This window comes from Nyctereutes procyonoides, unplaced genomic scaffold (assembly GCF_905146905.1).
Source record: "Nyctereutes procyonoides isolate TBG_1078 unplaced genomic scaffold, NYPRO_anot_genome, whole genome shotgun sequence".
Taxonomy (NCBI): Eukaryota; Metazoa; Chordata; class Mammalia; order Carnivora; family Canidae; genus Nyctereutes; species Nyctereutes procyonoides.
The window spans coordinates 7,134,175-7,278,353 of record NW_026575148.1 but is presented as its reverse complement, the minus strand read 5'-3'; the positions used below and the strand labels follow the sequence as shown (position 1 = coordinate 7,278,353).

The 144,179-nt window shown below is 38.4% G+C and overlaps 4 protein-coding genes and 1 non-coding gene across 7 annotated transcripts in view; 1 reads left to right on the top strand and 4 right to left on the bottom strand.

The window, feature by feature from the left end:
* The window catches only part of RHOBTB3 (Rho related BTB domain containing 3), a 54,748-nt gene extending 424 nt beyond the window's left edge, over nucleotides 1-54,324 (bottom strand). The window contains exons 1-12 of one of the 2 annotated variants that reach the window (XM_055312879.1): nucleotides 54,191-54,324; nucleotides 53,289-53,514; nucleotides 48,280-48,466; nucleotides 38,737-38,891; nucleotides 35,031-35,142; nucleotides 32,276-32,641; nucleotides 24,360-24,472; nucleotides 20,958-21,078; nucleotides 15,933-16,106; nucleotides 13,426-13,592; nucleotides 7,954-8,050; nucleotides 1-2,497 (exon numbers count right to left, since the gene is read on the bottom strand). The exon at nucleotides 1-2,497 is cut by the window's left edge and continues 424 nt beyond it. In XM_055312879.1, the coding sequence (XP_055168854.1) occupies nucleotides 2,382-2,497; nucleotides 7,954-8,050; nucleotides 13,426-13,592; nucleotides 15,933-16,106; nucleotides 20,958-21,078; nucleotides 24,360-24,472; nucleotides 32,276-32,641; nucleotides 35,031-35,142; nucleotides 38,737-38,891; nucleotides 48,280-48,466; nucleotides 53,289-53,514; nucleotides 54,191-54,192 (1,836 nt within the window). In that variant the 5' untranslated portion in view covers nucleotides 54,193-54,324 and the 3' untranslated portion in view covers nucleotides 1-2,381. The remainder of the gene's footprint in view (nucleotides 2,498-7,953; nucleotides 8,051-13,425; nucleotides 13,593-15,932; nucleotides 16,107-20,957; nucleotides 21,079-24,359; nucleotides 24,473-32,275; nucleotides 32,642-35,030; nucleotides 35,143-38,736; nucleotides 38,892-48,279; nucleotides 48,467-53,288; nucleotides 53,515-54,190) is intronic. The other variant, XM_055312880.1, reaches the window with a different exon arrangement.
* On the bottom strand, nucleotides 11,936-12,088 carry LOC129501717 (small nucleolar RNA SNORA62/SNORA6 family). The gene has a single exon (XR_008662804.1). It is a non-coding gene; the product is annotated as a small nucleolar RNA SNORA62/SNORA6 family (small nucleolar RNA).
* Nucleotides 54,325-83,290: 28,966 nt separating the features above from the next.
* On the bottom strand, nucleotides 83,291-92,013 carry LOC129501631 (high mobility group protein B1-like). The gene is made up of 4 exons (XM_055312795.1): nucleotides 91,306-92,013; nucleotides 85,492-85,496; nucleotides 83,516-83,677; nucleotides 83,291-83,460 (listed from the first exon to the last, which is right to left on the bottom strand). Exons 1-4 carry the CDS (start codon nucleotides 91,941-91,943, stop codon nucleotides 83,291-83,293), a joined length of 975 nt encoding a protein of 324 aa, XP_055168770.1. The 5' UTR covers nucleotides 91,944-92,013.
* A 7,842-nt stretch (nucleotides 92,014-99,855) lies between these two features.
* Nucleotides 99,856-125,976, top strand: SPATA9 (spermatogenesis associated 9). Its single transcript, XM_055312906.1, has 5 exons — nucleotides 99,856-99,916; nucleotides 100,101-100,189; nucleotides 107,993-108,220; nucleotides 118,187-118,282; nucleotides 123,530-125,976. Exons 1-5 carry the CDS (start codon nucleotides 99,856-99,858, stop codon nucleotides 123,815-123,817), a joined length of 762 nt encoding a protein of 253 aa, XP_055168881.1. The 3' UTR covers nucleotides 123,818-125,976.
* Nucleotides 125,977-126,080: 104 nt separating this feature from the next.
* RFESD (Rieske Fe-S domain containing) lies at nucleotides 126,081-138,509 on the bottom strand. 2 transcript variants are annotated; one of them, XM_055312907.1, is made up of 5 exons: nucleotides 138,437-138,508; nucleotides 136,608-136,754; nucleotides 128,640-128,824; nucleotides 128,480-128,514; nucleotides 126,081-126,782 (listed from the first exon to the last, which is right to left on the bottom strand). In XM_055312907.1, the coding sequence occupies exons 3-5, from the start codon at nucleotides 128,812-128,814 to the stop codon at nucleotides 126,516-126,518; spliced, it is 477 nt and encodes a 158-aa protein (XP_055168882.1). In that variant the 5' UTR covers nucleotides 128,815-128,824; nucleotides 136,608-136,754; nucleotides 138,437-138,508; the 3' UTR covers nucleotides 126,081-126,515. The 2 variants fall into 2 exon arrangements, with proteins under 2 accessions (XP_055168882.1, XP_055168883.1); XM_055312908.1 differs by lacking the exon at nucleotides 136,608-136,754 and having other exon boundaries at nucleotides 138,437-138,509.
* Nucleotides 138,510-144,179: the final 5,670 nt, after the last annotated feature.

Genomic DNA, 144,179 nt, shown 5'->3' with positions numbered 1-144,179 from the left:
AAAGAAGAGGCCTTAGTTCTATCACTCAGTATCTTCTCTAATTAAAATAATTGGTGAATATATTGAAGCAGAGATGAACACAAGGCATACATTCATCTAGAAATACTCTTTCAATTTAAAACAAAACAAACTCAAAAGGAGCACTCATTTCTCCAAGATAGTTTATAAGTACTCTTAAATTTCTTATTTTAAATTGAGTTAATTCAAAGGTACTGAAGAGTCTAGATTTAAAAACTAATTTGATTACTGTTCTGACTAGCTCTGAGGAGCCATGACATCAGTGTGTTTGAGTCTCTCACACAGGTGGTAAAGAACTTTCATAATAAAATCGACAATCTCAACCAATACCTACAGAGCACCAGCTTCCAAACTCAACTTCCATTCAGGTCAAATAACTTAAAAAGTATCTATGGTCTATGTAAATGTTAAATAGTATTACCAAGAAAATACTTTATTTTGCTTTAAAACTTAATATTCTTTTCCATTTCCTACCTCAAAGGTTATTGATTTAGAATTTTAAGTGCTGCCATTCACATAGGGCAAAGACTACACTTATGAAATAAGGTCATAAGGCTATCACTGTGGTTTAAAAGACTGTAAATGTGATGAATTTCTAGAAATCTACTATTGCATTTATTGTTTACAATGCTTATCCTTATCAAATGGGATTTGCCAAGAGTTGATTAACTCAAGTGATTAAAATACAAAAACATAAAATGCATTCCAGTAATCTTCACCAATACAATCTAATTAAAATCAGGTTTCTTGGAAGATATATATAGGGCATTTTTACTGTTCTACTCTGACAGTGTTGATAGCCATCCAAGGACTAACTGTATCATATTATATCTAATACTATGGTATAAAACTGTTTCATCAAATGTTTGAATAGTTGGAAACACTCAGTGTCCTTGAAAGTCATTAGAAATGTAAAAAAAAATACATCCCAATACTGAATTACGGATGAAAATGATGTTAATAACTAGTAATCTGGTTTTCCATCTCTCAGCTTGTGAGCTTCCAATGTAATTATTTCTGTTGATTGTGTAATACAAGGGAAACTATACTTCTATCCTAGTACCATTTTCTATGTACTGAGTCTTTGATTTATGACTTTTTAACTTACTGACTTATCTTGATGGACATGGTTTGTGCTGCTCCTCATTAAATAACCTTGCAGTCCTCAGAAAGAATTCAAACAATTTGAGCTGCTGACCTCCTTAAGCTTAGAAGTACACAAAACCAAAAACTCTTAAGCCACTGATTGCAAGTTCTCTAGAAAGCATCTCTTCCTACAAGGACCTTTATAACTGTTTTAAATTCACACTGATCAGTTGCTTTTATCAACATCCCAGTCTGAGAAGGAGGAAGAATGCATTTGTTCAACTGTGACAGATCCAGAACCGTGAGTGTTTGAAAGCTGAGAAAACACAAAGCATGTCTCTCTAGCCCGCCGAGGTGGAGCAGAGGCCCTGGATGGTACAGACTTCCCCAAGGATGGGAAACCCTATATGAGCTCTTCCCTCCATGTCGGTGCCTCTTTTTTTGGTTTCAGAGAGAATGATGTTTGAGCAAGAAAATACAGTACATATCCTGCTAGGAGATACACATAATTTGGGGGGCCCAGTACAAAGCAAAAATGCAAGGCCTTTCTTTAAACATTATTAAGAATTTCAAAATGGCAACAGCAGAGCATCGAACCAAGCATGGGGCCCCAGTGTCATTAGAGGTTACATGGCCGTAAAGCCAGCCCTGTTTAGGTTCCCTGCCCATGGAAGAGACAGGTGGCTCAGCTAGGTTGTCCACATAAAAAACAAATTCTTTTCATGATGGTTCAAACACTGTCACTCATTTGAAACCACGTGGCATTTCATTTTCAAAATCCCATGCAAATTTCTATTCCTAAAATTTCAGATTGATCAGCTTTACTCTGGATTCTTCATTATTGAAATAGTCATACTGGGTCTTTAAAATGCCCCTTATTTTAATAGAGCAATTAATCAGACATGATGAAAAATTTAAATTAATCCTACATGATTTTTTTTTTTAATTTAAACATTTCTTAACTGGGAGGGGTATCAATATCACTAAAGCAACAGGGCATCTTAAAAGGAAATAGTAGCTGTAGGACAGCTTTATATACTAGGATGGTGAAGCCATAGTTTTAGCCTATGGTATATTTTGTTCCCTTTTAAGACCACAATAGTAATTTTTTTCAGAGAACTAACAAACACATTAAGCTGTATGCTAATTCTTTTAACACCCACATTGCCTTCAGTCACATAATCTTGATGGAACACAGAGTATCCCATTCTTCTTCTTCTTCATAATAACAATAATAATAATAATAATAATAAGCAAATGTATATAAAAGCTCTGGGTTACATTACTAAGCAACGACATTTCCGAGAGTGAATATACTTCCTGTATTCCGCAAGCTGCTTCAAGTACATATTCGATGGCCATCTGTGCTTTTCAACAAAGCTGCGTTCTTCCACTAAAATTTTTAGAAAAAGAATGTTAATTGCATATATTTTTATTTTGGATCAAGTTTAGATATTAACTATCGATTTCCTATTTAACGGATAAGCTCCGAGCTTGGCTACATATCCCCTACCTTTCCGAACTCAAGGTTTCCACAATTGTTTAACACAGCTTTGGTGAAATCAGTCATCAGGATTTATATTATTATGTGATTTGCAACAATATACATCTGATCCACTGCTTCATCAAGTAGTATTTATAGTCTTTTGTTTTCCAAGAGAGATGTATTTTTCTTGGAGATGGCAACAGACTTGTTTTTCATTGTTTTCTTGGTAGCTGCCTCACCCTTCCAAACTTTTCGAGGCCCTCTCGATTCTATTCTCTCCCCAGCCAGTCACCAAACAAGCTCTGCACCCTCACCAGAGCCCTGCACTGCCCTGCTTTCTAGGCCTGCTTCGTGCTTCCAGGTTGGATCCCTCCGCTCTTGGACTCCAGGCCTTTGACTCAGTTTATTTTCCATTTTTGGTGAAGCATAACCTTTATTAGCTCCCTGAAAAAGGGGTTACATATGAAATATTTTTGAGAACTTGCATGTGGTGAAACATCTTTATCCTCTTCACACACAATTGGTAATTTGGTTTGGTACAGAATTCTAGGTGGACAACTTCCCTCAGAATGTTGACAACAGAATTCCACTGCATTCTAGTTTCTAAGGTCATTAAGTACTCGACTACCATTCAGATTTATAGCTCTTGGCAAGTCATCTGTGTTCTTTTAAAACTTTTATGTTTTTCTATTTATAGCTGGTGTTCTTGCATGTTCCGGTGATGGACTTTGTTCACTCATAAAGCTGAGCTTTTAGCAGATCCTTTCAATCTGAAGACTTGGGTCCTTCAGGACTATGATAATTTCTTGTATTATTTCTTTGATAATTTCCTCTCCACTATTTTATTCTGTATTAACTTCTTTTAATCAGATACTTCACCTCTTGGATTGAGCTCAAAGTTTTAAAAAAAGTTTCTCTCCTCTCTTTTTGTCCTACTTTTTGGGAGATGTCCTCATCTTTATCTTTCAACTCACATGTAGTTGTTTCAACTCTTATTTATTTAGATGCTTTTTTGTTTAGTTTTGTTTTAGGTATCATGTTTGTAATTTCCAAGAACAATTTCTTGTTTTTGTATTGTTAAACGATGATAAAGCATATATAACATAAAATTTACTATTTCAATGACTTTTACGTATATATGCAGTATTGTTATGTACATTCACATTGTTATGCAATCTATCTCCAGAGCTCTTTTCATCTGGCAAAACTAAAACTCTATACCCATTAAACAATATCCCATTTCCCCTTCTCCCCAGGCCTGGCAACCACCATTCTACTTTCTGTCTCTCTAAATATTGTTTCTTTTAAAATAACATTCTATCCTGCTTTGTAGATTTGTATCTCTTATTCTCTGAGGACATTAATTTTAGGATTTTTAAAGGCTGTTTTTCTATTCTTTGTTCCTCTAAATTCTTTCTCTTTTGTTTTTATTAATTTTCTTTTGGTTTTGGTATCTTTCATGTTAGATATTTCCTAAAATACCTAAAGATCCTCAGTTATATTCTTACATTTAAGAGTGAGCTGATTGGATAGATAGATGCCTGTTTGGATATCTTGTGGTCATGAGTAAACTTACTCATTGGTAGAATAACAGAGTAGATACTTTTGGGTTCACTGACGGAAGTTACAAATGATTGCATCTATATATTTTTTCTCCAAGGCCAGACAAAGACACTTCAATTTCACCCAGTGCCAGCATTCTAGAACCTGGACACGGAAAGGAGGCTGGTGGCTTGATATACAATGTGTACTTTCACATGAGCCTTATGTTCTCAGTTCAGCTCCTTAACCCAATCTCAGCTATACCTGGAATTTGTGATTCTATAAACTTTTTTGGTTTAATATCTCCGAGAATAAACCTACCGTCTCTTAGGAAGATGAAAGAGAAGGAGTTGCCTGCCTGGGTGGGATGGAGTGCAGTAAAAGCTTTTTCACAACTTTTTAAAAAAAGGTTTTAGGGTGCCTGGGTGGCTCAGTGGTTTTAGTGTCTGCCTCCAGCTTGGGGTCTGATCCTGGATCCCAGGATCGAGTCCCACATCGGGTTCCCTTCACGGAGCCTGCTTCTCCTTCTGCCTATGTCTCTCTCTCTCTCTCTTTCCATGTCTCTCATAAATTTAAAAAATAAATAAATAAAAAGGTTTTACTTATTTATATCTTTTAAAGAGGTAGCACACATGTGAGCTGGGCGAAGGGGGGAGGAAGAGAGAGAGAATCTCAAGCAGACCCCATGCTGAGCAGAGCCCGACATGGGGCTTACCCCACAACCCTAAGACCATGACACAAGCCAAAACCTAGAGTCAGACACTCAGCTGACTGAGCCACCCAGGTGCCCCCTTCTTCATAACCTTCAACTAATTCTATAGCTGTCGGCCCCAAGCCTCTTTCTGCTTTCTGGAATACTTGGTCTCTCAGATTTCTAAGGCTTTTTGATATTCTGCTGGGTGAATCAGCTTGCTTCTCATCAGTATTCCCTTCTGTGAGTACTTAAGTTTCCTTCTACTGAATCAGTTCCCACTTCTCCACCTACTTTGTGACCTCATATACTATGATTCAGATTAATGAGGTCATGATCCAGGCTACAAAAAGAAACCTGGACAAAAAGAAAATTCCTAGCAGTTCAGGGAAGTTAGATGTAGGTTTCACTAGTAAGCAAAGGTGACATAAGACTACTCCCTTGGTTGAGATTTAGAAAGAGAGAGAGAAAAATGACCACAGATAAGCTCTGGCAGCCAGCAAAAACCAAACCAGAACAACAAAAAAAAATTCCATATTATATAATATGTTACATAATTTTGAGCTAAATTAAACTGCGAGAATAATGAATCCGTAAATGCTAAGGGTAACTTATATTCCTATGCATTGCTCTTTGCTTTTAAGAGTCCAACACATAAAATACATCCAATATTTAATGAACTATTTAACTGAGTTCTGATGTATCAATACCAGCATTAACATGACATCTTGTCTAGTCTCACTTTTCAATTGCTAACCACCTCTAAAGAAGAATTCTCAAGCAGGAGAAAACAGTTCACAGAATTCCAATAAAAAAGTGATAATTTTTGAAATTGGAAATGGGATAGTATTTAAGGGAGCTATAAATTGTACCAAGAACCCTTCTAACTTCAAGTGACCATGTGAAGCAGTTCAAATGTAAGACAACACAGAGGAAGGGCAACTAGAACATTCTGGAGGAGACATGCTCCTTTAAATGCATAGCTAAGTTCCAATTTGCTGCCATGTGGGAAGATGGGTCCAAGGTAATCAGATCTTCCAACTTTTCAAAAGAAGCCAGAAATTTGGATTTTTAAGATGTGACATGTTATTCTCTTTAAATGGTGACACTAAAAAAAGAAAAGTAATATCATGTGGTCCAAATAAAACCCGTTGGCAGACTATAATCAGCTACTTTTGATCCACAGATTCCCAGTGTGCCACCTCTAAATTAGACTAATTCTCCCTTAACCACCAGGGGCTTTTTTCTCTGCCCCACAAGGACACATCACAGCAGGTCCTGAATATAAACAGGTACCACTGAATCAGAGCATTCATGATGCCTTTTTTAATTCCCATCAAAGGAACATAAGACAATCAAGGACACAGCCTCTTTTTCTTACCCTACCTTCCCGGATCACACCCTGGAGTGTGTGGTCCACACTATGCCAGGTGGTCATACTACCCTTTATAGTCAATTGTATAAATAATAAAATAAAACAAAAATTTATAACTCAAAGGATTTATAGGCTGTAAGAGTGTGGCATTCACCTACACAAGACAGTAAATGGAAAATAATCTTACTCTTATGAATGAAGGGGACCTAAGGCAGCAAAACAAAGGTGGTTCTAAAAATCACAATGTTCACTCGTTTCATTGTGAATTGATTTCTTAAAGAATGACTTAATAAGAATGCCCCTACTAGCAGCAATGTTTTCTCTCTAGGAATAGAACTTGTTTCTTTCTTACATAAAGTAGATGGTTAGTAAATATCTATATTCTGCTTTACTATGCTGCTCTATTGCACTAATAGTTACATTTTATATAAGAAGCCTCCCAATAGGCATATGATGTTTGTCAACTAACTGAATATATCTGCCAAAAATAGACTGTTTCCTGGTTTCCTTAACTGTGCAAGAAGTTGAAAAAAGCCAGAGATTTTCAAACATTTTAGCAGCAGGTTATCTTTTATAAATAAAATTTTATGCAGAACTCTAAGATATAAAAGTTAAAAGTGGAACTACCTTAGTTGAAGGGACAGGGAGTCCAAGAATTACAAATTTCAAGTTCTCTGTTTCCTTCTCCCCTCTTCCCTCAGTCACTCTCCACTTGCTGCCCCGACCTCAAAGAACCTGCAGGTATCTCTGAGGATACTTCCCTGTTTATACAGTTTGAAACTACTTAACTGGGGATCCCTGGGTAGCTCAGCAGTTTGGCGCCTGCCTTCAGCCCAGGGCCTGATCCTGGAGACCAGTGACTGAGTCCCACATCAGGCTTCCTGCATGGAGCCTGCTTCTCCCTCTGCCTGTGTCTCTGCCTCTCTCTCTCCTTGTGTCTCTCATGAATAAATGAATAAAATCTTAAAAAAAAAAAAAACTATTTAACTAGGCTATCTTTTTTGCCTTTTAACTTGATTATTTCTTGAGCCTATTCTAAGTAACATGAGCAAATCATCGTGTCCAAAAACTGTCTCCTCTGATGACTATTCTGTTCTCATTTTCTTTTGTCTCATGTAGCACAGTAAGATGAAGCTTGATTGGTTTTAATCTTTATAATTTACCTAAAAGATCACATGATGTATACTCTCTGGTCAGTAAGTTTTGCAACATTCTTTGATCAATATAAAAACTGTTGTTTTCAAATAATATGATGGATCCCTATACAGATATACTTAAATAAACATAGATAGCAGAACAATAGAACTACATATTATAAATAATAAATGATAGTTACAACTCCTTCATAAGAAAAAAGTTTTAAATCTGTACTGTTTAAATTTTGCTTCTGACTCTTGTGGTTAAAGCCAAGATATCACTTATCACAATGAAATGCCACCTGAGGCCACCTTATCTGTCTACTTCAGGAAAAAGGTACACTTAAAAATGGATGTGAGCTATAAAACAATAATTAGGAAGCTTCTTGTGTAACACAAGTCAAACTATTTTTATAACCAGATGACTGTAAGTTAACATATCCTCAATTACCACACTGTGTACTTAAGAGGAATGTATTACACTGACTTTTTTCTTTGACCTTTTTTTTTTTTTAACAATTACTATTCCTACAAGCTATGTCTCAAACCTAAGTACAAAGGACAAAGTTTTTTTTTTGTTTTTTGTTTTTTTTTTCAAAATAGTAAATTGGCAATCTACCTGAAAGATCCTGAAATTCAGGCTTTTGGCTGAAGATGAGGTAGTTAGTGGCAATGAAATGAAGTAGCCAGGTTGAAAGGCAATCAGAGTGGTGAAACTGCAAGAAAAATGGAAACAATGTTGGACATAATAACCACTGAGGTGATGAACAGGTGGAGAGAATGGTCTGTGACAAGTAGTGGAGAGCCCGCCTCCATGCTGCCTGTGTCCATACACGATGCAGCCTCCTGCCTACTCTGAGAGCAGAAAGTAAGAGGGAAAATTATTTACATGTAATAATCAAATTACATCAGTGAAGAAACCAAATCAAATGAATATCAAGCCACTGGTGCTAGAGCAGCTAAATGTCTGGAAGCAGAGGCACACTGGATCAGTGGTTAACAGAGACAAATTATTTGAGGTTCTTAAGCATTTCATTTAAGCTTTTTTTTTTTTTTTTAATTTTTTATTTATTTATGATAGTCACAGAGAGAGAGAGAGAGAGGCAGAGACACAGGCAGAGGGAGAAGCAAGCTCCATGCACCGGGAGCCCGACGTGGGATTCGATCCCGGGTCTCCAGGATCGCGCCCTGGGCCAAAGGCAGGCGCCAAACCGCTGCGCCACCCAGGGATCCCTCATTTAAGCTTTTAATCTAAGGTCATGGCCTTCACTAATTGCACTTATATCTGTGCAGCAGAAATAAGATTATGGTTAGCAAAGGTACACGGTTGGCTGTTATCTAAACAAGTTTACCTGAGGAGCAAACCAAAAAATATTTTGTGGAGGAAATGTCATCAACCTAAGGGTATGGATTTCAGTGTGGACACAGCTTTATGAGAAGGTTATGTTTGAAGAGTTGCTTTTAACTAGGATGTCCTGTAACAGTGAGCTGGATTTCCAGCACATTTCTCATTCTGGATTTCAACACCTAATGGAAGGGAAACTCAGGGCAACACGGCCATGACATCATCACCTTGGTGCCAGTCCAGTGATACTCACTGATCCATTTAACCACTCAATTCAGATTACAGTAACTTGCTGGCAGGCCACTTTGATACAAGAGTATAGTTCTTTTTATTATTATTGTGGCAAAATATACATAACATAAAATTTGCCATTTTAAACTTCTCTAAGGGTACCAGTGGCATTAAGTACATTCACATTATTATACATCCATCATCACTATTTCCAGAATGTTTTTATCATCCCAAACTGAAACTCTATACTCATCAAATAATAATTACCCTTTTACCCTAGTTGCCTCTAGTCCCTGGTAACCACTATTCTGTTTTTCTCTAAGAATTTGACTATTCTGGGATCCCTGGGTGGCGCAGCGGTTTAGCGCCTGCCTTTGGCCCAGGGCACGATCCTGGAGACCCGAGATCAAATCCCACGTCGGGCTCCCGGTGCATGGAGCCCGCTTCTCCCTCTGCCTGTGTCTCTGCCTCTCTCTCTCTCTCTCTCTCTCTATCATAAATAAATAAAAAAAATTTAAAAAAAAAGAATTTGACTATTCTGAGTATCTCATAAACACTGAATTATACAATAGTTATGCTTTCTTTGTCTGGTTTATTGTTTAGTATAATGTCCTCAAGTTTCATCCATGCTGCAGCATGCATTAAAATGTCATTCCTTTTTAGGACTGAGTAATATTCCACCAATGGAATATTATATACTCCAATGAGTATATACCACATTTCATTTATTAATTCATCTGTTGATGGACATTTAGGTTATTTCTACCTTTAAGCTAAATATTGCTCTTTTAGGGAAACTCAAAAATATTTTATAAGCAATAAGGAATGCTAACCGAAGAAAGATTTATAATCTCAAATCTTAAGGAAGAAACTCAAAAAAGAAGCTCTTTTAAAAAGTTATAATGTGGGAATATTTTCACATGTGAATAAATAGGTTCCCCTAATTTTCATTATACAATAACAGAATTTTTGAATTGCAAGACATTTAATGGTTGACCAAATTCCACATCGCATCTTTAACAATTTTTATTCACCTTAACTTTTAGCAGATAAATGTGAGTGATCTCATAGAGATAGAACCAAAATGTATACCTATTTTAACAGAGGCCACCAGCACTATCAGATGATTAACCCAAAGCAGATAACCTACAAACAAAAGTTCAGAACACTGCTTAAAGGCTGTGACTTGAAAGAGAAGGAAGTTCACAGAAATGAATAGCTGGCTACAAAAACATGGTTAAAATGCAGAGTTTTATTTTTGATCAAGACTTAAGATATAATTGTAGGCTCTTAGCAAGAGACAGAAAACAGTTCACTGTAATAACTACTTTTTTGGAAGAAAATGTCCAAACCTGAGAAAGCAGGTTTCTTTTTTTCTTTTTTTCCTTTTCTTTTACAATTTAATTATTTGAGAGAGAAAGTGCACACACATGAGTGTGAGGGGCTGAGGGAGAGAACCTCCAGCAGACTCTCCACTGAGTACAGAGCCTGACTCAGGGATCTCACAACCTGAGCGGAATCCAAGAGCTTGATGTTTGACCTTGCCACCCAGGCGCCCCTGACAAACCAGGTTTAAACTGAAATAAACAACAGAATAAAAAAGAAAAGCTTCAAAAATACTATATACCAAATGCTATAACATTTAATAGCTTTGTGAAGAAGAATAATGGTGGAGAAAATACCCAGAAACTCACAAGGAAAAGATCAGAAACAAAAGTGGGGGCCTGAGGCACCAAGCATTAACATGCAGATTAGAAGTAAAATACTGAGATTAAAGCTTTAATCTGGTTAACAGGACTTCACAAGAATCACTGAAGTTCAGCTAGTCCACGCTTAAAAGGGAGCAGAGATAAGGAGATGTCTACCTGATTTCCAAGGAATCAATCTGATTAAGGGAAAGAAGCTTGTCTTACACGTTAAGAGTTCAACTTCATGGAAACAGATGAACTTGAAGGTAGAGTCATGGTAAAGAATTGGGAGATGTTAGGGGGAAGGGAAGCAGAAGTAAGACTGCTCAACTATATCAAAGGTATGAAGGATGCTTTCCCGATAAACTGTGCAGAACTAGCAGAGATGACAATGGAGTGTTTGGGAATTTTGATTATTCAGAAAGCTATGCAAAGTCTAATTCTGCTGAAAGATGCTTTCACCTCCCAGAAGTCAGAGAAACAGTGCAAGAAAAGTTAACTAAACTCTGACCAACAATATGAAGTGACTGGTGAACTAAAGCCTCAAACTGGGACCTTCAAAGAGAACAGGGGAAGAAAATGATCCTGTTATCTTGGATGTGTAACTGTTAAATGAGGGACTGCCAGGAACAGAATAAAGGAAAACTGGCAAATGGAGATTTATTCCTAGAAAACAGACAAGTCTTCAGAAACAAAAATAAAATTCAAAAAGGGCTGGTATCTTAAACTTTACAAACCAAGAGAAACAAATAAGGATAATTACATAATCAGAAACCACCGAGTCAGGGAAAACGCGTCAGGAAGAACCGCTGACAACGCAATCATAAATGACATTGGTGAGGAAACGTGTGCATACGTGCAAGCATGCAAGCTGAAGCGTCAATGCAACCACCCAAGAAGCTCTCTTATGAGTGAACCAGAAGGATACGACAAGGCAAGAGAAACTTGTGATCATTTTTTTTAAGTAAGCCAGACTTGGTAGAACGATAGGAAAATGATATGTCAAAAATGAACTGAGGTTGTAAAGACTACCATGAAGAATGAAAAAGAAACTCTAAACTCTAGAGGTTAGCTATTTATCCCAAGCTCAATGTGAATACATTACAAAGAGAGATCAAGCTTACTCAGTTTGGGGAGGGGAGTTGTTTTACTTGTAGCAAGAATTACTATCACAGGGCAGTCTGGGTGGCTCAGCGGTTTGGCGCTGCCTTCAGCCCAGGGCGTAATCCCCGAGACCCGGGATGGAGTCCCATGTTGGGCTCCATGCATGGGGCCTGCTTCTCCCTCTGCCTGTGTCTCTGCCTCTCTCTCTCTCAAGAATAAATAAATAAAATCTAAAAAAAAAAAAAAATTACTATTACACTCCACTCATTGGCCCAGAGACACTTGTGGTGTTAGCAGAAAACGTGGCCCTCATGTGCACACTACCTACACTTGTGAGCTCAACGGCCAGCCAGCGGCCTCAGCTCCAAGATCCAACACTGTGCAGAAGGTTACTCGGTTTTTAAATTTGTTTTTAATCCTTAAAATTAAATATACAAGGTCTTAAGACTTGATTATGAAAGAAATGAACTCCAAAACAGTTAAGGAGACAGTAGGAGAAGACCTAGATGCTTTAAATGAATTCCCTTCTATGCCCAGAAATACACGTTGCTTAATGTATTCATCTCAATCTGGAGGCAAGCTTTTGGTGGTCAGTCTGTCCTTTGCTCCATTATATGGCTCCATAACTTGAAGACAAAGTTGTCATATTTTTCTAATACTGGATGTCAAAATTGATAGGGATAGCCAATAATATTTTACAAAGTCCTGTCACCAATGATGGATCAAATATATTCCTATAAAAAAGACCTAGAAGATTCAGCCTACTGCAAGTTCAATATACAACTTTATATTCCATGACTGCTGCAAGCCCTAAAACTGTCATAGGGCAGGGGATGGAATAGTAGAATACCCAAGGGTAGGACGATGCATGTGGATAAACTTCCTGCTTCACCTTTAGTGAGAATGAGGAGATAATAGATCTCTATGTGGCACAACATCTGCAGCAGGTTCCAGATTTCAAAATCACAAACCTAGTTTACCTATAGATGGGCCCAGTCCTTTGTCAGATTCATATTCCAGGGTCTTTGTAACCGCAGTTACTCACAATTAGCTTAACTGTGTAAACTCTGTTTCCTAGAATGTATAGCAATATAATTCTTAAAAATGTCCTAAGCGTAGAAGAAGCCAGAAAGTATGGTGCACTAAAGTGATTCTCAACACAAACATTTTTACTGAATGTATTCATGATACCATGAGAGATATGAACAAAAGGCATTTTGAAAGGATTTATGAAGTCCACCAATACCTCCTACAAACAACTGAGAACTTCAAAACAAGTCCATGAAGTGAAAGAATGAACAAATGAACAAATAAATGAGTTTAGTTATCAGTATGAATGACCAATTCTGTCATTTTCTTTCATGAACCCTAAGATGTGACTGCTTTGGGGGAAATTCAAACTAAGTTCTATGTCCTATAATGCCCATATGGCACAATAAAGCACCATACTCAAATGACTCTTACACAGGCCACTATTCAGTCAAAAAATTTCCTATCAGCAAACCCTTCCTTCTTAGAAAAAAACTACTCAAAAACCCAATGCTTTGAAATTATCTAGTCATAGAAATTGTTGTGAGGGAAATTTAACCTCATTTGGCCAAACTTCCAAACTGAGACAAACACTAATGTATCTCTCAACGAGCAGAAATTTTAAAAAAGTAGTTTAATTTTTAGAAGACTAAAAAAAAAAAAGTCGAACAACCAGATACATGGGGGCAATTACCTTGGCTTTTTTGAGCAGGTCAACTATATCCAGGTTCATGGATGCCAGCTCCCTGCTCGGCATGCTCTGCAGCTGTGTGATGATGAAGAGCTCACAGATGTGCTGCAGTCGGGACACCTGATACATCTCAGCACAGATCAGAAGACACATAGCCTGGAAAATGCCAGCTGATGCAGGAAGGGAAATAAGAGAAAATGGTCAATAGAGCCATTTCTTTTATGACCTAAAACAAAACAACAAAAAGCAAACCAACAACAACACAACAATGCTACAACATGCTACACAACAATGTACATCCAACGTGCAACAGAATGCACAGAAAAAGCCTTGAAGGAGTGAGTCTGCATTCTACACTATTATGTCATCTTATTTACTTATTTATTTTTAAAGTTTTGGTTTTTAACTGATCTCTACACCCAATGTGTGGTACGAACTCATAACTCTGAGATCGAGTCACACACTCCATTAACTGAGCCTCTACAATAGGTACTTCCTATTATGCTATTTTAAAAAGAATTATTTAAGTCTTCATATTCCAAAGAGAATCTTTTTGTTGTTTTCTTAGTTCTTCAGAGGTGATTCTACAATTGCCCTTAATAATCAATTCCGAGCCTATTATGTAATTCTTTTGGCTAGCTCAACGAAATCCTTGCAATTTTTCTTCTCCTGGCTTTAGTCCCTGTTTGTTGTTTTTATTGTGGTAAAATAAACATAACATAAAATTTATCATTAACCATTTTAAAGTGTACGGCTGAATGGCATTAAAGTACATTCACATTGTTGTGCAACCATCACCATCATCCATCTCCAGAATTTTTTTCTTCTTCCCAAACTGAAACTGTACCCATTAAGCAATAACTCCCCATTTCATTTCCCCCTTCCCTTAACCCCTGGAATCGCTCAGGTTGTTTATGTTTATGTTTTTGTTTTTTTTTAACTTTCCTATAAATGATTTTTCAGGCAATTCTCTTTCTAATCTCTCCTAAATTATTTGTAGTGTTTTGTAGCTAGGAACCAAGAACACTGTATGATCAATACTTAACACAATGAAAAGATTACCTTTCTTTCTGCCATTTCCCAATGCAAACATTGTAGTACTGATCTACTTTCTGATTATTCATTTTGATTCATTTTCTCCTCACACCTTTTACCAAGTTTTAAAGTGTTTTGTCCTATAGTTATTAGTGCTTCTCTGAGTAATTTTTCTAACTAGCAAGAGAAGACTCAAAATTTGGAGCTTCAATTACTCTAGTGGGAAGAAGACTGAGAAGCTAAATTTTATCATTTTAAATCTGGGTCAAAAAAATAAAAAAAAATTAAAAATTAAAAAAATAAATCTGGGTCAAAATTTTCATTTAATATACAAATTTGCCAGTATTATGATAAAATAAACAAGAACATGCATTCTGATGAGAATCGATACTTTCAGTTTTATTAAGCAAAAATAATAATACTGACAGTATCAGCTATAACTGGTTCCAAGTACTCTACAGCTGCCTGCCAGGCAGAATTTAGTAAAAAAAGAATTTTTTTTTTAACTTCTAAAACCTTTCACTAGAGTCCTCATGACTTGTTTAAAATTTAAGAGATTTTAACAACAAATGTTGGAAATCTTCCTAATCTAAAAGTGAAAGCAATAACTCTGAAGAGAGAAATGGTCTGAAATGTGTTTTCTTTTTATATTTGCTGTAGTAGCTGACCAGGTTCCGTAATTCAGCTCTTGGGTTACTTGAGTAAGGAAAACCACCAAGGCTAGAATAAGTTGTGCTTGTGGCGGGAGCCATCTAGTGGCTGAGGATGAATTAATGGTGCTTCCATGCTGGCATCCCAAGGCTCTGGGGCTGTTGAAAGGATTTTGCAATTTCTCCAAGGAGACTCCAGCTAGAAAAAACCTGCAAGATTTGTTCCAACCGATAGCTGCCAAAGAGGACTAGTTTTTAGTCAAAGATAGTCCTAAGTCAGTAAATAGGGAAATAAATCCTGCAGTCCACTGGGCATCCTAAACATCTTAGGAAAAGTCTTTCGAGAAGTTACCTTAAGGAAAGTATGACTTTAGGACAAGTCAGAAGTCTTTTAAAAACTCCACATTCTCTGAGCCACAGAGATGACCAAGGAGTCTCAGAATTTTCAAAGTCCTTAAAAGTACCTCAATCACAAGCGAGAACCATAAAAACAGCTGCCCAAACCTCTTCTCTTTATGGAAGGGATGGTGCTCCAAGAAGCTCTCTCCCAATCTGTAGGATTAGTCCCTGGGTATCCCAAAGCACCTCTATTTCTAGGCTGTCCACATTATCATCAAACTGTTGGGGCTGACTGGGATGTAGAAGTGATTGAAAGTCCATTGTTGGTCCATTGTTGACCCAATCACCTCTACCTGACTAGCACATTCCATGATGTCAGCTCTGATAAATCTTAAGCAAAACAAAATTCACAGAGAGCAATTTATCAAAATGAGTTACAAAGAAACAAAAAATTGTGAAATATTATTTAATATTTATACTGCTCACCTGGGCAACAGGAGTCTGTGTATAAGTATTCTAAGAATGACAAGAAAGTCTCTTTGGAAACACCATAAACTGGAATCAGAACACTCTTTGCTTCCATGTAATTCCCATTAAACATGGCTGCCATCACTTCACAACGGGCCACCAGGATGGCCCTGTGGGCTGGCACTGTTGTACCTGCAAGGTTCAAAAGGAAATAAAGCTAAGTTACATAACCTTGCAGAGTTGTTATTCTAGCAATTTCCCTTTTAATTAGAGTGGTATCACATTAGGGGCAGCTAAGCTGATGTTAGAAAGCAAAGTTTGGGGAGATACCCAAAACTCTTTAGTTTTTAGTTGAAAAACAGAGTTCAAAAGTTGATTTTGAAATTAACAATTTATAAGAGAGGCAATTATTTGTTACTTAGTTTGCATTTTCTGAAGATGGAAACAACAAAATGATATATTTTGCTTTTTTTTTTAGATTTTAAAAATTTATTTATTCATGAGAGACACACAGAGAGAGAGAGGCAGAGACACAAGCAGAGGGAGAAGCAGGCTCCACACAGGGAGCCTAACGTGGGACTCAATCCCGGGACCCCAGGATCATGCCCGGGACCCCAGGATCATGTCAAAGGCAGGTGCTAAACCGCTGAGCCACCCAGGGATCCCCTTGCTTCTTGTTTTTATTATGAAACATGTATCTTTTCCAATTGGCTTGAAATATCATCATTCATTCTTACCCATGTGCCTCGTAAGAAAACACTGATAGTATCCTTCTTGGACACACTTATCAGAAAGAGGAAACTGTAGAAAGGGAACCATCCCTTGGCCTAAGCAGTCCATTTGCTACAGCAAGTACGGCAAGAGGCTCTTTTGTGGAGCTGACGGGAGCATTTCAGACATTATGGAAAATCTGGAAGCTACGACCCGGTCCCCACATGTCCCTCTAGTGTACTACCTCCTCAGGGAACAGTGCAGCTTCTGGGAGAGCCAGACCTACTTTACATTTTAAAGGCTCCTCAGCTCATACCCTTCTCTGAAGCTCATTAAACTAAACTGACTTCTAGTTAAAGCCTGCTAAGCTGTCCAGCTATGTGATGTCCACTCCATCACAGTGAGGCATCACCAGATGGCACTCGATGGAAAAGCAGTTCTCATCACTCTCAGCACCTCAGGAAACCATGAATCCACAGCGAGCCTTCAGAACCTTCAGTTCAGTCTAGATCAATTTGACACATCATTACTAAGCACCCACCATGTGCTAATCGCCATGTTAAGTATTAAAGATTAAAAAGATGAAAAGGACAAAACTACCCTGCTTTGGAGCACTCAAGCTTTTAGTTTGGTGGAAGACGCCAGAGCCAATAGGAATGACAAAGCCTTCCAAAAAGTAACTCTAGGAGCCAAACCACTCTGTTCTGCTCAAGTCTTCACCTACACACTCTTAAAATCTCACACCTCTCAGGGGCATATGTTCCATGCTATGCAAAATATTCTCATATATTTTACGATTAGGGTCACCTGGGTGGCACAGTGGCACCCTAACCGACTCCCGGTTTCAGCTCAGGTCGTGAGCTCAGTGGCAGGAGATCGAGCCCTGCATCGGGCGCTGTGCTCAGCAAAGGATCTGCTTAAATCTTTCTGTGTGTGTGTGTCTCTCTCTCTCAAATAAATCAACACATCTTTTTAAAATTTTTTTTAAAATTTAGAGTAATTGGATTCTTCAGCTTCTTTAAATCCAAGCAAAACATTTCCTGATTCAGAAAAGAATAGATTCACCTAAGCCCAGTGACTTTCCCCAAAACCAATAATCCCTTAGGATTCACAAACAATGCCCAACATTGACAGTTCTGAGCTCAATACTTAGAGCTATCATTGGTATAACTCCCCTTCTCAGAAGAGCAGGGAAAGAGGCTACATACAGTGAATATCGCTACCAGCTCATCACACACCTGCTAGCAGGCATCATCCCCTCTCGGCTCTTTCCCCTCCCTCCCCTTTTGCCATGAGGCCACCTGCTCTCAATGGAACAGTGTTCACTGATGGGGATGATCAGTTTCCATGGTTAAACATGATTTAATGGTTATCCTTGTACACAGCAATTCACAAAGAATCCAAACAGGTAATAAAATTGGGCTTGTGATTCTAAGGTTTGAAAATCTGAAGCAGGACTCTACTGGAAAAAAGAAAAGGAGAAGCATGGCTTAACAAACTAGACAGCCTTTCATTTGGGTTAAGCAGAGGGATTTCAGATTGACCAAAGATACCAAATGGAGAGTAGGTGGGGAAGGAATTTGATAAGTAACCTTGGAATTTTAACAGAAACTTTCCATTAATAATGTAGTTAAAACAGAGTTACAAGACTAGCAAGAAAATACCCAGTACCTTAAAGCATGTCAAGCCCATTTCAAGCTTTGAATTTGGTTTGGAAAACCATTATACCTCCAGTTCAGAAAATCATCACTTCTGTTTCCCACCTTTTCCACCTACTGTTTTATACTGTAAACTGTTCTATTATGAAGCTATAATGCAATACCTCAGTATAGTCACATTTTCAACATAGTATATAAACTGTATAAATACATAAACACTGGGGATCCCTGGGTGGCGCAGCGGTTTGGCGCCTGCCTTTGGCCCAGGGCGCGATCCTGGAGACCCGGGATCGAATCCCACGTTGGGCTCCCGGTGCATGGAGCCTGCTTCTCCCTCTGCCTATGTCTCTGCCTCTCTCTCTCTGTGTGTGACTATCATAAATAAATAAAAATTTAAAAAAAAAAATACATAAACACTGTATCAAATGCCCAATGAACACAATCCAGGGTTCTTACACGAACCAGCAATACAATAAGGCTGAAGCATTAAAGGGGGGAGCATCAATTTTCTAGTTAAAAGATAAATATATTCTTTGAAAATGTCAAGGCCTAAAGTATCTTTCCTTTGTAGTATTCAAATTACTGTTACAGTTTTAGAAGCTTTTGTTTTTAAGGAAAAGTGCTTAAGAGTAAAATGAAATTCCAAAGCCCAAGTTTTCTAATAAACTTAACATAAATTATCAAAGTCCTTTGTTTTTATTATACATGAAAATAAAATCCTACATTTGTCATACCTTCTTTGTATTACTTCCCAAGTTCGAAAAATGAAATTTTTAGAATTTTTACTCTGAAAACAGGAAACTTGCCTAGTTCGAGAGAGATTCAAAATATGTACTATTAGGCCTTTATATATACCTTAATATGCACCATATCTCAATTTTCATGAGCACTCTTCCAGGTAGAAATTAGTATCCCCATTTTATAGGCAAGGAAACAAAACAGGATCAGAAATGTAATAAAGTAGCACAGGCACAGCAATACGAAATTATGCACCCACACAAGATCCCAACCAGGACTTTCTAGTCCCGGTCACTACCACCTCAACAAACTTAACACTAAAAATGACCTTTTAGAAGCTATCTGGTTCACCCTCTTCACTCTGGAAATGAGATTTAATAAAGCAAAATACATTAAGTGACCAGCCTAAGGACACATGCCGGTTGGAATGCAAAGCCAAGGCTGAAGCTAGGGTTGCAAACGGTAGGCACAACCTGCCTCTAGAGGAGAAATAGTGCTCCTTTCTGCACACTAGAGCTCTCTCCTCAAACTCTTCAAAAGCTAGGCTTCCTTCTCCTCCCACAGATGGCGGAGAAGCTGGTGCTAGACCCTGCTTCCACCCATGCCTGCTTGTCCCACCTCCCGACCTCGGGAGGCCTTGGTTTCTGAGCTGTGAGGCTTCAAAGAACATCAGCAAAGGCCCACAACTAGCCCTCCCACAGCCAGCCTCTGCATGGCTATGGGGTGTGGGGAGGTACCTGCAACAGTGTTGGGAGGTGGAATTGTGAAAGAAAGCAAGAGATTATGAGGAGAAAGAATTCTCCACATCATTATTTTTCTCTTAACATATATTTTCCTATGTTGCATATTCCTTTTGAAAAGCTTTTCAGTAGGTTACATTAATATGATGTTTGGTGTGAAGGCCTCCTATGCAATTTATAAGCAAATACAGTCTCTTACTAGCTTTTTTCCCCCCATAAAATGTTTTATTTATTTCAAGGTCACTCTTATTGTCCCATTCTCAGTGTCTCCTGCTCACATTTCAAACAGAGCTGACTGTAGCTTATCAGAAGGCACCTGGGAAAGTTTCCAATTCACTGTTTGTCTTGGCAAGTGGCCAGATGTTAAAATGAATCTTTCCGAGGAAAAATTTAAAAAGCAAATGGCTGTTAATTGCCATACATTTCTCTCATAAAATTAGAATTATATCTTATTTCTTGATAATACTTATTACATTTGGAAACGACTCCTAACTTCTTGCATAGGGGAAAGTACCTAACAATTCATTTTTAAGATTATGCTTTTAATCTACTGAAGTGGCAAAATTATCCAAGTGAATAATCAATAATGGGCATTACAACAGCTTGTCATTATTAAAATTAGGGAGCATTACTTTCCTACAGAGATAAAAAGCAGCTCTCAGTTGCTTTGGTGATAATTCTCAGAGTGCTGTGAGGAATAAATGTAGCAATATCTACCCATGCCTAATGTAAGCCAGGCATGACCCTCACCGCATGGTTAGTTCCTTTTGCTCAAATAAAAAGGAAGAGAAGTAAATAAGTTACAGGTAATATAAGGTTAAGGGAGCTGTTTCAGATGATTCAATAACTAGTATCTTAAAGAAATACATGGGACAAAAATATACAATGAGGGAATTACAGATCTCCATTCCACACTGGTCTCTAAAAGTTAATGAAGCATATGGTAAGGGCAAACAAAACAAAACAAAACAAAACAAAAAAACCCACAGACCTAGGAAAATATAAATTTCTTTCCTTGTTTTAACAAAATACTTCATTTCCCCAGATTTTGCTGAAATTCAGCCAGTATTAATCTATAGCCTGCATTAGAGAATAGCCATTTCTCCACCCAAAATATTCAAAGCTAAAATAGAAAGTTAGGTAAGAAAATAAGAAATAAAAAATGAGTACTGAACTTCGTAAAAATTGAACCGTACCTTGTATTTCGAAGACAACATCAGCAAGCATTGGTTTATTAAGGAAGAACTTGAGGGAAGTGTTATAAAACCACAAGGGTTTTCTGGCTTGGTAAGTTTTACAATTCCTTAGACAATTAATCTATAAGGGAAAACAAAAATACAAAAGGAAATGTTGTAAAATACACTCTAGTAATAAATACATAGGTTGGTTAGAGAATTTAGAAAACTGTACTAAATGTCTAAAGAAATACTGATTACCTCCTCCTTGGCACCTTTGATCATAGCTGTCAAGAATTACATGTGCTACCTGAGAACGAGCAACACTGCACTGTTTAACATTCTCAGCACAGAGTGAACTGGCTAAGGGAAAACTCAGAGAAATGGGAGTGCTGAGTCCACGCACGTCCCTGTTAGCTGGGAAACAGACAACAGTCAACCTCATAGAATGCCTAGCAAAATAGGTTTACATATACAACCTGTTCATATGTTCACTAACTAAAAAAGGACACACAAAAAAATTTATTTTGTAATTTTTAGAAATATGTATTTCCTCCATCACATCATGTCTTACTATGTACTAGATCAACATTAAAATATCTGAGAGTGATGAATGGATTCATCTCCATCTCAATGTACAATCTTATAATCCTAAATGTCTTTCTACCCACAGCTGGGATTACTGCATCTCTAAAAGGTTGCCTGGACCTCCGATCTGGAGTTCTGGAGATCTTCTTCCATGACTACACCTTCCTGCGCTCCCATACCTGCTCGCTCTAGGTGGTGGCTTCCAGTAATAGTGCCTCTGTCTAAGTGGTTTCCAGCCCCCCACTCCACCCCACTCAGGATTTGGTGCTTCATTTATCCTCCCAGTAATCTTTCAGACGTTCCTTTGTTCTAGCCCCAGAATTCAAGGGCCAACCCCTCTTCCCTCACCCTCCACCCACTTCCCAAGCTGAATATTAGGACCTCTGCCGGGGTCAGAACTCTGACCTCTGCTTGGCCATCCAGGGAATATGAAAAGCTTCATTCCTAAGAAATAATCCAGCATACAACTGTAGCAATAAGAAAATGGCACCTACTCTCCACTCTGGATTAATCCACTATGGTGGAAAGTTAGAATATTTGGTAAAAGGAAAACAGAATTATTTTCCTTCCTCACAAGGAGGAAAGAAACACACTCCAGAATGATTTCTATGAGCAAGGCAAAGAAGCAAAAAAGGATCATACAAATCCTGGTCCTATAAAACACATTCTCAGATTCTGTACATAACCTACATATCAAAGGAATTGGTAGAGAGGATTCAGGTGAATGCCATACACAAAGCAGAGCAAATCAAAAAGCATCACAGGACTTGAGAACCAGCAAGGGCTTTAGAAATCATCATTTATTCCTCATTTTACAGGAAGTCCTGAGGAGACTTGCTCAAAGCCAGGAATTAATTCATGGCCAATTCACAATTTATTTTATTTTAAGATTTATCTATTCATCCATTCAGAGAGAGCGAGAGAGAGGCAGAGACATAGGAGGAGGGAGAAGCAGGCTCCATGCAGGACCCCAGTGTGAGACTCCATCCTGGGTCTCCAGGATCACACCCCAGGCTGCAGGCGGCACTAAACCGCTGTGCCACCGGGGCTGCCCGCCAATTCACAATTTAAATGTATATTTCCTGATTCCTAACTCAAGGTTATGTCTCTGTGTTATACTCCGTAAATGAGAGAGATCTTTACCCTAGGGAAGCATAAGAAGAAAGCACGGAACTCATCTCTCCTTCTGTATAAAAGAGGGAATTTAGTTCAATATCACAGAATCATATAGCCCCCAGCCTCCTCTTCCTCAACAGGAATTCATTATTTTTCTCAGTACACAAAGGAATGACCGTTTAAAATCATACTCAAGGAAAGGCTCAGGTTTAGAACACTTTTGTCCTCATAATTCATATAAAGTTTATCAATCTGTGTATCATGAATACTATGTAGACATATATTATGTATGGATGGATTGATTGATTGATAGATCAATCATGAATCTGTGTAAACAGATTCCTTTGTCATCTAGGCCTTGAATTTGAAGGAAAAAAAGGAAGATAGTAGTTTGGACAGAACACTGATATATATGGTATATACCTTTTCACTAGTCAATAAACAAGTAATCTAGAGAACTTCTGAAAAACAGAATGGAGGTTTATGTGCACGTTTCTACAAATGCATTACTTAGTTGAATTACATTGCAAGAGGGCTACCACCCTGCCATACCCCTGTAAAACTGGAAGTTTCTGTATACCTGCTTATAAGAAAAGCCTTTCCCTTTAATTCCACATCACTTTAATTTTTTTTTAACAAATAAGTCAGGAATCTTCATTAAAAGCTAGTACAATTTCGGGATCCCTGGGTGGTGCAGCGGTTTGGCACCTGCCTTTGGCCCAGGGTGTGATCCTGGAGACCCGGGATCGAATCCCACATCGGGCTCCTGGTGCATGGAGCCTGCTTCTCCCTCTGCCTATGTCTCTGCCTCTCTCTCTCTCTCTCTGTGACTATCATAAAAAAAAAAACAAAAAAACAAAAAAACAAAAAAATAGTACAATTTCAAAGCTTTAACTTAAAAATATTAATTTAAAATGTCATTAACTTAGGTTGTAGAATCGACAAAGCCATCTATATAAAAAACTGAAGAAATAATAATTTTTCTTACATTTAATAGAAGCCTATATTCTGGTAGGCACTGCACATAACTTACCTTTTAATCTATTGTAGCCAATTTGTTTATCACAGAATCTGAAATAAGAATACACTGGCTAAATTGTATAATGTAGTTGTCTCTAAAATTAACAAATTTATTTTTAAAGCCCTTACAGATTGTACAGCCTAAGTGACTGCAGTTTAAACATGTACACATTTAGGACTGTACACAAAGTCTGTATTTTATAACCTTTGACCTAATTTATAATTTTTAACCTATACAAGATGAGAAACAAATCCTTAACTGCCTACCTGATTAAACATTTCTCAGAATTCCTGAAAAAGGCACACAAAGAAATTGCCCTGCTCCTGAAAACTACTGGGACTTGAATTCTGAGAAGTGAAAAAGCTTAACTGGAGCTGGACAAATTCAACAGCCCTTCATTCTTGACATAGATTGCATATTCCTGGAGCTCTAAGGGAATATTTCAGAGGATGGAATTCACAAATCAACATTTTAAAGACAGTAACTCACACATATTTTAATTCTTAGGATGAATTAAAATCTGAAGTAGTGAGAACATATTTGTGTTTAAAATATTTAAATGGCAAAAACAGACTCAGGAAAAACCTATTTATACCCTGTTGACTCTTCTCATGACTCAGTATTATTAATTTATCATAGTATATTTGTTAAAATTCAGAGAACATCCAGGTAAATTGATTTTCAATAAAGTAATTTACCTTTCCTGGTGTTTTTAAAATGCATTTAACTTTCTCAATTACACTTGAAACATCCCCAGAATCTTTCACTTTCTTCCTGATATCGTCTTCCAATTCTTCCCACTGAAAAGCACCTGCAAACAATATATGTTGGATTTTTATGTTAAAACAGTAAATACAAATGAAGCTTTCTCATTAGATATCACTGTTCCTTCTTTTAGTATTTTTTTACATAGCCTTGTAATTACACTAAAACATTTAGACAATTCTCACATTTTTATAAAAAATCAGTTTGCCTTCCCCTAATGTATTTCTCAAAACCTAAAACCTGCCTCCCCTGGACAGTTGCCACCTCTTTACAGTAGATGGTCACCTAAAAATGATAGCAATGGCCAGAATATTAGTTGCCATCACAAGTAGTCCTTCCTACGCTCAAACTATTTAGTTCCTCTAAGTAAGAAGGTCAATGTGTTGAAGGGAGGCAGATAATGTCTTGCTGAGCTACATGACCATGGCACTGGAGCAAATCACTGCCTCTGGTCCCTCCCTGCCCTTGTCCTCACCCCAACCCACTTCCAAACTCTTACTAGGCTCATTTCACATCTGTCCCACACTGTCAGTCCCTCTTCTGTGTCTTATAAAACTATTTGATGGTCAACAAAAGTTCTCCTTTCTCTAAGCACTTCTCTCACTTGGCTTACAGCAGCTTCCTAAAAAGCCTATCTGCTCCTCAGTGGCCTTCTCCTCACTGAATCAATCCCAGTACTTAATGCTGATAAGTTTCCAAAAGTATGGTTCAGATGACAATATGTGAAGAGATGACTCCTATCTATCTCATGGCTTACAGGAAGTCCTAGCTCCTAAAAACATAATTAACCAAGGGGTAGGGTGGGCGGGCATAATTGGAAGACCCAGGCTCTAGTTCTATCTCTGCCATTCATTACTGGTGTGACTTTCAGCAAGTCATTTCACCTCTGTGTAACTCATGATCCTTTTTGATCTCTCAATCTATTTCTTCTGATGTCCCCTTTTCTGTATCCAGAACTTTGCCAGATGTCTTCATGAACATTAGGGGTGGAGAGAGCACATAATAAAGATTTACTGAACCAATGAGATTAGGCAATTGCAGCCAGACTCAGCCAACTGATTCAAAGCTACTTTGAAGAGTCAAGTGATAGTCCAGTGGCTCTTAGGTGTCATTACAGTCGAGCCCTGTAGCACTCGGCACTCTAGAGTATCTTTAAACTTCTTACTTAACCTGCATATTTTCTAGAGAGTGGGAGAGGGAAAGAGAGCCCTGATCTAGGCTATTTGCAACCTCTGTGGTGCAAATATTCCCACCATGGCCAAATTCATGCCACCAACATGACATTACAGAGCAGAGTTGGGAAGAGATAAATACAATCAGCTTTCACAGGCCAGTGCCAGCCAGCTCCAGCACACCACTGCTTCTTCCTACCTTTGATGCTCTTTTTCTGACTTCACTGTCATCTCCCTTCCCCCTCGAATTCCCAAAGGTTTGCAATCTAGAAATGTCCGTGTTTTTTGTTTTCATTTTTCTGCACTAAGGATTTTTAACTTTAAAGTCGCATACTCCTTTTGCAATCTGCTAAACTCTTTGCACTGTGTCTCCAGAAAATTTCCCATACGCACATAGACATTACAGTCTATATTAAAATGTCAGAAGTTAAAGAACTCCTGAGAATCCAACAGAACCCAGATCAAAAGAATTTACTGTATGCCAGTGATTCTCAGCTATAGTTGTGCCTTACATTTACCCAAGATCTTTCATAAAATACCATCAAGGAGATATCATTCCCAGACCAATTAAACTAGAATTTCTGGGGCTGGAGCCCAGACATCATTTTAAAAGGCTCATAGATGACTTTAAGGTGCACAGAGTGCTAATGATCACTGTTCTTCTTCAGACATTTTACCCATGATCAAAAACCAGGATCAGCAGCATGTGGCAAACAGTAGGTATTTTTGATAGTTTACACTCACACATGCTAAGGGAGACAACAGATATTATCTCCTAAAAAAATAAATTGTACTAACAAATACCTACACAGTATTTCCTTTCAGAATATTATTTGAGAGAAAGCAAGAATTAAGTCAAAATACATGGGATTAAGAGCAGGTAAATCCCTAAATTAACAGCAGGTAAATGCCATGGAGTTCTATCTCTGCCACTCATTTATCTGAGAATAGACATAGAAAGATTCAGTAACTAAAAATGAAAGTAAGACAAGTTCATAGGGCACTCTAAGGATTGGGCTGTTCTTATAATTAGAAATGCTAATGAGTCATCTTTGACATGCTTTGGTCCAAATTAAGCAATAATCCTTATACTTAAAGATTTTCTTTTCTTTTTTTAAATTGTGGTAAAAACGTTTACCACCTGGGGTGCCTACAGATGGCTCAGTCAGCTAAGTGTCTGACACTTGATTTTGGCTCAGGTCATGATCTTGGGGACTTGGGATTGAGCCCCCATCAGGCTCCATGGCCAGCAAGAAGTCTGCTAGAGGATTCTCTCTCTCCATTTGCCCCTCCTCCAGATCTCTCTCCCCCACTAAAATAAATAAGTAAATCTTTAAAAAGAAGAACCTCTAACATGTGATCTTTTTGACAGAATTTTAAGTGTACAATACAGTATTGTTAACAATAGCCATGATGTTGTACAGATCTCTAGAACTCACTCATCTTGCATAACTGACTGGGATTTTCTATTTAGTTAACTTCTCAGAGCACTGACTGACTGAAGTTCTTAGGGAGCATGGTATACTCATGCATGCAAGCTGCATTTTTAGGCAGTGCAGAAAAGAGCATACCGCAGAATAATTTCAAGAGTTGGAAGATACTAGGCAAGCTGAAGATGAAAACTCATTTCAACATGTTCATTTACTCTGGTGGCATTTCAACAAGATGTGAAATTCTAAGGGCCATCTGTGGTATGAAGAGCTCAAAGCAAAATTCCTGAGGCTCTTACATACATTTCAATTCCTAACCATCTGAAATTGTGTGAGTCAGGAATTTGCAAGCATAATGACTATCAAGTATTGCAAGAATGTCACACCGTATGCCAATAAAGGATGACTAGATGAAGACCCGCAAACTGCTGGCCTCACTCTTTCTCTCTGAGTAATAGTCTTTCGGCCCTTATATAGTATACAGTGTGAGCTGTTATCTAATGGAAAATTAACATACACAAATCACATACTTCTACTGTGTCTATTTATTTAGAAACCTGAATAGGAGAATACACTGGAGCCTTATGTTAACCAGACCATTTAACTGACCTTTCCTAAATACAGGACCCAAACATCCATAGTGACATATATAGAAAATTTCAAATTCCTGAAGATTAAAAAGAAGTATCTTATTTAGAGGAAATTAAGACATTCTTTGTAATTTGGTTAAAAAAAAAAAAGTAGGTGATAGATTGAAGATGGTTTTTCAGTCCATGTTTGCTCAGGGGAAATATTCCTGAGCAAGCCATGCTGTGTTATGGAGTTCACCCTGGCATTACCAACCCTACAGACACGAGTACAGACAGCCCCTGTCTTCACTGCCCCCCTAACATAACTTGTGGGTAGGCCAGGGCTTCTATGAGGAAACCACTGCATAACTGGTCTTAAAACTTGTGCTCGGTTCAAAAGTTTTAAAATGACCAACAGCAGCAGCAAGAAAAACAAGCAAAACAAAAAATTTCATAAGCCTGGCCTCTTTATTAAAGTCTCTAAAAATATATATATGTGTGTGTGTGTGTGTGTGTGTGTGTGTGTATGTGTGTGTGTATGCTTAAAATTTTCCTTTGATTTGATAAAAAATATTTTTTTCCCTAAAGATTTTATTTATTTGAGAGTGAGCATGCAAGAGAGAGAACATAAGCAGGGGGAGGGGCAGACAGAGAAGGGGAAGCAGACTCCTCGCTGAGCTGGGAGCCCAATGTGGGGCTCGATCCCATGACCCTGAGATCATGACCTGAGCCGAAGGCAGAGACTTAACGGACTGAGCCATCCAGGTGCCCCTGATAAAAAAATATTTCCTAAATAAACGGTAATCTATGCACAAAGACTAGAGGATAAAACAAAACAATAAGTGTTTAGACATCTGAAGAGTAGGAATTGTGATTTTTTTTTCTTAACAAATTTTCTCCATTTTTACAAACTTGTCTTTACCATACAAATACAACTTTAGTATCTTTTTAAACATAATTTTAAAAAAAGACATAATTTAAACATCACTTTTGTTTGAGTCTGAGGTTATACTCCATTAATACAGTATAAGTAGTAAGTACCTGCTAAAGCATTTATTTTCCCTGCTCCTCAAAGCATCGGGGTCTCCCTGAAGCCTCAGGTCAATGGTCTGTGGCCCAGCTCTTACCTGACACCACCTCTTCTCTGGGTCTTGACATACAAGGAGAGAACAAACAGAGCAGAAATGCAACAGCTCCGTGTCAGGTTGGGAAGCCTGGGCTCTGAAGTGGTCAAGGGCCGTAGCAAGCTTTCCTTGCCATGATGATGCACCTCTGCCTCTAACTGCTATTCCCAGGCTCATTTAGTTTTCACCTGTCCACAAAGCACCCACCTGCCCCACACTCAGGCAGGGGCTTCAGTTCCCAAGAACTCACATGAGTCAGTCTTGCAGCTGACCCCATTCTGACTTTGTGCCCTGAGACTGATAACTGGGTCCCTCTGCTGGGCCTCTAGACTAAATGCCAGGCTCTTATTCCCCTGGCTGTGCCTGGCACCCAGTTCTTCCCAGAGCATGTAGTCCAAAGCATCAGCATTACCTGGGAGACTGCTAAATGCAGAACCTCATGCCCCACCCATGGGCCTACTGACTCAGAATCTGCACCTGAGGGGCGCCTGGGGGGCTCAGTTGGTTAAGTGTCTGCCTCAACTCAGACCTCCCTTCGGCTGAGGTCATGATCCCAGGGTCCTGGGATTGAGCCCCATGTTGGGCTTCCTGGTCAGTGGGGAGTCTGCTTCCTCTTCTCTTTGCCTCTCTCCCTGCTCATGCTCTCTTCTCTCTCTAGTAAATAAATAAAATCTTAAAAATAAAAAAAAAAATCTGCACATGAACAAGATCCCTAGCTCACTTGCATGCATATCAATTTGAAAAGCACTGGTCCAAATGACGGACAAGCGGTAGCACCTACACCTGTTGTCAGAATAATGGCCTTCCTGAGGTTGATCTCCAGAGTAACGGCACTTCCTTATTAAACTCCTGTCTTGCCTGCTCTACTCTGTCCTCCTACTGTCATCAGAGATGAGCTTGCCAAAGCCCAGTCTGATCATGCTTAGAATTCTAGAACAGCTTCTATGAACAGCTTCCAGTCAGCTTGCCAGCCTCGTCGCCTGCAAGCCTTCACCTCCCGCTATGCTCCAGCCATGGCAAACTGTGTGGTTCCTGGAAAACAGCAGTTACTAAAGATTACATTTTCCTTAATGCATGTTTCCTGAAAGGGGGCTGAGGAAAGAACTCGTTTTCCTTCCCCTTTTCTTCCATCTACATGTATTAATTTTGCAACTTAAAAAGAAATCACTCTCTGCAAATAGACAAGCAGGTCTGTCACTGGAGATACAACTAACTTTTATTGCTACCTTGTTAAAGAGGATATAACTGACTTCAAAGTGTTCATGTGCCTTTGAAGGTATTCAATAGATACTGTAGTAAACTTGCTGAGTAACTCATAATTTCAAAAGTAACCTCATTGAAAAGTCAAACACTTCATAGTTCTCTAAACATCATTAAAGACATTTTTACTTTTAAAATATACACATTTCTGTTTTTCAGAATTAGCCTTAGATTCTAAGCTGTGAGACTCAAAGTTTAAACATGGAAATCTGTAGTACTAAATGAAGTGTTTCACTAGTCTGTTTTATTCGTGCAATGATTCACAGCGACTAGAGTCTACTCATTAATTCAACCAACACAAAACCTGCGATGTTGAAGGCACTGTGTTGGTGTGCTCTGTAGGAGTGGTTATTTATGCCTCTTCTAAGCCAGTACTCACTGAATAATGGGTTTAAGACCTACCACCACCATTCTACCCCTATGTAGGTACGGGTATATACAGAGAGGTTTTTTTTTTAACTTATCTTTAAGTAATCTCTCCAACCAATGTGGGGCTTGAACTCAAGACCCCAACATCAAGAGGTGTATGCTCTAGCTACTGACTGAGCCAGCCAGGCACCCTCATATATATATACATTTAAATCCACTTAAATCTTCATAGTGCAATATGAAATCAATATACTTCATACTGTACTTTTTAAAACCATTAATTTTTATTTTAACTTATAATAAAACTATGTAACAAAAGCCCAAATGAAAAAAATATTATTTTAACATCAATTATTTCAAATTAAGACTATCCAAAAGTTTCTTACAAATATGAAACAGCACTTTATTTGCAAACCTTTATAAACTTATCTGCCCCCCATTCTGAAGTCTAAAAATAGATTATAAATGTTTCTCCATCCACATTCAAGAGGAGTGACCTTAACTTAATATTTCATCAGTACATGATTCCAAGTGAAAAATTAAAGAAAGGTCTCAGAAATTTTCTATTTAGATGCTTTCTTTAAAAATCATTTTATACCAATTATTTTCCATTCTTAAATGGGACACTTGGATGTGATACCTTCAATGCACTGGCAAAAATGACTCAGATAAAACTTCTATTTTTTTAAATATAGCAGGTACAAGTATTTAAAAAGACAAGAGAGGAGATCCCTGGGTGGCTCAGCAGTTCAGCGCCTGCCTTTGGCCCAGGGCGTGATCCTGAAGTTCCAGGATCGAGTTCCGTATCGGGCTCCCTGCATGGAGCCTGCCTCTCCCTCTGCCTGTGTCTCTGCCTCTCTCTGTCTCTCCCTCTGTCTATCATGAATAAATAAATAAAATCATAAATAAATAAATAAATAAATAAATAAATAAATAAATAAGACAAGAGGAAAAATAATTGATAAGCCCTATCTTAAAAAGATAAGCACACAGTAAGAAAAAAAAGTAAAATATAAACTAGTCAAAGTTGGGGTGCCTGGCTGACTCAGTTGATAGAGTGTGTGACTCTTGATCTTGGGGTTGTGGGTTCAAGCCCCACACTTGGGGTCAAGATTACCTAAAAATAAAATCTTCAAAATAAGCAAACTAATTAAATAAAATAAAACAGCCAAGGTTGATCAGATCTCAGCCTTAAACTAACTTTAGGTATTATTTCCAGTTCCTAAACTGAATGCAGGTACTTTGCTAAATTCTCTCAATTATATCCAAAATCTAAGAGTAAAACAGAAAAGTGAATAAATAGCCAGCTTTTAAGATGCAGATACTGAGGCATGTAGGTGACTCAGTCGGTTAAGCATCTGACTCTTGGTTTTGGCTCAGGTCATGATCTCAGGGTCATAATCTCAGGGTTCTGAGACCAAGCCCCACATTGGGCTCCTCGCTCATTGGGGAGTTGGCTTCCTCTCTCCCTCTGCCCCTTCCTTCGCTCATGCTCTCTCTTGTGCATGCTTCTGCACACCCTCTCTCTTGCTGCCTCTCTCTAAAATAAATAAATATTTTTAAAAGATGTAGATACTTATTTTCATTCACACTTTGAAAATTTTGTTTCTTTAGACTTAGACTAAACGGTAAATTCTTATATTTTTCACATTTTGGATATTTAAAATACTAACATATCTGCTCAGGAGGAAAAGAAGTTATTTTCACAAGTAGATGTAAAACCAAGGAAAATAAACTTACAAGGAAGATGGAAAGCTTGAACAATTTATATATATACCACTAAGACTATTTCATGTTAGGATCATAATCCTTACCTCAGATGATAGAAAGAAGATAAATGTGACACTAACCAATACATCTGAGGACCAGAGACATGGTTCCTTTTAAAAACTTAAGAGAAGTACCAGAACCATTTACCAGGATACCTGAATAAATGAAGCGCAGAATGTCCGATAAACAGGAACAGAAGAGGGCGTCTTTAACAATGACACGTAAGGGCGGGTTGCCTGGAGAATCCTGGCTAGCACCTGGAAATGCAGTGTCTCTGTTTATACTGAAGAGGTCCTGGGTTGTCCGGATGATACTGGAATCCTGAATGTCAGCGGGACTCTTCACGTTGAAAAGTAGCATGAAAACATGGCTTACGGCACACAGAACAATCTTGTGGGCCTCAGCAACTTCCTTTAAATCTGGGTTGTAAAATACCACGTCCACACACTGGCAGCAGAACAGCAAGTTATTTAAATCAGAGTTATAATGCGATGCTTCAGCCTTTAAGACAGGCATTTTTTCTGTTCCAAAAAAACAAAATAAAAGTGATAAGTTATTCTTTAGGTCTACACAATCATTTCAGGTTTCTTTTAAGCACGACAAAATAATATTTTCTTAATATTGTTGAGTTGAGCCATATGAAATTGCCAATACTTGGCCATTTGTGACCTACCAAAGACAGCAATTTTGTATAACAATCTAATTGTAAACACATATAAATTGGTTATCCTGAGATAATAGTCACAGAAATACTGTATTTTTTATAGTGCAAATGGAAATTGTACTAATTCCATTAAGAGCAATAAAAACAGTGCTTTTTACTATTTGTATGTCCCCAAATAAAATCTCTCTCCAAATACTGAATTTCAGTATGTTGGTGGTTATCAGTCCTTACTTTCACCTGATAAAAAAATTCAAATTACTGAACAAGTTCTGAAGAACCCAACCACGCATTTGAAGTCGTATTCCTCCGGGGTTTGGAAATGCTGGTGGGGTTAAAAACTGTCAAAATTAAATTGTTAAAACTGCAACCTTCCAAAGCCAGGGCTCGGAGTCTTAAACTCCGTTGTTTGAAACCATCTTGACCATTTTATTTTTATTCTAAAATTAGTATTTTTTTCCTCCTAGTAAAACGAGAACCAGCATTTCCCCCTCAGCCCACCTCAAGTACAGTGTTGGCGAGACTCCCTAATTTCAAAAAAAAAAAAAGTATGTAACCTTCCATTTCCTAGTTTGATCACTAACAAAGAGAGATTAGCCTTCAGGCAATTGAGAACATCCCCACAGAGGATCGCATCCTAGGCCCTCATCACAGACCCTAACTATAAAATATCTGCTGTCTAGCTTTTATCCTAAGCTGAGCCGAGGAAAGGGTTATCGGTAAAGAGTTGCTGCAAAGATACGTATCTACTAAACCAGTAGAATTCAAACTTCTTTAGGAAGAAAAATTCTTTACTCTAAAGCAAACCTTCGGTCTCTAAAATCGATAATAACACAGTACTTTGGTGGCTAGGCTTTTCCTGACCTACACCCCACTCTTGCTTCCCCCTCTGCTGCCTCAGGTACCTCCCAGACCCTGGATGGCTAAGAACAACCTGAAAGCCACATGCCCGGGAGCCGCGGGTCCATTCTTAGAACAAGTAAGCACCAGAACGATGTTCAGTGGGATACCTAACAGAAGGGCACGAAGAACCACCAGTGAGAACTGAGACTGCATTTGCTGACCAGACACTTCTGAAAGCCCTGTTCACTAGGTGACCCGGTGCCCCAAGTGGAGACCCACGTGAGAAATTTCTTCTAGTGCTAAATGGCATGAATTGCTTTGCTTTCTCAGATCAACTGTTGTGTTTTCTCTTCTTTAATAATAAGAACCAAGAAATTATCTGTCTCCATTGTTTATTTGGCTATTCCCCACCCATCTTCTTATCCAAAAAGTATTTAAAGCAGTAGGTTTGCTATGTAACCAGCCAAGTCTCCCCTCTCACTTTGCACACCGGAAAATTCAAAGCCAACCTGTGTATTACTTAGGATCTATAGATCTGCATTAAAAAAAAAAATTCCCATACTAATTTATGTTTTCTTGATTTTTAATTTATGTTGATTTATTTAACAAGTACTTATCAAGTACCTACACTTTAAAACAATATCCACAGCAAATTGGTCTGCATGAGTACTATTACTCTATCTCTATGACAGAGTTATTAAAAATTTTTGATGAAAATTAATTTTGATAAAAATTGTGTATATTTATTTTTATTTTCCTCTAACCTTGGGTTATGAACATTTTCAAACATTTGAAAAAGTTCAACGAATGATACAATAAGCACACATATAACCTTCACTTGGATTCTGTATAACATTTTGTCATGTTTGCCGTATCTCTAGGTAGATACACACTTACACACAGACTCATATTCCTGAATCATGTAAAAGTAGAGTTGTAATCATCAAGATATTTCAGCTATAAATACTTTAATACTCATTTCCAAAAAATAAGGACATTCTTCCATTAATGATAGAACCACTACCATACATCCAAAAATTAACAATTCCCTCATGTCACCTAATTTCTAGTCCATATTAAAATTTTACCCAACTGTCCTGAGAAAAGTCTTTGAGATGTTTTTATTGAACCAGTATCCAATCAAGGTTCATGCACTGCATTTGCTTATCATTTCTCTTAGACTTTAATCTAAAATAGCTCTTCACCACATACACTATTTTTAAAAGAAGCTTGTAGACTCAAGTTTAAGACAGTCCAAAATGGGTCCAAAGTACCAGCTACTTCAGAATCACCTGGAAACTTATTTTAAAAGCAGATTCCAAATTTGAGAACAACTGCTCTAACACTTGTGAAGTGATCTATAATAAATATCAACTGAATGTCTAGACATTGGTTAGTAAATGCACCTGGTTGTTCAAGCTGAGGTGGTCTAATTCCATGAAATGAGTTGCTCATTTTTCTTTTCTTCATTTTTTCACTTGTCTTCTGATTTAAGGCTTGAATCATAAAATACTCCAACTAAAACAGGAATCAAATTTTAATTAAATTAAAACTAAATCTTCAACAAAATTATGTATCTGACGTAATTATTTGTACCCCAAATCACATTTGCCAAATGTTTTTAATTCCAGTACCATCTACATGTATGCTTTAGCAAACACTTAAACAATTTGTTTTTCTTTTTTAAAAAATGTATCAAGTTGAACAGACTGTGCTTGTCCAAGCATAAATAAACTATCTATTCAAGAAGGAACTGTTTATTCTCTTGAATAATCAAGAAAGTCCAGCAGTACAACTGTGTGACTGTCAATAACCATCTCGTGGGCAACCGCAGCAGTCAATACTAGAGAAATTCAAGGCTGGACAGACCTGGCTCTATGTCACAGATGCTCAGATCAACTAGGGATGTTTACATATGCTCTATTTTTTCTTGAATAAATTACACTGAAATACATCCTTTATGTTATAAATTAAAAATCTTGGGGTGCCTGGCTGGCTACGTCAGCAGAGCATGCAACTCTTGATCTTGAGATTTTCAATCCGAGATCCATTTATTAGGTGTAGAGATTACTAAAAAATAAAATCTTAAAAATAAAATCCTAACCACACTCACTTGCACAGCACAAGGCCTATATGCCTTATGCTGTAAGGCTTGGGGCAAAGGTACAAATAGAGGCCCACGTACCACATACACTAATATTTAAACTCTGTAAATCAAGAAAACAAACTAATCTGTAAAAGACGTTATATCCTCTTACTTTGACAGATATAACATCATAAAAGCCTAGAAGGCCAGGTTTGGATTTAAATTCTCAGACTTCTCAGAACTTCAGGTAGGACAGGGAAAGCTGGCCTTAATTCCAGATCCCAAGACCTCCCCTTCTTGTCTCACCCCTGCTCCATCCCAAGCCTCAAGGAGCTTTTTGCATACGAGCAGACATCCAGGCCTGCATATCCAAAACCTCCTATGCCATCATCCTATGGCCACCTTTCAGACTTGGGGACACACACACTAGTAATGCAGTCCACCTGCAGGAGGATCAACCCTGGAAAAAGGCCTGCGCAGGCCTGAGAAACAGACCGCTGGTCAGAGAACTCTGGGGTCCTGCATTTGGAACATGGTTGTAGCACTGTAACAACAGAACTTTCTTTTCTGCATTAATGGAAATGTTCTGTAATATCTGTGCTATCAAATACGGTAGCCACAAGGCACATGTAGCTATTAAGCACCTGAATGTGAGTAGTGCCTCTGAGGAACTAAATTTTCTTCAGTTAATTTAAATATAAATAGCTATAGCTATCTGTGGGTAATGGCTACCCTAACCCAATGGTGCAGGCCTAGAAGGGCTACTAGCTCCAGGAGGGCATACCCCTTGGCTCCATCAACTTGTGACATGGTGGTGCAACTGGAGGGAGTGCCAGATGGGGCTCTTGAAAGATAAAGGGCACACACTCCTCTTGCCCAGGTCTTCATCCTTGATTCTTAAATACAAGATTTTAAATGCTCCTTTCACTTTGACATTATCGCCTCCATCTATACTCCTGCAAATACCACCATTTCTTACAGTCAAGATCTAAGCTGTATTTTACTATTCAACAATCTCAAAAGGGATCATTCTGATCTTATTTCTATATTCTCACCAAGTCTTAAGGATAAAAGAAACTGCCATGTCTTTCTTCCAACCCTGACCACATCTTCAGTTCTTATCATGCCTCCAACCGTAACTGCAACACCAGGCGTTAGGAGCAAAGAGAAACAAGGAGGAGGAAGCAGAAGCAAGCGGAGGCAAGTGGGAGTTGGCAGGTGGGAAGAGTGACCCTGCGATGTCGGGTTCAGGAAGTGGAGCCGGGAACAAGGAAACCTACACACTCCAAGAGAACCAGCCCCCTCTCCTCTCCACAATGAAACCGAACTGTCATTTCACCCCAGTTCCCTAGGTATTTCTGGGAAATGCAAGATTCTTAGACTAAATTCAGATTGTTTTTAATCCACTACAATATAATATCTCTCATAGGAAAATTAGATGTCAGTCCTCTCTACCTTTCTAACCTTTCTACTTTTTACTTGTCACTGTAAATAAATAGGACGAAAGTTTATCATAGTCATTGTAATATCAATATTGTGAGTCTATCTTCCTTAATGCTGTATCATTAATATTTCTTTACATTAGTGGGCTAAATAATAGCCACTTATACATGACAGAAATCAGAACCATTTATATTTGGTTCGTATTTTATCTTTGTTTCTTATTTGGAGCCTGGTAACTTAAATTTCTACAGTCATCTATGGAGACCTCAACAGTTTGACATGAATCTACATAATGAATATTCTGGTATACTGGAAAGAATACTTGATGAAGAGCCATGGAACTAATGGAAAAGTCCGAAGTGTTCCTGCCCAATGGGGGGTTTACTTTGGTTTAGACCTCTTCATATTTACCATTTCTGTTGAGTGGAGTCACTTCTTAGAGGATTGAAAAGATAGTTCCAAAGTCAGTTAATAGTTACATGATACCACTCCACAGTATTCTCCAAGCACCATGAAGTCCTAATACTGTAGGGAAGGTGCTGTGTGCTAAGACAGGCCTCCAAAATGTCTACAGGACCCAGTAAATGCTGTAGCTATAGAGAGAGCAAATCCCAGTTTCTCAAATATCCAACAACCAGCTATGTTTTTAAATATTTATTTATTTATTTATTTATTTATTTATTTGAGAGAGAGAGAGAGAGACATGGCTTGTAAACGCAAGCAGGGAAAGAGGCAGAGGGAGAGGGAGAGAAGCAGACTCCCCACTGGGCTCAGAGCCTGACATGAGGGCTCCATCTCACAACCCTGAGATCATGACCTGAGCAGAAATCAAGAGTCGGACACTTAAACCAACTGTGCCATGTAGGCGCCCCAACAAGCTGTTTGTATAAGTAGTTTCTATGGATATTTTTGAGCTGAATCCTTTAGGAATATACAAAATCTTTCCAAAGCACACAGAGAAAGAAAAATCATTCTTTTCAAATAGTAGACAGACATGAAGGAGATCTTCACAGGCCCAATGGTTCGGGTAGCGAGGTTCACTGAACGTATGAAGATTATGAATAAAACTGAATCACAGGTTTGTGTAAGTAAATATGCTTTTGATATGTACACCAAAAAACAACATTGCCACCAAGTAGAAAATTCAAAAAATCCTATTAGACAATAGAAAATGCTTCATTTGCAGGGAAAAATAAAATAATTTTACTCTGACGAAATCTCATTTCTACTCTCATTTTATTTCTCAAAGCTAAAACCAATCATGCTTTTAAAACTAAAGTTCTGGGATCCCTGGGTGGCGCAGCGGTTTGGCGCCTGCCTTTGGCCCAGGTCGCGATCCTGGAGACCCAGGATCGAATCCCACATCGGGCTCCCGGTGCATGGAGCCTGCTTCTCCCTCTGCCTATGTCTCTGCCTCTCTCTCTCTCTCTTCTCTCTCTCTCTCTCTCTCTCTCTGTGACTATCATAAAAAAATTAAAAAATAAAATAAAATAAAACTAAAGTTCTAACTGAGATTCTAGAAAATAGCTTCACAGCCAACCTGACAAATGACTTTAATTTATGTAACAGGGATTATCACTTACCACTCCTCCAAAATACTTCCCTATGTAGAAGTCATCAAGGCTGTGTAGCTCAAGATAGGTTGCTCCTAGTTCTTTAGCAAGTTGGATCCCTTCACTTGTACTGACACAGCTCCCTCTGTCTGAGGTACACAGCGGGCATGTACAAGGTAATTCTTCTGAGAAAGTAAATATGAGGAACAAAGAGCTTTGAAATTAAACATGAAAAGAAATATGTACAGGCAACCTGAACCTTCAACAAATCAACAGCTCATAACAGAACCATAGTTCAGGGGCATTTGGTACTCCACTATCCACTAGACTCTGAATAAAAAGCATCAGTGTTAATAGAAATGTCCCTAATGTAAACAAGCTTTAAGTGCAAGAATAAACAGTATTTTAGAAAACAGAAGAACTTAAAAATAAGTGAGTATGTATTATCAAGGTTTTTATAGCAATTAAACCAATCAGCTAGGAATGCAGAACATGTTTCCTTTTATACAACCCTGACATGCTGAGTATCAATACAAATTAACAATTTTAGTTGCCCACAGAAACCATGGAAAACAGCCGGTTAGCTCTTTTTTCTTTTCTTTTCCTTTCTTTCCTTTCCTTTTTTTCTTCTTTTTTTGTGATAAACTTGAAATACATTCACTGAGTTGATTAGATCTGAATCATCAAGACTGCAAAATTTTGTAGGTTTAATTTAAAGTACATTCTTCTTAATCCAGACATTTCAATTATTAGACCCTAAAGTATTTGACTGCAGAAATAAAATTCAATCACTTTATCTTTCTCTTCAAGGTTAAAAAAATCATAAACTAAAGGAATAAAAAGTATTTATTCAAAACGTGAACTATCCTAAACATCATGGTTATACCACATACAGATGTATGGCTGGGCAGGTGGTAGATCAACATATCTATTTAGGACACTCCCTTAAAAAAGCTAAAAATGTATGTTCAACTCTGAATTCATCAGCAAGCTTTGTTTTGTTTCATGACACATCATGTATATCATTGTTTAAATGGCAGCCAAGTCAGAGAAGGATAAATCCATTCCTAGAAATGCATGTCATTATACATTCATTTCCCTGGGAAGCAGACTCTGAGATGGAGACTGGTGTGCAAGAGGTTTATTGGGGGGATGATCCTGGGAACAAATGTTCTCAGGGGTGAGGGAAGTGGGACTGGGCAGAGAAAAAATTCGAACTGCATTATAGCTACAACAAAGATCTCAGTGGATCCTACTGGGGAGGGGAGCTGGGGCTTAGATGGCCCTTTGGAATGGTTCTCCATTTGGGGAAAAGCAGCTGGACCTTTGTGTCCCTAAATCAATCAAGATAATCAGTGATTAGATGAGGGCTACCAGAGAAAGGGCAGAAGAACCTTGAGTAAGCAAGCAGCTTCTATCAGCACAAGGTAATGCTGGGGAAGGTACTCAGTTGTGCGCCAGCAGCAGCCAACAGTCTGGTAACAGAGCAAGCACAGTGGCCCTCAAAAGGCATCTGGGGGGCACCTGTGTGGCTCAGTCGGATGAGCGCCTGACTCTTGATTTTGCCTCAGGTCATGATCTCTGGGTCATGAGATCAGGCCTCATATGGGGTTCCTCACTCAGCATGGAGTCTGCTTGGGATTCTTTCCTCCTCGCTCTCCCTCTCCCTCTGCTCTTTCCACTGGATGCCTGCGCACACTCTAAAATAAATAAAATCTAAAAAAAATTTTTTTTAAAAGGACATTTGGGCAACTTCCCACAACAAATTCCTTACCAATGAAGTGCATATAGATGGAGCATGTATATGTACACAAAGGATATTTAGTGCATGTGTGTGCTATGTATGTAACTATGTCAATAATTTCAGCTTCATTGAAAGCACTTTAGAGCTCAGAAATTTACATCCTCCTTTTGCAGAGGAGGAAACTGGGGCTCAGGGAAGATAGGTGACTTGTCCAAGTTTCTTTGTGTGTCAGAGATGGAAAAACAATGATAAAACTGCTACTTGCTCTATCTGATAAGCAAAATGATATCAAAAGGTAAGATAAAAATTTAGCCTGAGTAAAGATACAGTGATTTCAAAGTTAAGCATGGGTTTTCAAAATTAAGCAATGAATTCTAAGTTTTTCCTTTTACTTTTTCCAAGATCATTTTGGGTTCGGAGCACATAAAGTTTTTATACAGAATTTAGCCTATCTTGAAAAATAACACATTGGTATTTCACATTCTTTACAAAGATTCATAAACAGTGCCTTTGATTTTCTGAAGACAGAGGCCTTCTTATATCTACAAAGCTCTCCTTATGTTGATGGAATGGGGTGAGTAGGCAGTCCATCTTATTAGACTGTATTCTAAACAAAAATAAAGCAAAGTGCTTCAAGTGAAAAATTAAGTGAACATAATACAAAATAATTTTTAACAAAAAATCTGGATTTGAAAGAAAATCCAACTAATTTCAGGTTTAACTCAGCTGAGCAGGGTTTTCCGTTGTGTATAGCCAATGACCCCTACTGACACACAGTCCTAGAAAATTCCTCTTCACATCTAGTCTGCACATCTCCTCTGTGGCACAGAAGACATTGCTTTTTGTTCACAGGCGCCCAAAAGGAAAAAAAAAAATCTTGTGATCATGTGGCGGGAATAGCATGAAAACCAACAAAACATTTATAGAATAAATAAACCTACATCATACATTTCATCAGGAACCATCAGAGGAGCCAAAACAATTTAAATTGTGGTGCCTTCTAAAGGAGATCACTCCTGTGAGCCTACCTCAGGGTCACAGGGACTCTAGGCATCAGTGTTACACTTCTAGTTAACATTGTAGTCTTTTTTTCCTTCTCTTATGTGACATCTCTTAAAGTATTATCACAAATACCTATTTTTTTTTAAAGCAAACAGACTATAAATCTGAAATTAAAATGAATGGCATCTCTTTGAAAGCAGTGGCTTTCAGGATCTGCAGGGTGATTTTTACAATGTTGTCAACTGCAAGAAAGTTTTAGAAATCCTTTTAAGAATTCTAGCCTAGCAATCTACTCAACTCCATCAGGACTTCAAAAGGAAAAGAAGATGGGACGCTCATTTTGGGGAGCTTAAGGCTATGGATACCCCTAGGCATGTTCAGAAAAAAAAATTCTCTTTTAAAGAGGTTCAATATTTAGTAAAAGCCAAAAATGTGTTCAAAGCCAAATGTGATGAAGACGACATACAAGTCAAGCTTATCAAAACATGTGTAACAAAGGAAAACGATGAGACTGACTGTGTTTGCTGAACTAATTCTCAAGAACTCAAGAGAGGAATTACCAGGAGAATACCCAGCACAGCTTCATGTATTGCAAGGGACTGGGGGAGGGAAGCAATAAGAGTCCTCAGGTTGAATATCAGATTTAGCTTGGTAATTACTTTGCAATCACATCTACATGTGAAATTAATTTCACCTTGTTTAAAACCAGTCATCCACTAATTGAACAAATGTTTACTGAGTACCTACCATATATCAAACAAGAAATAAACACAGATAAAAACTCACAGTCAACTGAGCCAACACAGGCATGACTACAAATCATAATATAATGAATATAATAAATACTAAAATAAGGTATGCAAAATCACTATGGGAACAGAAGAAAAGAAATTAACTCTGCCTGGGCATTATGGAAGTCTTCACAAAGAGGCACTGATTTATTGGATAAGTATGAATTTGTCATGCAGATATAACAGAGGTTGTGCAGAAGGGCACTCCCACCAGAGGGTACAACATATGCAGAGGTCTGGGTGTAAGAAAAAAACAACACATTAGCTTCCAGTTTCAAAATGGCAAGCTAAGCCCACACTGCAACTCCTCTACCTGCCAAATCACAGAAATGATTAATTAACAGGGGAGGAGAGGGAAGAAGTGAGAGAGAAATGGAAGAAAGGAAGAAAAGGGAGGGGTGGGGGAAGGAGGAAGGGAGATACACACATACATACTCAAAAATTAAGAGGAGAGAAACTAGGAGTGTATAAAAGGCCGAAGGCAGATAGCAAAAGACCAAAGAGGGAAAGCTGAAGCTCAAAGGACAGGTAGGAAGTCACACACTGGGCAACATCAAGAACACTCAATGCTCAAAGACGAGGGAACAACATGGAGGCCCATGGACAACTCAATGGACATCAGTTGGAGACCCCAATGGAAGCAGCTAGGCCTGAAGATCTGATATAAGCTCTAACTTCCACCCCGACCTCAAAGAGCAGTTGGACAGAGGAGGAAAAAGGCGTTAATCCAACAGAGAATCTATACTGCGAAACTAGGCAAATTAAGAACTATCCAACATTTAGGAAGTATCCATACTATGTAATAAAATTTCATCAAATGAAAAGACTTAGAATGCCCTCCTCAAGACAAAACTTAATAAAATATTCAAAACAGAATCTTAAGTATAATTAATTGAGACAGGTTTTCTTTTTAAAGTATTTACATTCTTAAAACAGGAAGAAGAAATTGTGAAAAACAACCAATTAGAGATCTTGGATATGAAAAGATGTGGAAATTTTTCAAAATGTAATAATGCAAAAGAGCAGGATAGATATAGCAGAAGTAATTTGCGAGCTGGGGAAAAAAGACCAAGGAATTCTCCTATAATATAACACCGAGAAATAAAGGTTAGGAAATATAAAAGATAGGAGAAACAGAGGAGAGATCCAGAAGTTTCAATATCAGTCTAATAAGCATCAAAAAAGGACAGAATAGAGAAAATGGGAGGGAAGGTGATATCTGAAGAAATCATAAAGTTGAGACTTTCTCAGATCTAAAGAAAGACATTAAGTTCAAGTAGTTCAGTATGTCTATACATAAGATACAAAAGATCATGCCTACAAGGTTCCAGAAGGAATCAGGAGATAGATAATGAAGGATCTTGTATTTTAGGTAAGACTCCACAAGAGAAAATTATTGAAATGAGATGCAAATACTGGATTGGAAAAAAATATCAATGGGAACTCATGATTAAAAAATATGGATTTATATATATATGTGTGAGTATGTATATGTGTGTTATATATATATATATATATATATATATGATTATCCAGTGAAAGGGCCTTGAAGCAATGACATTTAAACTTATGAGCACCCCGAAAGCCCAGATCTTGGTTTCTAAACATCATTGTTCACTAAATGGAACCAGGGCTCCCTGACTGATTCCAGTGTGGGGCAAGCAATATAAGGTGAGCCTGGAACATCTTCTGCCAGAAAATAAGGAAGCACTCAAAAATTAATTGGAACTAGCTTGGAAAGACTCCCTCCATGCAAATTTGGGATAATATGAGCAATAAAAAGAATAATGAGAAGAACAGATTATAAAATACTGAATAATAAAAAACAAATCCATGGGGGATCCCTGGGTGGCTCAGCGGTTTAGTGCCTGCCTTTGGCCCAGGGCGCGATCCTGGAGTCCTGGGATTGAGTCCCGCGTTGGGCTCCCGGCATGGAACCTGCTTCTCCCTCCTCCTGGGTCTCTGCCTCTCTCTCTCTCTCTCTCTCTCTCTCTCTCTCTATCATGAATAAATAAATAAATCTTAAAAAAAAAACAAATCCATGAATCATGATTCTAAAAGAAAGATGTGGGAGCAGAGAGAAGGGAAAGCTCTATTTACAGAAGAATAAAAACTAGTAAGTGTAGGTGGAATGATAGAAAATCACTATTTTGCAACTACAGTTATCACAACTAAAGGATTATGCAAAATAATGGGCTTAAATTCTTTAAAAATGTCAATATCACAAAAGACCAAAAAGAAGCTGGGGAACTGTTGTGGATTAAAAGAGACTAGAGAGACATAACAATTAAATGCAATATATAGTCCTTAATTTCATCCTGGATTTAGGAAAAAACAGCTTTGGAACAATTGGGAAAATGTGAATGTGGATTATACTTAAAATAATAGTATAATAGTATAATAGTGGGCAGCCCCGGTGGCACAGTGGTTTAGCGCTGCTTGCAGCCTGGGGTGTGATCCTGGAGACCCGGGATCAAGTCCCACATCGGGCTCCCTGCATGGAGCCTGCTTCTCCCTCTGCCTGTGTCTCTCTGCCTCTCTTTCTCTGTCTCTGTGTCTTTATGAATAAATAAATAAAATCTTTAAAAAAAATAGTATAATAGTGGTTGAGGTCTGCCTTCAGCTCAGGTTGTAATCCCAGCTCAGGTTGTGATCCCTGGGTCCTGGGATTGAGTCCCCCAGTGGGCTCCCCACAGGGAGCCTGCTTCTCCCTCTGCCTATGTCTCTGCCTCTCTTTGTGTGTCTCTCATGAATAAATAAATAAAATCTTCAAAAAATATATAATAGTATAATAGATAATAGTATGTCACATTTCTTAAATGGTAATTGCATTATGGTTGAAGGAAAATGGCTCTTAGATAATACATGCTTAAGTAATTAGGACATAAGAAATCCCATTAATTTTAGAATTTACTCCCAAATGAAAAAAAAGAGAGAGAGAAAGAGAGAAAGTGTGTGTGTGTGTGTGTATGAGAGAGAGAGAGAGAGAGAGAGAGAGAGAGAATGAGAGAGATCGCTAGGGTTCACTGTTCTATTCCGGTCAATTTTCTTGGGTTTGAAATTTAGCAAATAAAAGGGAAAAAAAAGAAAGTTTCTAAATAACTTAAAGTGTTGACTACCATGATCTGACTTATACTCTAGGATGATTATTGTGAGAGGATTTATTTCAGAAAGCGGCAAAGCAGGAATAGGTGAGAGGGTCAATTTACCATAAAGCTGATGAAGCCTAAGTGTCAGGGCCCCTGTCTCATGGGTCCTTTCCAAAGCTGTGGGAGAAACCTGAGCAATATTCTTTCACATAGTTATATACTTTTGTAAAATTTGCAAAATAAGAGGTTCTAACTACACTTAAGGCCATTGTCTCTTTCCACTCCAACTCACTTTTATGTCAGGCAGCTTGGGAGTGATGACAGGCATTTTGGGGATCCTACTAATGGGAATTTAAATTTAGGTTTAGTGAGATATTATCTGTGGTTTGTAGTCACTTCCTTGTACAGTTAAATGTTTGACAACTGTCCTGATACACAGGACAGCAATGCTTCTGCTACCCACTGTGTAGACTCACTTGGTGTTTGAGAAAACGATGCCAAGCTGGGGGCACCTGGGTGGCTCAGTGGATTAAGTGTCTGTCTTCAGCTCAGGTCATGATTCCAGAGTCCTGGGAGATGGAGCTCCAAGTCAGGCTCCTGCTCCACAGGACGCCTGCTTCTCTCTCTCTGCCTGCCACTCCCCCTGCCTGTGCGCTCTCTCTCTCTCTCTCTCTCTCTGTGTGTCAAATAAATGAATAAAATCTTCTTAAAATAAAAAGATGTCAAGCTGAAAGAGGAACACAACACAAACTATAGTGCCCAGCACCAAAAAGATGTGAAGAATGAAGAAATACACTGGAAGAAAAACTAAGTATAATTTTCTTCTCTATATATAAAATATCAAAAGTGGTTATCATATGAAGAAGTAATCGAAGACTATGCAAACAAATATAAGAAAAATTAAAGAAATGTCAAGCTGTTAAATAATAGAAATATTTTTTAGATGTTTATAGTATTTGACAGCTCTTTAGATTTGCAACTTGTCATGCTTCCTTTTCTCATTCTAAGTGTGTGTGTGTGTGCGTGTGTAGTTGCAGGTCCTACAAGATCAGGAGCTGCCCCTTTAGGCCAAAAGAAGGCCACTATGACAGATAATTAAAGGACTAAGATCTGAAATCCAATGAAGGTACAGAGAAAGCAATGAATTTGGGGTTTATCTGAAATGTGAAACCAAAAGAGCTTCTTAGTCCACTGGATATGGGGAATGGGAAGAAAGTTCGGTTGGATGAACCTAGTTTGGGTGAATGGATAGGCTTGGCATCATTCCACAGGACAGGGAATTCAGCAGAAAACAGGAAGATTCTGTGGTGATATTGGTAGGAAGAGAAACAGACTGGGTATTCAACAGTGTGTACACAGGAGAAGGGTAGAGCAACAGATTAACAGATTCAAGGTCAGAGTAAACAGCAAGAAGAGGTGAAGCCAAAGGATGGAGCCCTGGTAACAACTAAGGATGTGTTGGTTCAATACATGGGGGTGGGGTACAGGGGGGTGTTGACCAGTAAGAAGACAAAGAATTGAAACAAACAAGAAAGAAAGAGTAGCTTTTTTAACTGGAAGGACAGATGTGTCTGAATAACCTCAAAGGGTAAATTGTTATTAAAATATAAATTAAAGTATCAATTAAATGGAAATCAAATTTGGCAATAAGCATTTAACTGGTAACCCTGAGTAAGAACAAACCCAATGTAATTATGAAAGTCAAAGTCAGACTGTAGTGGACTGAAGAATAAATGGTAAGTCAGGAAGTGGACTCAGGAAGTGTGGATGACTCTTTCAAGAATAGAGGCCAGCAATAAAAAGAAACAGGGAAGTAGAGGGGATGTGGGGTTAAGGAACAGTCAAGCCTGCTTCATTTGTGTCTTCTAATGCTAGACATATACCTACCTTATTACTATGACCCAAAATCCTACTCCTAGGAAACAACTTGAGCATCATGAAAAGGAGAATGAATAAATATATTACAGCACATTCACACAACTGAAAAATACACAGCAAAATAACAAATTGTAGATAAGTGCAACATGGACAGATGTCAGTATTATGCTAATTGAAATTAGACACAAGATACTACGTATGGTATAACTCCATGTGTATGAAGTTCTAGAATAAGCAAAACTAATCTATACTGTTAGAAGTCACAACAGCCGTCATTTCTGGGGAGGGGGGCTGTTAACTGAGAAGAGGCATGAGACAGCCTTCCACAGTGAGGTAAATGTTCTGTATCTTGACCTGTGAGATGGATGCATGGATGCATATACATGTAAAAATGCGTTAAGCTGCCTTCATGGTACCTAGTGAACTTTGTGTCCTTTACTTTGCTGTACCCTAATGAAAGGAAAAAAAATGAATCAAATTTTATAGACAGCTTTACTGAGGAAATACCACTAAAAAGAACTATCAAACCAGCACCAAATCAAAGTGAATTCTGAGTGGCTTTAGGACATCTAACTGTAACTTTTGGAACTGACTGAACCAAATGAATCCATCAGCCATGATGTAAATGACCCTCTCTCTCAGGCAGTGCCATCAGCCTCTTCTGGGCTCTCATTCCTAGCTACGTAAAAATCCTGCTCATAAGCCCAACTTCTCATGCAGAATTGGGCTATCCTTCCCACTGGACAGACCTTCACAATGTCAGAAAAAGACTTGTTGAGCTCAGCACCAGCCCAAGACCTCTCCTGTATCAGAAGAATATAGTTACCAACTTCCTTCACTACTGTAGAAGAGCAATTTAGAAGACAAATTTGTACCCATCAGAATCACAGCAGTAGTTTGTGACACTTTTCTTTGATGTCTCACTATCATATCTAGTGATGAAGAGCTGGCATTTGAACACATTTTTTCCACACACAAACCATCCCCCATATTAACCATTAATGAACTTAGCACTATTTAAAGTTAACATGGCACCTGCACTCTTATCATTAAAAAAAAAAATACTTACCATTTTGTCTGGTACCAACAGCAGCAATGATTACTGGAACTGAATTTAATGCCCTTTTTATCACTGGAATATAATTATCCTTTACTTCATGGAATGAGAACTTGTCATTTACGTTGTATTTGATCACAATGATGTCAGCACTCCCGATGAGGTTTCTAGAGGTATACCAATCACTGTCAAAAATGTCCTAAACAAAAATGCAAAGAGCATTTTATAGTCTACTTGTCTTCAAATCCATCATGAAATAAAATGGAACATACATTTTTGCTATAGTTTAATTTTTGGAATTCATAAAAAGAACTTATTTTTAAATAAGTAACTGTATAGAATTAAAAATGTTTGAAGCCGACCAACTCTTCTATTCTCATGTATTCATTTAGCCTAGACAACAGTGTAGTTGTACTGTAAAACAGAGCTAGACAATTACTGAGAGTCTGATGATATAAGCAGCCTCTTTCAATATTTGTACTTAAAAAATAAGCACTTTGTTTTAAAATTATGCCATATTTTTATCACCTAATAATTTTGAAAATGTTAACACTACAGCTTTCAATGCCAGAGCATCAGTATGAGTAAGGAAGCTTCAAAGGATTTTCTGTGACCCAATTAGACACTGAAGGATTGTTTGGTGTTTTAAACTGCAATACATAGTGAATTCTGTGGAGTTCCATATATTTTACATATATTTTCAAAATTTATATATACTTTTCAACTTTATCCATCCTTTGGACAGTACTGTATATGTATAGTATATGTTTATGTACAGGGACACATGTTTCATAAAAAAAGCTACTATGTATTATAAGGTGTCAACACGGGAAGGAACAGATTTTCAATTCATGTATTTATCTTATGTAAATTAAAAATTCAGGATAATCCTACCAGTTTTGAAATTTTTACTTGTGAGCTACAGTTAATAATATTTACATTTAGTATTTGGGCCAAAACTAATTTTTATGAAGCCTACTCCTTAAAAGCTTTGATGTTTTAGAAGTATTTTTTTCAAGGATTTTATGTGAATAGGAGCATAAGAAAAATAAATATCTTAATGCCACTGCTTAATATGCATTAGAAGCTTTCTTCTCATATTCTAGTTAACTATTAATCATATTTGTCCTTTCATGTGGCCTTCGGTGTGTACTTCCAGGATATAATAAGGCTAGATTAAGAAAACAGTTGGATGTGGCTAAAATGTCCAAAAACTGTTGGGCTATGAAAGTTTGCACTTTGAAATATGAGACCAAAACAGGGTAATAATGCTAGAATCAGTCAATCAAGATCCACGTGACAGAGCTTTTACCCTATGACAGAAGATTCAGGAGAAATGTTGCACAGTAATGCCCTTTTGCGAAGAGAGCTGCTTCTCACCAGTACCTCCACGGTCTCCAGCAAAGCCTCTCCCAAATCCCTATAGCCACCCCAACCCACCCACTTCCTACAAGTACATTCAGAGTAAAAACAACTGCAGAATTTTTAGATACAAATACCTTATTGAAAACAGGAGCATTTAAAAGGGAAGATTTAAAAGGACCAAAAAAGAAAAACAGGCAAATTATGGGAATATAAACACCAAAGACAAAGTCTTAAACTTGAACCAAGAGAGGGGAGAAGTGAAGTGGGACACGGATCAAGAAAATGTGAAAGCTTCCCAGCAGAGCTCTACGCTAATTTCCAAATCCCAAACCACAAACCCATTCAGTTCCAACTGTATCTGTTATAGTATCCAAGTTCAAAGTATACAGGCATAACAGGGTAACAAGTATAACAAAGAAAGAGAAACACAGTCAGATGAACGGAATAAAAAACAACAAAAACGAAACAGGAGTAGGACCAACATTAAATAACCATTTAATTCTGAGAGAACAAATCAAAAGTAACTGCTCTTTCCATTCCAAATAGTTTAAAATTCCAGAGTTACTGGAGAGGTATATTGGGAAAAAAGGAGACATTCAGAGGAAAACGTCATGAGAAAATGTGTTTTGGGATCATTATCACAAGGATATAAAGATTATAAATAATTTTATTTTTAACACAAATCAGTTTCAAACCCTGCCCAAGAAAATGACCTCACTGCTTTTTGAGGAATATTTCTGGTAAACAGGAAAAGATCTAGAAATAAAATAACTGCACAGAAAGAGGAGGGTAGGTTTGAGAGAGACATACTAAATAATGAACTACATAAAACGAATCCAAAGTACATCTATGTTAAATGTGCCAAGTATATACGGCAAGAATCCAGAGTGAGGTTACGGATCTACAGAAGAAACGAGAAAAGAGAAGCACAAGCTATCTCATTTCAATCCCAGGGAAACACCACCACATCTTTAACCAAACTATGTCAAAGAGAAAATGTTCCCCTGGTTTCTAGAAATGCGAAGGAAATCAAATTCTCCCACCCCTTGTAAATCAGTTCCAGGATTTCCTCTAGGAGGTTATGCAACACGAAGCTTGGAGCCACATTGGGAGAATGGAACCCATCATTAAAAAAAAAAAATCTAATTTTTTTACAGCAAAACGAAATTTTATTCTACTTCACTGTGGAGCTGCAAATACAGCACCTACTAAGTAATAACACTGCTGGCTCGGTAGACTTTATTTGTGTAAATGTTGAATGATGTGCAGGAAACTTTATTTTTGCTTAGTAGAAGTGATACATGACTATACTAACATTGTAATAAACACATTGTTGTTATTATAGGAGCTACCACTACTGAATACCTACTACATGTTGGTTTCTAGCCTAAAAACTTTACATATACTATCTCATTTATCTCATCTACTCTTCAGCATTGCTCTAGGAGGCAGGGAGTCTTTTCATCTTATACACAGGAAAAATAGGGTAGGTGAAGATAGTTGACTCACCAAGGAAAGCCACTAAGTAGCAATGTGGGGATCTGAAATATCCAAACCTGTGCTGTTTTGCTATACTGAATATACTGTTTCAGTACACATCAAGTATCAGCTGATAAATACAGTCAACTTGAATATCTCTGATGGACTTTTACTTACCACTAAGAAAAAAGAAGCACCTTATAAAGAGAAGCTCTATAAGTATGTTCCCTAATGCTTGAAGATCTTTATAACCCAAAAACATGTACCAAAACTTAATGCCTTAAACAGGACCAGAGTCTAAACACATAAAAGTTGATAAGCAAGATAAAACACAACACTGAGTATAAGGCAAAAATCTAGACTACAGAGGCTTATTTTAATCCATTTGGAAGATTTCATTTACTACAATACATGGGATTACAAGTACTGTTTTTTGCTAAATTAACAACATAAACAGGAAAGAGTTAACAGCTCAAAGAAAAAAAAACAGGAAAGGTAACCCTAACATCCTAATTCAGTTTATTTTCTCTACATTTATTTACTTTATTCACTTATTTGTTCCAATTTACTTATTTACTCTATTCACTCATTCACATTTCTTCAACTGCATGTAAAACCAGTAAGTTTTTAGACTGTATGATTTTTCACAATGAAATGGCCAAAATAAAAGAGGTGTTTCATTTGCTCGCATGGAATCCAGCCAGTAAGTTCCTTACCAACGCTTCTTAAGATAGGCATCATCACTGTCATAAAAGGGAGTTTAATGCCATCCCACTTATTGAAAACAAACAAACCTGTTTTTCATTTATTTCAGCCCATTAACAGAAATATCCTTTAACTGATCGTTTGAGGTAGAGATCTTTTCTTCCTGTAATTTGCATAAGTAATTTTTCTACTTACATTCCACACATTCCTTTAGAAACGTGTATTAGTTCCCTATAGCACATAATTCAGCTTTTTAAAATTGCTGTTTAAATGTAAAATCTTGGGGATCCTTGGGTGGCTCAGCAGTTTAGCGCCTGCGTTCGGCCCAGGGCCTGATCCTGGAGACCTGGGATCAAGTCCCACATCAGGCTCCCTGCATGAAGCCCGCTTCTCCCTCTGCCTGTGTCTCTGCCTCTCTCTGTGTGTCTCTCATGAATAAAGTCTTTTTAAAAAAATGTAAAATCTCACATAAAGATAATTTACACTATTTTTCAGACACTAAGCTTTCTTCTGTTATAAAATACAACCTTCAAAAAAAAATAAAATACAATCTTCAGCTTTAGTTATAACTCCAAAAGCAGTAAAGAATCAGAAATTTTCAAATAAGATTAAGTGAAAACATTTAAATAATTACTGTGTATTATTATACTGCCTACTGAAAATATTTGTGTCAAAGAGCATATTCCTTTCTCCTTTTATGAAGCACTCAAGAATCAGAGTAGAATTTTATCGACTTCAGAATATATTTTCTCCTTTTATGAACCACTCAAGAATCAGAGTAGAATTTTATACAACTTCTTTTAATTATTGCAAATTTTAAAGCTTTCTGAAAATTCCAACCAGCGTTCTTATTTCTGATTTATGAGTCACTGAAAACAAATAAGCTAATATCTCAGGAGTATCCGCATTATTAAAATTAAAAACGCTAATTAAAATGTCCAAAGGGGGATAGCTTTATAAAGGAGTGGTTTAAAATCCATTCTCAGCTCCTGTGCCTTCCTCTCCTTTCCAGGGGTCCTAGTCCTGAACTGTCCCAATGAAATTTATTTTTGCTTGAGTTATGCTTTCAGAGGACTTTATTTTTAGAACACTAATATTACACTATCACCCACGGGGTAGGCATGAAAAAACATTGGTCTCTGCTGGTGAAGCTTAGTGACCCTGTCCCTGGGGGTTGTCACAGTCAACTGCCAGCTACCAAGGGACAGCCTACGGTGGCGAAGCATACGAGTATGTGCTCCATGTTGCCACTGGGGCTTTTTTCACCTTCCACGACTGTTCTCCCCCAGGGCTGCCCCCTGCCTGGGGAAACAAAGGAAGACAAAGATTTCCCCCCAAATGTCTAAAAACTCTACCCAGGTGACCCAGCCGGTCCACATCCATGATAGAGGAGAGGAGAGAGGAGGAGGAGGTGGGGGGGGGGTTAAAGCAGAGCCCCGCCGCCTGGGCACGGAGCAGCTGCCGCCGCTTACCCAGACGGGACAGTCGTGGACCACCAGCTTGACATTCCCGAACGCGCTGGCCTGATACTCGGTGAACACCGGCCGCGCCACCGTGCTGGTCGCGCTCAGCAACAAGCTGCTCTCGTCCCCCGAGACCAGCGGGCTTCTCCCCAGGTAAGTGCGGATGAGCCCCGACGGCCGGCTGTCCTGGTGAAACGCGTCGCCCTCGTTCCCGAGCGCCACGATGTGGATGGACCTGCACGGCAGAGAGGGGGCGAGGGCAGCAGGCGCGGTCCGAGCGGGACAGCGGGCGGGGTGGAGAGCAGGCGCGCGGCGGGGAGCAGCGGGGGCCCCTCGGGCCGGGGCGGGGGGGGGCAGCAGGCGCGCGGCGGGGAGCAGCGGGGGCCCCTCGGGCCGGGGCGGGGGGGGGCAGCAGGCGCGCGGCGGGGAGCAGCGGGGGCCCCTCGGGCCGGGGGGTCACCAGGTGCGCGACGGGGAGCAGCGGGGGCCCCTCGGGCCGGGGGGGGCAGCAGGCGCGCGGCGGGGAGCAGCGGGAGCCCCTCGGGCCGGGCCGGGGGGGCAGCAGGCGCTCGGCGGGGAGCAGCGGGGGCCCCTCGGGCCGGGGGGTCACCAGGTGCGCGACGGGGAGCAGCGGGGGCCCCTCGGGCCGGGGGGGGGGCAGCAGGCGCGCGGCGGGGAGCAGCGGGAGCCCCTCGGGCCGGGCCGGGGGGGGCAGCAGGCGCGCGGCGGGGAGCAGCGGGAGCCCCTCGGGCCGGGCCGGGGGGGCAGCAGGCGCGCGGCGGGGAGCAGCGGGGGCCCCTCGGGCCGGGGGGGCAGCAGGCGCGCGGCGGGGAGCAGCGGGGGCCCCTCGGGCCGGGGCGCACGGCGCGCGCCGGGGCGCAGACAATGGCAGGACCGCGGCGCGTACGTACATGATCTCGGATGCAAAGGCAGGGCGGCGACCCGGAGGCGAGCGGCTCCGGCGGCCTCTCGGGGCCCGGCGGCGGCTGTTTCCCCGCAGTCAGCTCATCCCCGGCCGCGTCCCCCTCGCGCGCCTCCACCGCGGCGCGGCCGACGCAGAGCGGGCCCCCGCGGGCGGGGACGTGCGGGCCGGGCCGTGTGCGCGCGGCCAGCCAGTCAGGAAGGGCCCGGGGCCATCCCGCGCGGCCCGCCGCTCCCGCCTCCCGCCTCCCGCCGCCCCGTGTGGCCGGGCGCCGCGGCCGCCTGTCCTGCCGCGCTCCCTGGGCCGGGCAGCTGTCGCCTCCCGCCGCCGCCGCCGCCGCCGCCGCCCCTCCTCCTGGCGGAGAGCGGCTCGGGAGCGAAGCCGGGGCCTCCGCCCCCTCGGCGGGCCTGGCGGGCGGGCGCAGCACGTGCTGGCCTCGGGGGTCCGGCGCGCTCCCCCCTCCCCGGCCCAGGCGGCGGCGCCGGGTACAAAGGAGCAGCCCGCGCAGGGCCCCGCGCAATATAAATTAATAAATGCAGCGCCCAAGCCGGAGAGCTCCTGATCGCCGATCCGCCTGCAGCAAGTTTGCTCAACTCGAGAGGCTGTAACCGGAGCCGGGGGAGGGGGGTGGGGCGCTGAGGCCCCCGCTCCCTAAAGCCTGGGGGAAGAGGTTAGGGAAGCTAGGCGTTCAAGCCCGTTGGCCGCTCCGGCAGCCCCGTTCCACGCCCCCCCCTCCCCCCCGCCCCTGGCCTTGACGGAAAATGTTTTACCACGTCTGCCGCTTTGTCATTTGTCAACATGCACTACAGCTGTTTTCTAAAATCATACTTGTGAGAAAAAAAAAATAAAGGCAACATTCATGCTAGTGTAGAAAGGGGTCTTTGTTCACACACCAATTAATTTGCTAATATCGCTTTTGAGGGATTATTTACTATTTCAGGCTATGTTTGGCATATTTTACCAAAACTGCAGGGTTAGGTTTTTTTCTTTTTTCTTTTCTTTTCTTTCTTCTTTCTTTCTTTCTTTCTTTCTTTCTTTCTTTCTTTCTTTCTTTCTTTCTTTCTTTCCTTTCTTTCTTTCTTTCTTTTTTTCTTTCTTTCTTTCTTTCTTTAGTGCTGGGGTTCTTACTGCGATGGTTTTAAAAAGTTATGTGTGGGGTGTTTAACTTCTTTACAAGATGAATGCTAGCTTACTTGGAGGTTTTCAGTACACGTTAAAGCTACATATTTAATTAATAGATCCTTAGACCAACTGAAAACATAACGATCATGCTTAATGCAAGGATACTTTAGATTCTTTCATGATAACGCACTGAAGTAAAGGTTATGAATGTTGCTAAAGGGCCAAACTAACTTAATGCAAATGAACACTGGAATTCACTAATACGGAGAAGAAGGGCCAGAGGTTACTGTGGGACTCAGCTTCTCCATAAACATGAAAATTCTCACAAGTCCTCTGTGTTGAGTTACTTATCCCTTTCCTTATTTATTTTTGGCCTACTTTAAAATTTTTCTCAAAAGAGCTATTTTGAGGATATGAGGTACTGAAGAAGTATTGAGGTACTGACTAGGGCAGTGAAAAGACTAGGGTAAGAGGCCTTTGGAATGTGAACAGCTTTTTATTATGGGCCCTAGTTGCTCAGTTGGAAGCAGTATAATACAGTTTCTCATGCTCATAGCATACAGCAAGAGGCATTGTTTCTGTAGTCACTGATTTTTTTAAATCTAATTTTCCTCGCTCTAAGTATAATTTCTCTTTTGATCTCTACAATATAAGCCATCCTGAAATATTTAAGAGTATAGGATCACCTTTTCTCTTGAGTCAACAGAAAATGTATTTTCTTGTCAGTCCCCTCGAGTAACCATAGGTCAAAAACAAAGACACCAGAATGGATGAATGGATAAAGAAAATGTGGTATGTACCTACAATGAAATATTTGGACCTTTTAAAAAAAGAAATATTTGGACTTAAAAAAGGAACTCCTGTCATATGTTACAACATAAATGAATCTTGAGGGCATTATGCTAAAGTGAAACAGGTCAGTCACAAAAAGACAAATACTGCATTATTCTACTCACATCAGGTAGTCAAACTCTTAGAAACAGAAAGAATGGTAAGTGGTTTCCAAGGGCTGGGGGTAGGAGGAAATAGAGAGTTGTTCAAGGAGTAGAGTTTCAGTTTTGCAAGATGAAGAAGTTCTAGAGATAAGATGCATATGGTAGACACTACGGTAATGTATGCTTAAAAATGGTGAAGATGGCAAATTTTATGTTCTATGTTTTTACAACCATATGAAAAGGGGGGAGGGGGACTGGCAACTGGCAGGAAGAGAGACAGTATTCATTTTCTCCTCTGATATTGAGTAAGTGAGCCAGGCTGTGCTAGGCAGGCATGGGAGATACTAAGGTAAGATTCAAGTGTTACCCTTGAGAAACTAAGTCTATAATTAATGGTCACTATATTGTGAATATTAACCACCCAATCCTTTGAAAACATACTGGTTCCTTAAATAATTATAATACAAGCTCACACATTCAGTAATAGAGGTAGGTACAAAGTACAAGGATAAAGTTCAGTGAACATTAAGAAAAGATCCATGCCTGTGTGCCATCAGAGAGAAGTTCATAGAAGAAGTAAACATCTTCTTGGGTCTTAAGGATGGGGAGGAATTGCTAGATATGGAAGAAGAGAAAGGAGGTAAAGGGAAAGAGTTTTAAAAAGAATGGACAGACATCCTATGCAAATCACATGTGAAGGTATAGAGACATGGAAGATCATGGCTTGTTTAGGGAACAGCAAGAGCTAAATTAGTGGTGTGCAAATTCCTTTACTACAGCAAGCAAAAAAGAGAGTTCCAAAGAGAAGATTTCCAAAGTTAGGCCTGATGCTTCTCAATTATGGGTCAGGAATCCCTCTGTATATACAACAGAGCTCAGCTAGATGCTCACCAAACCCATCTCTTCCGGGACCTGGGGCTAAACTACATTTCCCAAAGTGTTTACATGTAGGTAAGGCCTTATGATTAGGTTTTGGCAGTAGAATATAATCCCTGATAAGCAGTTAAGAAAAGTATGCCTTTTTTCATACACAAATCCACTTAGATACAGAAATTGCACCATGTGACAATAAATTGAAAGTGAACAAAGGAGAAGGCCTTTTACTTCTCTTTTATCCCTCTCTCTACTCATTGGATGAAGCGAGGTCAATGTTGAAGCAAATTGTTGGTCTGCTGCATGGAGGAAGCTTGGGTCCCCAAATGAGTGGTTATAGCAGAGCTGCCTCACAGCATGCATTGTACTGAGACATGAGTGAGAAAATAGATCCTCATTGAGTTAAGCCAGACATTTTGGTTGGTCAGTTATTACAGCAGCTAGTGTTACTTATCTTGGCTAATACAAAATCACAGATGGTCCACTTCCTGATATCTTAAAGATTCTCTCCAGAATTATCTTATGACTACTTTTTTATGGTTATTTTCCTTTTATTGACAATGTTTCCTGGTTTATATATTTGTAGTTTCCCTCAGTAGCATTTATTTAAAAATTTACTTTTACCAGGGTGTAACAAATTACACAAATTATGTCTTCCAATCTCAAAGTCACTGAGGAACACACAATCAAGCACCTCCAGCCCAAACAATGTATTTTCCTATTTTCACAGCTGAAATGCCACCATTTTATATTCATTCTAACAGATGTTCTCATTCCCAGATAAAATGTAGCCACATATGAGCGTTAGGTGTGTGTGAGGTAATTCAGTGAGTTATTACTGATCCCCAGATCACGAATATTAATATACCAGCCTTTGAAAAATATGCTGACTCCTTAATGACTAGAGAAGAAGCAAATGTTAGTACTAAAGGTAGGTCTGAAGAACTCGGGTTGGCATAAGATTTTTTCCAACCTGAGGAGGTTGGGGAGAAAGATGCCTAGAGAGGTCTAAACATCACCTCTTCCCATCTCAAAGTCAATCAGACCTATGTTATTAGCATCTAATATTAGAGTTTCAAGTTATTTTCAGTAAAAAGAGAGGATTTATAAAATTTAAAGACCAAAATTTTAAGACCTTTATCTAGAGCAAGGATCTCCAAAATGGGGTGCTGAAAGCAACCCTTGAAATTTTAGAATAAAGTATTTGCATTTCTATGTACAAACACATATATTTTTTTACCAAAAAAGAGGGAAAGAAATTAAGCTTTACTCATATTGAATGTGAGGACTGGTGCCAGCATCCCCACTTACTCCATAAGTGGGCAAGCACCTAGAAGAGGGTGGGAGCACAGCAGCACATGATAGGGGAGGGAAGGCGTTCTCCTTTGTTCACTTTCAATATATTGCCACATGGTGCAATTTCTGTATCTAAGTGGATTTGTGTATGATGTTTAAGTAAACTAACTGTTACAGCATGGACCAATGGAGATAGTGATCATAATGCAAGAACAGGCAAATACAATCAGCTGAGCTGACATTTCTAATGCCCTTTGGAAGCTACACTGCAAAGTAAAAAAACTAATGACTAATCAGATCTGACAAGGTGGCCATAATCATTGAAATTAGAAAGAATATTGCTTTAAATATGAATTTACATCTACTTTTGCTTTACCCTGTGTATCATAGTTAATAGGTGATGATATTCTGAACTGATTAAAATTAGCTAGCCTTTTAAGAAGTAGGCATCCAAACATGAAGGCAAAACTCCACAATACCCCCAGCATGTTTAGTAATGTATTATTTAAGTCAGTACTTTAAAGAAAATTCATATATTATAAATGCTAAAAAGCCTCTTCTGAGTTTTCTAACAATGAAAGTCAAAAAAGCAACATACATGGGCAACCCCGGTGGTTCAGCGGTTTGGTGCCTGTCTTCGGCCCAGGGCATGATCCTGGAGACCCAGGATCAAGTCCCACATCGGGCTCCCTGCATGGAGCCTGCTTCTCCCTCTGCCTCTCTCTCTCTCTCTCTCTCTCTCTCTCTGTGTGTGTGTCTTTCATGACTAAATAAATAAAATCTTAAAAAAAAAAGCAACATACGATTAGGAATATAGTTTCCTTCTTGCCAAGATGAAAATATCAGAAATTAAACATGGAACACAAATGGAAAAAAGCAACTGCACTCCTCTGACAGTGACTACCTTGAGAATATGCTTGTAAAACACTGCTAATGACCCTAAGACACAAATACTAAGTTTACCATAAAGTTAAATGGATTGGGGATCCCTGGGTGGCGCAGCGGTTTGGCGCCTGCCTTTGGCCCAGGGCGCGATCCTGGAGACCCAGGATCGAATCCCACATCGGGCTCCCGGTGCGTGGAGCCTGCTTCTCCCTCTGCCTATGTCTCTGCGCCTCTCTCTCTCTCTCTCTCTCTCTCTCTCTCTCTCTCTCTCTCTCTCTATCATAAATAAATACAAATTAAAAAAAATTTCCATTTAAAAAAAAGTTAAATGGAATGCACAGATGTTTTTAATACATCTCATGTTATGGTAGGTAGATTCTGTTACATTAGATAGATTCTAGTTCAGTGTGGTATTTACTAGACTATGTTTCAATAATGAAATGCATTTTAAAATGACATTTTTTGTGAGCCACTAAAGGAAAGCTATAATAGAGAAGAAAGCTTTCTCTGCTACTTCCTTAAATGGTATTTTAAGTAATAATTGCATTTTTAAAAATAAAGCCTAGTTGTGCAAAACTTATGTAAGTGTAATCACTGATGGACTAGTTGTTTTGACTAAAAACGTTTTTTATAAAGAAAAAGTAAATAAAAGGGAAGATTCCAAGCTAAGATTACAGTGGAGAGCAGCCACATGAAATTCGTTCATGGTACATCTTACAGGCAGAGAAGTTGGGGCCAAAGACATAGCACTATAAGATGTTAACAATGCAGTTAATTCTGTGCAAAAAAGACTTGTGTAGAGTTTTTAAAAAATTTCTTCATTGTGAAATATAACACACATACACAGAGAAGTGCCTAAAACCCAAGTTAAGAATTATAAACTAAACATTCCTAAACATCTCCTGAATCAGAAAAGAGGGTATTTTCAGCATTCATGCAAGGGTGCAGGCGTGTGCTCACACATACACACACATGCACACACATCCCGGGTGCCTGTCCTCAGTTACAGTCCTCTTTTTTTCTAAGAGATAATCATGAGCCTGACTTTGATGACTATTTCTTTTTCTATATGATTTTACTATCTGTGCATTCCTAAGCAAACATTTTTGTTTTGCTTCTTGTGAACTTTTTATAAATGGCATCACACTATATATACTCTTTCGTGTACTGGTTCTTATGGTCATCATAATTTGTCATATTCATGTGAATGTAGCCGTGGTTGGTTCCTCTTTTTCGTTTTTATTGCTGAATAGCATTCAGTGGATATATATAAAACCATTTACTTATCCATCCAATTATAGATGCACATGTAGATTATTTGTAGCTTAGCCTATTACAAACAAAGCCTTGAGGACCATTCTCATCAAATATATCATACTTGGGGTATGCTAGGTCACAGGGTATGTGTATGTCCAACTTTGGTAGATAATACCCAACTGACTTTAAAAGTAATTGTAAGGGATCCCTGGGTGGCGCAGCGGTTTGGCGCCTGCCTTTGGCCCAGGGCGCGATCCTGGGGACCGGGGATCGAGTCCCACATCGGGCTCCCGGTGCGTGGAGCCTGCTTCTCCCTCTGCCTGTGTCTCTGCCTCTCTCTCTCTCTTTCACTGTGTGCCTATCATAAATAAAAAAATAAAAAAAAATAAAAAAAATAAAAGTAATTGTAATTACTACACTCCCCTAACAGCAGGACATAACTCCTCTTCCCTTAATCCTTTACATATGTAAGTATATTCACTATATGCTAGATATTATATTAAGTACTTTACTAATTTACTAGTTATTTAGTTTTCATAATGACCTTGTTGAGTAGGTTCTATTATCATCCTAATTTATGGGAGAGAAAATTGAGGCACAGGGAGGCTAAGTAACTTGCCGATGGTTGCACAAGCAATGAATAGAGGAGTTGGGATTCCAATTTAGTAGACTGGCTCCAGAGTCTATGCTCTTAGTCACTGTACTATGTTGATGTTTGAAAATATTTCCTTCATTATGTAATTTTTGTGATAGAAGATTGCATGTAACCTATAAAACTCATAGGATTTTTTTAACCCAGTTAAACATTTTCCAAATAAAATTTCCACTCAGTTTGAAGCCATTTGTTAAAAATATGAACATTTACAATAGCTTCTCATTGGAGTACAGAAACAAATGAGTAACAAGCAAATTGGAACTGTATTCATTAGATATTAACCAAAATCTTTGCATAACAAGTGGGACTGAAAAATTATTGTGAGTTAGTAACGCATCTAAGGAAACAATTCTTCCATTTAAATCCATGTATCTTGGGGATCCCTGGGTGGCTCAGCGGTTTGGTCCCTGCCTTCGGCCCAGGGTGCAATCCTGGAGTCCCAGGATCGAGTCCCACATCAGGCTCCCTGCATGGAGCCTGCTTCTCCCTCTGCCTGTGTCTCTGCCCCCCCTCTCTTTCTCTCTCTCTCTTTCTCTCTGTGTCTCTCATGAATAAATTAAATCTTTAAAAAAATAATAAATCCATGTATCTTTGTAAGCCTTTTCAGAGAAACTTTAAATAAACTGAATGTCAAAGAAGACATCTGGGGGCATCTGCACGTCTCAGTTGGTTAAGTGTCTGACTCTTGGTTTCTGCTCAGGTCATTATCTCAGGGTCCTGGGTTGAACCCCAAGTCAGGCTCCATGCTTAGCTTGAAGTCGGCTTCAGGATTCTCTCTCTCCCACTCCCTCTGCCCTCCCCCAGCTTGCCTGTGCTTGCTCTCTCTCTTTCAAATAAATTAATGAATCTTTTAAAAAAAGCAGACATCTGTGTAAGCTGTATCACAAAGCATAAAACCAAAAAAATACCAAGCACATTTTATTATTGTTCTCTCTAAAACGCTTTATTAACAGTAACATTTTAGAGTAAATGTATTTTGTATTATTAATATAGTTTAAAATTATTTAAAATATGATTTGCATCATCTTTATCTCATCGAAATTTTTCTGTTTCAGTATGCTATATTGTATCCTTAATGTATTAACAGGAATATATGCGTGTAATTTATGAAGATATTGAGAATGTATTAAAAATACTTTCTTATGAAGTCCTCCAGTCAAAAAAAGTTTGGAGACTATGAATCCGGCACTAAGGCTGTGCTCTAGAGAGCAAGCTTAAGAAAACACTGAGTGGAGTCCTGTGCCAGGATGCAAAATAGGGCATCAGGGTTGGCTAGTGGGGTAAGGGAGGCTGGGACAGAGGAAGGAAAGTGGAGATAGGAGAAGGCAACATAGATAAACTAAAGACCTACCGGCCTAGAAACCAGCCTGGTGAAAAATGTATCTGTATTGTTAATACAATCTAGTGGGAGATAAAGCTTGCAAATTTACACAAAAATCATGAAGTTCAGGATTAGCTTTTTTTTTTTTTTAACAAGAGCCTGCATGTACTTCACACAGAGTAACATAAGCAAAAATCAACCAGGGTCAGTAACAATACAGTCGGTCGTAAGAAAAGTTGACTTTATTAATTTTATTACCTGGGTAATTCTTCCCAGAGAAGTAGCTGACAGACTTCCTCTCATGTATTTCTTCTAAACAGCACAGCTGCAGTATTGTCAATTCTGTTTGGAGAAGCCAAGTTAAAATCAGAATGATATCTATATGCCAAATCTAACTACCCTAAACTCTTTCAGAAAAGGTCTAAAACGTTCAAATGTTTGTTTGGATAAACATTATCCACCCACGTCTATCATTGTGCCCAATCGTGTTTTTCAAATAACTGTTCTGCTTTCCAGTTAAAATATTACTTAAAAATACCAGTTCCTTTGAACCAGGACTGCTTGTTTCTATCAGCATTTTTCAAAGGATTGAACTTCAAAGAAATCTGGTTGTTCAGCCTTTAAAATGCCTGCTTTGTTATTTAGTCCTTGAAAAATATATATTCAAGTATCATTATCAAGCATTACTGAGGGTATTATTTATCTATGCATAATATTTGTAGAATATTTCCATTTGTAGCCAGAGAAATATAGAATAGTAGATTTAAATTGTGTAACACTTTGCTGATAGACCTTTTTGAAGATCTCTAATACATTTAAAAATGGGGTTTTTTTCAATATTACTATTATCTGGCTCTAGTGTTAACTGTACTCAAAGTTATGCCATTTACAATGGTAAATTGCTCTTAAGTCTTCCTCATTTCTTACTCCTTCTCTGCTCTGCATCCCTGCTCTGCATCTCTGCTATAACCATCCACAGGGCATTATCCCAACTGAGCATTTCACAAGGCTGCTTTGAAATGTTCTCCTTTTTCATTCAATGGCTTAGACAAACCAATTCACCTGACTTCTGCTCTCATACAATACTTCTTTTTTCTTTCTTTCTTTTTTTTTTTTTTTTAAAGATTTTATTTATTCATGAGAGGCAGAGGGAGAAAGTAGGCTCCACGCTGGGAGCCCGAAATGGGACTCAATCCTGGGTCTCCAGGATCACACCCTAGGCTGAAGGCGGCACCAAACCGCTGAGCCACCCAGAGGCTGCCCTCATACAATACTTCTGATGCTTATTTTTCTCACCTTGCTTTTTACTTTTCACTCCCAAGTCTATAATCCTGTCTGCATTAAAAACTCTATTTTAAGGGCCTCTGGGTGGTTCAGTTGGTTAAGCATCTGACTTTAGCTCAGGTCATGATCTCAGGGTTCTGGGATCAAGCCCTGAGTTGGGCTTCCTGCTCAGTGGGGAGTCTGCTGTCCCTCTGCCTCTCCCCCCCAACCCACCCCCACTTGTGCACTCTCTTCCTCTCTCCTCTCAAATAAATAATTAAAAAAAAACCCTCTATTTTACAGTGAACAAATAAAATTTTCTTAGAGGTTTTTTTTTTTTTCCCCCTAAGAAGAACCCAGTTTATACCATTACATATTAAGTTAACAGCTTGTATTCTTGGTAAATAGTGCTTTTGGCATTTTAACATCACCTAGCAAGGCATTTAAAATTTTCAGCTTAAGGACATTTTTTTTCTCTTCCTTTTGTCTCGATTCTCACCTTTTCCAGAGATCCTCTGGGCATATTTTTACTGACAGTAACTTCCATGCTCCTCTTTAGAGCCCAATGTTTTACATCTTAATCTGGGACTTCAGTATTATTTTTGATTGATATTCTCTCTTTTCATCTTCAAATTAAAATATCTGGACTTGCATAGTTATTATCATCTTTCTAGTTATATTACCAGTTTTTTTTCCAACTGTAGCCAGATCCAAACCTCCCTCCCAATCAGTAACTGCCCCCATTTCTACAGGGCCAATACTATTTCCACTAATGAAGGGGTGTGTCCATTGTTCTTCCTCAAGATGGTCTAGTGTTACAAGCTCCTTCCAGTTTTAGCACCAGAGTGGGACAAGGGCAATTTAATGTACATTGAAAAATTCAGTATTTTCATTCAAAAGTATCTAGACCTTTCCCAGGGAAATAGGAGAAACAAAGCAAAGATGTTTCTGGACTAATGCCAGTGGCAAGCAGGGCTTTTCAGAGTTTCCACTGACATATCCCCCAAAAGAGAAGAACCTAAACAGCCCCCCCAACCCCCAACACCCCTGCCCCAAATATCCCTCCCTAAACTCCCATCCTTCCCCACTGCAAACCCAGGGCTTTGTTTAAATTCTCACATTTTGCCTTTAAGCCATAGTATATCCTTGCTGATTTAACATAAAAATAAGGATTAAATTACTTATCAGCAGGTAAAATTAAAGGATGTGCATGTTTATACTGTGCCTCCCCCCCAACACACACACACCAAATTAGCAAATCATTAGGAGAACTTACAAAATTCTGAGGGGCAAGAAAACTCCTTTCTTCTAGTGAAAAATCTAGCAAGAAATGACATTTTGTTGAACTGGCTAGTTAGTTATCTTTTTTATAGGTGAAGAGAAACAAAAGAATTATCAGTAATTGTTATTGGAATGGTTGCCATATTGAAAAAAATCCTGTTTTTACTGGTCATTACGTCCAACTCTTCAGAGTTGTGGGAAAAGTTTATGATTCTATGAACAAGAAGAATGAGACACTCAGAAATGTGCAACTCTAGCATAACACAAGAAGCAAGAAAGTATAGTACAAACAAAACAAACCAGACAAAAAAGCAGTTTGCTTTGTTTTGTTACAAGCATTTTAGTACTCACTAGCAGTAGCCTTAAAATGGAACAGTCTGTTACTAGGTCACTACCCATGAACAGTCACAAATTATATACACTGTTAATAACTCCCCACCCTAGACTCTAGAATTAGGAGACATTTTCAGCTACTCTGTTTTATTAACTCACTATGATTTCTAATAAATGACTTAGTCCTCTTACATTAGCTGAGATTACAGCAATGTTTTGCTAACAACTCCATCATGGTCTCAAAGATTTTAATTGCAGGAGGTAAAAATGATTTCAATAGAGCTGCTGTTCTAAACAACCAACTTAGAAGTGTCATAGGGAGAGGCCAGCTGGGCCCCGCAGGCTGGCCTCAGGATGATATTGCCTCAGTCAAGTCACATTTTCCAGGGCTCATTCCTCAGTTTTGCAAGTCCAGAAACTTAGTTTTGTCAGGGTGCCCAGAGTTGATCATACTCGAGGGATGAAGTTCGTGCTAACTCAATGCACAGGAGGCCAGTGTATAAACTAGAACACCAATTTGCTCATTCATAATGAGAAGGTAACTATCAAAGGGCCTAGAAACCTATGATATGCAGCCAACATGTTCTTTTCCCTGTAGGAAAGTCTACATGGGAAGCCAGCTCTTATCCCTTTAGTTCAGCAAACATTTATTAAGCACCTAAGATACACGTCATTTTGATCCCCAGGAAGTTTTGTATATATAAACAAACATGTTAATTGGAATCATGCCAGCACTGAATTGTTAAAGAGACATTATTTTCCAGAGAAAACTGGAAATTTGTGCCAAATTATAACTTGATCAATTTTCTAAAGTTTCCTCTTCTGATTGGCAATTGCAGCCTAAGGAGAGACTAGTATCTATCTACATGATGGAATTAGCCACAAAGATCTAATAGCCATATGTACAAAGCCATCTTCTAAATATGGTTCTTAACCTAGAGCTTCAAAGAACTCCGATAACCCCCTGAACTAGTATGCAAACAATTGTGTTCAATGTACATGTGTTCTTTACTACTGGGTTCTCGTATCAGGGAGTGATCTAAAAACTTCGAATCTTCCAGAGCCAACCTGGGCAATCTGGGATACCAATACCACCCACTACTCAAAATCAGGGCATTTCTAGAGTGAATTCTTCTTGAAAACTTTATAGCGAGTTTAACCTAATATGCCCCATTTCCTGATATCCTTATTATAGGCTTAACTATAACTTATCCTGGTCATCTAGGTTTTTGCCCACGCATTTTTTCCGGCAACACTTTTTTAGTTTATGTTCTGGAATCCCAATTGAGGTAGAGGGGAGAACCGGACCATTATTCCTCTAGCTTCTGAAGAACTCTTCTTCTGACCCTTAGAACCACAGTTCTTAGAGCCACAGCTTCTGTGGCTTCCTTCTACCTCCCAGTGCTGTCATTTAGCAACCTCCCAGTCAACACCCCCTACCCCTGACCTCCTACACTGTGCACTGTTTTTCGACTGCAAATATATCTATGATCCTCCATGATGTCAGTGTCCACATGAACTACTCTTTCAACTGCTTAGCCTCTTCATTTTTGATGACCTTCACCTCCACTCTACTTCATCATTCCTTTCCCATGGCCAGTCCCTAGGTATTATCACTACCTGCAACTGTTTCACATTCAGATATTCTACAACCTATACACACTCCCATTTTTCCATTTTCATCATTCAGTTGCTCCCTATTCATGATCTCATATAACATCCAAACCCTTGACCCTTCTGTGTTCTTCTCTGCTCACCCTCTTCTGTCTTCATTTTTCTGCCCCATCCATTTGAGATCCCATGGTGTGTCTCTTTGTCCTTAGCCTCACACTACTTTCTATTGTCCTTCAGTCCCAAACCCCAACCCTGGATCAATCCAGGTGTCTGGTTTTTCTCCATCCATATGTGGGGTGCTAAATACTGCTACAGAAGTCATCATACAGATTGATAGTGCATAGTGCTATAAATTCACAGTCTCCAACTTCTATTAGGTATTTGGTACTTCTTGGCAAACCTGGTTATTGCTCTTGTTCTCCAAATTAGTTCAAACCTTCTCCCTGTCTTCTGTCTCAGATTTGACTTCTCTTCCCTCTTGTTTTCTGTCCTAGAAAAGAAGGAAGCATCAGATGGGGGACTCCCCTCAGCTTCCCACTACTAAGCCGACAAATTTATATGCAGCCACATACATATTTCTTTTTTTCCTTCAGTCACAGTGCAATAAATATCCCTCATCTTATTTAAGGCTAATCCCTTTGGTAGTGCTATGTGTGTTTCTCCTTTTGACACTGGAGGAACTGCACTCCATCTGTTTCCCCTTTCTTCTCTGGTGTCTTCAACATTTACCTTTCTACTATTCATTACTGTCAGTATTTAAACACGTGCAAGTCTCTAGCTACTATTTTTTCTTCCCTATTTGGCTCGAAGCAACTTTTTTTTGAAAGAAAATATCTTTTAGTCCTGAGTTATTTAATTCTTTCACTTGTCAGAACTTGTATGCTTGTTTGTAACAAATTTTTAGTGTTTTAAACAGACTATTTTAAGTGCTACAAACTTGCTCACCTGGAAAATTATGACTTTCAGAACTCAAGTATCATACAAGTTCTTATTGTTCAGTATTGTTCTCTTCTTTAACTTTTAAACAATGAAATATACAAAAAATACAAAACATAAATGCATGATTTAATTAATAATTATAAAACAAACACTCATTTAACCATAATTCAGATAAGGAAATACCCCAACCCTTGTATCCCTTCTAGATAGTTCCCTTCTCACCCTCCTAGAGGTAACCACCATTCTGAATTTTATGGCAATAATTTCCCACCTTTTCTTTATAACATTTTAGCTTTCTTTGCCTCCCTAGGCCCACTCTTCTCTCTTCTCTACTCTGCTCTATACACTGGGAAGCTAGCTTGTATGAACTATATCAACAGGTTCCTTTGACCTCCAGCTTCTACTTGCATTTATCAACAGGAGATCAGAGGAAGTGGAATGAAACAGGATATTTTCCTTCCCTGCCTCCTTCCCCTAGAGAGTCTCTCCAGGGCTAGCTGGGTTGGTTTTATTACCAACTGTATTATTGGGGTTAGACAGAGAAACATAATCAATAGGGTGTGTGTGTGCGCACATGTGTGTCTACACATGTGTTTTTATATATAATACTGTTGTATATACTGAACTGAGATATGTATATCTCATATATATATACATATATATATATATATGAGACATACATATGATAGAGAAGGAGAGAGAGATTTATTTTAAAGAACTGGCTCATGCAATTATGGAGGTTTGGTAAATCCAAAATCTGCATGGTAGGCCAGCAGGTTGGAGATCTGGAGAAGAGCTGCAATTCAAGTCCAAAGATTGTCTGCTACCACAATTCCTTCTTGATTGGGGGTGGTTAGTCTGTTCTATTAAGGCCTTCAATTGACTGCGTGAGGCCCACCCATATTATGGAGGATAATCTGCTTTACTCAAAATCCACTGATTTAAATGGTGATCTAGAATGAATAAGTCACAGGAATAAAAGGCACAGCATAGGGAATATAGTCAATGATACTCTAATAGTGTGTATGGTGACAGGTGGTAACTACCGTGGTAATGAGCATAGCATAAGGTATAGAGAAGTTGAATCACTATGTTATTTTTTTTTAATCACTATGTTATACACCTGAAACTAAATTAACATGGTGTGTCAATTCTACTCAAAAAATATTTTAATAAATGTTAATTTCATATTTGAAAAACATCTTCACAGAAATCCAGACTAAGTCTGACACATACATGGGCACCATGGCCCAGTCAAGTCCATATACAAAATTAACCATCACAACAAACAAAGGCTACTACTCCTAGGAGACTTAACTATTCATGCAATTCTCTCCCTCTGGGTTCTCTCTGCTTACCCCTTCTGACCTAAGAATAGTTATGACCCCAGCTGTTATCAGCACTAGGACTCTGAACCACTCCTTACAGCTTTTCCCAAACCCTGCCCATACCTTTTATTAAACAATCTTCAATTACCTAGCTTGAAAATATCAATACACTATGCAAGTGTGCAATCCTAGAGAAGAGAGTTGCTTGTTTTAGAACTTGATGTAAGTAAAGTCATGGTGTATGCTCCATTGTGTCATGCTTCCTTTGTTCAGTGCTATTTACAGAAGTTGCACCCCATTCATTCATTTTCAGTGCTGTATAAAATTTGAATACATGAAAGTACCATTATTTATATATCCATTATAGGGCTGATGAATATATATGTTGTTTCCAGTTTGGGGCTATCATAAATAATACTGCTATGAATATTCTTTACATGTACCTATGTATGCAATTTTCTCTATAATATATACATGGGACTGGGATTACACATAATAAAATATGTACATATTTAATATTATGAGATAATGCCAATTTCCCAAAGTGGTAATTCCAATTTACATACACACATAGTATATGAGTGATTCTGTTTCTCTATATTGTCAGTAAAGTAACCATCTTGTTATTTTCATACCTTTGAATTTTTGTCACTTATGCTGGGAAGTCATTGTGATTTTAATTTGCATTTCTCTAACAATAAGATTGATTTTGTTGTGCATTTGGATTTCTTCTTTTATAGGTATCTGTTAAAGTTTTTTGGTTCATTTTTACATTGAGTAGTCTTTTCCCCTTGATCTGAATTATTTCTTTATGCTAGATTATAATCCATTGTTGGCTATCTCTGCTACAAATATGTCTTCCCATCTTGTGGCTTATCTTTTCTTTATTTTTCTGAAGTCCTTCAATTTCATGATGTCAAATTTCCTTTATAGCTTGAACTTTTTTTGTCTTGTTTAAGAAATTCCTCTCTAACCCGAAATCATATTTTTTTCCTACATTATTTTTATAGGTTTTATATTTTGCCTCTCACATGTAGGTCTTCAATATATCTGGAAATGACTTGTATATGATGCAAAGTGGTGTACAATTTTACTTTTCTCCATATGGATATCCAACTGTTCAAACATCATTTATTTAAAAAAGTATTCTTTCCCCACTGTTCTGTGGCACTACCTATTTCATATAGTAAGTGTCCATAAATGCATGAGTGTATGCTTTTCCATTGGTTTATTATTCCTGCCACTATAATGCCGTTTTAAATATTATGGTGTTAGAAAAAAATAATGATATGATAACTACTTCTGCTCAATTATACTTCTTCAAGTGTCTCTTGCCTTGGCTCTTTACAATCCTATGTAAATTTTAGAAACATACTGTCACATTCCACAAAAAAAAACAGTTGAGATTTTAATTGGGATCCTATTAAATCTATGTTTAGGATTTAGTGTTCTGATTTATGAACATAGTATATATATCTTTATATATATTTCTTTGATGCTTTTCTATAAGAGTTTTATAATTTTCTGTTATACATTTGTTTTTTTTGATTTTTGGTTTTTTGATTTATTCCAGGTACTTGATATTTTTAGATGTTATTATAACATCTAATTTCATCTTCTACCTATTTGTTGTTGATATATAAACATACTTCATATTGGTTTTGCCTTCAACAGCAACTTTGATAAATCTATAATTCTAACGATTAAGCTGAACTTTCTCAAAGAATTGTTTATAAACAAGTCTCTCTTTCCTCATATGGGACTCATTTCTCAACTCACTACATTCTCATTTTCACCCTTTCCATACCAGTCAAACTACTGTTTTCAATATCATCAATAGCCCCTCCATATTGTCCAATCCAAAAGACTCTCCTCGGGTTCCTCAAGACCTTGCAGATAGGTTCCACAAGACCTTGTTTCTCCTCTTTCTGATATGCCATCTTTTTTTCTTCTATTACAAAGCACTCTCCTTATTTTTCTCCTACTTCTCTGCTGGTCACTTTGCAGTTACCTCATTCTGCCACTCTTCTACATCCTGGTGTTTCTTGGGATTCCATCCTAGACCTTTTCTCTTCTCATGCTGTATACTGTTCCTCCTGGAGCTCTTCCATCTATTCTTATGGCTTCTACAATTGTGTACACAATGATGATTCTCACATTTCAAACTCTTAGCCCATATTACTCTCTTGAGCATCAGGCCTGACTACCCAATTTCCCAGACATCTCCATTTGGTTCGTGCCTTAGGAAACATACTTAAAAGTCTGATAACTTTAACTATCTAAAAATAATAAATTTATACAAACTCAGCCTGCATAAAACATGTTAACTTACTGAAAACAAATAGAAATGAAAAATAACATAGAAACATTAAAAAATTGAAAAAAGGATAAAATAATCATTTTCAGACGCTATGATTATATGCCTAGAAATCCTAAGAGAATCAATATAAAAACTACTGAAATAAGAAAATTAAGTGAAATGGCTGGGAACAAATAAATTCAAGATATATGTATATACCATCTAACTAGAAAATATAGTATTTCTGTAATTCTGTTAGTGGCATGTCAATGAGTATTTTAAAAAATATTTTAATGATTTAGTAACAATGAAAAGTTCTGATACTTAGTATTTTTAGTTTTACAACTAAACTGTATAAAGGTAATGACTAAAATATTCTGTAAAAGTTTGGGGTGCCTGGGTGGCTCAGTAGAGTCTGTTTCAGGATTCTCTCTCTCCCTCTCACTCTGCCCCTCCCCCAGCTTGCTTGCTCTCTCTCTCTCCAAGAAAAATAAAAAATAAAATTAAAGAATAAAAATAAATTAAAAAAATATATTTAGGTCTCTGCCAAACTTTTTAACTTATACCAAAGTAAGTTTTGGGGTGCCTGGATGGCTCAGTCAATACAGCATGTGATTTGATCTATGTGTTGTGAGTTCGAGCCCTACAATGGGTGTAGAGATTACTTAAAAATAAAAAATCTTTAAAGAAAAAGCAAAAAGGGGGCAGCCCAGGTGGCTCAGCAGTTTAGCGCCGCCTTTAGCCCAGGGCATGATCCTGAAGACCTGGGATCCAGTCCCGTGTAGGGCTCCCTGCATGGAGCCTGCTTCTCCCTCTGCCTGTGTCTCTGCCTCTCTGTGTCTCTGCCTCTCTCTCTCTGGGAGTCTCTCATGGATGAATAAATAAAATCTTTAAAAAAAAAAGCAAAAAGTTTTAATAAGACTCTGAATCTCTGTGTTGCTGTGATATATTTATGTGCCTCTACTGTGTGAGAGACTGTCTTGTGTCCATGTATTTGTTCCTGAGAGCATGCCTGTCTGTGAGTGTTTGTGTATCTACTATATCTTGAGGGCAGTATCCAGGAGGTTGGTTGTAGTGGTATAAAAGAAAAGAAGGATTCCATTTCTGCTGGAATCCATCCTCCATTGAATAAGTAAAGAAAAATGTATTTTTATTGCCCAAAAACCCTTGACAATAGGTGAAATAATTGAATAACTTTATGTCTCTAAGTTTTAAACATTTTAATAAAACTTCATTACAAAAGAAATGCATGTTCATTATTGTATAAGTTTCAAATAAACAAATCTGACCACCCACTGATAACCATTTTATTTTATTTTTTTATTTTTTTTTAAGATTTTATTTATTTATTCATGAGAGACAAGAGAGGCAGAGAGAGAGGCAGAGACACAGGCAGAGGGAGAAGCGGGCTCCATGCAGGGAGCCCGATGTGGGACTCGATCCTGGGCCTCCGGGATCATGCCCTGGACTGAAGATGGCACTAAACCGCTGAACCACCCAGGCTGCCTGATAACCATTTTATATCCTCCCAGGTATTTTTATGTATATCTACATAAGTATTTTTGCAAAATGGAATTATTCTAAATAAATCACTTTTTTAGCAATATGTCATGAAGTCAATAAATACTTGTCCATTCTATTCCTAACACATAGCAGAGTGTACACTGAAAGCATTAAGAAAATACCTTTTTTTAAAATTTTTATTTATTTATGATAGTCACACACAGAGAGAGAGAGAGAGAAAGAGAGAGAGAGAGAGAGAGAGAGGCAGAGACACAGGCAGAGGGAGAAGCAGGCTCCATGCACCGGGAGCCCGATGTGGGATTCGATCCCGGGTCTCCAGGATCGCGCCCTGGGCCAAAGGCAGGCGCTAAACCGCTGCGCTACCCAGGGATCCCCAAGAAAATATCTTGTAAATAGATGAGGAATCCTTTATGATTGTTTTTTTGGTAGTATTTTATATAAAATGTTTATATATTTACTTATGAATTCCATGTGAAGTGAGAATTTTAGCCCTTTGTTATATATGTTACAAATGTTGTTTTCCCCTATGTATACATAATTTTAATTTTCCTTTTCCAAAATAAAATATTTGAACATAGAGCTTAATTTCATTGAATAAAAAAAGTCACCTGATTTAATACAAATGGTACTTTATTGCAACTTTAAAAGAAATAAATGAAGTAAATGCAATATATAAGAGCAAAGTGCTGACAGCTCCTCACTAGAGGTTCTGCCTCTGCCGTGCCTCTGCCTCTCTTGTGTGCGCTCTGTGTCTCTCATGAATAAATAAATAAAATCTTTTAAAAAAATAAAAAAAACTTATGGGAATTATTTGTAGATACTAGTGCAGAAAGAACAGTAAATTTTTGAGTCAGAAAGACTCCATTCTTTTTTTTTTAAGATTTTATTTATTTAATCATGATAGAGAGAGAGACAGAGAGGAGAGAGAGAGGCACAGGCACAGGCAGAAGGAGAAGCAGGTTCCACGCAGGGAGCCGAAGCAGGACTCGATCCTGGGTCCCCAGGATCATGTCCCGGGCTGAGGGCAGCACTAAACCGCTGAGCCACCAGGGTTGCCCAAGACTCTGCTCTTATCCCATTTCTGCCCCTCAGCAGCTGGGTGATAAGAGAAAAATCATTTAATTCTTCTACCCATCTGTAAGCAAATGGGCTCCATGTAGTATTCCATCATTTAGTAAATATTTCCAAAATGAATACTTAGAAAACAAATTAAATCTAGAGCTCCAAATTAGGCTCAGGTTCTCTGCCAAAAATTTGAAGATAACATGAGAAAAAATTTTATATGTGTTTTATATATTCTATTTTTGGTTTTGCCAGAATTATTTTTAAACACTTGGGTTTAATACTTCCTGCAGAGAAGTTGGTTTTGGGTTGTTGATTTGTTTTGGCTTTTTTTTTGGCTTTTTTCGCTAACAACTCTGTCGACTAAAAACAAGTACTTTGTGTTCTTAAATTTTCCCTTGAGAAAATCTTGGTATCATGAAATGGAACTACGAGTATAGTTGTAAATGGAGCGAGCTACTGAACAATCTTTTAAGGATTTAAATATACTCTGTTAACTTTAGTTCAGTAAAACTAATGCCATGAAGTATTTTAGTCCACTGCTTTGGGGGTATATTTACTAGAATATTACTGAATTAGAAATCTAGCTTTACTAGTGCTATGTGTTGCCACCAATATGTAAAACTGTCACGCATTCTAATAGGACTACTGTACAAAGTCTACATCTCACAGCCACCTGTACAAAGTGGTATTTACTCAGCCTGCAAATATTTACTTCATTGCTGATCTTACTTACACAGATCTTCCACTAACACTTTTGTCCAAACATAAAAGCTTTAACTATTTTCATAAAATTAATTACAAATCTTTTTGGCGGGGAGGGGGTAAATCCAGTTTATAAGTATTCTTGGCAACTGGCCTAATACTATTTTCTTCCTAAAAGCAGAAGCCTCCTCCCTCTCTAGCCCAGGTCAGAGTATCACAAATTTTTATTTGATTAAGTAAGAATAAAGTTCAATGCTGATATGCTGTTTGTTGTCCGAATAGAAGTGGTTCATGATGTTTTAGCTAAATTGTTATTAAAAATAATGGGGTAACAGATATTTTCATTCAAAAAATGCAAGTTATTTTTGTTAAAACAATTATTAGTTTATTTTCCCATTACCTAAATATGTGAGCCCTTTCAGAGGAAGCAGCCACTTGGAGGAGGTATGTTAGAATCTTTGCAGTTGACAGGGTATTATTTCTTACAATTAGAGAGTTATTAACTGTGCTGCCCTGGCCACTGGCCTAATGAGTTAAGAGACTGACCCTAACTCAAAAAGAATTAAGACATTAAACCACAAGTTTATGCTTCAGATCAAGAGACCAAGCGAACTAGGAATTAGAATTCTAAAATTGTAGATTTGGAGGGTTTTAGAAATCATAACTCATGTTTTACTGATAAAGAACTTAGGGAACAGTGAATGGCTAAAGTTCTCAGAAGAATCTGACTCGATATATTCAGCAGTATAAAAAATGTATAAATACCTTGTTAACTGGATATTTAAAAAAATCTATACGATTTTTGCTGTATTTGCTGTTTGAACATTAAAGAGTTATCAATAAGCTAAAAAAAATACTTTAACAAAGTCCTATGGTATGAACTCTTCATATCACATAATTAATTGAAGGAAAAAGAAAAGTTAACTCTTAATAGAGTTTCATCCTTAAAGATGAAAGATTATATGCATCCATACATGTGATAACATGGCATAAAATTATAAACACACATATACACAAATGAGTACATGTAAAACTGGTGATATCTGAATAATGTCAGTGGATTATACTAATGTCACTTTTCTTGTTTTCACACTGCACTATAGATATGTAAAAGGTAGTCGTTGGGGGACACTGGGAGAAGGGTAAATGAGACTTCTCTACTATTTTTGCAACTTCCTGTGAATCTTTACTCCAAAATAAAAAGTTTTAAAAATACGAACACCAACTATACAAATGCTTTTTTATAATTAAATATTTAGAAACGATACATAACTGGCATTTAATTTAAAAATAATTATGTTCCTGGTTTAGTTCTCACCTGTTTGTCCATTTCTTAATTGGGAATATTATGTCTCCTTAAGTGGGAATATTCCTAGAAATTGTGTCTTTTTGACAGTCTCTATTTGGAAACTGATTAATATTCATGATTTCACAGGCCAGCTCTATGTTAGAGACCCCTAAATCTTCCTACCAGCCCTGATGTCCCATTTAAACTCAATTCTACTAACTTTTCTCACTAGAGCCTCACATGGTGTCTGACACCAAGTTGGCACTCAAGAAATATTAGATAAATGAATAAATAATCTTCCAAGTATCTATAGGATGTTTGCCCATGGAAGTTCCATCATCACCTAAATTTGAAATGTAGCAAAACAAAACCAGTATTTTCTTCCCACCGCTCTTACCCACCCAAGCTGCTCATTCTGCTAATGTATTTCAAACCCTTTTCTACAATGTTCTCATCCAAACAATTTAAACAGGCTTTGACTCTTCCTTTTCCTTTATTTACCCTATTATATCTCAGCAGTTACCTCTTCTGCTCATTTTCTTCTCAAATATTCCTTATATTTGACCTCCATTTCATCCCTATAGCTACAATACAGCCTCATTTTATTACTCAATGATTCTATGTTTTGTACCCACTCCTAGTCTTGATTTACCTTCCATCTATGTTCCATGCTAATGCCTGGTAAATTTTTCTCAACTACTATTTTCATCAGGTCATTATACCAACTAAGATGATGGTAATCATAATCATTGCTACCATTTATTGAATGCCCCACTATTTACTCTTTACAACAATGCTGTGAGGTAGGCATTTTTTACCTCCATTTCATAGATGAGGGAACAGAGTTCAGGAGATTAACAATGTGTCTGTTACATTTTTTAAGTAGCAGAGCTGGGACATGAACCCAGGTTAGCCTGGTTCAATCACTCTGAAAACACCATTTTCTCTCTCTCTCTCTCTCTCTCTCTCTCTCTCTCTCTCTCTCCAAACACACACATCTTGTCCATTCATCAAAACATCCCTCTCTATATATCCATCTATATATATATAGATATCTATCTATATTTCTCTCTCTCTCTACACACACACACACAATCTTGTCCATTCATCAAAAATCCCTCTCTATATATCCAACTATCTATATCTATCTATCTATATCTTTCTCTACACACACACACACATACACACACACACACACACACACACACACACTTGTCCATTTATCCAAACATCCCTAGCTGAATCTTGGCCTGGCAAAAATAAATGCTCAGTAGTTACTGCAACCACTTTATTAAAGGACTAGAGCTCAGGTGCAAGCTGAAAAGTATTGATCTCTTTTTCTCCCACTGTCCTTCAAACTTGAACTGCCACTTTGTTCCAACTCTTGGTGCTTCACCTCCACTACCTTGAAATCTCCAGTAGATCTTTTAAGTTTTGTGCTTGTGCTCATGTAATAAATGAAGTTTTAGTACTTAGAGTCTAGTCCAGTGTAATAATCACACATCCAATCTTGTTCCACTTAAAACTTCCCTTTCCTGGTTGAGTTTTGCTGTGGTGGGGGGCAAGGGTGGGTAGTGATTGGGGGAGCTCTTACTTAACTGTGTGGTTGTGACTAACATTGGTGCCCTCAGGAGCAACAAATAGTCAAAGGTGACTGCTTCATAAGGAAGCCTGTTGGGAGCCTTCTATTCCATTTCTAGCTAGATTATAATCCTGAGAAGCCCCTGGGTTTCTAGCAGCCTCCTCCCCTCACACTGTCCATTCAGGTGGGCTCTATTTTGTGAAGATATCTGTCTGGGTCCCTCCACAGGTACCCAGATCTAGTCCACAGTTTGTTCACAAACAGATTCCCTTGCTCTCCTCTTGAATGTAAACACTCATTTCATTCCAGCCCCATTGGATTTGCTTATTTACCTCTCCCACCTTTCCTGTTCTCTGCCAGTTGAAATGTAATTCCCAGCTAATCTCAACACACACCTTTCCCCATGAAGCTTTTCCTGATTTGTCTCTTCCTACAATGATTTTCCCAGTCTAAAGTCCTGAGCACTATATCTGTTCTCCATCCCGCACCCAAATTCAGCTTTGCCTAGGGATATCCTGGATGAAGCAATAAAAATTATTAATCTTATTAGATTAATTAGATATATATCATACATATATATGATTATATATATATATCATTTCAATGTTGTATATGAGTTAATAGGAAGTATGCATAAAGCCCTTCTGCTGCATACTTCTGCTGCATACTGCATACATAGTTGTCTCAAAGTAAAAGCAATAGTATACTTGTCCTGATCTGTGACATGAATTAGTGTTTTTTTTTTTTCATGGAATATCATTTTCACTTGAAAGAACAACTGAGAGAAACTGGTTATACAGAGTTGAGTGTTAGGCAAGATATTTTCTCAAAAGTGAAAGAAATAAGGCTGTCATTTCAAGAAAAACAAGTGACAGTGTTTATTGCCAGTGATAAATTTAAAATAAAAATAAAAATTTGGGAAAACTTGCATCTGGCACCATGAGTTGCCAACTTGTGGTGGTTATGTAGCTATGTCCCCATATTCTTTGATATAGTTCTCCTCAAGGAGTCTGGCTTAGTTTCCCACCCCTTGATTGTGGGCTGGACCATTTCTACCGAACAGAATATGGCTGAAGTGATGAGCTATCATATTGTGATTAGGTTATAAAATGACTATGCTTCTGTCTTAGGTGAGCTCTTTTATATTTATATTCTCTCTCTCATCACTCATCTGGGACAAGCTACCAGGATATGAGGTAGCCCTGATAGAGGAAAGCCAACTGCTACATGTTGAGAACACTTGAGCAGCCTATGGAAAGGTTCACTTGGCAAGGAACCCAGGCTTACAAGCAACCATGTGAGTAAACTTGGAAGTAGATCTTCTGAAGCCTGCCAAATGCACGAGTGAGTTTGGAAGTAGACTGTCTCTCAATTGTGCCTTAAAATGACTGCAGCCCAGCCAACAGCTTGACTGCAACCTCTTGAAAGACCCTGACCCTGAGTCACCCGGCCAAGCCACTCTGGATTCCTGACCCACAGAAACTGTGAAACAGTATAAACTTGTTGTTCTAAGTTTCTAAATTTGGGTAATTTTCTATACAGTAATAGGTAATATTATAGCTTCCGCAAACTTAAAGACTTTTTTCTGATAAGAGCAGTAGTAGTAATATTAACAGTTTTTTGAGGGGTGGAGGAGTCGGGGAGGACAGGGAGGTTGTTGCATGATGAGACATGTCAACGGAAGATTTATAAAAATCAAAGGTCCAATATTATCCAAATGATCAGTGTATGATGTCTACAGAATCATGCATTAGTAGAAGATCCAGTCAAAGTACAAGACAGGGGATGCCTGAGTGGCTCAGTGGTTGAGCGTCTGCCTTTGGCTCAGGATGTGATCCCAGGGTCCTGGGATTGAATCCTGTACCAGGATCCCTCAGGGAGCCTGCTTCTCCCTCTGCGTTACTCTGTTCCTTTGTGTCTCTCATGAATAAATAAAATCTTAAAAAAAAAAGACCAATAAATTTTAATGTAACAGAGTATGATTTCTATATTGCAACTGACATTTGGGAAACTACCACTTACTGAAAGCTGGTATAGGATCAAAGAAGATTATCCACACTCACCAGGAAAGTATTACATAGTATATGTGCTGCCGAAGGGAGCACACCAGGAAAGAGTATTAAAATATTCCTTACTTTTACAAACTATGTATCTATGTCTAAAGCTGGATTTTCTTCATATATTTCAACCAAAATGATGGACTGCAACAGATTAAATTCAGAAGCAGATATGAGAAACCAGATGTTTTCTATGAAACTAAACATTAGAGAGATGTGCAAAAATGAAAACAGTATCACTCATCGCACTACTCGTTTTAGTTTGAAAAATAGTTATTTTTCATAGAAAAGATTGTTACTATTTTTAAATGAGTTGTATTAGCTTGTATATTGTGTCACCAGTTATGCCAAAATTTAGTGGCTTAACAGTATTTATTTATTATCTCACCATGTCTGTGGGTCGGGAATCCAGATGTAGGTTCTTCAGGTTCCTCTGTGTCAGGATCTCTCACAAAGGTATATTCAAGGTGTGTGCAGAGTTGCAGGCATCTTAAGGCTTGACTGGGGTAGGACTGGCTTCTCAGCACACATACATGGCTGTCAACAGGACCCAGTTCTACAATGCTATTGGACATCAGTTCCTTGCCATTTGGGTCTCTCCACAGAAAGTCACAACATGGCAGCTGGCTTCCTTCAGAGAAAGAAACAGAGAGAGAGGACAATCAAGACAGAAGCCACAGTCTTTCTGTAACCTAATCTTCAAAGTGGCATCCCATCATATTAGCTGTGTTCTTTGTTAAAAAAAAAAAAAAGTCCATTAGTCCAGCCCACACTCAAAGGAAGGGAATTACACAAGGGCAGGAACACCACAAGATAGGAATTACTAGGGGCAATCTTAAAGACTGCCTACCATATGAATTAATGAAGATCTTATAAGCTTCTAAGTATTAATTTCTACTAAGTTATTATCAATAGATACAAATCACACAAACAAAAGTATTTGAGATCTTCAAAAATTAGTAAGAGTAAAAACAGGTCTTGAGACCAAAAACTTTGAGAACTGCTATTCTAATAATACAAGTATTGGCTTTCCACATGGTAGAGATGCAGAGCATTATTCAAGAGTTGATAATTCACGTCTTACTTTATTATCATTCATAACTATGAACTCTTTTCCCCAAAATGATAGTATTCATAATAGCATTAAAAGATACACAAATGCATAGTGAATTTAGTAGCCTCTGACACAAGTGCATATACAGTGTGTATCAAGACTTAGAAGTACTATATGTACTGTATATTTATCATGTACCTGAGAATACTTCATTAAAATTTTTTAATGATACCTATTCAGTATATTAAGTGCTTAGATTAGCAGCACTCAATAAATGGTGATTTTATATTATTATCATTTTGTTCAGGTATTTGGGAAATTGTGGACAAAGAACAGTATCAGAGTTGGAAATTTATAAAGTTTCTGGCCAATAATAATTATTTAAGCCAATATTCAGATGTGATTGCCATGACAGAATTTAACAATAAAATGAATAAAGTACAAGACTTGGGGATGTGGGGGAAGGATAGAAGGAAGGAATAGAAGATAAAGAGAATAGCCAGAAATAAAATACAAAATTATCTTGTAAGAAAATGAAGGTTATGTTAAGAAGTATGGGCTATTAATAGCATCAGATACTCTAAAACTCAAAAAGAATGAAGACTGGAAAAGATTTGGTAATGGAGACTTTAAAGGAAATCCCCCAGAGGGCCAGCATGCAAATCTAAGTAGGAAGTGAGAAAGAGGAGACAACATAGGGAAAAGAAAACTTTGGCCTATAGCAAAAGAAGGTTGCAAAATCCGAGGACCAGCAGATCTAAATATGTGTCTTCCTACTGTTCACCACAATCAGCATTGAAGAATTTTATGGACAAACTGCATTCTTTATGCAAACCAAGAAGGGCCAATTTTGAATCATATTTATTTGTTATATTTTTATTTATTTATTTAAAGATTTTTTAAAAATTTATTTATTCATGAGAGACACAGAGAGAGAGAAAGGCAGAGACACAGGCAGAGGGAGAAGCAGGGCTCCATGCAGGGAGCCAGACGGGGGACTCCATCCCAGGTCTCCAGGGTCAGGCCTTGGGCTGAAGGCAGTGCTAAACCGCTGAGCCACCCAGGCTGCCCTATTTGTTATATTCTTAAAACCAAATGGCTTAATAAACTAAATTTTAGAGATTTTTGCTTTAACTAAGAATTTTTCTTTGTTTTCTTTTTTTTTCTTGCCAATATGCTATAGGTATATCTTTGATTCCCCACCCCCACACCCCCGGGGTACTAAGTGCCCCTAATATCTGGTTTGATCCTGGAGAAACCACAGTCACAAAAAACATACAATGACTATCTGTAATAACGTTGGACAATTGCTAAGGTCAAATAAAATTCTGGAGTTCTCGGTTTCAATTCCTTTACTTTACTGATTGATACATTTGAACCAAGGGACTGTAGCTCCTACAGGCAGCCAGATCAAGCCTGGCATTAAAATCCCAAGATCTCTCCAACTCTAATCCTGGGGCACCTTATTAACATCACATTATGCTACATTACTTTTGATATCTTTCAAAATTATTACTGGCGTGAGGTTTTTTTTTTTTTTTTTTTTTTTTTTACGATTTATTTATTTGAAAGAAGAAGAGCACATGCGTGCTGGTGGGGAGGGGGAGGGGGGCAGAGGGAGATGGGGAAGCTGACTCCGGAGCCGGGAGCTCCACGAGGGGCTGGGATCCTGATCTGAGCGAAGGCAGGCTCTTAACCTCGGAGCCACCCAGACGCCCCTACTGCTGTGATTTTTTTTTTTTTTTTTAAGATTTTATTTGTTCATGAGAGAATAAAGAGAGAGAGAGAGAGAGACAGAGAAGCAGGCTCCATGCAGGGTCTCGATCCCGGGTTTCCAGGGTCACGCCCTGGGCTGAAGGCGGCGCTAAACCACTGCGCCACCCGGGCTGCCCCCTACTGCTCTGATTTTTAACAGAAACCTGATCCTTTGGAAGAGAGAGCTTGAGGGTGAAGAAATTTTGGAACAGGAAGGGATACGAGCTTGACACAAATTTTAAAAAAACGTTACCTTTTACGATCACCTTTTTCTGCTCCCAGGTACTTTCCTGGGGCTTCCGAAAACCATCATCCCTTATGACGGGACCTTGTCTCACGGGCCTTCCTTTTCTTTCTTTCTTTTTTTTTTTTTATAAATTAATTTTTATTGGTGTTCAATTTACCAACATACAGAATAACACCCAGTGCTCATCCCGTCAAGTGTCCCCCTCCGTGCCCGTCACCCATTCACCCCCACCCCCCGCCCTCCTCCCCTTCCACCACCCCTAGTTCATTTCCCAGAGTTAGGAGTCTTTATGTTCTGTCTCCCTTTCTGATATTTCTCACACATTTCTTCTCCCTTCCCATATATTCCCTTTCGCTATTATTCATATTCCCCAAATGAATGAGAACATACACTGTTTGTCCTTCTCCGATTGACTTACTTCCTTTTCATCACCAATAAGTCGGCCACTTTCTGCACCATTTGCTCTTCTCCATCGGCAAAAATCCCAAACCGCCGGGGCCAGAGCATCTCCAATCCGAGGCAGGAGTGCAGTTCACCGGCTGACAGTGGCGTCTCGGGGCCCAGCGTGCTCAGCGCGGCCGAGGCTGCAGAGTGAGCTGGAGGAGATGCCAGGTCTGCCCCTCGGGGCCCGCCCCCCACCCGGGGCCTCGGAGGCGTCCTCACCACCACAGTACCGGCCGCGCGGCCCAGGGGCTCCCCGGGGCCCCCGCAGCCTCACCTCAGCCCCCGGGCGGCCACTGGCGGAACTCAGCCTCGCGCGTGACGTGCCGACGTCACACCTCATGCCACGTGCCGCGGCGTCTGCGAGAACCAGCGCAGAGGCTCATGGGTACGAGAGTCAGAAGGAAGTGATAGCGGTGGGCCCGTGGGCTGCGGGACTTTCATTTCCGGGGCGGGGAGGCTGCGCGGGGGGGGACCCCGCACCCGCGCCCGCATCCACACCTGCACCTTCCTTGCCCCGGACGGTGCGCTTCCGGGTGACGACAGCCCTCGGCCCTCAGAGTCTCACAGCCACTGCCCCAGGCCACCCTTTGCTGAGAGCAGCTCTTGCTCATTGTAAGGAAAAGGGGGCTTTCTTATTTATCTATTTATCTATTTATGATTTTATTTATTTATGATTTTATTTATTTATTCATGAGAGACTCATAGAGAGAGAGGCAGAGACACAGGCAGAGGGAGAAGCAGGCTCTACGCAGGGAGCCGGATGTGGGACTCGACCCCGGGGTCATGACCTGGGCTGAAGGCCGCGCTAACCCGGGCTGCCCTCGTCTTTATTTATTTATTTATTTTTGTCTTTATTTTTTTAAACCGGGGAAGGATGAAACTTGAATCAGGAAATTTTGAGTTTTGGAGAAATTACACCATTACCTTGAAAGTAAACGTTATGTAGAATAGAAAGGTGCTCAGGGTTTGTGTGTGTGTGTGTGTGTGTGTGTTTAGATTTTATTTCTTTATTTGAGAGAGACAAAACGAGCAGGGGGCGAAGGGGGAGGGAGAAGCAGACTCCCTGATGAACAGGGAGCCCCACGGGGAGCTCGATCCCAGGACCCCGAGATCGTGACCTGAGCCAAAGGCGTCCGCTTGACGGACTGAGCCACCCAGGGCCCCCTAAAGGTGCTTAGTTTTAAAGAATGTACTAATTTTGCCCCCCAAAGACTAAGCAGTAACTATTGGCAGTGCTGTACACCTGTGATGTCTCCCGTCCTCATTTTCTCATGGAGTTCTTCCTTGAACTCTTCAGTGTACAGTCACCCAATCTTCTCTGAATATTTGTTTCATTCCCAGCAAAGCACTTATTAGTCCATGTGATGACCTCATTTATTTGCTTGTTTGTTGATAGTGTCTTTTTAAGGCAAGGTGAAGGAGACCTGTGATCTGGTCTGTTTTATTTATCATCTTCAGCCTGATGTCTGTTGATTAGATGAAATCCTTTTTTTTTTTTTTAAGATTTTTTTTTTTTTTTGTAATTTATTCATAGAGACACAAGACACAGGCAGAGGGAGAAGCAGGCTCCACACAGGAAGCCCGATGCAGGACTCGATCCGGGACTCCAGGATCACGCCCTGAGTCAAAGGCAGATGCTCAACCACTGAGCCACCCAGGCGTCCTGAGACACAGAGAGAGGGAGAGACACAGGCAGAGGGAGAGGGGAAGCAGGCTCCATGCAGGGAGCCTGAAGCGGGACTCCATCCCGGGTCTCCAGGTTATGCCCCCGCCGAAGGCGGCGCTAAACCGCTGAGCCACCCAGGCTGCCCCGGATGAAATCTTTTATGACTCTTTGGCCACCCAAAGCTGGTGCCCTTCTTCTTTCTTGCATAGGTAACAACATCCCATGTCTGTCCATGTTCTTGCATTTATAATATTTTATTGTAATTGTCCCTGATTATGTCTCTGTTATACTGTGTGCTGCTTTATTTAGAACAGGGACCTTTATTGTTCATTTTTGTTTCCCATGTACCTGGCATGCGGTGGACACTCAGAGTTTGATTGAAAAGTGAAAGCTATCCATAATAGAATTCTGATAATCTGTGTCTTTTCTAAACTTCTTAGACTATCTTAGAGTATTTCTCCTCCTGATGGTACTTTTTTGTTCCCTAATACTGAAAGCCACTCACTCCAACTAAAAGAGGTAATAGGTGTGGTGAAAAGAATGCAAAATTTGGAAAAGTGAATCTAGGTAAGAGCCTTCGTTCTCCCAGTTGTTGGTTTAGGGACAGTCTCTAAACTTTTCAGGACCAAGTTTGTCATTTGTAGACAGATATAGTAATATTTCTATATGGTTTATGTAGCCATTATGTTTCTTTATATAGAATCCAAAAAGTAATCTGGCTTTAATACAACCCTTTAAAAGAAAAAGAGTTCACTTTCCATCCTCTGCCTATATAACACATATTAGACATATTTAGTTTTGAGTTTTATTGAGACTTGTTCATATAAAAAATGAGTAAAAACTACAAACTAGGCAGGTGCAATTTAAATCATTGGTCAGGAAGACTTTATTTTAAATAAGGGACATTATCTATATAAATGTTATAAATATCTTCATAATTTAGTACTAGAGGCAATTTATTAGTCTTTTAACATGTAAGAATTATTTGTGTATAAAATAGCTTAGAAATACCTAAGAGGATGGGCAGCCCAGGTGGCTCAGCGGTTTAGCGCTGCCTTTGGCCCAGAGTGTGCTTCTGGGGACCCGGGATCGAGTCCCACATCAGGCTCCCTGCATGGAGCCTGCTTCTCCCTCTGTCTGTGTCTCTGCCTCTCTCTCTCTCTCTCTGTCTCTCATGAATAAATAAATAAAATCTTAAAAAAAAATACCTAAGAGGATTGGTTGGTACTGGCTGAAAATAAATGTAGTCTCGTGATGAGTTTAGATAAGTTCACACGTGGTGAATTAAGTCTTGTCTGGACTCCACTTAAAAGAGGTGTCATCAACTTGCTGTTAAAGTGTTAGGTCAAATTAGGCATGAGATGCATCATTTACTGTATTCATTTTTGGCACTGTTGAATGAACACAAATTTCTTTTTTGTAATTACGTAGAATTACATGGAATAACAAATTATCTTTTCGTTATGCTTGAACATTATTGGTTTCACTAGAGAGATTGTCGGTAAGTATCCGTATATTCTATGACCCTAAGTGAAGAGACCAAAATAGCGCAGCCCAGGTGGCTGAGCGGTTTAGCACCACCTTCAGCCCAGGGTGTGATCCTGGAGTCCCACATCAGGCTCCCTGCTTGGAGCCTACTTCTCCCTCTGCCTGTGTCTCTGCCTCTCTCTCTCTCTGTGTCTCTCATGAATAAATAAATAAAAATCTAAAAAAAAAAGAGAGAGACCAAAATACACAATCCGTATTGATCCCTGCAAGGGTTACTGCAGAAGTAGATAAATCTAAGGCTTCTAACCAAAAGCCATAAAAAATATGGATTGTGAATACTTAAATGTATTTAATATGTATTTATTGGCTTTTCTTGACATGCTGCAATTAAGATTGGCTGTTTCCAAGATGAAAGAATCTATTAGAAGATATGCAGCTGCTCAAAAACCCTTACTGGACGTGATGACTACAGACTTGATGAGCGATATGTAAGAAAAGAATGATTTTAGTTAAAAACATTTATAACAGAATTTTCGAAGGCTAAGATAAGATCTACTTTTTAATCAGAGGAATGATATACGTAAGATTTTTGTTATAGAGAATGTCACTGTGAAACATTCACCTTAAAATCTGAGCAAGTTACTAGCGAAAGAGATGGCTTTTCTTGCTTCATAGAAAATAGCAGTAGGTAGTTTGATTCTGGCAAGCTCCAACAAAGTAAGACTTTTTGTCTGTTTTGTTCACCCAGTGCTGAACAGTGATAGCACATAGTAGGTGCTCAATAAATAGTGAATGAGTGAAAGAACCCCCCTCCTTACTATTATTGCTGCAATAGACATTAATGATAATTTTTCACAAAAGTTGTAACAGCAATTTGCTCATCAGGTTATTTTATTGTTTTTATTGAGTATTGAGAAATCACATATATTTATGAATTGTAAGATATAAATAATATAGTAAATTGATATTGTACACGTGATTATGTTTTAGAAAAAGTACATTACTGCTACCTTTGAAATTGGCATGTGCCTTTGGTCCAATGCTATGTCTGCATCCCACCCTATCTTGAATTTTATGTTTTTGTTCCATGTCTTTTTCTTTATAGTTTTACCAACATATACGCATATACGTGCCCCTAATATATTGCTTAGTTTTGAATATTTTTGAACTTTACATGAATTAAATCTTGCTGTTTATTCATGTCTTTTCGTTATTCAAAATTCTTACATTCCTAAGATTTATTCATGATGTTGCATGTAGCTATAATTTATTCCTTTTTACTGCTGTATAGAAACTATTATGGATATATTATAATTAGCTTATTAACTTTGTGATTAATAGATGTTTGACTTGCTTACACTTTCTTCATACTACAATTAGTGCAGTAGTGAACATTCTAGTACATGTTGTTCCTGGTGCTAGTGGGAATATTGATGCGAGAATTGGAATTGATGTTCACAGCTATGCATATCTTCAGTTGTAAATAATAATACTGTTTTTCAAAGTAGGCATGCCAATTTACATTCTTATTACCACTATATAAGAATTTCTGAGCTCCACATCCTTGCTGGCACTTGATACAATATGAAAAGAATGAGAAATGCAAGGCAAACTTGACAAGAATACTATTTGTGGAAGATTTTAATATTTGTTTTTTAGTAACAGAGCCAATAGGCAAAAACTAATAGGCTGTATAAGAACTGAATAGTATAATCAATAAACTCAGATTTTTTGTAATATAAATGTATTTTTACATTTTTTGATTACAGAATATATGTTTCCTTTGTATGGTTTAGGACACTTATTAAAAATTGGTTATGTAGTTGGTCACAAAAGAAACTTTAAAGTCAGGAAAGTAGAGATTTTATAGACCATATTCTCTGATCTAAAAGCCAATCAAGTAGAAACAAGTAATAATAGAGTGTCAAATCTTAATTACTAGGGGGTGCCTGGGTGACTCAGTTGGTTAAGTGTCTGATTTTTTATCTCACCTCAAGTCTTGATCTCAGGGTCATGAGTTCAAGCCCTATTTTGAACTCCACACTGGGCATGGAGCCTACTTTAAAAAAAATCTTAATTAACTGGAAATTATAAAACATAATTAAGATTATTCTTGGAGCAAAGAGGAGATCAAAGAAAGTTGAAAACTCTTCTTTCAAAAATTTGGGGCAAAGTAAAAGATTTATTCAGAGTACTTTCATTATTGAAGAAGAAAGACTAAACACAGAAATTTTGTACTTAAATTCTCATAGTGTGAATTAAAAAAGAGAAAGAAAAATATACACGATTAGAAAAATATAGATACAGAAGATTAAAATAATTACATGCAGCTCTGTGACAGCATATTTGAAAATCTTGTATAAGAGGATTTCCTAATGAAAAAAAATGAGTAAAACTGCCCAAGAGAAAGGCAATTTTAATGTACAAATTAACATATATGAAATTTAACAGGTGGTAAAACAAATTTTTAAAAAATAATCAAGACCATATAGTTCCACAACTGAGTTCTAGCTAGCTTAAAAAGGTGGGGGGAGGGGGGGGGTGTTACTGTATGTAAATTATACCTCTGTTTTAAAAAAGGAAAAAGAAAGAAAAAGGAATACCAAATAAAACTGCTGTTATTGTTCCAGATACTTTCAATCCATAGTCATAAATTTAGTATTAACCTGTTAAGTACAGAAAAGAAAGCCATGGACAAATCTCACTGAGGTATATAGTTGTAAAAATTGTAAATGAAATACTAGCAAATGAATCTAGCAGAATATCAAACTAATAATATGCTATTGAAAAAGTGCACATTCTTTTCCAGGAATGTAAAGATGATTCCAGTATCAAGCTAAAACAGAATTTCTTTTATCAACACATTGAGGGAGGAAAAAAGGGATCATAACCATAGATTATGAAATAGAAGTTGATAAAATTCAACAATCATTCCCAAAAAGAAAGAACAAAACCAGAATGGGCATAGAAATATGATAAAAATTGTTTAGAATAACATTTGCTCTTGATTTTTCAGTAGGCAGTAAAATATTGAAGATGTTTTCATTGAAAACAAGAACAGATAGGTGTTCCTTCCGTAATCATTATTACTCAATGTCGTTTTTGAAAATCCTAGTGAATGCAATTAAAGAAGATAATAAAATAATTGGTATAGACATGGAAAAATAAAGATGAAATGGTTTTCCCTATCTTAACATTAGTCATTAGTTTTTCCATTCGTGAATACATAGAAATCTAAGAGATTAGTGGAAAAACAGAGCTGGGAGTAGGGACAAAGAGCACCACTACGAATAATAGAATGAAAAAGAAGAGTAGCAGAGAATTTCCTTAACAGAAAATAAGACTACTATAAAGTCACTGTAGTCAAATTAGTATTATACTAACATAGAAATAGATCAGGGGATCAGAATAAAAGTTCAGAAGTAGTTCCCAATATATGTGTGTGTGGTAATAGTGGTATTTTATATATGTGAGAACAGTAGTTTATTTACTCAGTAGTACTAAAACAACTGGTTTATTCAGATGGAAGGAAATAGCCTATTAAAAATGAAGCATAGATGGATTTAAAATTTTTTAATTATAAATTAACTTTTAGAGAAAGAAAACTGAAGAAAATTTAGGAGACTATATGTCTAACTTAGGGCCTGGAAAAATTTCATTAACAGGAAAACCGAAAGTTTTATAAAGAAAGATAGTTATATTTGACTATATGAATATTTAAAAATTAAAAATGCCTTTTTTGAATATAAATTTTATTTTTTAAGATAATGTACTTTTAATTTATAAAGGTATTGGATTTTCACTACAGTTCAAGAACCACTGATTTAGGTTGTGGATTACTTGTATTTCTGAGAAACTAGAAGATAGATTCAAAGTTAGATTAAGTTGAACATTTTTGGCTACAGTATATCATACTTTATATGAAACTAGGAGACACATAATGTCTGTTCATCCTATAAATAATAGTATGATGATGACTGATCCTTCCATGAGGCCAGTAGGAGTCTCTTTAAGCTGGCTTCTGTGTTCTTTTAATAGGATCCCATTAATCTTCAAAAACCCCCTTCGTTTCTGGTTTTAGATCTCCCTAGTTCATCTTGTATTTCTCCTGCCCCAGACCTGATAACAGCTGTTTCTTCAAGGAGGCCAATTCACTGAAGTGAAGAATGATATTAAAGCCCAGATTCTAGGTACTAGGAATGTTCTTTTGTACTGGGTTGGCAATGTTTCTAGCCATTCCAGTCTATACACCTAGACAAAAATGCATTTTTAAAAATAATTTTCAATTTTATTTAATATTACAGTTTTACTTTGTTCTTTGATTTCCTAATTAGATCATTTTTCTTATATTGAAATTCTTAATTCTTTTTTTTTTAATAAAAAAAATTGTATTTACTTAGAAGCATTCAGAATGTCAACAAAACAGCTGCAACTTTTTTTTTTTGCAATTACAGAGTGGTATTCAGTTAACAGAACAACAATTATTTCATAGAAGCTGCATCAGAGACAACTGAAGATGAAAAAACTACCATCCCCATATATAACTAATTTGTGCTGTGCACCAACAAGAACCTGCTTTAAATTTCCATGCCAATTTGCAACCCCCATACTGTACCAGGCAAGGTTAGTGGCTATTGAAAATACCACCAGGACAGGGCTATCTAAAGACACATTCGGTAGTGTGTTAACTATACAAAAAAAGACACTGTACAGTTTAAAAACAAATCTTACACAGCCTTACATTTCAATTTTTTTCTTTAAAAGGAGTGAGTTGTGTACAGGGGGGTTAAATGCTTTATAGACAAGAAAAAAAAACTGCGCTAGAACCAACTTATCATCATCGTCTTCTTCTTCATCTTCTTCATCTTCTTCCTCCTCCTCATCCTCTTCATCCTCCTCGTCTTCCTCCTCTTCCTTCTTTTTCTTGCTCTTTTCAGCCTTGACAACTCCCTTTTTTGCCGCATCAGGCTTTCCTTTAGCTCGGTACGCAGCAATATCCTTTTCATATTTTTCCTTCAGCTTAGCAGCCTTCTTTTCATAAGGCTGCTTGTCATCTGCAGCAGTGTTATTCCACATCTCTCCCAGTTTCTTTGCAACATCACCAATGGATAGGCCGGGATGCTCTCCTTTGATTTTTGGGCGATACTCAGAACAAAACAAGAAGAAGGCCGAGGGAGGCCTCTTGGGTGCATTGGGATCCTTGAACTTCTTTTTTGTTTCCCCTTTAGGGGGGATATAAGTTTTCATTTCTCTTTCATAACGGGCCTTGTCCGCCTTAGCCATGTCTTCAAATTTTCCTTTCTCTTTAGCAGACATGGTCTTCCACCTTTCTGAGCACTTCTTAGAAAACTCTGAGAAGTTGACTGAAGCATCTGGGTGCTTCTTCTTGTGCTCCTCTCGGCAAGTTTGCACAAAGAATGCATATGATGACATTTTGCCTCTCGGCTTCTTAGGATCTCCTTTGCCCATGTTTAATTATTTTCCTCAGCGAGGCACAGAGTCGCCCAGTGCCCGTCTGGCTCTCACTTGCCCCGGCGCTGTCTCTCGAAATTCTTGATTCTTAATGTTATTGATTCAAAAATGTGTTTGTCCTACATTATAAGGAAAATAATTTCAAATAACAAAACCAATAATAATACTGCCAATAATGTGACTGAATGAAGTTGAAAAAATCCTTTTAGTTCTTTTTGTTGTTGCAGTGTTCTGAACTGTGTTCTAAAGTCACTGGAGGGACGCCTGGGTAGCTCAGCGGTTTAGCGCCTCCCTTCAGCCCAGGGTGTAATCCTGGAGTCCCAGGATTGAGTCCCACATCAGACTCCCTGCATGGAGCCTGCTTCTCTTTCTGTGTCTCTGTCTCTCTCTGTGTGTCTCTCATGAATAAATAAATAAAATATTTTTTTAAAAAATAAATAAAGTCACTGGAAATAAATCATTTCTAGGTATTGTACAAAACTTTGATATCCAGTTATTTTTTCAATTTTTTTTCAGTTTTAGGGATTAGTTTTTAAAAATAAATATTTTGAGTTTTACACGTATATTCTTTTGATCTTTACAGCATTACGTATTTCCACTTTACTCACATACTTATCAGTATGACACCCATTATTGTGCTATACTTTCATTTTCTATTCTTAGATATACAGTATAATAGACTGTCTGCAGTTAATAAACCCAGCATTATTTACTAAAAAAAAAAAAAGGCAGAAAGGGAAGTCAAAGACAAATGTTCTAGTCCTGTTGGTTTTGTATTTCTTAGTGATTAAACTCATATTGAATTAATTATTTCAATTAATTGTCACATGGGCTAGTATTTAATATGACAAGTAAAATAACTAAAAATGCAGTGCTTTGTATGTGGGGAGAAGAGTTTTCTTTCCATAATGTATGATAAACATTGTGTGTGTGTTTGTATGTATATAATGTGTCTTATGTGTCCTGTATTTACATATCAGTTAGCAGACTCCATGAAGAATTTGTTAATGATAAAATTTTTCATACTACCTGAGACATAAATAATTCATTCAGGAAATATTCATTGTAATATTGTAAAATTATAAAAGTACAAAGAAGTTCTATCCAGCCTTGAACTAACCAACGACCCTGAACTCATGGAGCTTATATTGTGATGGGGGAAACAGACTACAAGTAAGTCTGACCTTCTCAGCTTCCTGCCATCTAACCAACCTCAGCAATTCACACAATTGTGTAGCAATGCTAAGGTTGCAAATTCTGTCTCCTATATAGCCTGCCACTTTACTATAACTATTTGAAGAGTTCATTGGGCTTGCCAAGGCGACTCAATATTAGCGGTACCCAACTGGAATTTTAGAATATAATTATTAAAGAATTTTTAAGAACAAATGTTATAAATATACCTGTTTTGAAACATTTTTGAAAAATCTGTATTTAAAAGATAAATAGCATGTATTTACCTTTGGTATTAAAACGATGATTATTTACCCTAGAGAAGAATTTTATCTAGGATTACTTTCATTTATTTTTATTTTTATTTTTTTAAAGATTTTATTTATTTATTCATGAGAGACAGAGAGAAAGGCAGAGACACAGGCAGAGGGAAAAGCAGACTCCATGCAGGGAGCCCGATGTGGGACTTGATCTCGGGACTCCAGGATCACGCCCTGAACCAAAGGTAGATGCTCAGTCGCTGAGCCACCCAGATGTCCCTCTAGGGTTACCTTTAAAGAGTAAGTTCCCCTAGTGTATTTCAAATAATTAAAGTTACAAACATCCTGTTTACACAGAAACTGCATCAAATTCTTATTATAACGAGAAGGCCTATACATTTTCTCTTGTGATCCAGAATTTCACAAGCTTGGTCAATTTATGATTACAGGTGGAATTGCAAGAATAGTAGTAACCTATACTTCACTGGCTTTGCCCCCACTGCAGAACTTCAAATCTCTACAAAGGCTTGAATCTGCTCCCTTCCCTCTGAGTATTTTTGGGAATTCCCAAACAGTGTCTAATTATTAGGAAGAAATCTGCTCAGCTGCCTTGCAGGTAGCATCTGCCTGACACTTGTGACTACTTCTAGGTCACAAGTGATTCCACTATGTCTCCCTCAGGCACTGCTTCAATTTTGGCTCTTTTCTGGACACTGCATCCTCACAATGAGTACCACTACTAATGCAGTGACGCTGACAAAGAGCCAAAGATCTTCAGCAAAGTCCTGAAAATGCCTCCTTTTCCTTTTTTCTTTTACTTTCTGTGGGAGGAGTACCCTAACTATATGGCGATTTTGCCCATTTCCTAAAGAAAGCTCAGTAAGACTGGTTGAGGTCTCTCTTCTCATTCCATCTACTCTGAATAGGACATCAAGGATAGATACGAGTGGCATACACCAACCTGTGCTCAAAATCATCCCTCTCCCAAGATAATTAGGTATTCTTACTTGATTGGCTTTGTTAGAGCTGGCCAATGTACTTAAACCTGGGTTTGGTCTCAGAAGGAGCCCGCAGTCCTACATATATATGTATATGTATATATGTTTATGTACATATACACATATATATATATATGCTTTTATCAGTCTGCCCCATGAATTGTCCAACATCAGGACCTATCTGAGCTTTAAGAGTAAATTCAGAGACCTCTTCTATACCCTAAATTGGTTTATCTAAAACTTTTCACTAGTCTCTAAGCAAAGTGATGTACTATCATACTTTCAATCATACTTCATGACATAAACTTGGCATTTAATCAATTAGACAAGTGAATAATCATATGGAAACAGATTTTATGTAGTATTTTTAAAAATTTGTGTGCCTTGTTTGCCAAGTTGCCACACAACTTTTTAGGAACAAAGAGCCCACTAACATTGATTTTTATTAGTATTTTCCTTCCTAAGCCTTGTTTGTGTATGTACAACTTTGGGTTGTTATAAACTATATTGTTTTCCACACTTTGTGTTTATGTGTATAGTTAGATTTTTAAAGAGTCCAATATAGTGAGCAGAAGCTCTCCAATAGTCTCAGGGTAACAATCATTTGATGAATATTATATACAGGTATCCTCTACTTTTCAAAAGTTTGCATTACACCACTGTGCTTTTATGAAAGACCTGGCAGGGACGCCTGGGTGGCTCAGTGGTTGAGCCTCTGCCTTTGGCTCAGGGTGTGTTCCTGGGGTTCCAGGATTGAGTCCCACGTCGGGCTCCCTGCAGGGAGCCTGCTTCTCCCTCTGCCTGTGTCTCTGCCTCTCTCTCTCTGTGTGTGTGTGTGTGTGTGTCTCAAATAAATTAATTAATTAATTAATTAATTAATTAATTCTTTTTTTAAAGATTTATTTATTTATTTATTCATGAGAGACACACACAGAGAGAGAGGCAGAGCGGGAAGCAGGCTCCATGCAGGGAGCCCGACATGGGACTCAATCCCCAGTCTCCAGGATCATACCCTGGGCTGAAGGTAGCACTAAACTGCTGAGCCACCAGGGCTGCCCAATAAATAAAATTGAGGGGAGGGGAGGGGAGGGGAGGACCTGGCAATGGTACCTGTTTTCACCATCTAAAAGAAATCCAAAGAGGATTTTCACTTTTATGAAAAAAAAATGAAAATAACATTCAGTGTGTGTGTTGCAGCAAGCCATTAGAGAGGCTAGTGAGTATGGGAGCAGCAAGAGTGGCCCCGCCAAACTCCTTAACCGGAAGTCCACTCAGTATCAAGCTGTGATAGCTTTGAACCATGTCTGTGAGCACCTCTACTTTACCTCAATTTATTTTGTATATCCCTTAGCCAGATGTGTCCTGGGGTATCAGAAAAGCCTAAGAGAGGTTGCTTTTTTGGTCTGGAAATAGTCAAAAAGCTTTCTGTATAAATTAATAATTGCTTCTTCGCTTACTCCATTTTGCCCTACAAAATGTTTCATAGGATTAGAAAAGCTCTTTCTGATAGCAGGGGGAGCCTATATTTGAATTACTTCCAATTTATGCCATCCTGAATAGCCTTGCATTAACTATCTTTATACAAAGTCTTATCCAGGATTTTTTTAATTGGGATATATTCCCAGGATGATAGTTGCTATTGGTAATATTAATGTTTTGGTATTGTTTGATATTTTCAGATTGCTTTCAAAACATTCCTACCTCTGAGAGTTATTATGAGAATTAAGAGATAAGTGGTATAACCTAGCTCATAGCACAGTGTTCAATTAAGCATGGAGGCCATTAGACCAAGGTTGCTCTCATGCATTAGCAGCCTGCAAGCAAACTCAAACCCAAGCCTATAAAATGCCTCAAGATTCTTTAGTCTAAACCAAAGGATGACCAATCACAAACAGCCAACTAGGCTTTCATAAAGAATGCAAGCCCTTGGAGGGCACTTGATGGGATGAGCACTGGGTGTTATACTATATGTTGGCAAATGGAACTTAAATAAAAACAAATGTAAAAAAAAAAAAAAAAAGAATGCAAGCCCTTGAGCTCTACCCAAATAATTTCGTTGCTTTGCTTCCATGTCTTTTCTATAAAAGCCTTGCCTCTAGCAAGGGGAGTGCTGTGGAGTGCTTCTAATTGGTGATTCCTGATGTGAAAAAAACAAACAAACAAAAAACACTTTTTTTAAAATAAAGGTTTTATTTATTTATTTGAGAGAAAGAGAGTGCAAGAGAGAGCACAAGCAGCAGGGAGGGGCAGAGGGAGAGAGAGAAGCAGACTCCCTGCTGAACAGGGAGCCTGATGTAGGGCTCAATCCCAGGATCCTGGGACCATGACCTGAGCTGAAGGCAGACGCTTAAGGGACAGAGCCACCCAAGAGCCTTTGAATGAATTTTTGTTCAAATAAACTCACTTAAAAAATTTTTTTAATGTTTATTTATTTATTTATTCATGAGAGACACACAGACAGAGAGGCAGAGACACAGGCAGAGGGAGAAGCAGGCTCCATGCAGGGAACCCGATGTGGGACTCAATCCCGGGACTCCAGGATTACGCCCTGAACCGAAGGCAGATGCTTAACCACTGAGCCACCCAGGCATCCCATCTCTTAAAAATTTTAATGTCTCTCAGTTTATCTTTTAACAACAGTTACTAGTATGTATTTGGCCTTCAGTAAGTGTCAGTACCCTTCTTTCAGACCATGGTATTTTTAAAAATTGTATTTGTTTATTCCTGAGAGACACTCAGAGAGAGGCAGAGACATAGGCAGAGAGAGAAGCAGACTCCCTCCATAGAGCCTGATGCAGGAGTCCATCCCAGGACCCTGGGATCATGACCTGAGCCAAAGGCAGACACTCAGTGGAAGCTCTTTGTTTCCCCTCCAGTCTTGATCTCAGGGTCCTGGGATCTTGTCTGGCATCAAGCTCAGTGGGGAGTCAGCTTGTGAATTCTCTCTGTCCCTCTCCCCCTCCCCCTTCTGGGGATCTCTCTCTCTCTCTCTCTCTCTCTCTCTCAAATCAATCTTTTTAAAAAATAAAATTATGTTGACATTATTAAGCATTTACCATTAACTGAGATGTACATAATCTCAACGCATGCTATGGCCTGGAGGAACATAGCCCCTGGGACCAACAGAACTAATCCACTTGTGAGTTTGGCCGTCCACATCCTTAACTGGGCCAAGGATGATTCTCAAAGAAGTTGTTCTCGAGACTCGACAGGTAATACTTGAAGTCGAGAGTATAGGTTCATATCATTTGAGTTTGAAAGAGGTTTGAGAGAAGGATCTAGTTAGGTTGGTTATCGAGGTTCCAGCCAGTTGTGTGCAAAATCAAAATAGGCTGAAACCCATGTGAACAGGGCTAACTCAATACTGACTTTTCACCCAAATTTTGAAACTTTCCCAAAACAAAGTAGCCGTTGTGTGTTTAACAATGGGCTGCCATTTATTGAACATATCTGGTCCATTAAATAAGTCCTGTCACCTTTTGAAAGGTAAAATGTAGACTTAGAAAATATAATTTGCCCAATTACACAGGCCAGTAGGTAGGGAGGTGATAGAGCTGGAATTCAAAGTGGAATTCTGACTGAATCCCAAAGCTCTTTATTTTCTAATTAAGCTTATACTGCCTTCACTTACAGTGTGTAAAACGTTCATTTTCTTCCAAGCTTTGTGCAAATCAAAGATTCTCTTTTTTTCTACATTAAAGCCTTTTAAATATAAGTAAATTTCCAGGGCTGTTATATAATTTTTGTAAGTATGGAGGTCTGTATTATGAGCTGTAAAGAATAACATTATAGCTAAAGATATTCACCATTAACATTATTTATTTTGTCTAACTTTATTACCTGAAATAACGTAGGACACATAAAGATATAGGTAAAAATTAAAATTAAGCAAAACCTAAAATATGATCAGATTTGGTGATAGATACAAAATCAGTGTGGCATGGTGGGATTTTTAAAAATCTCATTACTCTTTTTTTTTTTCAGCATCCCTCTCCCAAGGAGACAGTCATTAAAAAAGCAAAGACAAAAAGAACTTTGTTAGCATAACACAGAGTCTAGTTATCCTCTAAATGTGGGCAATATTAACATGAGAACTATTTTTCTTGTAGATTTGTTAATTTCATAAGCTGCTTAGGAGGGTGAGAACTGATAAAAAGGGGGGGGGAACCTGGATGAAACCAATCAGGAGCTAGAAGAGACATCAGAAGGTGGGCAGGTGGATGAAAATAAATTAGGGGGGGAAAAAAGAAAATAAATTAGGGGGTTAAGGAGAGTGGAGAACAGAGAAGACCAAAGAGAGAAGGTACTGCCAACTGTTCTTCTGGGGTAAATTCTGATAGGCACATATTTTAATAGGACAAATAAAGGCTTACATTTCTTACAGACTTTCTTGTATGTTCGTCATTGTCTAATAGTATTTTTCTGGTGACAGATCGCAGTTTCCACATATTGCAGGCATAATTATCTTAAGCATTAGGGTCATGGTGGAGGGAAGCATGTTCTTCTAAGGTTAAGAGAAGTATTTGTGGTGTGGTACAGAGTAGTCTCAAGCAGATTAGGACTAAAGACAAATTGAAGGTGGGGATCTGGCAGGCTTCACACAATAGAAGAATCCTCTGATGAACATTTTTCTCTTTTCTGGACAGCTCGGATGAACAGACCTCTAGCACCAACAGCTTATGCTTGCTAAGGACAATGGCCTAGATACAATTAAACGTAGAGGCTTCAAATTAAAATGGGATTTGTGTTCATCAACTCTGAATTCATCTACACCAAACTATTACTAGATATTCAGTCAAATCCACATGATAGGAAGTTCTTCCTAGATTTGATAAATGGAAAATAATGAAGTGGGAGAGAACCAGGAGGGAAAAGGGTGGAGGTGGAGGAGGAAGAAGAAGAAGAAGAGGGGAGAGAAGGGAAGGAGGAGGAGAAAGAAAGGAATTTTAAGAGAAACCATAGATTTTATAATTTTGTCTGTGTTTGACCTGGTGATCTTTGAGTGAAAGGAAGACAATCTGTTCAGTAGTCTTTCTGAATTAACTGCTGGTGTTTCTTTTCCACTTGGCATCATATGTGAGGCATTTCTTTTAAAGCACATGCCAACTCTTTTCAAATGGAGCTTTGTTCTCAGATGATCCATTAATTAAGGTATCACTGTAGAAATTGGGTCAAAATTCCACATAATGCAGAACTCCTTAGCATAGTTTGTTTTTCCTTCTCCTTTCTCCTCCCCTTATGCCTTCAAACACTTTCTCCCTCTTCTCACTGCCAGAGTGATTTCAGAAGATTCTGTAACAAGTTCTCAGAGGCCCATTGTGCAGTAACAAAGAATTCTGGCAAGGAGCTGTAGGTTCTGTCCTTGCCTCCTTTCCTGAGTGGAAGGGTGCCCTCATCCCTCACTAATGGCAGAGTAGGACAAGCATTGCCCTGGCCTGCAAGCTTGCCAAGCACTAGGAACCCAAGAAAGAACTCGTCATGCTAATCAAACCTGTTGGGTGGATATGTGGGCAGGTGTTGAAGAACTTTTCTGGAAGAAGTATATGCAATCTTGTTGTAAAAGGGATATGGGTATGGGAAACAACTGGGAATAAAGTCCCCTAGGGTTTATCTGCTTTCCCTAGTCACTAACAAAGTGGACCCAGTGTCCATGTCCTTTTAGATTGTGGTTAGGTGATGTTTTTAGTTGAGCTCTCTTATCCCCTAATTTCTTTTTGTCTCAGTTGAGGGGATCCAGAAAGTAATCATGGACCTTATAGATGAGTTTAAAGATGAATTCCCTACCATCCTAAGATTATCACAGTCTAATCAGGTAATGTGATTTCATAACTTTGAAAAGGATTACAAAAAGTATATTGTATTTTTTATTTACCAATTATTTAATGCTTGACTTTGAAATCAGTACCTGAAGCTTAGGTAGAAGTTAATTTTGCCTCAGAAAAAACAAATCTCGAATCTTACTCATTGCGTGGGTCAATGGAAATCAGGAAGATGGTGGACAAAGAAGTGAGATTGATAAATTAAGTTTAAAAAAAAAATCACTGTGCTGTTAGGTTGGAAATGTGGAACTCTCTCATAGCCACAATTGTAGTGTGTATAGTTTGCTACACTTGCTTAAGATTTGCTTAATATCAGGAAAATACCTAGGTATGTTTTAACTAAAATCTATGTCAATTAAATCAGTGGAAAAAAATAACCAAAATACATTATAATAACAGGAAGATAAATATTGTATGGGTATATGTTTTAATGTGGAAAGAAAATAGTGATTTCGATTTAAACAAAGCACACGTGCATGTGTTTTCTATAACCTCTGTTTCCCAAAGGATTTGAGACATAAAATATTGGGAGTGGAAGAAGGAATAGGTAGAGAATTATGAAAAGACATCTGATCAGGAAAAAGTAATCTTTTATAGTCTAATTTACTTAAAAGTGCACAGCCCTTAATGGAAGTGTATTTTAGTCATCTAGATCACAGCTGGAAAAGAATATGTTGTAAGTTACATGGTACAATAATAATCTCCTCATCTGGATATCAAGAGTTTTGGCAATGTCAGACATGAGGAACATAGGCAAAACTTGGAAGTAGACAAAAAAGTTCTCTGAGTAACGTAGCAATCACAAAGTCTATATATTTCATTCCAAAGGCAAGATATTAGAACCACTTTTGACCATTCATCCACCACCAGGCATCAGACACTACTAAGTACTTTCCTATTGCCTGGGACTGGGGATAGGAAATACAGACATAAAACAGGATTCTTTCAGTCAATAAGCTTAATCTAATGGAGACAGGATTGTAAACAAGTAATTGTTTTTGGAATATGGTAAAAGTAAATCCAACTTAGAGGAATATGAATGGCTTTACCTAGGATGGTCAGAGAAGGCTTTATCGAGGAAGGATGCTAAAATCCTTTTGCAGAGGTCGAATATGAATTTTCAAAGTGAAGAAAAGGATAGGGTAAGTAGATAGGAGCAGAGGAAACAGTGTCAGGACAAAAAGTATGAAACAGCATAGCATGTTCCCAGAATATCAAGTAAATATGAACCAATGGCATGGATCATGGATCTTGGGTTTAGACTTGGGGGGGGGGCGGGTAATACTGAAATGTAGGTATCTGGATACATAGTGCTAAGATGATATCCAGATGGTGATCCACTAAGTAGGATAGGATAAGGCTTAAAAGCTCCAGATGGCAAACCAGATTTTATAAATCTATATCTTAGACTCAGTGTCTAGTTGCTTCCCCTTTTCATTCCCCTGGTTTTAGTATAAAGTCTTTTTAAATGTTGGAGATTTTTCTTGAGTATGCTCTGGGGTATTAGGGAAGGAAGGCAGGTGACCATGCTTGGTCTAGGATGTAAAATAGGCACAGTCTAGAAAGCCCTGTTGCCCCTTCCAGGTTATGATTCTCTGACCACTGATAACATTAAAGAAGCTGGATTCAATAATCTAACAAATCACAACTTTCTATACAACTCCCTTCATCCCTTCCTACCCTCTAAATAGCCTCATTATCACTAGAGCCATAAATTTGGTTTAACAGTGAAATAGATTGCTATTCTGATCCCAGAGAAAGAACTCTAAGTTCCCATTTCCAACTCACTGAAGTCATTTACTTATAAGAACTTTACCTCATTCACAGAAGAATGTAAACATAGTTACTTCAGTTCTCATTTCAAAACACTTACATTGTTCTTTTTCTACCATTTACTTTGAAGGATGTGTTACTGAGATTGGTGAGAAACCCAAGTTCTTAGGAGATACTGTAACAGATTGAAGTTACTTGTACTTCAAAAATAAACTATTCAGAAACAATGCTAATACTTAGATAACTAAATTATTTTTTAAAAGTCGGATTGTAAATGCTGCAAATTTTATTATTTTGGAGATGATCCATAATTCTCAAACATACTGAAAGAAGTGGTTTTAAGAATACTTAGAGGGCTTTTATTAATTGGGTTGGATTCTAAACCTCTAAATTTCATGATTAGTATTAAATCTTTTTTTTTTTTTTAACCTTGGCCATTCATTGTTTAGAAAAGGCCATCATGTTGGCCTGAAACAAACAAAAGATTTGGTGGGAATGATAATGGGATTTTTAGAGATATATGCAGAATAGTGATTTTTTTTTTAGAATAGTGATTTTTAAATAGTTATTTATGACTAATGATTTTGAAGGAAATCTTCTTTCTGGGGCTGAGGGATGTTAATTTTAGAATCTTGGCTTGAGGTCATGGCTTCTGATGTCATATACTCTCCAGTCCAGCACAGACCCCAGTACTTTGAGTATCCACTTCCCGTATTAAAAAGTAATATTTAAAGGTTTGCATTTCCAAATTGCAAATGATTTCCATATGAGGATTTAAAAATATTAAACTTTCACATTCAAGCAAATGAAAGATGTATTTTACAATTAGGGAACTAAAAATTTTTAATTCAGATGATCTTTACTTGAATGACAGAACACTTTTGTGGAAAATAGGGTCAATTTTTGTGCTTTTAATTATGAAAGGTAATTATGTGTTTTATTCTGTAGTTATCTTGCTCTTAACCTTATACTATAAAATTGGGAGTAGTAAACAGAACTTATTAGAATCCATACAAAACTTTGGATTTTTATAGTTGTAGATGTACTCTTCTGAGTTCTCTTGGCGGCTGCTGCTGCTTCTTCTTCTTCTTCTTCTTCTTCTTCTTCTTCTTCTTCTTTTAAACATGTATGACAAAACTCTTGGGTTTGCACCAGTGATGTCTGGAAATTAGTTTCATTGGTATTAGAATTGTTTTTTTGTTTTGTTTTGTTTGGGTTTTTTTTTGTGTGTGTGTGTGTGTGTGTGTGTTTTGGTGTTAGAATTTGTAAATCTCATGAGAGTAGGACTGTAATGAGTGGAGTGTTCTAAATTCAGTTATATTTTTGTCTTTGGTGTGTTGTTTCTAGTGAGATATGATCATACTTGTGAATGTTACAGAGCATGTTATATACACTATAACTTTCTGGGTGGTTTCTAATTTAATACTTGGTATATTTCTCTATTTCTCTATGTTAATTTGTTATATTTCCTAACATTCTTCATTCATTCATTCATTCATTCATTTCATCCAGTGTTTATAGAGTACCCTACTACATGCCAGACACTATTCTAGGTACTGGGAAAAGAGCAGTGACTCATATGGATATAAAACAACACTGCTGTCATGGACTTTACATCCTAGTAAAGTGGAAAAACAAAAAACAAGGAAAATAAAGTCTATATTATGTTAAAGATAGATCTTAAGAAGCAATATGGCAGAGATATGAAATAGGGGTAGGGACAGGGAGAACAATTGACTATTAAGGTCAGGTGACTAACAGGGACTTAGTGAGAAAGTTATTTTTTTTTAAAGATTTTATTTATTTATTCATGAGAGACACAGGGAGAGGGAGAAGCAGGCTCCCCTCAGGGAGCCCAACGTGAGACCCCCAGGACCCCAGGATCATGCTCAGAGCCAAAGGCAGACGCTCAACCACTGATTCACCCAGGTGCCCCAAGAAAGTGATTCTTGAATTAAGATTTGAGGGAAGCAAGGGAGCAAACCTTGATGTCTTTGAAGAATCAAAAGGCATAGCTGGGGCTAAGTTCCTGAGGCCGGAGTATATCTAAAAAGGTCAACAAATGATGAGGAAAGGAGGAGAAAAAGACAAGGATGTTAGGGAGGTAAAGAAAAGACAACCTTTGTAGGGCTTTGTAGACCACTGTTTGCAATTTGGCTTTGACATTGAGTGCACAAGGGAGCCACTCAAGTAGCTGAGCAGAAAAGCAAGGTAGGATCTAAGTTTTAATTGTATCTCTTTGGGTGAGGTATTGAGAAATAGAATGAAAATAGACAAGGATAGAAGCAGAGAGACCATTTGAAGGGGCTAATTTACTAGTCTGGACAGGAGATGGGGTATAAATATAATGGACTGAGTATTGGCACTGAGGGTAGTGAGAAGTGATCAAACTCTAGGACTATTCAGAGAAAGAATTGAATAAGACTTGCTGACAGGCTGGTTTTTTTGTATGTAGAGTAGTAAAAAGCTGATGTAATAGAAATTGGAGTTCAGCATTAAAACTGCTGATGATAGAGAGATGAGTAAGACTCTAGGAAAAAAAAGAAATCAGGAAAGCAGGATATATTCAAAGAAGGGGGCTCAAATAGTGAAATCTGGAGCAGGATTCTTGAAACAATCTGATTAATTGATACTAGGTTTCTTGTGGTAAGTGATCATTACCTTTGTGTGTCTGTCTCTAAGGTGGTGGTGGGGAGGGGAGTTGGAATGTCTTTTCTCACATTTGATAACATGCTCAGATGATAATGATAACAGAAAGAATCATGTAAACTTGCACATTTTGCAACCAATTCCAGGATGCTTAGGACAAGAGTCAAACAAAACGAAACAAACCAGGGGAAAGAAATGAGCACTTCTTAATTTGGGGTCAGTGTTTACATTTACCCACATGGTTTGGTAGGAAAACATATAGCATAGATGACAGACAAAAGGAAAAGCTCGTAGCTCCAGAAAAAGAAAGAAAAAAAACTTTTATTTAAAAATTTTTCTACTAGAGCCTATTTTTAAAAATTCACTGAAGGTAAGAGTGAATTGGAATCATCACCATAAACTGGTGACTATTTTTTTTTAGGAGAAACATCTCTTTCTGCCTCTCCAGGACTATAAGTAGTCTCTACTCTGTTGTTTCCTTCCTATTCTGATAGCCACAAAAAAACCACTTTACACACATCCCAGTGTCCAGATTTGGTTTCTAATACTATTCCAAAAAGCTGTAATAGTCCTCTTGGGAACAAGTTGATTGTATGTTTTATGTCAGGGAAAATTAAGGTGGTCAGAAACATTTTGTTTCTAGAGGTAATATTTCTTTCAGAGATACCTGTCAAAGTATGGAAAAAGGGAAGCATTTTAAAAACCGTGAAGGGGGGCAGTCCCTGTGGCGCAGCGGTCTAGCGCTGCCTGCAGCCCAGGGTGTGATCCTGGAGACCCGGGATCGAGTCCCATGTCGGGCTCCCTGCATGGAGCCTGCTTCTCCCTCTGCCTGTGTTTCTGCCTCTCTCTGTGTGTGTCTCTGTGAATAAATAAATAAAATATTTTTTTTAAAAAACATGAAGGGGGATCCCTGGGTGGCGCAGCGGTTTGGTGCCTGCCTTTGGCCCAGGGCGCGATCCTGGAGATCTGGGATCGAATCCCACATCGGGCTCCCGGTGCATGGAGCCTGCTTCTCCCTCTGCCTGTGTCTCTGCCTCTCTCTCTCTCTCTCTCTCTCTCTCTCTCTCTGTGACTATCATAAATAAGAAAATAAAATGAAAAATAAAAAAAATTAAAAAAAAACTTGAAGGGAAGCATGGTCATCAAATTGCAACAATTTCAGCATTAAAGGGAAACAAAGATGACATTAATCAGGAACAAGCTGAGTCTGTTGGAAAAAGCTATGAATTTATGACAGCACTAAAATGAGAAACATAATACAGAGTGCACTGAAGCATTATTATAAAGCACACTTGAATTTTTAAAAATATTGTTTGTCATAAATGCTATATTTTAGTCAACACAAAGGATATTATCCTACAGGAGAGTTTTGATTTATGATTATCAATGACAAATAGGCTTCTTTCTCTACAGAGGTAAATATTTAGACAATTTTGTAAAAGAAGGGACGGTTATCTAGCCTGGTGCTTGGGGGAATGAATCAAGATTAGTTAATAGAAATAGCTGAGTAAAGTCAGTGACTCAGGCCAACAAGTACAGATCCAACAGTACAAAGATGATGTAAAGACACAAAATTAAGAGAAAGTAACCTTGATAATGTTTTGTATCTATAAAAATGAAGAGTCCTTAAAACACTGAATGACTATGTAGACGAAACTTCAGCATAGGTGGAAGTGCGCATATCTTACTTTTATTCATTCGCCCTGGCAATATGGCCCTCACCTTATGATTACAAATTATGAGAGAAAGCACAGTAAACGTTATGAGATGTAAAACCAAACATTCTAGCTGCTCCAACTTCAGGAGGAGTTGGAAGAATCAGTGAAGCAAAGAATAAGATCACAAGAGAAATTGAATCTGTGCATGTAGGAGCTTATACTATTGTAGATAATTGTGATTTCTTTCCCCAGTGTGCTGGAAACCAAGCTATAGTATCATGTGACCACACCTATGTCTTATTTTGCTTGTTTTATTTTTATTTTTATTTTTTTAAAGATTTATTTGTTTATTTATTTATTTATTTATTTATTTATTTATGATAGACATAGAGAGAGAGAGAGGCAGAGACACAGGCAGAGGGAGAAGCAGGCTCCATGCCGGGAGCCTGATGTGGAACTCGATCCCAGGACTCCAGGATCGCGCCCTGGGCCGAAGGCAGGCGCTAAGCCACTGAGCTACCCAGGGATCCCCCATTTTGCTTGTTTTATGCACCATATAAATGCCTTTAGGGGTTGCTCTGCTCTAAATTGACTTGGAATTGCGGCAGTTCTAGCAGCCCACAACTCAGATTGCCTTCTCTAACTTTAGTGTTGGCCAGGAGGGTTGAGACCAAAGGGAGGCTGATGGGACTTTTTCAGTAAAGTTAACATATTAAACCACCATGCTGCAGATATACATCCTCGTTGACAGGCTAGTTTTGGTTATCTCCAATGACAAATGCCAAACAGTAAGGGAAGCATTGAAAAAAATTGACAAAAACAGCGATAATAAAATTATTTCTTCAGGATAACAGCTGAGGCATTTAAAGTAAATATACAATACATTAGCTCTTAAGCAAATATTTGTTGCTCATTGTAGACCAAAACAATCCATCTAAAATATTTTGTACTTACGTATTTGGATTCAACAAAAGAGATTCAAAGTTGCTTATTTGTGTTATAAACCATTAGTTTTCCCCAAGTCATGTTGAAAGAGTCAGAATAGCCCATAAAATTACTTAAATGAATAATGGCAACTATACTTGCTGTTGCCTGGAATGCTGTCTAACCACATTGTAAGTAATTTCTCTGTGGTTTAGTTTCTGGTACAGCAGGGAAAGCTCTACATGTCATATGTTTTGCTAATGCCACAGATTTTTTCAGTCAGAACGCTCATACAAGTTTTGAAGTGTTTAGAAGTTAAAGTTTCTTAAGCTTGTTAATTAATATATATTTGCTTTATTTTTTAAACTATACTATGCATTATGTATGTATGCTTTATCACTTAAATTTTTAAAATAAACTAGGAAAATATAACAGTTTTGAACAAGAATTCTTATTTGCATAATTCAAACATTGAGTAATATTTGAATAAGAACTGCTTACTTTTGAAAGCACTCTTTAAAAAATCAATGCAAAAATAAATAAACCCAGAGAGGAAAATGAAAAATTTAGATTTTTGGCTAGTAACTTAAATTCTGGATATTTATGCTAAGGCAAAAATCATTTATTCAAAGATTTAAGTCCAAGGTGGGTTGGATATAAATATTGGACATTGAATATATACATAAGATCATGCATAACTATGTGCCATTATGTGATACTTGGTCTGAAGTAGATTGTAATAATTCATGGGAGAATCACACATCAGTCACTTTTGAGAGGCTTATTTTCCAGAAAAGAGAACCCATGCAAAAAACATCCAAAATCAAAATGGCTGTCGCCTTAGCGAAGATCAACCGAGGAACATTAATTCAAGGATTAAACAGCATATCTAGATCTTCCAAATCAGTGGCCAAACTTCTGCAGCCTCAGCTTGCTTGTAGACTTCTAGAGCTAAGGGGCATATCTCATCGTTTGCTGAGGGAAGTTAATGCACCAAAGCAACCCCTATATAATGTGCAGGTGAGTGAATATTGACAGTTGCACAAGATATGAGCTCTTTTTTTAGAAAATATTTTCAAATTGCAAGATTTGAAAATGTAGCACATTCGATTGTCATACATATAAAACAAGAATAGTTGTATAAGAAATTAATGATTTGGTCTTTTTTCAATATAGTATATATATTCTGGTTTAAATAAATCTGAAAGAGGAAGTGATGTGGACTTTTTTCCTAATCAGTTATTTGATTGAACTATATGAAACTAAAATTTCAAATGGTTAAACCTAAATATCAGCATACAGATTATCACTTACGTCAAACCTAAAAGGAATCTCACAAGCCTTAAAAGTGACTGTTTTATTCCTTTTTTCCCTATAACCTTTCTATGTTTCCAAGATAATCCTTGTTTGACTTAACACACTGGAGTATATTCAACTATAAACTCATTTTGATAGGCCCACCAACATCATCTATTTCAAATTATACCCTCTTTTACTGAGAATGTATGTACTGATTCTACATTGTTTTACCGAGGCTCTGTTATATTTTGTTAAGGACAACAGCTCTTAAAACTTTTTAAGGACCAGTTTGTTTTTTCTAAACTTTATGGCATAGAACTCTGTGTTTTTCCATTTGGGCATTATTCAAAGCATTCTAAATGTTTGTTAAAAGAGATTGGGAATCCTGCAAGTCTGGCACCTAAATAAACCCCAGAGCAAATCATTTGGACTCTGTCGTTGAAAGCAGAAGAACCCTAGCTCAAAAAGACGTAAGCCAAAAATATGTATTAGTTCATGTAGTTGAACAATCTGGAATTGAGAAGGCTTCAGCGTATAGGTACTCAAATGATGCTTGCAGGGTCCCATTTCTCTCTTTCTCCCCATCTCCTGGCTCTGCTTCCTCTGTGTTAACTCCATTCACAGACTGACTTGCCCTTCATGGTTACAAGATGATATGAAGCTGTTTCCAGGACTCCATCCTTCCAGGTTCAATTATAGCAGCAAAAAATGAAAGTGCTTGAGCTAGCATTTCTGGCCAAGTCCCGTAGTTCTCTCTTACAGAACGGCCTCTAAACCAGGGAAATGGGATGCACTGATTGGTCTAGGATTGATGGCCTGCTCTTTCCCTTTACCCCTCTAGCAGAGGTTGGAGCTCCATCCTGACCGCATGACCAGAGAATGGGGAGGGGATGAATCCTCAAACAAAATTTGAGTTATTTTGAAAAGATGAGAAAATGGCTGATGGATGGCTGAAATCAACAAAATATCCATTACATAGGAATCTCTCTTTAAGCAAAGATTTTAACGTATCCAGAAATCATCAGTTCAACTATGAATTGCCTGAGATAGCTATTACAAAAGGCTCCATTATAATACTTGATGTTTGAGAAAGTAAAAAAATACTTTGTGTTTGTTAACTACTGGATTCTCTAAGCACTATGAGCCTTATTCCTCTATCTTTAGGTTGTCAAGAAGAAATACAGCTGAGCTGTATAATTCCCACTGAAACACATTCCTAAAATGAATAGTTTGCCATGATGTTTCTTTCCTTCTATTGTTAATCCATAGTTTTTATAGAGTGTTGATATAAGAAATGTCCTTTGAAGCATATTTCTGTATCTGTTATGAAATCACATTTAAAGACACTGTCCACTCTGTTATTCAGTCTTTCTTTTTTCTCCTCTTTGCTAAGTCAGAACTGGAGAATCTCAGATTTTATACTATTTACAAGCTAATAAGTTAGCCTGCCACCGGTGTTCAAACACATACACTGATAACAGACACAAGACTCCCTTGAGTCAGAGACAGAGGTTGTTTATTATTTACTGCACAGCAGCCAGAGCCATAGCTTGTGTCATTTCCCTAACCCCTGACTTCCCACAGAGCACATGTTACCTAGGCGTGTAGTAAGTTGCATCATAGGAGAGGAGCCTGAAATTAGGAGACTCAGCTTTTATAGGAGTGCTGGCTCATCTGCCCAGCCTGAGAAACAGAGACAGAGACAGAGACAGAGAGACACAGAGAGAAACAAAGGGAGAAAAAGAGAGAGGGAATTGGGGGTGGGGAGCGAGAAGTAAATGTTTCTAGAGGGTTTAAGGAGAAGGCTTTATCTTTAGCGCCCTGTGACATGTCTTGGGAGATACATCTCCAGATCTCTCCAGAGGAATATACTTTCTCCTGCTTCTAAAGCTGTTTGCTATTCACCATGTCCTTTGCTCAGAAGGCCCAGTCTATACAGGAATGAGAGACAGCCACAGAGAATTGCCTCCCGATACTCATGAAAATTCAGTGGCAGGAAAATAATCTATCTTTCCAGTTGAATTTGTGTTTCCTTATATCCAATATTGAGAGCTGAAAAACACAACGGATTTGTCTCCTTGCCCTGACAGTGAGTGTCACAGGTAAATTGAGAGCTTAATTGTGATACTGCATTCCAGGGACCTGAGGTGAAAGAAGCAGGTTGAGGGAATAAGTGACCTGTCCAAGGTCCATATGCTGTGACTGTCTCTTTGACATCAACTCAAAATCAACACCTATGAAATTTCTCCTCCTTTGCTGTTGTTCTAATTGTCTTAGAGTCTAACTTTAATTTTTAAAATTCTTGTCAACACAATATTTCAAAATATATATAATGTAGTTTATCAGAAGTTCCACCCAAATGTAAATTGGTAGTAATATTTTACAGTATAGCCTTCAGATACTTCCTTTATAAAAAGAAATATAATTGGGCACCCAAGTGGCTCAGTCGGTTCAGTGTCTGCCTTCAGTTCAGGTCGTGATCCTGGGTCCTGGGATTGAGGCCCGCATGGGGCTCCCTGCTCAGGGAGGATTCTCCTTCTCCTCCCTGCTTATGCTCTCTCTCACTATCTCTGTTGCTGTCTCTCTCTCTGTCAAATAAACCTTTTTTTTTTTAAGATTTTATTTATTCATGAGAGACAGACAGAGAGAGAGAGAGAGAGAGAGAGAGAGAGAGAGAGAGAGGCAGACACAGGCAGAGGGAGAAGCAGGCTCCATGCAGGGAGCCCGACACGGGACTCGATCCCAGATCTCCAGGATCAGGCTCTGGACTGAAGGCAGCGCTAAACCGCTGAGCCACCGGGGCTGCCCTCTCTCAAATAAATCTTAAAAATATATTTATATATATATTTTATATATATAATTAACCATGTTCTAATCCATTCCACATTTTTTTCTCTACCAAAAGTAATTATTATCCTTGGGTTGATGTTAGCATTTCTATGCATACTTTTATATTTCACTACATTTGTATACATCTATTTTTCTACACATATTTAAAATTTATATAAATGATATAATACTGTACTCATCCTTCTGAAGCTTTGTTTTTTCACTCAATGTTTTTGAAATCTGTAGCTATGGTTTATTATTTTATATTGTTTGTGGTATCCCATTGTAAGAAAAAAAAATCCACAGTTTATTTTTGGACAGATGGGCAATTTAGTTTCCTTTTTTTTTTTGTATTACAAACAATATTTCATTGAACACTCTTATAAATGACTCCTTATCTCTGTGTGTGAGACATTCTTCAGGTATCTATCTAGAAGAGGAATTACTGGGTCATGAGGGATGCACATCTTCAATTTTATTAGCTGTTGTCAATATGCATTTCACTTTCTTGTGAATCATAGTGATTCTTGAATCTGAGGATAATTTCTTCAGTTTCAGAAAATTCTTAGCCATAGTTTGTTCAAATATTACCTCTTTCTCATTTTCTCTAATCTCTTTTTCTGGAGTATCTATTAAACATACTTTGGACCTTTTCATTTTATTCTCTTTTTTTTAAAGATTTTATTTATTTATTCATGAAAGACACACACACACACACAGAGAGAGAGAGAGAGAGAGAGAGAGGCAGAGACACAGGCAGAGGGAGAAGCAGGTTCCATGCAGGGAGCCTGACGCGGGACTCGATCCTGGGCTGAAGGCAGCGCTGAACCACTGAGCCACCTGGGCTGCCCCCATTTTATTCTTTATATCTATTTACCTTCCTCATATTTTCCCTTTAGTTATCTCTTTTTGATACTTCCTGGGACATATACTCACAAACTTACTGCTCCACCTTTTAGTTCCTGGCACAGGGAAACCCTTCCTTCCTTCCTTCCTTCCTTCCTTCCTTCCTTCCTTCCTTCCTTCCTCCCTCCCTCCCTCCCTCCCTTACTTCTTTTTCCTTTCTTTTTTGTAAACTCAGTCTTGATTAAATTCAGCATTTGATTTTATATAGAGTTTGTGGGGGCATTTCTATGTGTGTAAGGGTCCCACAGTAGCTCAGCCTGCCCTACTACTGAAACCAGATGTCCTTCAACTTTACTTAGTATGTTTTATAAATTTTAATACAAGATGGTTACATTTCTTTCTGGAAGTAAATGAAGTATTCTGCTTTTTCATTTATTCAGCATATATTTATTGCACATTGAAATGTAAAATCACTAGGTTAGATATCAGATGTCTTGCTCTTATCCTATATGGACTCTGTGGATGAGAGGCAAGTAAGCAGTGTCGGTGGAGTATAGCAAGTGCATGATCAGAGTGTGCAAAATGTACTATGGAAGCATCAACAAGGGGCATATAATTTCCAAAGAGTGGTCAGTGTAGCCTTCCTAGAAGATAATACTGGATCTTGAACAGAGGAGATATTAGCAAAAGTGAAGAAGTAGGAGACTTATTCCCGGAAGTGAACACTGTATGTTAAGATGCTGAGGTCAGAGAGAGCATGACTTATTTAGGAAATGTAAGCAGTTTCATGTGACTAGAGCAAGACAAGTGGGAACAGCGTCAAGTCAGAGATTCCAGGGTCCTTGAGGGTTAGGAATGCAGAATTAGCTTTATTTGGATAATATGTATTAGCTAGGGTGGAGAATCAGAATTGCCACTGAGAGGAATTATGTTGTAGCAAGGAAGAAAACAATATACCTCAAATATAAAAGTCTCAGCGAAGAAGGATTAGAAGTATAAATAGTGAAGATAATGGCCTGGAGAATCAAAGGAACAAAATACTAATATAAAAGGTGCGTTGGAGGTCATTGGATTGCTCTGTGAATGGAGTGTACCCACGGTACCAGTGTACCAGAGAGCTAAGTGGCACAGCACGAGAGAGCGACACCAGCCCTGGTACATACATTGCTTGGTTGTCTTTCCATAGGAACAGAGTTTAGCTTACCCAGGATGAATTGCAGCATGAATTCCTTCAAGGATTGCCAGGCTGCCTGTGTCAAAGTAGAACTTTCTCTTGTGCAGAAGTAAAAGGAATGCAATCTGGAATTGCCATGCAAGGGGGTATGTTTTGTAGGTTCATGGAGGATGTCACCTTATGTAGGAAGGTGAGCAGCCCAGTTAACCTGTCTGGAGGTGTTAAAGATCCTCTTCATATGTCTGTCTTGTCACTGATCTGAGGATAATTAATGATAGAAAGATATTTTTGTGCTTAGAGCACCTTAAATGGTTCTACTAGAACTCTGTTGGCTATTACGGAGCTGGGGTGGGTGCTCTGTAATTTCTCCCTCAAGAACATGCAGTAATTGTCTCCTCAAGATGATTAGAGGCTGAACATTGTTACAGGAGCTCCGTGACAATATCCTCAGGCCTTTCTGGTTGTATACAATGCTCAGCCCTAGCACATGCCCTATGTGCGTTAGCATCTTCAGAGATACTGAGCCCAATATGAAATATCCAAAGACCAACTGATACAAGTGACCTGAAGAGACCCTGATGGCCTGTTGTAACATGAGCACATAATTGGAGTCAGTCCTCTCCAGCTTTTTAAAGGAGCCTTCCTTTGTACCTGTCTTTATGGGTACTGAGTCAAGTTGGTCCTCAAACCCTGCCAGGTTATGCAGGCCTGAGATTATAGCAAGTTATCTGCTGGTTCTGAAAGGGCCTCAGGAATGGAAAGCTCTGGTTAAGTAATTTCTTGGTGGTTTTCAACATCCCTAGCATCGATACTTAGAGAGTGGAGCATCTGCTTAGCCTTATAAGCTGTCTGGATGAGTAAAGCTTGCAGCTGCTCTAGGCTGCAGTGACCTAGATAATCAGCTTGAATGCTGACTTCAGCCAAGACACGTCAGCTCCCAGACATAGTTGTTGACTTTGGCAGGGCAATGCAGGGCCATAGGATCAGGAGCTCTTGCTATGATCGAGTCTTCCTTATATATGCCCCAATTTTCCTTATAGTGGCATTAGAGATGACTGTTTCTCCTTTGGACAGGCACTGTGGAGTGGGGGAAGCCAGATATGGGCAAAAGTAAAGAAAACCCTCACCATCTAAAATGTTTGTGACTTTCGTGAACCCTATTGAACTTGTGCTTCCTTTTTCAGGATGAAGACCAGATACTTTTCTAAGTATAGTTTCTTCCTAGCCGCAACCCTCCAATGTAGATTCCAGTTTGGGGTTTTAACTCAAACTTCAGGGGCACCTGAGTGGCTCAGTGGTTGAGCATCTGCCTTTGGCTCAGGTCATGATCCTGGGGTCCTGGGATCGAGTCCCACACCAGGCCCCCCAGAGGGGGCCTGCTTCTCCCTCTGCCTATGTCTCTGCCTCTCTCTGTGTGTCTCTCATGAATAAATAAATAAAATCTTGAAAAAAATAAACTCAAATCTCACATATTTTGTGGAAAAAATATGTAAACCTCAAAAATATCAAGAACTTCTAGAGGTCCTTGATGGACTTGCCACAAGAGGTTATCTTGGGTGGTATAATTCAAGACCTGGGGGAAAAAGGACAATTCCTAGAAAGAATCCCTGGAATCTTGAAGACATGACCTCTCCAAGCTGGCCAAGAGGTTGGGACATTGGAGCTTGTATAGGACCATGTAAGAGTTTATTCAAGAAGAGTGTTCCACAGGATAGTAATACCAGGATAAACAAAGTCCAATAGTTTTCTGTACTGTGGACTGCTAGGAGCCCTCCTGTGCTCATGAGTACTTGGGGTTGCTCATGGTTATGTAGCTTTTCCAAGCCTATAGGAAATATTTTTTTTCTGGACCTGTTATCCAGTCAGTGCTGCTTGCAATGCTTACTTGTGAATTACTGAGTTAAAGTTTCCCCTATTACTACTATCCTGGTATCCTTTGTCAAAGTGGTTTTGAACAACATAAACTAAGTTGGGCTGGTGGTTTTTAACCTTCAGGTCATCTATGAGCGGGTCTTTATTCTAAACTGCTAATGGTTTGCTTTTTTGTGATTTATCTAAATTTTAGTGAAAATAAGATAAACACAGATACTTCTTTTATGACTTGAGGTGGTCAAAATTATGTGGCAGGAGTGGAACTCAAAATTACGTGAAAGAAATTTTGTTAGAGATTGAAATGTTTTTACTGTTGAAATATCTATGTGTCTGAGATGTTATTAGTATGACCATATAACATATCCACATATCTTACATATCCATGTATCTTATATATTAATGTTAAAAATTCAAAGAAATATGGGCATTATATTGATATCAAGAGTCTTTTCACTTAAATAGGCAAATGAAATTAATATAAGAAGTTAAGATAACATTTTTAAAATTGGCTGAGGTAGCTAAATAAAACCTTTGATTTATTTATCTGTTTTAACATACACTATTCTTGCTTCTAGCAAGCCAAAAAATGAAACAGGGTGGTTTATAATATGAAAAATATGTATTGGAAGTAGGTCATAAAATTGAAAAATGGCTACTTGCCAGTAGCCACATAAATTTTGGAGAAAATGTATTTTCTACAGGACTGACTTGTTAAAGGAATGGCAAGTGTTTATTAAAAGCATTAAAATGGTGAAAAAGTGACCCTGAGGCAATATACAGATTCATCATTCAGAAGCATAACATGTATCAGATAATTTATTTTGAAACTTTGAAAAGAAATCAGTTTTAATTACTTTAGGTGAAGGACAAAATCTGAAAAAGAAGTTGCAGTAAAACAGGAAGAGAGTAATTTCTCATGTGTGCAGACACCACATTTATTTTCATTGTATGTGGCCTACCAGTTACCACCATACGTCCACATGTTCACAAACTCGTGAAACTTTTACTCTGCTAGGAGGCATTTTGTTGGAGTATATCTGCTCTCTTTCCTGACGTCTTGTCTGTCTACTTGTCCTCTACTTGTCTGTCTCCCTGTAGCCTAATAGTGGTATTCAAAAGCACGCTATCAATTTGATTCTTCTAGCAAGAGGGAAAGAGCAGCAGCTGCCTCATTTCCTGGAAACTCTTTCCAGAAGCCAGGAACTCTGGGAAATTTTCCAGTTCTCCAAACTAACTTATGGCGAGAGTAGGCTAAAACTGCCCTTCCCTATTCCCATATCTAGGAGTTAGTATGGCCTGAAAGACAAGAAGTAAGAAGGAATGCCCCCTTCCACTGCACCTCCCACCACCTCCATCCCTTAGCTGGCAGACTAGATAGTATTCTTGGCTTCCGCATTCCATTAATCACTTTAGGGAGAAGGAGGTAAATTGTGATGGGCAATTTTGTTCTTCATTCAGCAGTGGCAGCAGTAAGCAAAAACTGAATACACTGCAACAGGCACTTAGAACACTGCCATACAAATGTTTGCTCAATAGAATGTCATTATTATGTATTCTTCAGAAGCACTTTTTAAAAGGCTGCAATATGCCATTGAGTGAATATAGCTTAATTTACCTGACCATTCTGCTATCAACTGTTAAATTGTTCAGTGTCATAAATAACTTTAATGTACACATACATACTGTTCTTTCTAGTTTGTATGCCTCTTTACTGTGCATTTGCATGATTTTATTAGCTGCAGCCTGTACCTTTGGGGAGTTATTGAAGCCATTGAGTGTCTTGGCGCTTACTTCAGAGGAGCATGGCTAACTGCCACTTCACTGCTGAATGGGAGGGAATGTTTTTCCTAATGCCCTCATTTCATATCCTACTCAAGGCAAGAGAGGTGACCTAGAAGAGAGTATAATTCCCTTAAATTAAATATATTTTGAAAAAAAATTAAATATATTCTGTTATGTTTGAGGCAGAGACACCTATGACCAGAAGCTAGAAATCTTTGAGAGGCAAATTCATTATTGGTGTAAACCTTCTCCTTGTCAAAAAAAAAAAAAGCATGCTGGATGTGAACACAGAGCATTTCCTAAAGCTTAATGATCATCTAAGGTTAATGCTGGCCTTCAACAGTCTCATGATTAACATTTCCAATTAGGTCATTAATCTGCAGGACATGCTTAGTATTTTGATTGCTGTTTGCTTAATGAAGAGGTGAATAATTTAGTAAAGGATGATTACATGAATTTGAACAAAGAAAAGACTGTTTTTCTAACATGCACAGTGGCACCCCCTAGTGAGCACACTTGTTAAATGTAAAAAAGTTCAAGTAATTTTAGATTTTGGAAATGCAAAATTATAGATCTTTCATAGGTTTTGGGGCAGCCTGGGTGGCTCAGCGGTTTAGCACCTAGCGCCTTCGGCCCAGGGCGTGATCCTGAAGACCAGGGATCGAGTCCCATGTTGGGCTCCCTGCAGGGGAGCCTGTGTCTCTGCCTCTCTCTGTCTCTCATAAATGAATAAAATCTTTAAAAAAACAACAAAAAAAAAAATAGATCTTTCATAGGTTTTTATAGATCTGCCATAGCAAAAGAGAGCACCTTTTTGAGGGACACTTGGGTGGCTCAGTGGTTGAGCGTCTGCCTTTGGTTTAGATCTTGATTCCAGAGTCCTGGGATTGAGTCCCCACATTGGGCTTTCTGCATGGAACCTACTTCTCCCTCTATGTCTCTGCCTCTCTCTCTGTGTGTCTCTTGTGAATAAATAAATAAAAAGAGAGTACCTTTTTATAAAAAGAGAGAGAGAGAGAGAGAGAGAGAATATATTTTTGGAATGTGAAAAAAACCCAAATAGGCTCAGTAGATAACTTTCTTTAGAAATATTTAAATTCTCATTTCACAGTAACATTGGAAAATTTAACACTGTAACATTGAAAACTTATATTGTAGTAAGAAAAGTTTTTTCTGTTTTGCAGGTCAGAAGGGGTTCTTTGTTTGAAATCATTTCTTTTCCAGCAAAGACTGCTTTAATTAGCATAATGTATGCTTCATATGCAGCACTCATTTATTTGGTAAGTTAAGAAAATTATTAGAATATAGATATAAATATATTTATCTCATGTAATCTTAAATATATAGATATATTATAAATTTATAAGCCAAGGTACTATCCTCTTGTTACACAAAATAATTTTACATTAAACATTTACTTTTCTTTCTTTCTTTTTTTTTTTAAACATTTACTTTTCTAAAAAAAATTACTTTTCTGAGATAAAGTCAATTCATTTCTGAGGCAAGTCAATCCACCAAAAACAAATTTGCTTGAATAACTAAAATTATGTTTATAAAGTTTATTATTACTTAGTCAAGACATTTTGGTTTTACTTTCACTTAGCTATGGTTGTTTTGTTTCAGCCATTGTGTCATGGTTTGCTAAAGTTCAGCATTCCATCATTTAAGTCTATGATATTGGAGAACACAAGTATTATTGTATTTTGAATTACAAGTGCTGTAATTCAAAAGTGTTCATTAAAAAGTGTGACAAAAGAGGCACCTGGGTTGCTTGGTTGGTTAAGCATCCAACTCTTAATTTTATTTAGCTCAGGTCATGATCTCAGGGTTGTGAGATCGAGCCCTGCAAGCTCTCTCTCACTCTCCCTCCCCTTCTAGTCACAGGCAAGGAGTTATCTCTCTAAAAATAAAATAAAATAAAAACAAAGTGTGACAAAAATATAAAGGATTTTATAAACTATAAGGGTTTATTTTCTTTTAATCCATTGCCAGTGATACTACTAAATTTAAAAAAAGCTTAACGTGTAATACACAGAGAAAAGTATGATGAATTATCATCATACACAGCTTGATGAATTATCACAAAATCAAGAAACAGAGTATAACCCTCATTCTAGAAGCCTCTTTCTCGCTCCCCTCAAAACTACTAACTTCATAATCACTAACCTCTTCTACAGAGGGTAACCACTATTTTGATTTCTAATACCATAAGACAGTCTTGTTTAAATTGTATTTAAATGAAGTCATATACTATATATTATTTTATATGTCTTTTTTTGCTCAGTTATCATTAGTAGATTCATTAATTACCTATAGCAATAGTTTGTTGGTTTTCATTGCTGAGTATTTCATTGATTGGAAATATATTCTATATATTCTATATATATATGTCACTATTCACTCTATGGTGGAAATTTTTTATTATTTACAACTTTGGCAATTGTGAATATGGTTTCCATGAATGTCCTTGTACATACATTTTGGTAAAATTTCTGGATCACAGAATATGCATTTGTTCATCTCTAGTAGATAATGCCCAACAGTTGCTATGGTCAGTCTTTTCCATTTTAGCCATTCTTGTGGATGTGTAGTATTATCACCTTGTGCTTTAATTTGTATTTCCTTTGTTGTTAATGAGATTGAGTTCCTTTTTATGCATTAAGTGGACATTGGGATATCTTCTTTTGTGAATTTCTATAAAAGTATCTTCTGTTTTTCTATTCTATCTTTTTCATTATTGATTTGTATTTTTAAAAAATTCTAGGGCTAAATACTATTTTGGTGATTTCTTTTATTCTGTGACTTCCTTTCACCCTTTAGCAGTGTCTTTGAAACAAACTTTTAATTTTAATGTAGTCCAGTGTATTAATCTTTTATGTTAAGTGCTTTTTATGGCCTAATTAGGGGATATTGACCTACATCCAAGATCATGAAACTGTTCCCTTTGATATATTGTACAAGGCTTATTATTTTTTCTTTTACTTTTATTTATTTTTAAAATTTTATTTATTTATTCATGAGAGACAGACAGAGAGAGAGATACAGGCAGAGGAAGAAGCAGGCTCCATGCTGGGAGCCTGATGTGGGACTCAATCCCGGGACTCCAGGATCAGGCCCTGGGCTGAAGGTGGTGCTAAACCACTGAGCCACCCGAGGTGCCCTATCTTTTACTTTTAGATTTATAATCCATTTGGAATTGGTATGAGGTAAGGGACAAATTTCTCCTTCACCGGTATCCAGTTGATCCAACTCAATCTGCTAGGGGGAAAAACTTTTCCTATTGCCCCAGAACATTTCTTTTGTCGTAAATCAAGTGTCTGTTTATAGACTCTTTGTTCTATCCATTGATCTATTTTTCTGTTCTTACACTGACTCAGCATGTATTATTTACTAATAATTATTTACTAATTCAACATTGTATTATTTACAAGAGCTTTATAAGTCATAACTAGTAGAGTAAGTCCTCCTTTCTATCCATGAGCATGGTATATCCTTCTATTTATTTGGTCTTCTTTAATTTTTCTTAATAATTCTCATAGCTTTTTTTGTTAGAGGTCTTACACATTTTTGTTCATATTTGTTGATCATATTGAAACACACAATAGTAAAGATTCAGTTTCCCCCATAACCTATAGATTGATTGTGGTCCCAACTAAAATGTGAGCAGGAGTGCAAGTTGACTAGTTTAAGATTTATAAGGAAATGGAAAAGGTCAAGAATAGCCAAGTCATCCTTGAAAAAATAGTAAAAGAACTTACTTTCATAAACATATTCATGGGTTTTAAAAATAACTGAACTTATAAATATTTTTCAGGTGTTTAAATTTTTGAGAAGTAGAACAGCTGGATGGCTCAATAGTTGAGCATCTACCTTTGGCTCAGGGTGTGATCCCAGAGTCCCGGGGTGAATCCCACATTTGGCTTCTGCAGGAAGCCTGCTTCTCTCTCTGCCTATGTCTCTGCCTCACTGTATATGTCTTTCATGAATAAATAAATAACGTCTTTAAAAAATAATGAATAAAAAATAAATTTTTGAGAAGTGCTCAGTATCTTAAATGTGAATCTCATACAAAAATGACATCCAACTGAGCTGGGATGGAAATATGCTGCAAAAAGATGGGTGAGATGAAGTAGCTGTGATGAAACTGAAATAAATTAAAGACAAAATTAAATTCTAATTTCTTGAAGGCTTTTGAAATCATCCCGCATGACGTGTCATGCTATAAACTTTCTAAGTAGGTATTAGAAACAACTTTTTGGTGACCTGATTAATTGGTCATGTATGTACCCAAAGTCTAGGAGAGGTCAGGGCTTGAATTATACTTTTGAAAGCAAATAATTATATGTTGTAAGTTAATGCCCTGTGAGTGGAACCACCATGGAAAGAGTGAAAAGTCTGGAAGTGAAAAGAGTAGAAAGTCAACAGAAATTTTAAAAATAGCAACATTTAAGGTGAGCTAAGAAGAAATTCATGAAGGAGACAAAGCAATAATAAGAAAAGTAGGAAGAGAATCAGGAGACAGTGTCAAGGAAATACTTAGTTGTGAGCAGTTAAGTATCAAATACCAACAGAAAGCATCAAGTAAAATAAAGATTTGAAAAGTGTTCATTAGATCTAGTAGTAAAGATGTTGGAGCCAACCATCTTAAAACTATTCCAGTGGTGTGATAGGATAAGTAAGACAGAAATAAGCAGGTTTCAATGAAGAGGAGATGATAAAACCAAATCATGAATATAGATGCTGATTTGATCAAGAAAAGCAACCATATATAGCAGTGAAGAGGAAAACAGGGTGCCAAGGATTTTTTTTTTTTAATTTTAAGATGTTAGATACTTGAGCACATTGGAAGTTACAGGGCAAGAGGCAGTCAAAAAGGAGAGGCTGAAAAGGCATGGCATAATTGATAGGAAAGAGGTAGGGTAGACTAAAAGTAAACACGAGGTACTGACCTTGATCAAGACCCTTCATTTTCTGTGACTGGGGTAGAAGTGGTTAGAATGGGCACAGATAAAATTTTGTTGGTGGGGAAAGAAGAAATATATCGAATAAGACAGGGCTTCCTAATCTGTTTTGGAGGGGAGAGAGAGATGCTCTTGAGCAGATGAGCAGGGGGAGGGGCAGAGGGAGAGAGCATTTTAAGCAGAGCCAAACAAGATGCTCAATCTCATGACCCTGAGATCATGACCTAACCCAAAATTAAGAGATGGATGCTTAATGGACAGAGCCACCCAGACCCACTTCCTCCCCCAATCTTTTTTCACAGCATGGCATACATAGAAAATTATCCTACATGGGGATAAATGGATGAAGCTGTTTGCAGCTGGAAGTGATGGACCTCAAGGCTTATAGCTCTAGGTTGGGATATACTTGGATATGGGATATACAAAAAATACCTGGCAGTACCTTAATTGCTGAAGACATTTAAATATCTCAGTTAATTAGAAGTCTCAAGTTAGGTGGTTCCCAGGTTTGTACAGTGGATCTACAATGTCATCTGAACCGAGGGCCTTTCCATCTTTATTTTATGCTTTCTTGTTTGTTGTTTTTGGTCCTTATGTTTGCTGCCTCATGCCCATATTTTATTTTGTTGGCTAGAACAAGGTCACGTGACCACATCCTAACAGCAGGGAAGTGAAGGGAAGCATCTGGTATTCCCTCATTCTACAGTGGGATGCAGACCAAGAGAGGAGAAGGCAAGAGGCAGATGAGAAGGAAATTGAAGTTGGTCAAGCCAAGGCCCTCAATCCTCTATTACCTTCTTTAGGAAAACCCTCTAAGAGTTTATAGCCAATTATGTCAGCTTTAGGCATCGCTTTGGTAAAATAAGCTAGTTTAGGTCTTCTTACATTTTATGGATTTTATTATTCTTGTTGCTTGCCTTAAGCTCTTATCATCATCATCTCTTTCATCATTAGTAACTTACTCTGTAAGTTTCCAATTTTCAAAGCTCCATTACTCTGTGTTTTGTTTTGACATTCTTAAAATACTGAATGGCATTCTTTTGAGGGAAAATGGATTATGTGTTTGCTTAGAAGTCATTGATCTGCTAGTTTACTAAATTCTAACTAATGTGTTTATGGCCTTCCAATTGCACACATAGGTATAAGCAAAGTGTAGGGGGAGAAAATAAAACAAACAAAAAAAAGAATCTATTTTGAGATATTAACATGTTTGGGGACAAATCCCATCTCCCAGAAAATGTTTCATTTAGTTCAGGAGAAGAAAGGAGTCTCATTTAATTAAATCAGAGTAAAGATGTAAAACACTTAATTAATGAATGGGGGGGAGAAGTAAAGCATGTCTTTATTGAAGCATACTATGCTTTAATTTTCTTTCTAGATGATGGTGTAATATATTTAGAACAAAGAATCAATCTCCTGATGTTTATCATGTGCTTAGGAAAGGAAGTGCTTCTTTATTAAAGAATAAGATTAATGACTTTATGTTACACATTTTATTATTACTGGAAGTTCAGTAGCTTAAAAAGAAACTTTACCTTTCAAAAACATTTTTTTTTTTATTATTAGACAGTCTGTGTTAATGCTGTGCTGGAGAAGATAAAGAAAATTTTCCAAGAAGAAGAAACCATAAGGCAAAACAGAAAAGAGAATGAAAATCTTAGAAAAGCCTTTTCTGACCCTGTGCTTTCTGAGTCTACATTTCCTGAAGGTGAAATCAAAGCAAAACCTTACAGGTCATTACCAGAGAAACCAGACAGTATTTCGGATCGCCCCAAACTTCCTGCTAATAAGTTGAGTAATAAGATCCAAGTTTTACATTCTGTGTTTGACCAATCAGCTGAAATGAATGAATAAGCAAATTGGAACATGAATATTACCAAGTGGAGCTTAAGAATTATCTATCTAACCACATTTCATCTGATAAAACCAGGAAACTAGTTTTCATATATTGAGTGCTCTGCTTTAAGAAAAGGGTTGGAGAACTACTAAAATGTCATTCTCAACTATTTATATGGTAGAGAAAATAAAATGAATCTTGATATAGAAGTATGACAATGGTATTTTAATGAACAAGAAAGTGTACCCCTTGGAGGGTTAGACTTTATGCTATCATTTATAACATGGGTATATTTATATTATAATTATATTTTATTAAAGACCTGTTTTAAGTATCTTTCCAATTACAGTTGGCCCTTGAACATGGGTTTGAACTGTGCAGATCCACTTATATGCAGATATTTTTTGATAAATATATTATAGTAAATGTATATTCTCTTATGATTTTCTTAACACTTTCTGTAGCTTACCTTAAGAATACATTATATAATACATAGGACATTAAAAATATGTGTTAATCAAGTGTGTATGTGATCAGTCAGGCTTCCAGTCAATAGTAGACTATTAGTAGTTAAGTTCTGGGGGAGTTCAAAGTTAAATGTGGATTTTCAACTGTGCATGGGGTTGGTACTCCAAACCTCTGCATTGTTCAGGGGTCAACTGTATTCATCTGGAGGAAAAATACCCTACATATCAAAATGCTACATCTTTTTCAGAGATCACAAAAGGATATTTATTTTCTATTTATAGGCTGTATAGTTTGAATCTGCCTATTATCGATCCTTTTATAGCTCATCTATAAAGTTACAGAGAACTTATGATTCACAGATATAATATATTTATAAAACAAAATATTACTTACAAATCTTACAGAAGATTTCTATATGTGAGGATAGGATAGGACATGACATTTTTTATTTCCAGATTTGGAGGAACATATTTAGAACCAGAAATTAAGTCCGTATTACTCATTGTTGCCACTGGGTCATGAAAGAAAAACGCTTCTGTAACTGGCCCTGCAAATGAGGGTCACTGTTTGGCCTGCAGGAAGCACTTTGGTTTCTTCCATGTCTTAAATTCTGGACATGCGTTAAGACCTGACTGGTCATTGGAGGATTAGCACCTGATATAATAGGCTAGGATATACCATCAAGTGATGGTACATTTCCTGTGCCTGGTAAACAGGCATAAAAGGACTTATAAAAAGCCCAACCCTGGCTTTTTAATGGTCTGAAAAATGAGTGACAAGGGTTGTATTACCTCATATTACCCATATTCCATCAGAAAAAGAAATGTGATACTATGTAGCAAAGGGCTCTGTAAGCACACCCTTAATGATAGGTACTTAATTCACTTACTATTTTTACCATACCAAGGGAAAGAGTCCAGGTGGCCCCCCTACAATGTTCAGTATTAGGTTTGAAGCCGTAATTCAATCCTACGCCACTAAGAAAATTACTGTGCTTAGAGACAAGATTCCAATTTTGACAAACAGCTTTTCACACTCTGAATTCATAATGTGATCATCCTGGTTCTGATTCTACTTATTCTTATATTCTACTATTTGCTGCTGAGTTTTAGATGATAAACACCCAGAGTACTACACCACAGCGTGGGCACCAGGCAACCAGAATACTGCTAGCCATAAATAACTGGTATGTGAAAGCAGGGTGGACCAACTGAATGTCAGCCCTGTCCGGGAACTCAGCAGCAGGGACTCTGAGGAACAACACCCTCTATCTCTTCTAACATTTACATGAAGCACTTAGTTCTAAATACATCACAAAATTATCAAAAACAAAGCAAAAACAAAACTTCTATTTGAAGATTTTATATAGGACATTCAAAGTACTTTGGCTTACTGAATAAGAGACTTCACATCTCTCATGGCTGGGCAGCAGCTGTGTGTGTCTTCTTTACTTTGAGAGTGTTTGCTTTGACCAGAGAGAAACTGAGCCAAGATCTGTTTGGTTTCAATGTGCAGTACATGGGGATGAAAGAGTGCACTAGTGGTGAGCACCGGGTGTTGTATGAAGTGTTGAATATGTTTCTTATTTCTAAATTAAGCATGTAAATTGATCCCATTTTGAAGGCATTTTTGAAATGTAAAAAGTCTGCTATATATTTGGAAAAATCAAATAGTTGAGATTTAAGCATTTCAATGTATTTAAATTTTACTTCAAAAAGGTAAGAATAACAACCAAATAGGGGAGGTAGAGAGTGTGTTGAGGTATCAGTGAAACAAGAATACAAGAATAGAGGAATAGAAGAATGATAATACTGAAGTTGGGTGATGAGAGTTTATTATGCTACTCTGTTTAGTTTGTATATATTACAACTTTTCCATGATAAAGTCTGCTACATCAAAATAGGAATTACCAACCCTCCATATTTATTAGATCTTACTTTTTACCTTTTCTTCATTGTGGTTACCGCAGATTATTTTCACCCTTCTCAAAATGCATATTCCAAACCTAGAACCTTCAGGTACTAATCAGTTCAGAGGACTGGATGAAAGGTGTTCTATAGATCCTGACAATATTCTCTCCATCATAATAAGCACATGTACTTTTGAACTGCTCAGATTTATATGATTTTTAAAGATTAGTAATAAATGTGCCCATGTTGGAAAAATTAATCCTCTTTGGTATTGCAGCACAGTTCTTCTAAAAAATATTTTTTAAATATACACAACATTTTTCATTGCCATATAGTTTTATCTGAAAGGACTCCGAATTACTTTAAAGTCTCCAGTGGCATAAAAATCAGAGTCACACTTAAAAGGTTCATTAGAAAGAGTCACATAAATACTCCCATTGTCCACTGTCACTTTATGAATCCTTTGCTTTACTCCTTTGGAGCACCACTTGGGTTTTGCTGATGGATCTCTAGGGTTGATAGACTGATACAGTCCTTCTCCTGTTGCCAAAGTAATTTTGTATTTATGCCAGGGACAAACTATACATGGTCGTCCATCAAAATCCTGGGGAAGGAAATAAATAAATGATTTAATAGCCTGACATTTCCAACATTCACAATAAATCTCCAACTCAGCATAAGATCTACTGCAGAAAAAACAGGTTAAAGAACAGGCCACCCTCTCTTCTTTCCCTTCCATTTACAAATTATTCTGCATAATGCAAAACCTAATCTCAGCAGTCATCAAGTCCCTTTTGCATTTGATTAGAAACCTAGTATATTAGAACCCTATCTGACACACTCTAGCATATCAGAACTCTATGAGCTCAAGCAACTCTACCATGTGACTGAAGCTATGATGTTATCTATTAGATGTTAAAATGTCATTTCCTTAACAGAAATGGGGCAAGGGCATTAAGTGCTTCTAAAGGAATTTTCACTAGCTGCTGGAAGAATGGTAAGCTTCAGATATAAATTTGAGAGGTTACTAAAGGCCTGAGTGTATATGTTGACTGAAGAGCAATTTGTGATCCAAAGTAGTCAATTCTCAACTTTTTAACTGTCTTGAATCAGTGCTTCTCAAATTTTAAAGAGCATGGGAATCACCTGGATCTTGTCTAAATGCAGATCCTGTTAAAAAAAATTCAGTAGTCCTAGGATAGGGTGCAAGATTCTGTAGCTCCAAGAAGCTCCCAAGTGACACCAAGGTTGCTGGTTTATGGAACAAACTTTAAGTAGCAAAGTCTTAAGGGTCTTGTTATGGTCTAAAACGGAAGGATTTTATTTCACATTATCACTACCAGATGCTTACATTTGTTTCTCTATACAAGGAGTTCAGTAATACTGATATTGTGTCCCCAAAACAGTCAACAAGCATTCATATTTTCATAATTCATAAATTCATGTTCATGATTTAAACACACATGTCCTTCTAACATAAGAATAGGTGTAGAAGTAAGTAGATATGAAGTATAGAGTGGAATGCCAAGTTTCAGCTTGTATTTTGTACGAGTGGGAGGTGGCGGGAAGGGGAAGGATGGAGAGAGATCAATTTTATGAAGTAGAAAATAAGAAGTTATGCAGCCAGCGAGTTTGGGAATGCAAGAAAGTAAGACAGTTTCCCCATTCCTTCCTCAGATAAGCCTTCAGTGTGTGGTTTCCTTTTAAAAATATACATATTTATATTTTTACATTGTACAGGTAATACATACTGAAAAATTCAAACTGTGTAGAAGTGTATAAAGTGCAAAGTGACTATTACCTTTTATTTAAAAAATGGAATCACACTAGACCCTTCATTCTAGGACTTGCTTTTTTCACTCAAAAATATACTGCTGACATCCCTTCATACCAATACATACAGATCTATCTCATAAGTTAATGAGGCAGTGGTTGCATTGTTTTCCATAGCACGGCTATTCATAGTTTGTTTAAACTGTGTCCTATTGTTAAAACATTTAGGTTGCCTTCAATTTCTCATTACAACAAATAATGCCACAGTAAAATTCTCCCATATATATACTTAAACATTTGTGGAATGATATCTGTAGGTAGATATCTCAGAGTATAATTGCTAGGTCCCCTATTTATCTGTGAAATAGTTTACATTGTAGGACTATGAATTCCTGGAATATTGGCAATTATACTTAAAGCATTAAAATAACAGTTCAAATGTAGAAATAAATTATTTTTTGCATGCAGCATGAAATGAATATAAATAAGAAACATGAGTTTGTAGAGGATAGATTTAACTTTACATACCTCTATTTCTCCCAAATGTAAAGGACCTCCTGAGTCTGAAAAGAAATTGAATATTACATCTAGTCACTAAAAAAAAAAAAAAAAAAAAAAGCCTGAAATTTTGATAGTTTTGTGGTTAGGAAACAAATACAAGGTTTACAAATGAAAAATAAACTCTTACGGTAACAGCGAATATCCATAGCATGATATTCTCCTTTGTGGTAGAAAATGACTACTTCTCTGTCATGGACAACAGCTGTCATTCTTTCAGATTTTTTAATGTCCTCTTCTCTGCCAACATAGACAGGAGAATGTTCCTTCACTTCAGGATCTTGTTCAGAGCCATCAAGATCCATGCTAACTGAACTAAAAAAAAAAAAAAAAAAAAAAAGCAATCTTCACAAGTTTGGCTACAACTTACCTTAACCATATTATAAGAAATGTTTAATTCCTTTAAGACTGATGGAGGCTTTTTAAAATAGCTATATAAAAATAAAACATTCACAAATACTGGGTAATAGTCATGATTTTGAGGTAGAGATGCATAAAGTTTCCCAAAATTAGGGAGTAGTCTCCACTTTGAGGCTGGACTCATATTGGATTCATTTCAACGTGTTAGATGGGTATTTCAGAAGTCCCAAGACCCAGAGCTTGACGTTTCACTGTTCTTTTATTATCATTTCAATGCTAAACAATACCCAATTATCAGTGTTGTTTTCAGCCTTCCCCTAAAGGTAGGATTCTTTGATAGTCTGAATAGTCTTAGATCTCTTGGTTGAAGTGACTTACTTGATTTCTCCTGGAGTAGACAGCCAGTCTTAAAAATCAACCAGAAAACTATTCTAGCACGAGGAGATAGGTATGAATGGGCACATTGCATTTTCTTAACTCAAAAATTGACATTACTTTTCTTCTGCCTTATTTGGGAATTCAAAGAGACGAATTTCTCATCAATTGATTTATATAAGTATATAAACCTGTATTTCTAAACAAAGAAATTTTAGTAGAGAATTTTCAGGTACTCTATATATTTTCTCTCAGCACAGATATTCAGGCTACTTTTTTGAAAGCAACCCTTTCAAAGGGACCTTTAAGAATATAGTCATAGTCTGTTAATTCTAGGTGAGAAAGACAAATCAAGATATATCAGCGTCAGGACTGTCTTTGCAGAAGATTTTCCAGAGGGCCTCCCATATCAGGGTATTTAAGTTTTATTCTATGACTGTTTCTGAATAAAACTAAACTACATATCCTGTTTTGCCAAGAATTGCTATATTTTTTCTTCATCCACTCCTAACCCCAAATCTTTTTTCTTACCCCACCCTCTTTCCATTAGAGTTGTTATCCCAAATTTTCTGGAAACATTCCTGTTTTTCCTCCCTATCTCAGGATAGAGATTGTGGTGGTCTTTGATTTTCACAAAGTGTAAAGAACCACGTATGACATTATCTCAGGGATGACAAAGAACTTTCTTCCCTAGGCAAGAACATATTTTGAATTTTTGCAGGTAATGAAATAAAAATCACAACACACAAACTGAGACCACTCTAGGTACTTTACTTTTTACTTCTTAAATAATTACATTTTTGGATATCCTTGCATGGTTTCTGCCCTCTGCTGGAGAATGGGAATCTTCAACCATCTGGACAACATCCAGCTCCACAAACTGGCATAAAGCAGGCTTACTCCCCGAAGTTGGTGAACAGGAAAGAGGCTGCTTACAGCATTCAGGCATGAGATTTTATATGTACCTCGACCATTATCTTGGAGCAAGGCTACTTCAACCCCTTTATTATATGAAAGAAATTAAAAGTTCATGGTAACATCTAATCACAATCTACTCTTTTCTTTGGGTCACTGATGGGCAAGTTTCTGTGTAATCTGTTTAGGGAGGAATATATGTCTGAAAAAGCAAGCAAGCACAATTCTCAAGAACTGATTATTGACAATAATCTTTAGCACAGAATTACAATACTTCAAAAGGAAAATTTCAACAGTGGATCTTGAGATTCTCCTTTTGCAAAGTTTTCTTTCCTTGTCAGAGATTATCATTCATTTGATAAATATTTTCTGAACACACATACTGTGTGACCGGTACTGTAGATACTATATTTTAGTTGGTGAGATCAACAACAAACACCAGTTAACAAATACACGAATGAGATAATTGCACACTACTGTAACAGCCATGAAGAAAATAAAGTGGGTAATATGAGAGAGAAAGAGGAGGCCATTTTGCAAATAGGCTGGGAAGGTGACTCTGAATAATAATAGTTGAGCTGGAATCTGAAAAATGCAAATGAACTAGATATTTTAAGAGCTGAAGGAAGAGCATTCTAGGCTGAAGGAACAACAAATATGAAAGCCTGGGGAAAGCAGGGTGGAGGGAGGAGGCTTGGTTAATTTGAGGAACAGATAGGAGACTGGAGCAGAGTGAATGAGCTTGGTGAGACAGACAGGAGCCAGGTCGTGCAGCACTGTGTGTGAATTTTATTCTAAGAGCAATGGGAAGCCACTGCAGGGTGTGAAGCTGGGAAGGGTGACATGATCTATTTTTAAAAGAATGCTCTGGCTGTGTGGAGAATAGATTGTATCAAAACAAGAGGAAGCACAGAAAAAAAAAAAAAAAAAAGCTATTGCAGTGGTCCATGGGAGAGAATATGGTGGTTTGGACTAGGGTGTTGACTCTGTTGGGGGAGAAAAAGTAATTAACAACAACAACAACAATAGCAGTAGCTACAATCACACTATGCTAACTCCATGCCAGGCATTGTTTAGAGACTTTACATTTATTTAAGTCATTTAATCTCCCAGCATATTACTACAAAAAATATTATTTTAATTGTACAGTGAGTAAATTGGTCCAGAGAGGTTGGGCTCATGGACTAGAATAAAGGAATTACAGAAAAATAAGAGTGGCTCCTAGGTTTTAGTTTTGTGCAACCAGGAGGTTGTGACAGTGATAGGAAAGCCCAAAAAAGGAATGGTATTTTCAGAAATGGAAAATCAAGAATCAGCTACATTTTACACATAGTTTGGGGTACCTAAGAGACATCCAGATAGTGATATCAAGACTACAGTCAGATATATGAAACTAGAGCTGAGAATCACTAGCGAGATAAATTTGGGAGTTGTCAAGTTACGGAATTCAATGGAATCACTTGGAGAGGGAATGTAGACAGGTCTGATACAATTCTTGAGGCACACCAACATTTAGAGGTCAGGTGGAAGAGAAGCAAGACCAGTAGAGTGTCCAATCTATTGCTAATTGAATGAAATTCATTCACTGCCCACTTCCCTATCCTACATTCTCCTCAAATGGTAAGTTGTAAGCCAGCAAATAAGGGCAGGAAATGAGGTAAGGTCCATTTGAATGCTGGCCACCTCTTTTATGTATTACAAAATGAATAATACATGAACAAAATGTGGACTTCCTAGCAAACTGTACCCAAAAATAGGTTCTTTCATGAAGAGTTGGACCTACACTATACCCCTTTCTCCTTGTAATTTCATTTATTCCCTTAACCTCCCACTCTCCTAGAAATCAAATACTGGTTAACATCCAAGTAATGGTTTATATCCAGAATTATTATTATTACTCTTTTCCCAGAATGTTTAAACTTTGCCTCCTATCAGACCCTTAAATACTCTTTTGGTCAAAAATAGAAAGGGAAGGGTGAGAAAAATAAAATCTAAGAAATATTTCAATATTGTTCATTGAGACTGGCTCAGGGGTCAACTCTGTATAGGTCTGATCCAGTATTTTTCTTTTTTAAAGATTTTATTTGTTTTATAGAGAGATAGAAAGAACAGGAGTGGTGGGGAGAGGGGGAGAAAGAGAGAGAGAATCTCAAGCAGACTCCCCACTGAGCATGGAGTCCGAAGTGGGGCTCAATCTCAGGACCCTGAGATTATGACATGAGCTGAAATCAAAAATCAGACGCTTAACCAACTGAGCCACCCAGGTACCCCTGATCCAGTCCTTGAATCAAAATAATAATTTATATACATCACTGTATAACATTTAAGAGCCATTATTTGACTTTCAAAATTAAGCACACAGCCTTAAAAATGGCATATATGTTCATTTTTAATCCAAAACAACTCTTCTGTCATAAAGTCTCAACACATGTTTATGTTGACACAAGCCTTCCAAAACAAAATGTAACAACCATTCTAAAGGTTGTGGCAAGGCTAGGTTTTACTCAACATTTTCAATTTCAGTTCCATTTTAACAATTTCATTATTTTATGTATTTCACCAGATTGAAAAACTAGAGAAAGTTCCAGATAATTTGAGAAGTATCCAACTCTGCTTTATATAAGATAAAGAATTACACATAGAAAAGGAAAAGGAGAAGAAAAAAAAAAAAAGGAAGTGAATCAAAGTGATGGTCCATGTTAGTTGTAGAGACCCAGATGGTGTTAAATATTAGGAAGGTTGCCATGGAATGCTCATATTAAACAGAACACAACTGCCTATAATTTAAGGTGTTTAACAAAATTATAAATCCCATGTCAACCTCAAATATTCTAATTTTAGAAAGATGACCCTTCCAAATCCACATCCTCTTCACATACAGTAATATTGTCATATTCATAGGATATTGTACAGAATGATGTACCTTTCCTTGGTAACCGGAAAGTGCCATTTTGATTTCATTCAAGTCTTAGTTTAACATTTAACATACAAACACATATAGGCAACTTCTTTAAGAAGGGCACTTGGGGGCAGCCTGGGTGGCTCAGCGGTTTAGCACTGCCTTCAGCCCAGGGCATGATCTTGAAGACCCGGGATCAGGTCCCACGTCAGGCTCCCTGCATGGGGCCTGCTTCTCCCTCTGCCTGTGTCTCTGCCTCTCTCTGTGTGTTTCTTGTAGATAAGTAAATTAAATCTTAAAAAAAAAAAAAAAAAAAAAGGAGGGCACCTGGATCTTGATAAATGGTCATAAATTATAAACCCCATCCCCCACCCCCAGAGGGAAAATTTGTTACAGGGCAGCACCAAGAGTCTCCCACCCTTCTGATGGCTCCTCTAAATACTTATTTAATCTTGTATGACTGTTTGGAAGTCTAGGAATGTTGGGAGGAAAAGAGCACGGGTCATTTGAAAAGTAAGTTTGTAAAACAGAAGTTACGATTTAGAATTAAATATCTCTAGGTGAATGTGTTAGGAGCGAGCTTTAGAAAGAAGGAATTTATAAGCTACTGTTTTGAGAAGGGTAATTCTGAGCCATAAGGAAGAAAGATACTAGATATTACGTAAATCGAGGTGTCGTTAAGTGGAATGTGTGTGTGTGCATGTGTGTTGGTGGGGAGAGGCAGGAAGGAACTTTGAATTCAAAGTATAAAGGAAAGCATTACAGGAATCAGGCTTAGGAAATTACAGAGATGTCAAATTTGTACTCTGAAGTTTACACTGTTAACTCTTACTCCAACTAACCTAGTTACTTTTTAAGTAATGGAAAAAAGAACATATGCTATTTTGAAAAACTATTTCACAATAAGGAAGTCAAACTGAGACAAAAAAAAAAAACATGTGATTTCATTCGAATGAATAAACAAAGAAACAAAAAGTAGAATCTGACCTATAAATACAGAGAACTGATGGTTGCCAGAGGGAAGGGGATAGGGGGAAATAGCAAATCAGAACAAGGAGTGGGAGGAAAGGCTTCCAGTTAAGGCATGAGTAAGTCATGAGAATAAAAGGCACAGCACAGGGAATACAGTCAGTAATACTGTGATAGTCTTATATGGTAACAGATGGTAGCTACACTTGTGTTGAGCATAGTATATCATATAGAGAAGGTGAATCACTATGTTGTACATCTGAAACTAGTGTAATATTGTGTGGCAACTATACTCCAAAAAGTTAATATTTCACAATAAAAAGCGAAAATACAGTATTTTTAAGAAAAGCCAATGAGGGCCATGCCATGATTTTCTGGATTAGCTATGCTATAGCTGACAGAAGGCTGGATTACTACAACTCTCAGTTATCTTGTTTTGCTTGGTATTGGCAAGTACCCAAAGTATACACATTGCTCAGGTGGTAGTATTTACTTCCACAGTATCCAGCGTGCAGGCTTTATCAGATTTTGTGACAGGACAGACAGAGGGGCAGTAAGATTAAAAAAAAAAAAAAAAAAAAAACAACTAAGAACAGATGAACCAAACTAGACTGAAGAAAAAATACAGAACTTGCAACACATATAACCAACAAAGGATTAAGATTCAGAATACATGAAGAACTTCTATAAACCAGTAAGAAAGTGCAAAAAAAAATATAGAAAAATGGGTAAAGACACAAACATTTCATAGATGAAGAAGTCTGCATGGCCAGTGAGCACATGTAAAGATGCTCAACCTCATCGATCAATAGGAAAAAATAAAAGAAAGGGAAAGGATAGTGACAAATGGGATACGATTTTCTATCCAATCAATTGGCAAAAATTACACCAGGTTGGTGAGGATATGGAAAAACTGATGGTAATGACATCAGTTAGCAATAGCACAGTTTGGCATTATTTAGTAAACTTGAACATATCTGTGACCCATTAATCCCCCTTTCAGTATATTTCAGAGAAACATGCACAGGTACACCAGGAAACAAGCACAAGACAGGAAAAAAACTCATAACACATCAACCATAGAATGGAGAATTTTTGTTCATGAAATGGAATGCTGAGTAGCAGTGAAAAATGGGTACATCAACTATTAATTTCAAAATATAACATTTAAAAATTATTTATTTATTCATGAGACACACAGAGAGAGAGGCAGAGACACAGGCGGAGGGAGAAGCAGGCTCCATGCCGGAAGCCCAACGTGGGACTTGATCCTGGGTCTCCAGGATCACACCCTGGGCCGAAGGTGGCGCTAAACCACTGAGCCATCCGGGATGCCCCAAAATATAACTTTGAAGAAAAAAATTTGTTTCAAGAATTCAGAATATGCTTATATTTTTACCAAATGCAAAAACAGGTAAAACAAAAAAAATGTATTATTAATGGGTACATGAAGATAGGGTAAATTTATTAAGAAAAGCAAAGGGATAGTAAACAAAATTTCTTAAATGTCTCAAAATATTACACTTAGTCTTATATTTAAAATTACTCTTCTAACATATAAGTTGTATCCTACTTTATATTTCTGTACCAAATGATCCAAAAACCAAGAAAAGGGATAAAGTGGCACTTTCTATCCTCAGAAAATGCGCCTGTGCATACAGATCACGAATGGACTGTTTGAGAATTTTGTTCGGCTTATTTAAACACTCAGCACTAGAAGAGGAATTAAAGGAATATTTACTTTTCTTTTTCCAGGCAAAAAATTAGAAATGAAATACTAGTATCAAGACATTAACAAAATACATGAGATGTAGAGTAGCATCAAACGTTAATTAAGTTCTCTGACTTCCAAATAAATGTGAATGAAATACAATGCTTCCTCAAGTTTCAGTCTCTTGAAACATAGAGTTTTAGGCGGGTTTGCACCCCAACCAAGGAAAACTGCAGTGAACTTTGCAGGACCTGATAAGAAATGTGCAGAGAACTCTGGGCTCAACGATAAAGGTTTCAGAGAACTATGATTACAGTCTTGCATTTTGCTTAGGAAAGTATTATCGTATCTCTCAAATAATGGTCATATTTACTTATGGTATCTGGTAATATTTATAATTAACACCCACATTATTCTCATTATTCTTAACTAAATATTGTGACTATCACGGTCCATTCAAACTATCACAAGAGTCCATGTGTTCACCTTAATTACTATGACTTTGATGCACTATTCATATGCTCCCACACATTTCTTCTATTTTAAGTAGACTTTAAGATAGCAGGATCTTAACTAAACAAAAAGAAAGTGAAAAATTAACTGGTCTATGCAGTTTGGGGGCCAGATGAAAAGTTACTTCTGAAAAATTTGGTCATTTTGTTCCACTTTCTTCTTATCTGTGTTTTTGGCTGGTACCTCAAATAGGTTTCTAAAGGCACTAACACCATATAAAATTACCGACAGGCTATATGGATCATCAGTCTCTATCAGATGATCTCTATCATTTCCAGCATAGGTTGACTTTAAAAATCTAGTAAGTTTCCCTGAGATAATGTAGACAAAAGAGACATGAAATTAAAGGAACTTACTTGTTACTCCTCTGGAGCTCTGACAGAGGTGCTTTTACTAAGTCTGGGGACTTGATCTGCACGTTATCAGAATGCAGGACTCCAGGGTAACACCCTTGCTTTTCGGTTCAGAGAAGAGAAATGCCTCAGATAGCAGCTTGGTTCTCTCTTTGGAGGCAGAATAATAAAGCCAGTTATCCCTCCGTGAGTGCCAACTTCTTTGACTGCAAACCTGAGTTCATTAATCCTCACGAAACCTCTAAGGGGGAAATAGTGTGTCTATTTTCCAGATAAGGACACTGACAGTAAAGGATCCTCTTTAACCTTAGGAAAGGTTTCCTAAGACCACAAAGTAGCAGTCAAGATTCAAACTTCTACCTTCTGAGTCTAAACTCAGTGAGCACTGGTAATATAAATCTTAACATTGCATCTAACAGCATCCACGAGTTTATAACAAACATGTGGCCTGCAAGTAAACGGTCCTAAAAGGCACAAAACCTTTCAGCAAAATAGAGATCTGTGCATGTATGTATATATGTATAAATGTGTGTATGTGTATCACCAAACATGGTTCTGAATTTTTTTTTTAATTTAGGAATGTTAATGTTCAAGAGTTGCGTCAACAGAGGTTTAAAACTGGACAGTTCCCTAATCATTTAATGAAGTCGCCTGGCTGCTCTGGGATCCGCTACCATCGTCCCTACCAGAGAGATCCTCGATCACCAGGTGAGCTCATCCGGGTTTGAACCCCGGCTGTGTGTGATTTGGGGCACGTCGCTGAATTTCGCTGTGCTGCAGTTTGCACAGCTGTACGAAAGGCCTGCCACATAAGGTTGTGCTGAGAAGTGAATGCTTCACTCTCAAGTGCTTCGGAGCGGGTCCCGCCCGCGGGAAGCGCTCCAATCATGTTGGCTGTCCTCGCTAAGGTCCTTCCAGCTCTGACAGGCACCAACACCCGAGTTCAAGCTGTATTTAACATTTTAGTCAAGACGGAGAGGCCTCAGGAACCAGTCCCGGAGCAGGTTCAGCGTGCACAGATGCTGGGGCTGCAGAAACCCCGGGGCGGGTTCAGCGTGCACAAAGGCCGGGGCTGCACAAACCCCGGAGCGGGTTCAGCGTGCACGGACGCCGGGGCTGCACAAACCCCGGGGCAGGTTCAGCGTGCACGGACGCCGGGGCTGCACAAACCCCGGGGCAGGTTTAGGGTGCACGGACGCCGGGGCTGCACAAACCCCGGGGCAGGTTCAGCGTGCACGGACGCCGGGGCTGCACAAACCCCGGGGCGGGTTCAGCGTGCACGGACGCCGGGGCTGCACAAACCCCGGGGCGGGTTCAGCGTGCACGGACGCCGGGGCTGCACAAACCCCGGGGCGGGTTCAGCGTGCACGGAGGCCGGGGCTGCACAAACCCCGGGGCAGGTTCAGGGTGCACGGAGGCCGGGGCTGCACAAACCCCGGGGCAGGTTCAGGGTGCACGGACGCCGGGGCTGCACAAACCCCGGGGCAGGTTTAGGGTGCACAGACGCCGGGGCTGCGCAAACCCCGGGGCGAGGTCAGCGTGCAGACGCCGGGGAAGCTAGTGGAAAACGCCCCGCCTGCCCCATCCGGGGGGCGGGCCCCGCACGCTAAGGGGAACAAGCTCGGCGGGCCTCGCCGTGACTGCGCGGAAGCCCGGCCGGAGGCTAACGGCTAACGAACGCAAGCCCTTGCGGAGAAGGGCCGCCAGCAAGGCCAACAACACCCTGGCCTCGGGCCGCGCCGCCGCCGGAAGCCCGGGCTCAGGCCCGCCACCCAGCCGGAAGTAGTGCCTCTCGCGAGCCCCGCCCTAGCCGCCGCGAGAACGCAACTCACCTTCCCGGAGCTCCGCGCTCCGCCTCCGCAGGGCCGGCCGGTCGCCCAGGCCCCGTGACGCTACTGCGCAAGCCGGGACTGCGGCCGCGGCGCGGGGCCTGGGGGGCGGGGCGAAGTCGCCCACGTGACCCGCGGTCCCCGCCCCACGTGACGCCCGCGCCCCGCCGGGACCTCGGGGCTGACGGTAGTAGAAGAGTGTTTGCGAAAGTAGGTGGCTTCTGCTTGTTTCTGGGTGTTGGTCGATCTCGCTGCGTTTATCCACGTTTTATTTTATTTGCTTACTTAAACAGTCGCTCCCCCCCAGCGCGGGGCTGGAGACCGAGAGTCGCGGGCTCTTTCTAGTGTGCCAGCCCGGCGCCCCATGTGCACATTTTTTTTTTTTAAAGATTTTATTCATTTATTCAGGAGAGACACAGAGAGAGGCAGAGACACAGGCAGAAGGAGAAGCAGGCTCCATGCAGGGAGCCCCTCGTGGGACTCGATCAACCGCCGAGCCACCCAGGCGCCCCCCACACCTTTCAAGTGCTCCCGCTCTCAGGAATTGACCTAATAAAAATATTTACAGAAATTCCTCACGGTGCAAATAATCCGTGCATAAGGATGCTTATTGCAGGGAACGAATAAGAATAGCTGAAGTCCTCAGCAAGAAGGGAATGAATGATGGTTCAATAAAATACAGTGTAGACATGTGAATTATTTTGTAGCCGTTTACTCACGACCAGATTCCATGAAAGCGGTGAGTGAAAGGAAGGCACGCAATACACAATTCTTCAGTGAAAGTAAACATGATCTCTCAAGATACAAATAGATACGTCTGTACATGAGCTTTTTATTTAAAAAAAAAGTCTTTTTAAAAACTTAGTGGTGCTTGCATTGGAGTTGGTGGTTGGTTTTCACTTCACTATTTTGACCGTTGCAACTTTTTCCTCCTTATACTTTCTGAGTTAAAAAACAAAAACCTCCCCACTTCCTCCTTGTGTTCAAGGCTGCAAGCTAGTTGAGTCCAGAATGTTGTGTTTTTTTTGTTGTTGTTTTGTTTTTTTGAGATTTTATAGAGGCAGAGACACAGGCAGAGGGAGAAGCCCGACGTGGGACTCGATCCCGGGTCTCCAGGGTCACGTCCTGGGCTGAAGGCGGCGCTAAACTGCTGAGCCACCCGGGCTGCTCAAGTCCAGAGTGTTTTTTAAAGTGTCCCTGGCTGTTTTCTGACGCTGTACTTGGTAATTCCAGCTATGCCTTAGAATCACCTGGGAGTTTTAGGCAGTCATGATGCCCAGACCAGTGACACCTGGGGGACGGAGGGCAAGAGGGGTCAGTTTTTCTGACTTCCCAAGTGACTCCAATGTGAACTCAAGGTTGAAAACCACAACCTATATTTAATATCCTGAGTACTGATCTCAGATCCTAGAGTGGTCCAGTGGGTCTCAGGCGGTTGAAACCCAGGGGCCTTGTTCATTTATCTCAGCGCGCCATGCAAATACCATTTTTCCTATGAGCCTCAACATATAAGAGTTTTAGAAACCTAGAATGATGGATCTGCCTCCAATGCTTGTTTCTTTTGATTTTTGTTCAGTTCAGTATACTTTTAGGGTGATAATATTTTATGCGATAATTCCCCTTTTGACCATTTATTTCACTGATCCAAACAAAAACTAACCATCTAGTTTTGATGAACTGCTTTACCAAAGTGATAAAATATGATTAAATATATTTGAATTTATTATAATTTATATTAATCAGTTAGCCATCTAAATTATTATTTTTTTTAAATTTTTATTTATTTATTTATGACAGTCACACAGAATGAGAGAGAGGGAGAGAGAGAGGCAGAGACACAGGCAGAGGGAGAAGCAGGCTCCATGCTGGGAGCCTGACGTGGGATTCGATCCCGGGTCTCCAGGATGGCGCCCTGGGCCAAAGGCAGGCGCCAAACCGCTGCGCCACCCAGGGATCCCCCATCTAAATTATTTTAAGGCACACAGGGTATTAGCAGTCTTTAGCTTGTGTCCTGGAAGGACTAAATTTGCGGTTTCTTTTTTTCTTTTTTTTTTTTTTAAGATTTTATTTATTCGTGAGGGACAGAGAGAGAGAGGCAGAGACACAGGCAGAGGGAGAAGGAGGCTCCATGCAGGGAGCCTGACACAGGACTCAATCCTGGGACCCCAGGATCACGCTCTGGGCTGAAGGCAGGTGCCAACCCGCTGAGCCACTCAGGGATCCCAAGTTTGCTGTTTCTAATGAAAAGTCTTGCCTTGACATAATCTGGACATTAAAATAAGACACATCTTAGATTCATTGAGCCACTCAGGGATCCCAAGTTTGCTGTTTCTAATGAAAAGTCTTGCCTTGACATAATCTGGGCATTAAAATAAGACACATCTTTGATTCATTGACCTTAAATCTGATTTCTAATAAACTGAAGACCTCAGTTACGCATCCATATATACAAAGGAGGGAGAGAGAGAAATGGAAACTCTTTTATCTCTACCTAGAGTATCAGTGGAATTAATCATGTAATAATATGGAATGCCTGGAAAACTACTGGGAATGGGGGGACACTTTCTATCTTCTCTCTCCTTGGACCCAATCTACATCTTCCTCTAGAACCTTACTCCAGTTGTTCTTTTGTCTTTTCTTTCCTACTGTTGACACCTAGTGGTAGCCCTGGCATGCATTTTCTTACCTACTGTGGAAAATAACTTTTCTTCTGTGAACTTGCTCTTCAGTGCCTTTGTCTAAAAATAGTTTTAAATGTCCCTTCTCACCTTTGTGAGCTTCTCTCCTGTGCTCTGAGCATCAGGCTGTTTCTAGGCAGGCGTTTTTGGAACCAAGCCCTTCCTCTTAGAGAAGTTCAAAACCTGCTTTCAATTCTAAACAATAATCTGTTTTGTGAGCTAATGAAGATGTTGGTGTGCTGATAGTTTCACTACAGTGAGGTTTGAAGAGTATCAGCCACTCTGGATTTCCTATTCTTTTAAACAAGAAAAGGGCGATCACATTGCCCTTATTAGACTATTGGGATTCAGATAATGAGAAAGTGAAGGTGGCTTTAAATACAAACTATTTTCTTATGACTCCTATCTGAAAGTCTCCACAGTATTCATTTGTTGTGGATTACCCGTGTGACATTCTTACTTGGATACCATGAGAGAAACAGTAGTGTTCACTAAACATCCCTACTATCCCACATTTCCCACCCCATTTACAATTGGTGAGGCTATGTGACTACTTGTGGCCAATGGGTAGTGAGTGAATATGCAGTGTGTCACTCTTAGATTGAAGCATAGAAGAGCTCCTATTCCACCTCCCTGGTCTCCCTCTCTCTTTTTTATTTTTTTATTTTTGGTCATGAGCACAGGCATCCTAGATTGTGGACCTCTACTAGCCTGGGTCCCTGAGTGACCATGTGGAACAGAGACCACCCACCAACCCTCAGTCACTACCTTCCAGGAGGCCATGAAAGATATGTAACTGAAGTGAGAAATAAACAGTTGTTGTGTTAAGCCAGCAAAGTTCTAAGGTTGTTTATGATTATACTAAAGCATAACTTAACCTGATATCTCTTTGCTATCTTCAGTTTTATGTGTTCAAGATTGAAATATTAATTTTCTCCTGTAAACCTGTACTTCCTTTGTTCCCTCTATCTCTATAAGTGACAGCCCTGTTCATCTACATGCTTAAGGTAGAAACCTAGATGCCATACTCACATCTCCCCTTTTCTCACTCCTCCAGTGCGGAAAAGAATTGGCATAGCACCTAAGACTGCTATCCTTGGAAAGCTCTGCTTGTAAGGCTGGCTCCTGGCTGGTGTCTGCAAATTTGACTGGCAAATAGTTCCCTATATTGATAAAAGATTTTCCCTAAATAATAAGGATGTCTCACTGTGACTAAACTGTCCATACATAAATAAAATCTAAAAATCAAAAAAAACCAAAAAAACAACAACAACAACAAAAAAAAAAAAGGCAGCCTGGGTGGCTCAGCAGTTTAGCGCTGCCTTCAGCCCAGGGCATGATCCTGGAGACCTGGGATCGAGTCCCGTGTCAGGCTCCCTGCACGGAGTCTGCTTTTCCCTCTGCCTGTGTCTCTGCCTCTCTCTTTCTCTCTCTCTCTCTGTGTGTCTCTCATGAATAAATAAATAAAATCTTTTTAAAAAATAAACTGTTCATACAAACAACATGGTTGATGCTGACCATGACCTGCTTTCCTTCTGGGAGTCTGGAACTTTGGTACATGCTAGGCAGAGCTGCCTACATGGCCGGACCCCAATAAAACCCTTTGGGTGCTGAATCTTTAACAAGCTTCCCTGGGCAAAAATGTTGCACGCTCCTTCTCTGTATTTTTATTACTGGCAAAAGAATCAGCTTTGTGTTACGCCTCCAGAGAGGGAGAGAACATAAGGAAGCCTGCACCTGAATTCCTCCATTTTTCCCCGTGTCCTTTTTCTCTTATAATCTAGCTGTGTATTCTTATAATATCATTATAATAATTTTAGCATGAGAAGAACTATCTGATGAATTCCATGAGTCATTCTAGTGAATTCCCAAACATAATATGGTCCTAGGGGCCCTCATGGTATCCCCCCCCATATTTCATCCAGGACTGGGCCATGTCAGTTCTACATCCTAAAATATATTTCAAATGATGGTGCTGCTTTTCTTTATGTGTTGTCACCGCTCTGGAAGATGCCATCATCTTTTATTTGTATTGGACTTTAGAGGACCCAATAAAACAAAAACAAAAACAAAAACAAACAAAAAACAAACAAAAAAAACCTTTTTCCCCCCTGCCTGAGTTTGGAACCAACTGAAAGAGATAGTAAGAGACCGAAGTGTAAACTTTATTTAATAACAAAAATCTGGATTGGAGTAGCTTAAATGTGCAGCCAAATGGATTTGCTAACATCTCCAGAATTAAATGTATATGCCCAAATTGCTGCCTCTACCTTAGAGCTGTCCCATCTTGAGAGGATGAACCAGATTTTTTTTTTATAAACTAGATTATACTCTCTTTAGACAGACAGTTTTGTAGAAAGGAGAAAGGAGTGGCTGAGCATACAAAACAAGAGAGTAAAGGTCAGAGATTTTAAGATTTCTTGCTCACTCACTTTGAATTTTATCTTCCAAATGGAACTCCCCGTCCTGGGCGGTAAGCAAATAATACACATGCTTGCTGTAAGTAGGCAGTGGAGAAGAGAGTGTGATCAGTGAACACCAGGTTGTCTGTAGTGAGTCTCAAGCAAAACACTGGCCATTAGTACTAAGCCAGGCTAAGTAAATAGGCACAGAGCTACGCGGGCCCAGCAAAGAGCCTTAGGTGAGAGGGGGAGGGTCGCAGGGTGCAGGTTGCTGCTCCTTGACCTTAAAGCATTTTGAGAACATAGTCATTCTACCACATTCGGTCTCAGCAAAGGTAGGAAGGCCAAAAAGACGTTAGAAAGCAGACATAGCATTTTCTCATGTGTTTGTTGGCCATGTGTGTCTTCTTTGGTGATATTTCTGTTCATGAATGCTCTGCACCACTTGCCATCAGGGAAATACAAATCCAAGCCACAATGAGATACCACCTCACACCAGTGAGAATGGCAAAAATTAACAAGACAGGAAATAACAGATGTTGGAGAGGATGTGGAGAAAGGGGAACCCTCTTGCACTGTTGGTGGGAATGTGAACTGGCACAGCCACTCTGGAAAACCGTGTGGAGGTTCCTCAAAGAGTTAAAAATAGAACGGCCCTACGACTCT

What these genes read in the sequence shown, in the direction of transcription:
- LOC129501631 (XM_055312795.1), bottom strand. Translation starts at nt 91,943, where the DNA reads ATGGGCAAAGGAGATCCTAAGAAGCCGAGAGGCAAAATGTCATCATAT. An exon ending in GGACGCCTCCGAGGCCCCGG is followed by an intron (nt 83,461 to 83,515) that starts GTGGGGGGCGGG and finishes CTCACTCTGCAG; the next exon opens with CCTCGGCCGCGCTGAGCACG.
- SPATA9 (XM_055312906.1), top strand. Translation starts at nt 99,856, where the DNA reads ATGCTAATCAAACCTGTTGGGTGGATATGTGGGCAGGTGTTGAAGAAC. An exon ending in GATTATCACAGTCTAATCAG is followed by an intron (nt 100,190 to 107,992) that starts GTAATGTGATTT and finishes CTTATTTTCCAG; the next exon opens with AAAAGAGAACCCATGCAAAA. An exon ending in AACCCCTATATAATGTGCAG is followed by an intron (nt 108,221 to 118,186) that starts GTGAGTGAATAT and finishes TCTGTTTTGCAG; the next exon opens with GTCAGAAGGGGTTCTTTGTT.
- RFESD (XM_055312908.1), bottom strand. Translation starts at nt 128,814, where the DNA reads ATGGATCTTGATGGCTCTGAACAAGATCCTGAAGTGAAGGAACATTCT. An exon ending in TATGGATATTCGCTGTTACC is followed by an intron (nt 128,515 to 128,639) that starts GTAAGAGTTTAT and finishes ATTTCTTTTCAG; the next exon opens with ACTCAGGAGGTCCTTTACAT. An exon ending in TACATTTGGGAGAAATAGAG is followed by an intron (nt 126,783 to 128,479) that starts GTATGTAAAGTT and finishes TTCCTTCCCCAG; the next exon opens with GATTTTGATGGACGACCATG.